The sequence below is a fragment of the Tursiops truncatus genome, chromosome 8, assembly GCF_011762595.2.
Source record: "Tursiops truncatus isolate mTurTru1 chromosome 8, mTurTru1.mat.Y, whole genome shotgun sequence".
NCBI classification, from domain to species: Eukaryota; Metazoa; Chordata; class Mammalia; order Artiodactyla; family Delphinidae; genus Tursiops; species Tursiops truncatus.
The window spans coordinates 9,162,768-9,268,278 of NC_047041.1; the positions used below are offsets into that span (position 1 = coordinate 9,162,768).

At 45.9% G+C, this 105,511-nt stretch overlaps 5 protein-coding genes and 1 non-coding gene across 13 annotated transcripts; 4 read left to right on the forward strand and 2 right to left on the reverse strand.

The window, feature by feature from the left end:
* Window positions 1-5,014: 5,014 nt before the first annotated feature.
* Window positions 5,015-5,659, reverse strand: LOC101321520 (small ribosomal subunit protein eS6-like). Its single transcript, XM_033861646.1, has one exon. The coding sequence runs from the start codon at window positions 5,657-5,659 to the stop codon at window positions 5,015-5,017; it is 645 nt and encodes a 214-aa protein (XP_033717537.1).
* Window positions 5,660-12,081: 6,422 nt separating this feature from the next.
* MSANTD2 (Myb/SANT DNA binding domain containing 2) lies at window positions 12,082-40,744 on the forward strand. Of its 7 annotated transcripts, XM_019941714.3 has the most exons (5): window positions 25,595-26,963; window positions 30,867-30,956; window positions 34,858-34,957; window positions 36,556-36,616; window positions 39,215-40,744. In XM_019941714.3, the coding sequence occupies exons 3-5, from the start codon at window positions 34,882-34,884 to the stop codon at window positions 40,065-40,067; spliced, it is 990 nt and encodes a 329-aa protein (XP_019797273.1). In that variant the 5' UTR covers window positions 25,595-26,963; window positions 30,867-30,956; window positions 34,858-34,881; the 3' UTR covers window positions 40,068-40,744. The 7 variants fall into 7 exon arrangements, 6 of the variants coding, with proteins under 6 accessions (XP_019797274.1, XP_073664140.1, XP_019797275.1 ...); XR_012333280.1 differs by lacking the exons at window positions 34,858-34,957; window positions 36,556-36,616; window positions 39,215-40,744 and adding exons at window positions 12,082-12,966; window positions 34,702-34,747 and having other exon boundaries at window positions 25,390-26,963; XM_019941712.3 differs by lacking the exons at window positions 25,595-26,963; window positions 30,867-30,956 and adding an exon at window positions 12,140-12,966 and having other exon boundaries at window positions 34,702-34,957.
* A 3,969-nt stretch (window positions 40,745-44,713) lies between these two features.
* ESAM (endothelial cell adhesion molecule) lies at window positions 44,714-52,984 on the forward strand. The gene is made up of 7 exons (XM_033861864.2): window positions 44,714-44,932; window positions 48,351-48,547; window positions 49,604-49,805; window positions 49,974-50,129; window positions 51,385-51,507; window positions 51,792-51,918; window positions 52,138-52,984. Exons 1-7 carry the CDS (start codon window positions 44,863-44,865, stop codon window positions 52,451-52,453), a joined length of 1,191 nt encoding a protein of 396 aa, XP_033717755.1. The 5' UTR covers window positions 44,714-44,862; the 3' UTR covers window positions 52,454-52,984.
* A 141-nt stretch (window positions 52,985-53,125) lies between these two features.
* VSIG2 (V-set and immunoglobulin domain containing 2) lies at window positions 53,126-58,906 on the forward strand. 2 transcript variants are annotated; one of them, XM_033861863.2, is made up of 7 exons: window positions 53,126-54,158; window positions 54,535-54,698; window positions 55,283-55,490; window positions 56,271-56,429; window positions 57,401-57,520; window positions 57,632-57,776; window positions 58,719-58,906. In XM_033861863.2, the coding sequence occupies exons 1-7, from the start codon at window positions 53,750-53,752 to the stop codon at window positions 58,849-58,851; spliced, it is 1,338 nt and encodes a 445-aa protein (XP_033717754.1). In that variant the 5' UTR covers window positions 53,126-53,749; the 3' UTR covers window positions 58,852-58,906. The 2 variants fall into 2 exon arrangements, with proteins under 2 accessions (XP_033717754.1, XP_073664141.1); XM_073808040.1 differs by lacking the exon at window positions 57,632-57,776.
* A 270-nt stretch (window positions 58,907-59,176) lies between these two features.
* Window positions 59,177-66,360, reverse strand: NRGN (neurogranin). The gene is made up of 4 exons (XM_004321229.4): window positions 66,206-66,360; window positions 60,608-60,834; window positions 60,370-60,387; window positions 59,177-59,963 (listed from the first exon to the last, which is right to left on the reverse strand). Exons 1-2 carry the CDS (start codon window positions 66,218-66,220, stop codon window positions 60,613-60,615), a joined length of 237 nt encoding a protein of 78 aa, XP_004321277.1. The 5' UTR covers window positions 66,221-66,360; the 3' UTR covers window positions 59,177-59,963; window positions 60,370-60,387; window positions 60,608-60,612.
* A 34,532-nt stretch (window positions 66,361-100,892) lies between these two features.
* TRNAR-UCU (transfer RNA arginine (anticodon UCU)) lies at window positions 100,893-100,965 on the forward strand. The gene has a single exon. It is a non-coding gene; the product is annotated as a tRNA-Arg (tRNA).
* The last annotated feature ends 4,546 nt before the right edge of the window (window positions 100,966-105,511 follow it).

A 105,511-nucleotide genomic window follows, 5' to 3' on the forward strand; every position in this document is an offset into this window, starting at 1 on the left:
ACTCATCAAGAAAAAGAGGAAGAGGACTGAAATCAATAAAATTAGAAATGAAAAAGGAGAAGTTACAATGGACACCACAGAAATACAAAGCATCCTAAGAGACTACTACAAGCAACTGTATGCCAACAAAATGGACAACGTGGGCTTCCCTGGTGGCGCAGTGGTTGAGAGTCCACCTGCCAATGCAGGGGACACGGGTTCATGCCCCGGTCCGGGAAGATCCCACATACCGCGGAGCGGCTAGGCCTGTGAGCTACGGCCGCTGAGCCTGCGCGTCCGGAGCCTGTGCTCCACAACGGGAGAGGCCACAACAGCAAGAGGCCCGCGTACCGCAAAAAAAGGAAAAAAAAAAAAAAAAAGGACAACCTGAAAGAAATAGACAAATTGGTATAAACTTCCAAGACTGAACCAGGAAGAAACAGAAAATATGAACAGACCAATCACAAGTAATGAAATTGAAACTGTAATTTAAAATCTTCCAACAAACAAAAGTCCAGGACCAGATGACTTCACAGGTGAATTCTATCAAACATTTAGAGAAAAGCTAACACCCATCTTTCTCAAACTCTTCCAAAAAATTGCAGAGGAAGGAACATGCCCAAACTAAATCTATGAGGCCACCATCACCCTGATACCAATACCAGACAAAGATACTACAAAAAAAGAAAATTACAGACCAATATCACTGATGAATATAGATGCAAAAATCCTCAACAAAATACTAGCAAACAGAATCCAACAACGCATTAAAAGGATGATACACCATGATCAAGTGGGATTTATCCCAGGGATGCAAGGATTCTTCAATTTATGCAATTCAATTAATATGATACACCATATTAACAAATTGAAGAATAAAAACCATATGATCGGGCTTCCCTGGTGGCGCAGTGGTTAAGAATCTGCCTGCCAATGCAGGAGACAAGGGTTTGAACCCTGATCCGGGAAGATCCCACGTGCCTCAGAGCAACTAAGCCCGTGCCCCACAACTATTGAGCCTGTGCTCTAGAGCCCTCGAGCCACAACTACTGAGCCCGTGTGCTACAACTACTGAAGCCTGTGTGCCTAGAGCCCATGCTCCGCAACAAGAGAAGCCACCGCAATGAGAAGCCTGTGTACCACAAACGAAGAGTAGCCCCCCACTTGCAGCAACTAGAGAAAAGCCTGCGAGCAGCAGCGAAGACCTAATGCAGCCAAAAATAAATAAATAAATTTATTTTAAAAAAAATACAGGGCTTCCCTGGTGGCGCAGTGGTTGGGAGTCTGCCTGCCGATGCGGGGGACGTGGGTTCGTGCCCCGGTCCGGGGGGATCCCGCATGCCGCAGAGCGGCTGGGCCCATGAGCCATGGCCACTGGGCCTGCGCGTCCGGAGCCTGTGCTCCGCATCGGGAGAGGCCGTGGCAGTGAGAGGCCCGCGTACCGCAAAAAAACAAAAACAAAAACATATGATCATCTCAATAGATGCAGAAAAAGCTTTTGACAAAATTCAACACCCATTTACAATAAAAACTCTCCAGAAAGTGGTCATAGAGGGAAACTACCTCTACATAATAATGGCCATATATGACAAACCCACCGCAAACATCATTCTCAATGGTGAAAAACTGAAAGCATTTCCTTTAAGTTCAGGAACAAGACAAGGATGTCCACTCTTGCCACTATTATTCAACATACTTTTGGAAGTCCTAGCCACGGCAATCAGAGAAGAAAAAGAAATAAAAGGAATACAAATTGGAAAAGAAGAAGTAAAACTGTCACTGTTTACTATACATGGAGAATGACATGATACTATACATAGAGAATCCTAAAGATGTCACCAGAAAATTACTAGAGCTAATCAATGAATTTGGTAAAGTTGCAGGTTACAAAATTAATGCACAGACATCTCTTGCATTCCTATACACTAATGACGAAAAATCTGAAAGAGAAATTAAGGAAGCACTCCCATTTACCATTGCAACAAAAAGAATAAAATACCTAGGAATAAACTTACCTAAGGAGACAAAAGACCTGTATGCAGAAAACTATAAGACACTATGAAAGAAATTAAAGATGAAAGCAACAGATGAAGAGATATACCAACAGATGGGGAGATATACCATGTTCTTGGATGGGAAGAATCAATATTGTGAAAATGAGTGTACTACCCAAAGCAATCTACAGATTCAATGCAATCACTATCAAATTACCAATGGCATTTTTTACAGAACTAGAACAAAAAATCTTAAAAATTGTATGGAGACACAAAAGACCCCGAATAGCCAAAGCAGTCTTGAGGGAAAAAAATGGAGCTGGAGGAATCAGACTCCCTGACTTCAGACTATATTACAAAGCTACAGTAATCAAGACAATATGGTACTGGCACAAAAACAGAAATATAGATCAATGGAACGGGATAGATAGCCCAGAGAAAAAACTACACACCTATGCTCAACTAATCTACAACAAAGGAGGCAAGGATATACAATGGATAAAAGACAGTCTCTTCAATAAGTTGTGCTGGGAAAACTGGACAGCTACATGTAAAAGAACGAAATTAGAACACTCCCTAACACCATACACAAAAATAAACTCAAAATGGATTAGGGGCCTAAATATAAGACTGGACACTGTAAAACTCTGAGTGGAAAACATAGGAAGAACACTCTTTGACATAAATCACAGCAAGATCTTTTTTGATCCACCTCCTAGAGTAATGGAAATAAAAACAAAAATAAACAAATGGGACCTAATGAAACTTAAAACCTTTTGCAAAGCAAAGGAAACTAGAAACAAGATGAAAAGACAACCCTCAGAATGGGAAAAAATATTTGCAAATGAATCAATGGACAAAGGATTGATCTCCAAAATATATAAGCAGCTCATGCAGCTCAATATTAAAAAAACAAACAACCCAATCCAAAAATGGGCAGAAGACCTAAATAGACATTTCTCCAAAGAAGACATACAGATGGCTAAGAAGCACATGAAAAGATGCTCAACATCACTAATTATTAGAGAAATGCAAATCAAAACTACAATGAGGTATCACCTCACACCAGTTAGAATGGGCATCATCAGAAAATCTACAAACAGCAAATGCTGGAGAGGGTGTGGAGAAAAGGGAACTCTCCTGCACTGTTGGTGGGAATGTAAATTGATACAGCCACTATGGAGAACAGTATGGAGGTTCCTTAAATAACTAAAAATAGAATTACCATATGACCCAGCAATCCCACTACTAGGCTTATACCCAGAGAAAACCATAATTCAAAAAGACACATGCACCCCAATGTTCATTGCAGCACTGTTTAAAATAGCCAGGTCATGGAAGCAACCTAAATGCCCATCGACAGACAAATGGATAAAGAAGATGTGGTACATATATACAATGGACTATTACTCAGCCATAAAGAGGAACAAAATTGGGTAATTTTTAGAGATATGGATGGATCTAGAGACTGTCATACAGAGTGAAGTAAGTCAGAAAGAGAAAAACAAATATCGTATATTAATGCATATATGTGGAATCTAGAAAAATGGTACAGATGAACTGGTTTTCAAGGCAGAAACAGTGACATAGATGTAGAGAACAAACATATGGACACCAAGGGGGGAAAGGCGGGGGGATGAACTGGGAGATTGGGATTGACATATACACACTAATATGTATAAAATAGATAACTAATAAGAACCTGCTGTATAAAAAATGAATAAAATAAAATTCAAAAAAACATTCAAACAAAAATAGAAGTTCATCCACATGCTTTGTATATTCAAGAAACAGGAATAAGGCTGGTGTGACCGGAGCTGGGAGCAGCAATAGGAGATGAGGTCAGAGAGGTAACTGGATGGAAGCAGGAAGACCACTTAAGCAGTTCTCTAAATAATCTAGGCAAGAGATAATGATGACTTGGAACTAATACTACTGATATATTATTTCACTAAACTCCGTAGTTTACATTAGAATTGGTTCTTTGTGCTGTAGAGTTGTATGGGTATTGACAAATGTATAATGTCACGTATGCATGTGTGTATGTCAGTATCATACAGAATCGTTTCACTGCCCTAAAAATCCCCCCTGCTCTATGTATTCTTCCTCCTTCCCTTCCCGCCCAACCTCTGGCTGCCACTGATTTTTTTTTTTTTTTACTGCTTCCATAGTTTTTCCTTTTCCAAAATATCATATAGTTGGAATCACACAGTATGTAGCCTTTCTGATTGGCTTCTCTCACTTAGCAATATGCATTCCTCCATGCCTTTTCATGGCCTTTATTCGTTGAATAGTATTCCATTGCATGGATGTACCACAGTTTACTTTTCCATTAACCTGTCGAAGGACTTTCTGGGTGCTTCCTGTTTTTGACAATTATGAATAAAGCTATTATAAACATTCATTTGCAGGTTTTTGTGTGGACATAAGCACTGTTGCTGGATTGTGTGGTAAGACTATGTTTAGCTTTGTAAGTGGTTGAACCATTTTGCATTCCCACCAGCAATGAGTCAGAGTTCCTGTTGCCCCACAGCCTTGTCAGCATTTGACCTTGTCAGTGTTTTAGATTTTAGCCATTTTAATAGTTGTGTGGTGGTATGTCATTGTTGTTTCAATTTGCAATTCCTCAATAACATATGACATTAAGCATATTTTAATATACGTATTTCCATCCATATATCTTCTGTAGTGAAGTGTCCATTCAGATCATTTGTCTTTTTTTGTTTGTTTGTTTTTTCGGTACGCAGGCCTCTCACTGTTGTGGCCTCTCCCGTTGCGGAGCACAGGCTCCGGACGCGCAGGCTCAGCGGCCATGGCTCACGGGCCCAGCCGCTCCGCGGCATGTGGGATCTTCTCGGACCGGGGCATGAACCCGTGTCCCCTGCATCGGCAGGCGGACTCTCAACCACTGCGCCACCAGGGAAGCCCAGAGCATCTCGTTTTTGACTGGACTCAGACTTAGAAGTAGAAGCTCTCAGGGCGGACAGCCTCTGTCTCACGACAATCTGTTCCTGGCGTTTTTCTTCGGGCTCCTTCATTCTTTAGGCCAAAAGTTTAGCATATTCTGTAGCCTCTTCCTTATTCTTCTTAGTATGCTGTTTCTTCAGAGCAATACACCTGTGTTTATGTTGCAGAACACGTGGAGTAACAAGACGCCGAATTTTAGGTGCTTTGGTCCTAGGTTTCTTACCTTCTTTGTTTAGGGGCTTTCTCAAAACGTACGGATGGACATCATGCTCTTTAGAGAGATTGAAAAGTTTGCAGATTCTCCAAGTTCTTTTGGGCCCCAGGCGACGAGGCACAGTAGTATCAGTGAGTCCAAGAATATCCTTCTCCCCTTTTTTTACGCTGACCAAATTGAGAACACTGAGATTGGCATCCACAATGCAACCCCGTACAGATTTGTGCTTTCTTTCTCCAGTCCTCCTCGGTCTGTAACAGGAATGCCCCTTATTCAGTGGCAGGCAGACTCGGCCATTGGTCAAGACACACTGCTTCATGGGGGAAGCTTGTTTGTCGTTCCCCCCACTGATTCGGACCACATAACCCTTCCATTCTTCACCCAGAGCGTCAGCAGCAACTTCCGTGGCCATATGTTTCTCATAAAAGGTATGAAGTTTCCGTTCATCATCCACTTCAATGAGCTTCCGGCAGTCAGTGGCCGGGAAAGAGATGTTCAGCTTCATCCTGAAGCAGCCGACTGCCTCCAAGGTGCCACAAAAAGAGCAGTCTATTATTCTTGATTAACAAAAAATAGTGTAAACATCTCTCGAAGTTAATTCATTTACTACATCATTTTTCTTGTCAGAATAATATTTCATGAAATGAATATAGCAGTGTTCATTTAACCGGTATCTTACTGCTGGGTTTATAGATCCATTCTAATCGTTGGTATTGCACACGGTGTAGAGGTGAACCATCTTGTAACTGAATCTTTGTGTGCAATCTTATTTTCTCAGTATACATTTCTAGAAGTGGAATAGCTAGATCAAGGCGTTCTTATGTTTTTTGAAGATTTTGTTATTTATTAAAATTGTTCTACAGAAAATTTCTCCCAGTTTACATTCTGATTAGCAGTACAGAGAAAGCATCTATTTCCCCTATCTCTTAAGTAGGTATTATAAAATGCTTTAGAAATGGAAATAGCTTTCTTTTTTCTTCTGAATACAAAAATAACTCATGCTTATGCTATCATTTAAAGCTCTTTGCAAATTGAAAGGTTAAAAACAATATTTCGTTCTTTTAATTTGTATTTCTTCGATTGTTAATGAAGTTAAACACTTTGTCAAGAAAAATAACTTTAGTCCCGTTTAAATAACATTAATATAATGGCTATGTAATAAATGTGCCATGATAGTATTCATAAAACATCATTTGAATATTTGGTATTCACATAGTACTTTGCTGGGTATTACCTAAATATGTATAGAAGAGTCAATCGCTAACCTCTAAGAAATCACAGTCCAAGAAAATCAACAGTCAACAAATGTTTATTGAGTGTCTACTATTTGCCTGGAACTATGTTTTTTTATAACAACTTTACTGAGATATAATTAACATACAATGAACTGTACATAGTTAAGTGTACAATTTGATAATCTCTAACGTGTGCATGTACCTGTGAAACCATCCCCACAATCACATTGTTTCCTATCTCTTAGGTTCATTCTTCTTTGTTTTCTGATGTCTTTTGTCTTGAATACCACTGTTTCATATATTTTGTCTGGTTTTCTAGTTATTCAAGGGAGGAGGGTATATCTAGTCCCTACTGCTGCATCTTGGTTGATGATGAAAGCATGCCTGGACTATTCTAAGTGCTGGATCTAGTAGAGGGAACAAAATGGACAAAATCCTTGGCTTCAAACAGCCTACATTCTAGAGGGGGGTGGCAGACAATAAACATATGAAAAAACTTAATTTGCATAAATAAATGATTTCAGAAAGTGTGTGTCAATAAAATAAGATGGTAATGTGATAGAGATGCAGTAAAGGCGTCTCTGGGGAGGTGACATTTGAGGAGATGACTTATGAGAAAGAGGCTGTCACTTGAAGAGCTAACATAAGAGTGCTCCAGGATAAGGATATATGACAAGTCCAAGGGCCCCCAAACAGAAATAAGTTTGACTTACTTGATAGGACAGATACAAGGCCAGTGCAGTTGGAATGTATCTGAGATGGGAGATGAAGTTGGTGTGGTAGGTAGGCTGAGCTTAGAGTAAACGGGTCTTGTAGGTCAGTGCTCCAGTTACCAACTGCGGCATAGCACAGAACAACAACAATCGTGAACCATGCTCATGAAGCTGGGGGTGCCTGGGGTGAGCTAGGCGGCCCTTGCTAAGGGTCTTGTGTGGTTGCAATCAGGTGGTGGCTCGGGCTGGGGTCATCTCAAAGCTTCTTCATCCCCCTGTCGAGAGCCTGGGCTGTTTAGACAAATAACTGGAGGATGGAACATTCCTGGCTCCTGGGCACCCTCTCTCTCTCTCTCTCTCTCTCTCTCTCTCTCTCTCTCTGGTATCTCCACATGGACTTAGGGTAGCCCAATTTTGTACATGGTGGCTAAAGGTTTTGAGAGCAAGTATATCAACAGAAACTGGAAGAAGCTTCAGGGTATTTCCAAACCTAGCTTTGAAGTCACACAATGTCACTCCCACCACATTTGGTTCATCGAGGTAGTCACAAAGATTCACCCAGGTCCAAGGGGAAGGAACATAAATTCTTCTTATTGGAAGAGCATCACATAATGTGTGGATATGTTCTTAAATCACCACACTCATGACAAAGAGTTTGGATTATATTTTTACAGTGGGAAGCCATTGGTGGGTTTTTAACGAGGGAATGATACGCAATGATTTACAATTTTAAAAGACCAATCTGTCAGGATTATTTAGATGCAAAATCAGCATTCAAGCATCGATTGCATTATCATATACCAGCAAAAACAATTAGAAAATAAAATATGAAAACATAATACCATTTACAAGAGTGTTTTAAAAATACCAACTACCTAGGAATAAGTCCAACAAAAAAATGTGTAAGACCTTTATGCAGAAAACTACAAACATTTTTTGAGAGAAACTAAAGACTAAATAAATGGATATACTATTTTCCAGGATTGTAAGACCAATTACTATAAAAATGTCAGTTTTTCTCAAATTGGTCCATAGTTTCAATGCAATAGCAATCAAAATACCCACAGCTTTTTCTGTAGAATTTGACAAGCTAATTCTAAAATGTATATGGAAATGTGAAGGATTAAGAATAGCAAGCCACTCTTGAAGAAGGAGGAGGAAGAAAGAAAGAGGAGGAGGGACTTTCTGTACTTGATATAGACTTATCATAAAGCCAGTGTGACCCACTATTAAGGCAGTGTGATATTGCCACAAGGAACACAAATAGAAAAATGGATACATGGACCAATGTAACAGAAGAGCCCAGAAATAGACCCATGCACATATGGACACTTGATTTATGTCAAAGAGACATAAATGCCTTTTTTTGGCATTGCAAAAAAAGGAAGGAAAGGATGGTCTTTTCAGTAAATGGAGTTGGAGTAATTGTGTATCCACATGGAAAGGAGGAAGGAAAGAAGGGAGGGGGAGGCATATACTCCACAGAAGTACTTGCACATATGCACTGGGAGACATGTACAAGAATGTTTGTAGCAGCGTTATTCATAACATCCTAATTTAGAGACAACCCAAAGATTCAACAGTAGGATGGATAAATAAAATGTGATATGTTCATAAAACAGATTATTTTACAGCAACAAAAATGAATAAACTGCAGCCTCATAGAGAATAGATGAATCTTAGTTAAAAACATAATATTGAATGAAAGAAGCCAGACACAGAATACATGTGATTTCATTTCCAAAAAATTCAAAACCAGGGAAAACTTTTAGCGATGTATAATCAAGTGATAAAACTATAAAGAAAGGCAAGTCAGGATAGTGACTTTACGAGGGAGATAGGGGTTAACATTGGGAAGGGATTGTAAGGTAGGTCTTCTAACGTGCTGGCTATATTCTATTTCCTGTCTTGGGTGGTGGTTATATAGTATTTGTTTCATAATTCATATAGTAGTTGTACACGTACGTTTTATGTACTCCCCTATATGCACGTTATATTGCACAAGAAAAAAGTTTTAAAATACCAAGTTCACTCTGGCTACTGTGTAAGCAGGCAAGTATGCAAGTGGGAAGTCCAGTTGTCCAGTAAAGACATGATGGAGGCTTGGACCAGGGTTGAGAAGTAGTCAGATTTAGGAAATAGTTTAGAGGTACAGGTAACGGGACTTGATATGGAATTTGAAGGGCAAAAAGATAAAGCAACAAACACTGACAGTCATAAAACACAGCAAGAGAGTATGCAACAGAATTAACTAAGCTTCTGAAACAGAGAACATTAATGTGAAGTGCTAAGTCGTGTGAATGGGTATTAGATGGAGGACTTCTGTCCAACAGATTAGGGAAGGCTTCATAGAAAAGCTGGGAAAACAAACACTTGACTCAGATTGTGGAGGAAACAGATAAGGGGTGATACGGTTAAAGGGAGTAGCGTATATTTACAGGTGGAAGATTTGTATTGTTGTGCACTCTTTGGCCCATTATTATATTTTTGAGACGTTTCATATATTATCTCTCAAATAAGATTTTATCTACTTATGACTACCATTTAGATCCACAATAAAAGGTGTAGCATATTACTTCAATCATAGTAGCCATTCGATAAGTCCTGATTAAACCATGAAGTCTTGAACAACTATATCGCACAACTTCTGGAACCCAGAAGCGGCCACAGGAAGCCAACACGATGATCACATGGTCCTGGTGGACTATATAGCAGTGCCTCTGTACTATGGAACACATATTAATAGCTTTTACATTATTGGCTTCGTTTGAACTTCAGGATGTTAACGGAAATTTTATTATTTTATTTTTTAAATATTTTTTAATAGATTTATTTTTGGCTGCATTGGGTTTTCGTTGCTGCGCACGGGCTTTCTCTAGTTGCGGCGAGCGGGGGCTACTCTTCGTTGTGGTGCGCGGGCTTCTCATTGCAGTGGCTTCTCTTGTCGCGGAGCACGGGCTCTAGGCGCGTGGGCTTCAGTAGTTGTGGCACGCAGGCTCAGTAGTTGTGGCTCGCGGGCTTAGTTGCTCGGCGGCATGTGGGATCTTCCCGGACCAGGGTTCGAACCCTTGTCCCCTGCACTGGCAGGCGGATTCTCAACCAGTGCGCCACCAGGGAAGCCCAGAAATTTTATTTTTGATTCAAGATTTTCTCATTGGATAGACTGATGGGTGTGGGAATAAAGGGGGGGTATATAGAAATAATGTCTAGAAACAGAAGTTTGTGGGAAGGGAGACTTCTCAGTCAACCCACTTCATCTAGGAAGGCTTCCTGAATGAGTCAGAGTTGATTTGAGAATCATCCAGAATTAACAGTAGAAGGAGGGAGGATTTTTTTTTCAGGCTTGTGGTAAAATGAGAGCGGGAGAAGCAATGATTTTAAAACTCCTTGCAGTTTCTGATTTCATTATGATTCTAGGCATGTCACTCCCGTTCATACACCTTATGACATTAAAAAACTTACTGTTGGGCTGAATGATAGTGAATTTTGCTTTGATAGGTGTTTGAGCTTCCACTAGAGCCCTTAAGAGAATTGGAAATGAGAACACTCAACCAGAAGTGGAGAGAGAGCGACAAAGGGAAGATTCTATTAATGAGAGTACAGGCAAAGTGAGATGACACTCACTTTGTGAGTGTGTGACACTCACAAAGTGAGATGAGCTAATGCTCATACATGTTTATGTGAACCAGGCACCATTCTAAGGGTTTTATCTGTATTAACACATTTATTCTCATGACAATACTGTGAGGTTATCCTCATTTTACAGATGAAGAAACCAAGGCCCTGAGAGGTTAGGCACATAAGTTGGCTGAGGTTGCAGAATTGGAATTTGAAGCCAGGTATTCTGACTCTAGAATTCATACACTTAACTGAGGTGCTAGACTATATCTTTTATTTAGCTATTTAGTTTTGGAAGGATGTGAAATATTTATTTTTTTAAATTTTTATTGGAGTATAGTTGCTTTACACTGTTGTGTTAGTTTTAGGTGTACAGCAAAGTGAGTCAGTTATACATATACTATATATTTTTCTTAGAAAAAGAGGAAGAGATAGCATAAATGTTGGAATTTCTTTGTTTCTTCATATTGCTAACATAAACTACAGTGACATTTTAATATGACATACGGAGACAATTATCTCCTCTACTTCAACCCTATTGCTTATTCCTTTGGCTTTCCAATGACAACCATGTCATTCTCTGGAGTGATTCTGAGTTTAAAATGTAGCTGACCTTAGCTCTATTTAAAAAAAAAAAAACCTAAAATATATTTGCTATTTAAAAAAAATTGCATAGCTTATTCATATTTGAACAAAAAAATCAGCTGGGGCCTTCAAGTTAAAGCTCCAAGATAAACAATTAGATTTTTGGCTTTGAAGAATATTGAATACCTTACAGTGATGTATTGGACTTGGGGTGTTAATGTTCATTAAACTGCAGCATGTTATGGAGGGTCCAGGCACGCTTACCACTAATTACCGGAGGTCACAATAGCTGTCATAATTGACAGTTTTCTTTTTAGCCTCCTTACTTGAGAGCATGAAACACTGTGGCAAAAACATGCAACTTCCAAATTAGGGCGGATGGATAATGGTATTGTAAAGTAACTTTTCTGCTGAGCTCGGGAGTTCCTACCTATTTAAGTTATAGACAAACCGTGCAAGCGCAATAAAGACATCTAACTATTCTACAAATCGTCACACCCACCCAGATTAACTAGAAAATAGATCAGAACTGGAATCAGAGTTGCTCTTCAAATAATGCGCTTGAATTTCTTGAAAAGCTACGCCGCAGGAACTCTAACCCTGGTCCCCAAATGCTTTTTAAAGTCTTCCCCAGAAACCCTCCCCCTGCAGCCTCGGCGCCTTGCTAGCTGTGCCCTGCGCAGGGCTCCCCAGCCTCCGCCCTGGACGTCAGCCTCTGCACCCCGAGGCCAGTTCCGAGTGGGGAGCGGCAGAGCGGAGGGAGAGAGGCGAGCGAGCGAGCGAAATGGTCAAGTCCTCCTTAACTCTGGGCCCCCTCGCGGGCCTCACCCCTCCTCCCAGGGGCTGAGATTGGAGAGGAAGTGGGAAGGCTTCAATCGGTTCCTCACACCAGCGCCCTCATGCCCCCACCCTACTCTTCGGCTCGGGGCTTCGGCGCGCCTCACCGCCGCCCCTCGCCCCGGGAGAGGAGCGGGCGGCGCGGCCGGGCTCGTGGTGAGAGGCCTGGGGCGGCAAGCGGCCTCCGCGGGGCCGCCAGGGCCCGCAGCCGTCCGCCCGCTGGAGAGCCAGGCCCGAGGGCAGCCCCGGAGTCCGCGGAGGCCGGATGCGCGGGCGCGTCACTTCCGGGCGGTGCAGCGGCGGCCGCTTGGAAGATGGCTGCGCCCTGTGGCTCGGAGCTGCCCGCCAACTCGCCGCTAAAAATCCCGAAGATGGAGGTGCTCTCCCCGGCTTCTCCTGGTGGCCTAAGCGACGGAAATCCATCGCTCTCCGACCCTTCCACGCCTCGGGGTGCCTCCCCGCTCGGGCCGGGCAGTGCGGCGGGCTCGGGGGCAGCGGCGTCCGGGGGTCTCGGGCTGGGGCTGGGGGGCCGCAGCGCCGCCTCGTCCTCGGTCTCCTTCTCCCCTGGTGGCGGCGGTGGCGGGGCTGCGGCAGCCGCCGCCGCCGCCTGCCGGGGCATGTCGTGGACGCCGGCCGAGACGAACGCGCTCATCGCAGTGTGGGGCAACGAGCGGCTGGTGGAGGCGCGGTACCAGCAGCTGGAGGGAGCCGGCACGGTGTTCGGCAGCAAGGCCCCCGGGCCAGCCATGTACGAGCGCGTGTCCCGGGCCCTGGCCGAGCTGGGCTACGAGCGGACCCCGTCCCAGTGCCGGGAGCGCATCAAGGTAACCGGCCGCCCGGCCTGGGGCAGCGAACCAGAGGCAGAGAGAAGGCGGGGAAGCGGGCCTCGGGGGCGGGGGCCGGTCTGAGCGCAGGGCTCCCCTCCGGGGCCCGGTGGGCGATTCGCATCTCCTCCGCCTTTTTCTTCTCTCCCTGGGAAGGGGGCTTTTTTCCAGATGGCCGCCAGCCCGTAGGTTTCCTGAGTTTGAAGTTGGGCGTGCCTGCCGCCGCCCCTCTTTCTTGCCAATTGAGGATGTTCTTGCGCTCTGAAGTTGGTAGTTTCTCATTGTGCGGCGGGCGGCGGTCCCCGTGCTGCCCGCGCCTCTCGCCCCCACCGCCGGGGCCCCTCGCTTTGTTCTAGGCCGGGGGCTCCTAGGCAGAGGCTTACCGGCCGGGGCGGGATGGAGCAAGGGTAGAAGAGCGGGGCCGCTGAGCCCCCAGTTTAGGAATTTTCAAGTGAGTGGCAGGGGCAGAGCCGTACGAAAGGCGCCTTCGGACGATGGCTTTTGTGTCAGTCGTCTTGTTTCCGACTTCAGCTTGCTTCTAACTCGAAGGGCGACCAAGTCTTGAGATGCTTTGGAGAATTGAAAAGGCTCGGTTGTAGCCAGATAGTGTATTGCTTTCGTGGAGTTAGGAGCAGACAGTTAGCCTGGCTGGTAGTTGGTCTGGAATTTGGAGTGTGATGCCTGCAGAGTTAGGTTGGTTTGAGGCCCTGCTATGTTTCTGACTAAACTCCTTGAAAGCCCGTTTTCCCCTGCTTTAGCTGTTGTGCCGGCTGCGGTGACAAGTAAAGTTCTCACTGTGCATCTGGCCATCCTTGTGTACCTGAATGTTTAAATACAGAGGCTTAACTTAGGCTAGAAATTTCACCTCCAGCCGGGTTATCGTTTTGCTCTTGCTACTGACTTTTAATCTAGGAGTTCAGATTTGTAGTCTTGGCAGATACGGAGTTGTTTTTTAGGTAAGCTGGTTCCCTTTTCACAGTGTCTGCTAAAAGATTCTGGTAGGATTCTTGCTCCCAGTTTTCACGGAACTCCTTCTTGTTCAGAGTTATAGTATCTGTGTGCTTCTGGCAGGGATGACACTTTTTGGGGAACTCCTTGGGGGTAGAAACCCAGTAAGAACTATCATACTCACACTAGAGAAGGACATTGCTCCAAAGTTCCAGAGATCTTGGCTCAAGTAGTGTTCATCTGAGGACATTGTTGCTTAGAAAATTTGGTCCAGAGACCAAGATATTTCAAACCTATTAACTGTTGTTCAGGGAATTTGACACCCATTTCTCAATTACAAAATTAAATTGGTTTACCTGATAACATGTACCTCTGGGTTCCGTCCCCCCCTCCCCGCCTTTTTTGAACAAGGATGTTATTAAAGTGATTAATAGGTAGGATTAAAGTAGTAGCTAATAGTAGCCACTGTTCTCTGAATCTCACTTGTTGTTCTGTTCAAGGTTAAATTTGGGGGAGAGTTTTTGCATTGTACTGTTTAGCATCTATCCATGAACTTTTCTTGAGTTTAGAAGTGCACTTTAGGTATTTGTAATTTTTCTAGCTTTATTGATTTTTGTCCATAGAAATTTCCCAATCAAAAGGAAACAGTGTCTTATCCAAAACTCACTACTTATAAATGTCACTGATTATAAAATTGTTTCTCAAATAACCAGGAGATCTTTAGTTGGGTTGCATCTTTGTCCGGTTATGAGAAACATAACCTAAAGCAAGGAAAGGAGATAAAGTGTCTCTGAAGAATTTTTAAAAGAGGATTGTCTTATCTGTCTCCAAACAGATAAGATCAAATTGACCTCAAGCTCTTAGACTATTTTGAGACTATGTAGATGATGGTGATGGGTTCTCTGATCCACAGCAGCAGTTGGCAAGGAGGGTAGATAACTGTTTTTTGTTTTCTTTTTTAAGTGCTCTACTCCTTAAGCCTGATTTCAGCCAAGGAACCAGACTTCTTCATTAACAATGTAGGTCTTTCCTGCCGGAATTATAAGCTCCGTAAGGACAAGTTCTGGTCTCTCTTATTCACAACAGTATTTCCAGTGCCTAGCACATAGTAGGCACTGGATACATATTTGTTAAGTTCACCAAATAAACTAAGTCTAGAAGGAGAATTTTGGAAAGTATAGAAATCTAGAGCAGTGTTACTCAAACTTTAACCCCAAAACATAGACTTTGAAACCCAATTTGAAAAAACTGCATTAAAAACTAAGCTCTGTCCCTCTAGGAGGCTTAATATGAATGTAATCTTAAGCATAGAGGGACACATAGTCACTGAAATCATAGCCTTACACAATTATGAGGTGGATGTCCAAGTACTCCAGATTACATTTATGAAAATAAAAACACAACCTTAGAAAATTCTCAGAGAATCCCAAACCCCTGAAACAAATCTTTCGATCCTAGTTTCAGAAATGCCAATTTAGAACAAGTAATTCAGAAATCTCCTTCACTTTATCGTGTTAATGAGAACTGCAAAAAGAAATTAAGTAATCCTTTTTGCTTTAGAATTTGAAAAATAGAAACAAAGTAGTGCAGTAAGATATGGACCTGGAAACACATCTTGTTTAGGCTAATGTAGCTCACTTAAGTGTGAACTCATGTCAGAGGCTCCCAGGGAAGGAACACCATGTGCGTCAATTACATTTCTGGTCAAGTGTATTTAAATATCTATCAAAATTCAATTATGAAGACCCAGTAAATAATTTCTTCTAAATTTGAAAGGAAGCATGATACATAGTAACTTCAGTTTTTCCCTGAAACTTTCCCTTAATCATAGTTTCAATATATTGATGTAGCAGCCTTCACCTCATCATGTGAAGGCAACAGCAAGCTGAGTCCTGTCGCAGCCTCTTCGCGGACCACCTTCCTGAGTAACCTTAAAGCACGTCACTTCCATTCTCTGGACTGTGCCTCAGTCCTCTTATCTATACAGAGAAAGTATTAAAGTTTTAAATATTGAAATTGAATTAATGACTCTTGGATTTTGCTACCAAAGTACTGTTTTTAAATACTCTCCAAGCGAATATGTATATTTCTAAGCACACAGAATTTTAACTTAAAGTCAGATATAAACTTTTTTTTATTGCTGCAAAGACTTTCATTTTGAAGTCTGACATGTTCTGTTATTGGTATTTGTTCGGCCATTTGGATAAAATGGATGTGTTTGAGACTGCCTTGCTACACATGTTATTGTTTGGTTCTAAAGTTTTGTTGCCTTTTGTTCGTTTGCCAGAAGAAATTTAGTCTGCTAGCAATTTCATCCTAATTTTGGAGTCAGATTAACAAATAGGTGGTTTTCTGTTCTTTTCTGTAGACCTTGTCTTCATATCTCCATTCGCCAAATACTTGAGTGTTTACTGTCTGCTAGGTGTTAGGACGAAGAACTGTAATGTACAGTCCGAGAGCTTACAGTGCAGTTGAAGTCTGTAAACACACAACCAAAGTTAAAAAGCTGTACAAGACAACACAGGGGATAGTATGCAGTGCAGTACTTGATTGAGTGTCGAATGACAGAAGCAGACAATAAGTGTGATAACTGCAAGGGAGGGAGAGATCTCAGCACAGTCCATACTGTAGTAGTTGAAAGACCTATCTAGACTTGGAATTCATGGAAGCATTCACTTCTGAGCCAGATGCTGTATTCACACTTCAGTCAGCTAATCTGATGCACTGCAAAGCCCATTCTCAAGCCCCATATTTTTGGGTGTTCTCCAAAAATTTGCCTCTTGAGGTTTGGCTTTATGTCTTTGAAACAGATGTGTACTTTTAGCTCTCCCTCAAGTTGAAATGCAAGGTGATTGTATGACCTGAAAAACTTGTTTTTGCTGGATCGATGCTGGTTGCCCATCAGGTAAATTTAAAAGTGGTAGGGAGTCTTCTGCCTAGCAAACAAGATGATTAATCTTTTAGGGACTTTGCTTAGATCTGTTCATCATAATTCATCATAATCTTTGGAACAAATATTGTACTTTAGCAGACAAATCACAGTATAGTATATGTGGTCTTCATTTTAGCTGTCAAGACTTGTCATTATTTGTCTGTGAGAACCAATAGGGCAAAGATAACTTGGAGCCCAAAGATACCATTGTCCCTGTTTAAGCATTTTAAGACTGTGTATCTCTGAGGACTCTTCTCTGGTGTTTGCAGACAAGACTTTCCTTCTGCATTATCGTTGAAAGATTTTCCAGAAATACGGTATACCACTCAGAGAGTTGGTAAGATTTAGTGAGATTTGTCTCCTTCCATTTCTGTTGTTCTAAAGTCATTGCCACCTGAAAGCTTGTGCGTTCCAGTGTTTTTGTCTGCTTGTGAATCTGACAAAGGCTTGATATGTATCCTAAAAGAATAGACCGTCCTAGACTCCTAGCCATACATTTATATTTAGGCTTTCAGTTTTGGAGGTAAGGGATCTAGTAAGCAAAAGTTAAAACTGTGCATGAACAGGCAGGCATCTGAGTTTATTTCCTGGAGTTTTGGGAAGTCTACTGAAGAGTGGAGTGAAATATTCTGGATCCTTCATTAAGAGGATATATAAAAGGAAAAAAAATTAGAAAATCCATAGTACAAAACAGTGTAGTTCAATAAAACTTTCTGTAATGGTGGAAATGTTCTGTATTTGCTGCAGTTCGGTGTGATAGTCACCAGCCACATGTGGCTGTTGAGCTTTTGGAATGTGGCTAGTGTGCTTGAGGAACTGAATTTTTAATTATATTTCATTTTAATTAATTTTTAAATTATAAATAACTACATGTGGCTGCTAGTGGCTACCATATTGAACAATGTAGGTAAAAAGTTATTATTCAGAATATTAAAGAAGTCTTTATTTTATGAAAGGATTCTCTTGGCTATACACTCAAACCTCCAAAAGGAGCTCAAAGTTTCTTCTTCTTGCCCTCCCTGTCTCTTTACCCCTGAGGAGGAGGAACCTCGTAGAATTCAAGAGATATGGTCCACCATCACAGGAAGAGGAACTTTTCCTGTAAGGAATAAAGTAGTATAACCTGAGTTGGCTGGAGCAAACCATGTCATATTCTTGGTTCTCTAGGACAGTGCTGTCCAATAGAACCTTCTGTGGTGATTTGAGTGTTCCGTATCTACACTCTGCAGCAGCCACTGTGCAGTAGCCACTGGCCACAGGTGGTGATTGAACACTTGAAATGTGACTGTGAGACCAAATTTTTAATCTCAATTAATTTAAATTTAAATAGCCATATGTGGCTAGCTAGTGGCAATTACATTGGCCAGAACAGCTTTGGAATAATGGTGATCAAACTTTTTTGCTTATGTACTCCCCAAAGAGTTTTGAAATCCGTGCACTCTTGAACATTTTAAAGCTGACATTAAAATTTTTTCATCATATGTTTGAAAGTTTATGGGAAATTAACAGGATATAGGACATATTAAATCTAGTATGAGTAAGATGAGAATTGGCTGTAAAATTTATTGAATAATGTACCCTGAATCTGAAAGATTCACTCCAATTCTTATCTATAGGTTTTATCAAATATACCTTGAAAATGTTGATGATCAGACAGTATTTCACTTACATTTAAAAATAAACAGTATCACTAGCCTATATTCCTTTGGCTATTCTAAATTCAGCAGCCAAGCTTCATGCCTAAAAAATACATGCAAGACTGAGAATGACAGGAATCCCTAAGGTTTAAGGTGCCTTGATCAGTCATTAAAAAAGGCATATAGGTACCACAATTAAAGACCACTGCTTTAGAACTTTGAGCGTCTTTTTGATATCCTTCTTGGTAGATGTAGAGGGCCTGGGCCCTCGAATTCCACTGTCCATAGGAAACAGGAGAGAGGTGTGGAGCTTAACGGTTGGCTGAAGTCCAAGCACCTGGGGGAGGATTTGGAAATCTTACCCATTCCCTGTCATCAGACTCATCTGACAGATTCATCACAGGGTTTCTTTAAATACTAAGGTCTGAAATAAGGACTTCATTTCTTTTTATTATTCACCAGCAGATACTCGAGTGCCTCCTGTGGGAGGCCCTGGAAATACAGCAGTGTACCATTTACTGCCAAGGCGTCCGCCTTCCAGGGCAGGAGTCAGGCTGCTAAAGCGCCAGTACTGTGACCACGGCCCGGGTGTTGTGTGGACATTAGGCTCATGGTGCTGCAGGCACACACAGGGAGGGCATGTCAATTTAGGCTTTCAGGAAGTGGATTGCGAGGGTGAGGGGGGACTACACTGGGCAGAAGAGAATAGAAATGGATCACTAGTTGGGGTAAAAGCCCAGAGGCAGCATGGCCTAGAGTGGTGCAAACTGCAGATACAGTGAAATCTATTTTGTCCAAGAATCCAAAGTTGGAAGCATCCAAATAATGCAGTTCCAAACATTTTAAGTGATCAGCTATTTAAAAAGTCATGCCTTTCCGTTGAAGAACAGTTTGCCGTAGCGCATGAAGGTATGCTGTAGACACCATGAGTGACTGTTTGGTGGTGTCATCGAGGACCTTGTCAGAGGGTGGAGCCGATAGTTTTGGGATAACCGCAGACATACCAATTCTAGAAATTTATATGTTTTGATAAATAACTTTTATAGTTTGAATTGCAGTTATGCAAATACCCATTATCTAGCTCATTTCTTAATTTATATACTAGAAAGAAAAAACAAAGCAATGCATCATTTTGAACATACAACAAGAAGAAATATATTTTACCCTGTGGCCTAGTACTCACGTAACATACATATATGTGCATAAATATATACATGTATATGTATAACTGAAACAAATTTCACAAAATAATGCTTATATAGCATTTACTATGTGTCATCCACTGTTCTTAGTGCTTTACAAATATTAACTTATTTAACCCACATAATGACACTATACTTAACTGTGCAGTACTCTCTGGTATGTTCCACCCTATTTGAATGCAGATCTTCTAGCCCCAGCGCCTCTTGAGTAACATAAGTCTGCAGTGCAGCATGTGCCGGCACCTGGCAGGGCCTCTTTCTCCAGCTCCCCACCACCACCCCCGGCAGTGCTTTTCAGCATTGCCTCCCCTGGCACCCCGGCCCCTCTGGTACGTCATCTTTCCTCTACCCCAGCCGCACTCTCAGTGTCTCCGGAAGTTCCCTCACCTAAAACAGGTGCAAAGAAGACCTGGGAGGATGGGGGCGACCGCACCCACTGGTATTGGGCAGCGGGCTTACTCCTTGGGGACTGGCAGCTCAGGGTCACGTTGGTCCCCACGTGGGGCATGCCCCGGAGGCGGCAGGATGGAGGAGCTGGAGGAACTGGGGGAGGGGAGACAGGTTAAAAACTCACATCCGGGGGCCAGCGGCTCCCCTCCCCCGCTCCCACACACGGACCCCCCGTCACTCTGTTTGCCCCTCCCCCAACCTTCACACGCAGTCGCTTGGGGGAGAGACCTGCCTGACCTCCCATGGGTGCCTCTCACTTACCCAGCACAGTGAGTTCTAAAGTCTTGCTGCTGTGACCTCAAACAGTGCCTTGACTATCTTGCAAGTTCACAGAACAGAGGTAGGGTCCGGAGTCTTTCTCCTGGAGGCCCTGCAGCTGCAGTGACACATGCCGGGAGAGCATGGGGTAGACCAGGGATGCTCCAGGTTTGCTTGATGTGACCCCACTGATGTGCGCCAACACCTGGTGGGCGGGTGTCACACCTCCCCATTATTACTTGTCTGCTCTGTGCCCAGGGCTCAGCTAGTCCCCCTCCCCCAAACTGGGGGTCTTCAAATGCCCCTCAGCTGCACCACCGCTCTAACCTCTACCGGTTCTCCATTCACCCCTGTCTCTCTAGCTACCATCTCACTGCCCTGGGTGCTCTGCACCAGAACAGGTCCTGTTCCCCTGGGCGCTGTCTCTTCATCTCCCACTTGGGGTGTTTAGAAAGGTGCCCACAACTCATTAAAATTGCCCAACGTACTGATGGGCCAGAACCTGCAGTTAGATAAGAGAGGAATGGAAGAGAATGAGGTGAGATCAAGTTGAGAGATCATTGTGCTACTGTAGACTTAAGGTATCAAAACTCCAGAAACATCATTAAGGTCATGTCCCAGATATTCTGGTGAAATATTTTCTACTGTGTAGTTCTAGACAGCTGGAGCCTAGGGTTTGAGGGCAAGGGTGAAAGGAGGTGGGAAGCAGTAAGAAATGAGACAGGAGACATAAACACGAGGTCAGATGATGGGCTAAGGAGTTTGGACTTTATCCTAAATTATCAAAGAATTTTCAGCTGGGGAGTGGCATGGTTCATCTTAGGTTCCAGAACTGGCTGTAAGGCGGAAAATGAATTGGAAAGGGTGAGACTGGAAGCACAGAGACCATTTAGAGGCTCCTTGCAGTGAGCTAGACAGGAGGTGAAATAAAGCAGTGGCAGTGAAAATGAAGAGAAGAGAACAGATTTCAGATATACCAAAACTAGTGGAGCTGTTTCGGAGAATCTGAAAATTCTAATTTATTGGATTTATTAGATCTTAACCTGGCATACAACTCACTATGTACTTCTCTACCAACTCACCCAGAGGATTCTTAGTTGTAGTCCTCAGAGATCATCACAGTACCTCATAGCCGAAGTTTTAAGAATTGGTTCTTTTTTTTTTTAGCCTTGCCACATGGCACGTGGGATCTTAGTTCCCCGACCAGGGATCAAACCTGTGCCCCCTGCAGTGGAAGCACAGAGTCCTAACCACTGGACCTCAAGGGAATTCCCTAGAGTTGGTTCTAGAACCCAATGAGATCCAACTAAAGCACTGTTTTAGGGCAGTCCTGTCTGTGTTACATCCAGGCTACATACAGACTCTTTTGATTCAGATCTAAAATTTCAAATGTTAATTGTCATGCAGGCACTCTGAAGTCTGCTCATATCACTAGGATGAGGTGGAATAGCAGTCTCCTGTCCCCTGCCCTTTGGATGGTTGTATCTGTGTAATGTTTACAAAATGTTAAAAAAAAATGGGAGAAAAAACTTCTTGAGTTTCAAAAACAAAGACCAGTACCATAAAAAGCTCTAGATTTTAGACAGTTGTTAGGATTGCCCATTGATTATTAGGTAGTCTTTAATCTTATTTCTGTTGTGGGAATTATGCAATGTGTTCTTCTGCCTGCTGTTTACCATTGCAAAAACTCCCTTCAGTGTTCAAAATGAATGCTTAATGACTCTGTACCTCGTGTGCTGCATATGTTACAAATTATCTGGGGTTTGTAATCTAAGTGGCGTCTCCCCCCTATTGTTCTGAATAATTGAAAAATGTCTTCGTATTGGAATAAGGCATGTATTTAAATCTGTATAATTCTTACCTATTCGTAGTTGAGAGAGTCCTTGAGAGCCAATGGAAATACTTTTTTTTCTTGGCACCAATCAAGTGAGTGTTACCTTGTCACTTAGTGGGTGGGATGTGGTGTTATTTCTTAGTAAAATACAGACCTGTGTTTATTCTCAGACATCTTAGGAATAACAGCCATCATCTTATTTTTATATATGTGTTCTTGGCTGTATTCATAAATTACATTTTTTGAGCTACCAAATAATACTTCATTCAATATAAAGTGATACAGTAGAATGGAAGTTATTTACCTAGATATGTTTTCTAGTTGCATTTTCTCAGCCTGTGTAAGATGACTTTGTTGTAATAGCCTGAATTTTTGAAACTCACAATGTTGTTTCTCTACTATCTACCTTCAGATTACTTCATTTATCCAAAAAGTCAATTATGTTTGTACTTGATATTAATAAAACCAGAATAAAGTTCATACCTACCAAAACCTGCTTTTATCATTATTATTTAAAATTTACAAATACTTTTCTCTGAATGGATAGAGCTGGTTTATGATTTAGAAAGAAGAGTGTGATAGGTCAAAAAGTACCTTGACCTTATATTTGACCTCTCAACTGCCACATACAGTCTTAAGGAGTTTTCATTTATTCATTCATTTAGCGAAAATCTATTGAGCCACTTCTGGGTGCCAGGTACTGGGAATACTTCAATGAATAAAACTGAAAAAAAACCCCACCTGTCTTCAAAGAGCTTATATTCTGGTAGAAAACAGTATATTTTAAATATGCTAATTCAAAACAACACAATTAGAAAACCGCTCAAATATGATATTCCTCTATATCAGCCTCATTGACCTTAGAAAGTTTGAGCTCTCTACCTTTCATTATGCATAAGAAATAGAAATTCATTTGCCTTGGCTTTATTCAGAATGATTTACATGATTTCATATTACACCTTCTTATTGTGATACGTTCAGTTGTCACTTTTACCCCTCCAAGCAACAAAGTGCCATATTGTTGGTATTCATGCAGTCATTGGATAATAAGCACGTCTGTGCTGGTCCTGAAGGTGCAGTTTTCAGCAGAAATAGGTAACGTTCCTTCTCTTTTGTGCAAACTAGCAAACATGGTTAATAGTTGGACTTGAGAAATTAGAGTTGTGCCAATTTTAGAACAATATAAAATATTTTTAATATAAATTACGTAAACCACATTACAAAATTAAGAGAAAAAAGCAAGGGAAGAATTTTACCCTCTCCACTATAGCATAACTACGTATCTGTGAAGTGTTATTTTTTAAGAAGCGGTGAATCTGATTTTAATTCCAGTAAAATTTCCATGCACCAAAAATGAGAGGTCTACATGCTTTTTGTTTTATTGAACTCCAAGAAAATATAAAGGTCATTCATACTTCTTATTTGATTCATGCCTGCCACCTGCTTCTTGCAAACAGGTTGCCCAGTGAGTGAGACCAAATCCTCACTCTGGATGGGTAGTTAGGATTCCTTTTTTCTCCCTTGTTTATGTATCAGTGTGTTAGTCACCATATTCTTGCTAAGACTATAAACCTTTGAAAATGGTTAAATGATTGGCTTTTAACTATAAATGAATAAATATGAAGTTGAAGCTGTGATGACAAAGCCAGGTGTTTATGAAACTTGACTAATGTGTGGCAAAAACATGTTTGTATAACAATGTTACTTAACATGTAACAAACTAAATCTAAACTTTTACTTATAGATTTCACGTTATTAAACAAAACCAACTTTATACAATATTTTTTAAGTACTAATAAAACTAAACAGAAAAATCAAGTGAGCATTCTTTTAATATTGGATGGTGTAGTTCAGCTGAAACTTACTTGCTTTTCCAAACAAGGTTCTGATACTGACTGCTACAGTAAGGTTCTTTTGAGTTTGTTATTCTTACCATGTGCTTAGTGATAAAACTTTGCTGCTACTTTTTCTCTACTTGAACTGACCTTTACATAAGGCACCTTGGTCTCCAAATGGTCGGACTATCATTTTTGTAATAATAACAAATAGTTAACATTTACTGAGTACAGGCTATTAAGCAAACACTGTTTTAAATGCTCTGCTTGAATTTTTCCATTTAACACAACAAATCTATGATGGAGGTACTGTTTTTAGCTCCACTTTACAGATGGAGAAATTGAGGCAGAGAGAGATTAATTTGTCTCATGTCACAAAGCTAGCAGATGGTGAAGCCAGACTAAGGAGTGTGACTCCATGCTCTTAACCACTTGATTATACTGTCACCTTGTGAATTATCAGCCCACCTTTATTAAAATTTGACAGTTGAACTAATATTTTGGCAACAATGAAATCATAAAGTCATAAATGCCAAAAATACCAAAATCACATAGCAACACCCAGATGGACATCATTGTGCTCATACATGCTTCTTGTCATAGAAATGAAAACACAGATTTAAAAAATTCTTGCAGATAATTCATGGTGTCCTAAGTTTGTAAACACAGTGAGAAACATTGATTTGGAAGTCCCAAGGAAGAATTTAAAACAAATGTTGAAACATAAGACTTTTATTGTAGAAGTCTCATTCAGTCATGCATTCAAGCCTTTATGTACGTGATGGTATTTATTGGACTACCAACTGCTCTTAAAGGAAGGAAGTTTGACATTATAGAAGGAGAAACATTTACAAAGTAGAATTACTTTTTGACAGTAAAAGTGGGTAAGGATGTGGCTTACCAAAGGAGGCCACGGAGTGTCCATTATTTTATGCCTGCCATTGTTCACCTGATGTGTAAATGATTTGGATACTCTTCTTAGAGATGATGAGGATGAGACACTGTCTTGTATAATATAGATATACAAAGAAGGGAATATGCATATGAAGAAAGCTAAAAACAGAATCAGAAAATGAGAAATCAGAGTACAGGGAGTATAGCAGGTAAATATGGTTACTTCAGCTAAATAGTAAAACGAGCTATGAACTTCCCGGCAACCATGGCAAAAAGGTAAATACAGTGACTTTCTGTACTTTTCAATGTCTGCAGGAGAGAAGCATACCAGGTCCTAGTTTTGAAAGCTAAGATGAATTTGCATTAAGGACACTGTGATAGTGACCTTGGATAAGCTCTTACCTTTCTCTTAGTTCTCTTTTCTTTTACATAGCGATGCATCACATATCTTCTGTGATATGTAATATACTGCCCGGACCCCTCCTCCAGGAATGAGACACTGGTGCATCTCCACCAGCTGCCTGGAGCACTGATTGGTGATGGCTTCTGGTTGGATTTCTCCCAGGACTTTCCCGTTGCCCAAGGTTAGGCTCCCTCTCCAGTGGCATCCAGGACCCAGTGATTGGTCAGTGCTGAAATACAAAGGTACAGCCTCCTTGCCTCAATCCAGGGCAACTCTGAAGGGTCATCCAGGTTCCATACTTCACTTTAGGATTAACCGAGGCCTCTGCTGCAACCGTGAGTTACTTCAACTCGTCTCTCTACCCCATCCTGCTCCTCGTTTGCTCACAAGTGCTGTTCTGAAGAGCCCTCCGCTCTAAGCCTCCTGCACGGTCTCCTCAGTGTCTGTTTCCTGGGACCCTCTCTTTTAGCCTTATTGTAAAACTTAGAAATAATAAGTGTAAACTGCTTACCCCAAATCTCAGCACATGGTAGGCACTGAGAAAATGGTGGTTATGGTTTACTTTCATTGCATGGGACATTGAGCCACCTGTGGAAATGTTTTGATTTTTGTAGAAGGTACAGACATTTTTTCATACGGTGATTGCTTTTAGCAGTCCTCATAAAGGTAAGAGTAAAATATAAAAATGCTACCAAATGAGCTATAAAAAGTGTTATGATTACCTGAATTTCTTTCTGACAACTTCCTAAATAAGTTCAGGTTGCCCAAGGACAGGCGCCTAAACTTAAAACAGGCTTATTTTCAGATTTTTCATAGAAAGTTTATATGTCAGGATGTGAAGATGTATTCTTTTCATGCATTTATGACCTATAGTTTATACCATGTAAATGCAAAAAAAAATTTTTTTAAACCCTTTTAAAGTAAGTTAATATTTACCAGGTTTTAACAGTCGACTGAATCTTGACTTAATGCTTGTACCCAGATATCTTGATGGAGGATTTCTAATAACCTTACTTTTTAGATGATTTTATCTTAGATGTCCAAATTAACTTTTTTTTACAACCAAATACATAAAACTTACTAATGGGAAAAAATCTGTATTGTAAGTTATCTTTGCATCATAGATGGTAGTTTTTAGTAACAAAATAACTACAAAACAGAGAATCACATGGTCACCATACGAAAGGAATCAAGTGACCTGTTTCAGGGGTGAGCCTGCTCTGCATAAACATTGGTCTCATGAGTATAAGAAAGTACCTTTGTGTTTGGGAAGCCATACAATATTGTAATGATAAAGGTCCGTGAGGATTTTTGGAATGTGTGTGTATGTGTGCACGTGTAATGCCTAACCTTTAGACACGGCTGATTACAGAACAGTCATTGCGTGATGCACGGCGTTTGTATGGCAGGACTTTAAAGATGAATGGCTGTCACTGCTATCCTAGATATATTTTAGGTAATTCTCTTGAGTGTGTTTTCTAGTTCTCACATACTAATAAAAGTTACCATTTTAATATCATCCAAATACTACTTCTAGGTGGTGCCGTGGGATGGGAAGTACTGAGAAAAGATTCAACAGAGATGCTAATGTAGCAACGTCAGAGGTAATATAGGAGGTCAGATGAAAATAACCTCTAATTCAAGTCAGTGCTTTACCAAACAACTGATTTCTTTTCCCTTTTAGGTGGGAAGTTCTAGATACATAGTGTTATCTGACTATGTTTGATGACTAACTACCTGCTGCTTTTGTCTGAAATAGTTAAGTAGTTCAGTAAACCGTAATATTTTTACCTGTCTTGTTCTAAATGGAGAAGCCCTTGAAGATGTCTAGAAGGGGTCTCGTATCCCAAAGAAGCCCTTAAACATGACCATACATACTAGGTATAGATTATCTAGTATTGCTGCCAATATGAGATTTTGTATGAGTATCTGTATGATTTACATACAGAGTAGAGTTAAAAGCTCTATGGCCATATGAGTATAGTTCCTTGAGCAACGAAAGGTATTTGGTTCTGACAATTAGTATTGTCCTCCTTGAGGGCTTTTTTCTTCATAATCTGAATGGATTACGACCCTCAGCTCCTAGCATGGAGGAAGCTAGAAAGCTTAGGAGTTGATACTCAGTGAGAACAAAACTTCCTGAATGATTTGTTCTATGCAAGTATTTCTTCCTCATGAAGACATACTGACCAGTTATAGACACAAAAGTGAGTCGTTGATAGGCAGATTCGGGATGAAATGCAGCTGATAGAATTCAATCCTGGACAGTTCCCCACAAAGACTAAGGCTCCAGAGAGGCAGGAGCTCTTGGTTTCTGGTGGTCATTCTTCTGTCTGACCCTGTTAAAATCCAGGAAGCAATTGAATCCTTTTTCCTTTTCTGTCTTTGACAGAACTACTGTCAAAGAATATTATATTCTTGAATATTTTATTTAATTTGTAAGGCATAAGAAATAATAAAATTTGGACAGGGTTACAGAGCTCCATTTGGCAGGTAATCCCGCCCGCCCCCCCAAAGAAAGTGTAACATGGTAGATATTTAAAAATAGCCTTGCCCTCTGTTGTTAGTCCTCCTTTGTTACAAAGAAATTAATTTGCTTTGCTAATTATAACTGTAACTGTTTTATACCCTTTAGGGCTCCTACTTTTTTCAAAAGGTTTTAGGAGTCCTACCTACCGTGGGTTTATTGATTTTTATAAATATAATCCATCGTTGTGGTTAACCAATGAGTTTCCTGATTTTCTTTGCTAAGAAATGTTTGATCTTCTTGGTAGTGATTTACTACTTTAAAATTACCTCAATTCATTTAATAAATATATATTGAACAATCCTTATGTGATAGGCACTATTCTGGGCTCCGGGAAACAGCGAACTAGGTAGACATAACCCCTACCTCATGGAATTTACAATCTAGTGGAATAGCTTTCTTAGGATACAGTAACATTTTGTGAGTGGCATTTGGTAATTTTTCTATGCAAATCCCTTTTGAAGGAATACTCACTTGTCTTGGGGCCTCCACTCCGCATTTGTTCATTAGACCTAGATGATCTCTAAAGTTCTTTTCCATTCAAAACTTCTCTAATGTTTTGGAGGTTGGAACCTGGTTTGCTATCAGAGCGTTGGGCAGCTCCACCCGCTCTCTGTCAATCAGTGTATTACAGAAAGTTTTAGAAAAGAGGCACTTGGCAAGGATGGTGACACAGATAGGTAATTAATAGTATTAAGTGCTGCAGGAAAGTCAGATGAGTTAAGGACAAAGTTTGAGGACCGTTGTTCTTAGTAATTAAGAAGGCATTGCTGACCATGACAGTTTCAGTGGAATAATGGATCAGATTTTGATCCCATTGAGTTAAGGATTGAATTAGTGTAGACATTGCCTATTCCTTTGAGTCCCTTTAGTCTTCAGGCAGTGTTAAAATAGGGAAATATTAAGGCTTAGCCATTATCCACTAAGGAAGGTAGTCAAGACTTACTTTCCTATACTTGTTTCTAGTTGTGTGCATTTCCCTAAGTTGTTACCTTAGGTAATTTATCTAGCATCTCTATTGATAAGTTAATCAGATAGTGAATGATCAAGTACTATGTGCTACAACTGGAACAGATGATCAGCATGTTATGAATCATTTATTATTGTTTAATTGCCACTTCAGAAAAAACATTTCTTCCCCAGCAGGTAGAAAAAAAGCGCTATATTTTTGTGAAGAGTAAGTTGATATCCTTGTATGCTTTTACTGATAGAAATTGTTTCTTTCAAGAAATGGCAATTTTGCTAATTTACCTCTTAAAGGAAATATTAATGCTGCTTTATCTAAATGAGCAGGATACTGAGGAAACTGGAGAAGTTATTCTTGAACTGGCCCCAGTCTCCAGACTCTCTTGTAAAACCTATGACACACACTAAGTCTACCTCATTTTAGGGTTTCTGACTAATACCTATTATATTTTTTTACGGAAGAAACAACCACATGGCGTAGAGCTGAGTTTCTTAACCGAAGGTTCTTGTATGAGCTCTTCAGAGAGTCCATGTTCCCCATGACATTGTGTGGAACAGTTTTGTATGTGTGTTCTTCTGGGGAGGGAATCCAGGACTCAAAAAAGTTAAGAACCTCTGCTCTGGAGTGGAAAAGGAAAAGGAAATCTTAAGAATAAAAAGGTTTCTCACTTGCCAAAACTTCTGTAGCACTAAGAACCGGGGAGTGTGAAACAAGTGCTGTGTTTTTGGGTTTGGTTTTCCTCTTGGGGTTTTTGGTTGGTTGGTTTTAAAGAATTAGGTGATTGGCAAGTCAGTTTGCCAAATTTTAATGTACAGAAAACCTAAGAAAGCAGGTAGTAAAGCTGCTACTGGCCCCAGATGGATTTTACCTTAAGTGACTTCCTCATCATTAGTTACAGCTCTGTGTCAAAAATATATATAGCAATTTATACTATGTCCTTAATATCCCTCTTACTGTGCAGAAATGTTTTTACAGTTGTCTGCCATTTCAGGGGTTTTTTTCCCCCTGCATTTGAGCTCACAGAAAATAAAACTTAAGAAATCTTGAGTCTTTCTTACAGATATTGAAATAAACTCAGTATTGTTCTGTTGCCTCAGTTAACTAAGAGCAACTAATTGCAACACAGTAAAGCAGGAGCTTTAGTTTAAAGGAAGAGGATAGATCTATTTCACAAAGGCTTCTTTTGCTTTGCAGTACACATCTGCTTAGGCTGAGGTACTGTTCTTAACACTTAGAAACAGTCACTGGAGATTTGCTCCCAGTGTAATTGCCCCTATCTCTTGTGGAATATACTATGTGATTTTTAAGATTTTGTTTGCAAATAAGTATATTCTTTATTTAGTCATTTGGGTTAAAGAATTTTAAATTTAATCACATTTAGTTGGCAGAGGGTTAAGATAAACTATAATATGTAAGTCATTTCTCGTATGGCCAGTTTGACAACGACATTTGAAAATCTGTTTCACTGCTTGTTTTTTCTTATAACACTGTTTCCTGCTGTTATAACTAAGCTGTCCTCCCTGCAGTATGACTGTTTTCATCTGACATCTTAGACTGATCATGCCGGTGTTTTCTAAACAACACGTTTATATGGCAGTTATGCCTTATTTCTGTTCGTCCCTGTTACATACCCTGTTCCATCGATAGACAGGTCTGTTAGAACAGTGGTTTTGTCATGGTGATGATTTTATGATTGTATGAAATGGGGCACATTTTGAGAAAATGATTGAGCCAGTAGCAGAATTGGTTGGCCTGTGCTCATATGATTTATTTAGCTTGCTTCCTACTTTGCCATACCAGGGAGGAATTCTATTCTCCCCACTTCTTGAAAGTCAAAGGAGGGATTGGAGGACACTGAAACAAAAGAAACCTTATTTGTATCCCCAAAGTAGCTTATATAATATCAGGAAGGGCTTTGATGAAACCACTGGCCCTACTTAAAGATCTTATTTTCCAAGCCTTTCATTATTTTATTTGCCCTTTTCTGAACTCTACAATTTCCCTCTCTTGTAGCTGGTTCGATGCCCAGAACTGAATGCTGTGCTCCAGCTGTGGCCTCACCGGTGCTGAATAGAGAGGAAGAGCCACCTTCATAGCTTACATGTGATTCCTCTGCTTATACAACCCAATACTGGATTTACTTACTTTGGCAAGATAGTTGCATTGTGCACTGTATTTAATGTTACGTGTACTGTAACCCTGGGTCTTTCTCTGCATTGCTGCCGTTAAACCCCCAATCCTGCCAATCTAAAACTCCTGCCTTTGTTTCCCTGCCCCATCCCCTACCTCCAGACTCCCCTTACGTTCATCCACAATGAATGTCATCTTTATTCTCTCATTTTCTTTCACTGTAATCTTAAACTTTGGCAAAACTTTCCCTCTGTCTATAAATTGTCAGTTGTCAGCCATCTGATTTTTCTCCCTGCTTTGGTAATGGGACGTCCTTCACGTCTTTCCTGTGGTACTTTTCCTTTCCTAGTCATTGAACACTTGGCACGGTGGATTTACCAGGCATTCACTTGGCATTTCTTCTACATCAAATACCTTTGGACTTCTCTGATCTGACCACGTGGTCAGGTTGTTTCCTATACTTCAGTTCTTCTGTTCAGATTTTTTTGACTTCTCCTGCCCTCTATCCTTATAACTTCACTCAGGATATAGTATTATCTCATAGCTCTTGTCCCAGGGAGGAGACAGTAACACTGATTTACCATGGACATTCCTAACAATAAGGAAAGTGTTCTTCTTCACTGTGACTAGAATAGTCTTTAATAATTTCAAGCAAATTCTTTCCCTTCTGAGATCTTAATTTTTAAAAAAATGCTAGAGCTAAGTGACTATAAATTTCTAAGATGAGTGAGGTAAAGGAAGAAGGAAGAGAAACAAGGTTTTTGTGTTGAACAGGAAATGGTTCTCCAAGGAAGCTGAATTGAGGTTCTTGTTGGGTTTGGTACAGCTGTCCAAAATGGGAGGCAAGACTCCGTTTTTCCTAGATTCCAGAGCATTATCTTAATCTAAGATTTACAGTAGGTGTTAAGTTGGTTTATTTAGGACTGTTGACAGAGACACACAATCACTTAGTTATATGCTTTGGTTAATCATGTAGAGTGTGGAAAGTGTAACCTTTTCTGATTTATTATGGATGATAAGGATTGGAAGGTCTCCATATGTCCTTTTTATCCATTTCCAAAGTCCCTCTCGTTTATCTAAATACCAGTGTTTCTTATAGTAGCAGTCAAGCTGATGTTTAAGTTCCTGCTTTTTTTTCTTAGTTGATATGTGCTATTTAAACAGCCTCTCCTTGGATCTGTGGTCTTTACTGAATCCAGAAGATACGTCTTTTGCATATTTACGTCTTGAGAGAGTTAAAGTCAATTTGGAAATCTTTCAACACATCAGATGCCTATCATATGGATTTAGGAGTTACCAAACATTTTGCATTCAGACCCCTAATAGATATTTTACATATCAGCATATTGCACTATTAAAGTGTATTTCAAAAGTACACTACAAAGTAAGAGGGGGCAAGATCTGTTAGGCTTTTTTGATGAAATATAAAATATATCATCTGACTATTCTTCCATATCTAGAATGCTTAGATATTTCTAGTTTCCTTATTCATAATTACACAAGCCAAGTGAAATTTTAAGCTCGATTCGGTGGTTTCAGAGAAAGTAAATCTTTTCTGTGGTTTCCCACCATATATAGTGTCAAAGATTGGTGGCTTTGCTTACGCCTAGGTCACGTCCTAAGTGTGGCCCCTTCCTTCAAAGGAATGTTAGTTTTATTCCCTGACTTCTGAAATAACCCTCCATGACAGATCCAGCTGGGCTCTTTTGTGTGCTGAATGCCTTTCTCTAGGCGGCCAGTAAGTAGTGAGCAGTGGCATGGTTTCCATCTCCATTTATGGCCTTGGAAGGGTGACAGGGACATGGCTGGGACTCTCCATTTACGGTCCTTGCAGGAGCTGAGAAGAGTGGCTGGGGTGTTCTTGGAGGGCAGAAAGTAGACATTGTGAGATAAAAATAAATAGGAGATGTTTGCAATTCAAATTCCAGTCCCTGGGGGGAGGGCAGAGGGCACCGGGAAGGGGAGTGTGTAGGAAGTCAGATGAGATCTGCTGCAGGCATTTGTCTCCTTCCATTGGAAGGGTTGCTCATCACACGTTTCCCAGGTTCATTTCTGATTTGTTCCAGAAAGTTGTGTGTTAGGTACTTGTGACTCTCCTTTACAAAGAGAGAGGAGGAACACTAATTAAAGTGTGGCAGAAACCTAACTTCTTTAAGGCATCATTTGAGGCACCAGAAGAAATCTCCAGAAAGGGAGAATGAGGCAGGGGATAGGCTGGCTGGTTTTAGGAGGGGGTGACTCTAGTCACTCCTCTGCTTTTGTCAGAGGGAGATCATCATCCGTGTCTTAGGTTTATTATTCCTTTTGCCTGTCTGGATTTCTGGCCTCGAGGGACAGATCTGCAAAGTATTTGACAGAGTGTCTTCCTGTAGCTTATCAACTGCGATTTAAAGGTACTGAACTTCCGAGGAGGCCCGATACAGATTATTCAGAGTTGTTTTTGTTTGGCGAGAATAGAGGACGTATTGGCTTATGGAGAGTCATCTCACATTCAGGAGAAGTTTATGGTCCGGCTCATGTGTGTAAAGTAAGCCTGAGGTGAACTTGTTTGTCACAGCTGAGTTAGAAAGTATTTGGAGCCACCAGAGAAAAAGGGTCTTGTCTGTCACGAAAATCCTCAGAGTAAAACCTAGTAGAGTGGAGAGGAGAGTAGAAGGAACAAAAGGAGACAGCGATGGGACAGAGGACGAATGTAACTAAACTAAATTTGGAACTAAGGCACAAGGACTGGGACTAAGTCCTTGATTTATCTTTTGAAATGTCGTGTAAGATAGCATAAGATGTACCATGAAACGAAGGAAATCCTCAGAAATATGCGTTAGAAGACCACGAAGCAAGTTGAAGTGTTGTGCAAGATAATAAAACTATCCAGGTTTCATCTGTGGATTTGCATAATGATATTTGCTGTGTGCCACAAAAAAGAAGTGAAATCACACCCTTCCACCTCACTTCCCCCGCAAAAGGAAATCATGGGCTTCGTTTGTTGGTGTGTTTGGCTGGCGGCTTGAGTTGGTAGAATAGACTAGTGTTGTCACTGGCTAATTTTTAGATGTAGGTATTAGTGTATCTTGATAATTGATGTCTGAGACTGGGAATCTGTAGCATTATTGATTTGATCTCTTTTAAATTTTAGCAACTTCCCCAAAGACAGAGTGAGTTAGTAAAGATTATGGACTATGTAAGTAACAAGTTTTACCAGCTGATTTGTTTAGGCAATTGTTTTTGCCCTGTGTTCCTTCTTATCAAGGGTAAGGAAGGTTATATTCTTTGCTTTGGGAAATTCTTCTTTCTGTCCTCCCTCCCCTCACTTTTTCCAAATTCTGGGCACAAATAGCAGCTCTTTCTTTTCTGTGGCAGGTGTGCATCCTATTGGCTGGCTGGTATTTCTTGTTTTCCTTTTTTTTTTTTTCTTACTCTTTTAAAATGGGGGTGGGGGTGTACAAATACGTGTATGGGACACATGCAATAATGTTGTAATGTTTCTTGTTGTTTAATGGATAATTAATTGCAAAGTAATTGTTTGAATTATAACATGTTTGAGTAAATGCTAAATTAGTATTTTTTTCTAATATAATCATGAATTTAAAATCTAGCATTCCTGTAACAATGTGTCTGTGTTTGTCTGTCTGTGTCTGTCTAATAGTAATTAATATCTGTGGTCCGTACCTGGAAGAGGAAGTACAGCTTTAAAGGAATAACAAAAGACTTTGTGTCTTAGACCCTTCGCAGGTGTTACAGTCGGGTGAAAGAACATGGTGTTGGGAAAAGAAAGAGCAGTTACACATTTGAACAGTTGGAACAGGTGTTTGGTCAGGGAGGATGGGATGCTCAGCCCTGCCAGCCTGTACTTATTAACAGTAGTGGCTTGTACCAGGAGCTGGAGTCAGATGGCAGCACTATGGAGGAGTATTCACAGGAGGACTGGGGAAACCACAGTCAGGATCTCCACGGCTATCCAACAGATCAGGAATTGGGTAAGAGAGCCAGTATCTATGTTACTTCTGTGTGTGTGCACGCGCACGCGCGTGCACGTGCATATGCATATCTTTATATGTGCACAGGTACTTCATGTCTGTAATATCTTCTTATACCATTCCCACTGACAGCACAACGCATATAGCCAGTCTATTTGGGGCAATTTGGGCATCCTTAAACTACCAGCCTAGAGTTTAGTGACTTGGGTTCCACAAAATTCCTAAAGACAGAAGAATTCCTAATTCTGAGCTGCACAAGGAAGCTCAGTGACAGGCTATGCAATTAAAAATATCCTGCACCTCTTAGTTCTAAGATGACTGCTAAGAGTGTTGACTCTTGGCTCGACTGGTATAGATATAACTGTCTTTTCCTTCCTTTATCCCCAATACTTTTATTTTTCCTGACTGTGATTTGCAAAAGGTCCCTTTCCAGGCTTCAGTCTGAACAATCAATGAAGGGAAGCCTTGGTTTGAAAGGAGCTGATATTTGAACATTATCAGGGATCATACTCCTTCAAACTCTGTAAAGGATCCCATCCCAACAGTAGCTGGAATGATTTATTCCCAGTCTTCACATTAAAAATGGAAAACAAAACTCCTGGCCATCAAATCTAAACTTGTGTGGACTAATTAAGAGGGTATATGTAGTTGTTTTTCTTTTTTCTTTTCCGCAAATGCTCCAATTTTAGTTTTCATAATTTGCAAGTACTAATCAAGTTTCTGCTGCAACCTTTGTACATTCATAGCAAGTTGTGTAATGAGTGCTTACTTATAAGTAAATGTTCTCGCTCTCCAGTGAAACTCAGGTAGCCCCCAAGGAAGGATAAGTAGAGTTGGTACTATAAATGTGCCTCCCTAGCTTAAGACAAAAGCCAGTGGGCACTATGTTACAGAACTCCTGATGACAGAGAAATGCCTAATTCGAAAGAAAAAGGATTAAATGTTAATATTTCTTGTGAATGCTGTATCTAAAGGAATCTCTCAAATATCAGAAGAGAGAGGGAGCGAAGAGGTTATAAAACTGTAAGACTAACACAATGTAAGAGAGAGAATTGATGACTAGAAGAATAAGAAGGGCAGATGCTAAGTGATCACTACCTCTTAATTTCAAAACGGTACTAAGATCTAAATTACTTTGGCATCCTCTAACTCTGGTTTTGCTGGAGAGAGTTAAGTCACCTAAACCTTTGGGGAAAAAAATGACATGCATAGTATATATTGATCCTGATATTAGGGGAATAATTGCTCTCTAAAACCTACATAGAAAGTCTAAATAGAACAGAATTATTTTCATTCTCGTTCCTTTAAAAATCATGTTTGCCATGAAATTAAGCTTTAAGCTCCTAGCTAGAAATCCACGGGTGACCTTGAAGAATTTTATACTTGTAGAGCTGGTTTCTGATCTTGCATATAAATGTATGCATCTCATTATGTAAGAGTTATATTTATAAATCTGGCATTGGACAGTGTTTGACACTAGAATTAAGTTCTCGCATTGGAAAGCATGGAACAAACAGTAGACATATAGCTGCTCAGCTACATAAATGTATGCCACCACTTAGGAAAATATAACTTTTTTCAAAACCTCTGTTTTTCAGATGAAATACCTGTCACAAAGAGAACATTAAAAATAAAACAAGAGTCTTCTGAAGAAGCACAGTAAGTAGATGTTCCACCTTTCTACAAAGTGTATTTACCTAAGTTTAATGACAAAAGTCTTGCTGTAATGAAGCATGCTATGAGAGTTACAGCCATGCCACTGAGAGAGCATGTCTAGTTGTTCTTCCTCATCTTTTTAGCCTAAGTTTTCCAGTGGTTAATCCAAAATGTTGAGAATGTTGTATACAACAAGAAGAAATAAATATATGAAAATAAGCGTGTTTATGGTATTTTCCTGTGTGTGCATGTGGTATTTGGATGTTTAAATGTGATACAGAGATAAGTCACAGGGCCCCGAGTTTGTCTGGGGTTAAGTGAAGTGATAGGAGGGCCAGAGGGACACTTAAACTCCTTATAATATTCCATTTTGGGACTCAAAAAGCAAGTGCTTAGGAACTACAGGGGAGGCCCAATTGACGTAACTAGGGATGAACTCAAGCTTCACAGAATTGGTGTCACCAGTCTCAGACCCCCTGAACTTTTCCCACGGTTGGAACTTCAGAAATACAACAGACAGTTCTCAGGAACTGTTTCAATAACTGGATGTAGTTCTCATTGTGCTCCATAGCTGTGAATAGCTCATCTGAGGCTTGAGCCCAGGGAGCTTCAGGCTGAGATCAGATCAGTGGGGCAGGAAACTGACAGGCTCTGCAGAAATGTCCTGTGTGGCTCCTCTACTCCAGGTTTCAGCTCACAGGGTGAGAGGGTTCTAAGAGGCAATTCATTTCCCAATGCAACAGTTTCCTCAGAACTGTTCCTTATTGATGATTTAGGGCTATGACAGTGCTGAATAAAATAACTTCATTTGGGCACGGGATCTTTTCACTCTGGGTTTAGGTGGGATTAGCCTGAACTAGCTGATATAGCCTGTAGTCAGATACACCATCCTTCACCCACGAAGAAGAGTCACCACTTATTTATCAAACACCTACTGTATGTCAGGCATAGGAGTACAGCAGTGAGCAAAACAGACAAAAAGCTCTGCTGTCCATCCCACCTCCTGAGCCGAGTCCTCCTTGAGATCAGTGAAATATTTTAAAAGAGGACAGGAAGAATGGTAGCTATGAAAGATAATTTTTCTTTAAAGCATTGACCCATGCAGAAACATGGTCCTATGTCTTAGCCTCACAAGCACCACAATCTAAATATTAGAAAAGTGATCGAGTGCCTTTGTGTACTCTGAGAAGAGAAGCAATCTCCAGAAATGCAGTGATTTCATCCTGATGGCCACTTAGATACTTGAGTAGCTTTCAAGACAAACTAAAGTGTGGAGGATAAGTCCAGGGCGGTCTTTGGTTCAAGAAGCAACTGATAACAAAACATTAGCTCTTTGCCATCTTGAAAAGAAAATCAAGGAAAGTAAGAGAGAATGACTATGTGGAAGGTTCCCCAGTTTGTTCCAAAAGCTCTTCCAGAAGGTATGAGCATTTAAGAATAAAGTTTCCAGGATCTGTCGCCTTCCAAGAAGCTGTTAGCAAACCACCATTACACCCTCTTTTCTTGCCTGTGTTTGATTGTATGTGAGTGTGGTAGTTGCGTATTTTTGTAGCTTAAACCTGTGATTGATGTCGAGTGTAATTGTTTGTTGCTAAGTTGATACTTAACAAACCTCAGTCTTCCAACATCAAAGTTGTACCCTACCTGAGAAATATCCTCATATAAATGTACAAATCATCATGAAGTATCCGTTGGAATTACATGAATTAAGCAGCACGTGAAACAAGAATTTCCCTGTACTTTGTCTTCTTCTGTTAACTGTCCAAATCAAAATTGAAATAATTTCTATACTTTTGCTTCCCTTTATAAAATATATTTTAGAAAAATCTCAATTCATTATCTGGAATTTTTTTTCTCTTAAAACTGAAGCTTAATAATGGAACTTTTTCATCTGAATTCTCAGATCTTAATTCTGTGCTAAACTGACAGTTCTTTTAAATTTGAGAATAGTAATGTATTTCAGACAAATAAAAGAAAATGTCCTTTTTTCATGTTTTTGTATCAGATCAATAGTCATAATCAGTTGTATCTTTTCCTATGGCCAGCATGTATGGGCCAAACTTATTGAACTTTCAGAATTTCCAAGTTAGAAATTAATGTGTTCATTCTTTTAAGTGATACCTACTGGTTACTTTTCTGAATACAGCATCCTTCACCTGCTTTTGGTAGTTAGGTCTGAAGGTCATCATATGCACTATACTAGCCACTTTAAAAAGTACATGATCCTTGGTTTCTGAAATCCTAGGGTCTTATGTATCAGTAGTTACTAAGTGGAATACAGCCAGACTTTAGAAGTAATGGAAAGCAGTTTTTCACTAGTTCCTAGGAACTTCCTAAGGGTGAGCATGTCTCAGATTTTAATACTATGATTATCTAGACTTGCACAGTCCAATATGGTAGCCACTAGTCACCTATGGCTATTTAAATGTAATTTAAAATTAATTAAAAACTTAATACCTCACTCACACTAGCCACATCTTAAGTGCAATGGCTAACATATTGGACAGCACAGACACAGGACATTTCCACCATTGCAGAAACTTCTACTGGACAGTGCTCATCTAGACACCTGAAGAATCTGACTTTCATTTCTCTTTCCAGGAAAAGAGACATCATGCAGAATATCATACAGATTTTGGAATCAGTACAGTTGAAATGGGAACTGTTTCAGAGCTGGACAGACTTTTCAAGGCTTCATCTCTCTAATAAACTGGCCATTTTTGGAATTGGTTATAACACCCGTTGGAAAGAGGATATCCGTTACCATTATGCTGAGATCAGCTCCCAGGTGCCCCTTGGCAAGCGACTCCGGGAGTACTTCAATTCTGAGAAGCCTGAGGGACGGATCATCATGACCCGAGTGCAGAAAATGAACTGGAAAAACGTTTACTACAAGTTTTTGGAGATCACTATTAGTGAAGCGCGGTGCCTGGAGCTGCACATGGAAGTTGACTGGATACCCATTGCCCACTCCAAACCAACCGGTGGGAACGTTGTTCAGTATTTATTGCCGGGAGGCATTCCCAAAAGCCCAGGCCTTTATGCCATTGGCTACGAAGAGTGTATTGAGAGGCCCCCCTCACCCCATATGGAGCGACATTCCCTGGACCCAGGAAAGGAGGGCCGGGTTGACTTGGAAACCCTTTCAGCACAAGCCTCACTACAGGTGGAAATAGAACCTACCCGAATTATCTATTGCTACCTCGGGATCGCTGAGGTCAGGACTCTGCAGCAATGCTTATTTTTACATTTCCAAGCAAATACCAAAACCTTCAGCAAAGATTGGGTCGGTATTAATGGGTTCTTGTCTCAGAACTGTATTGTGGATCCTGGCGTTTCCCCCAAATCCATCTATATCAAATTTGTAGAAGTAGAGAGGGATTTTCTTTCCGCTGGCTCTTTAGTTGAGTGCCTGGAAAAAGCCATTGGCTACCCCTTAAAATTTAACAACTGAATGTCATCCTTCATAAGGATTTGGGCTCTTACCTCTCTCTTCTCTACTCACATCCTGTTACCCAGACTGTCCCTCATCCGGATGCTGCCATCAGACTTCATGGAAACTCTTTCCACGATCGGGCCAGTACAACTAAGAAATCATAGTAGACTTTGGGCAGAAAAAACAGACCTCACCTGAAAATGCTCATTTTGAGCCAGCAAGCTATACAGCGGACTTGCATGGTGGGTCAGTTGTTTCTTTTTTAAAAACAAAAATCAATTTTTAAATGGATTTTAGAGCCCTGATGTAAACAAATGTAGGTACATTCCATATTGGACAAAACTTATACTTTGAGTTTCATATGAAATTGAAAAATTGTATTTTTTTCACGATGTTTCATTTTTACACATCTCTATGTCTCTATATAAGTATTATTTACAACCTTGAATAAATAAGCAATAGATAATGGCAAGTTAAATCTTGAGTCACAGTAACTAAGACTGTTTTTCAATATTACCCTTAGCTACTATTGTATATAATTTAGAGTTTCATTTTTTTCACCAATCAAGTGTTTTGCTATTCCCAATCAGTGTTGCCTGCAAAGACCTTTGTTTCTGTGATGTACCAACTTTATGGTTGTGCTGCCATTTAAACTTTTTTAAAAAAAATCATTAAAGTAATTCCTGGCCTCTTGGCGTACTAGTGGAGCTTTTTGTAGCAGAGTGTGGTCGCACTGGCAGTGGGACTGTGCTCTGACTTTACTGCTAGGGATGAACACAACAGAGTAGGGCAGCTTCACTTCCTTTCACTCTCTGTACCCCACTGACCAATGTCATTATCTCTTGTCAGAGTAACAAAGGTCATTGGACATTTCATTTTGTGCTACTTTTTAAAAAGCTACAAAAGGATATTCCTTTCGGCCCTACGTACATGAATTTGTAAGAGACTCTCATTCCTCATCTTTACAATCAGTAATCAGGGGCAGCTCGCTCAGGAGCACAGGTGGAGAATTGATGTCATCATGCTTCCTGTAAAAAAGGAGGGAAGATCTAATAGAAACATCCAAACAAAAATTTTAAGTGATCCATAGGATAGGAAACTGTAAGGTATCAGTCCATTAGGAGGGTAACTATCACATTTAGATCTTTCAGTGATTTCTGTGGGTCAACTAGCACTCCAGTTGGAGGTTAGTACTCTTGGCTAAGAACTACCTTACTAGTGGAGTAGTCAAGGGTCACTTTGGTCTCATGACAGGGACTTGTTAGATTGGTTATTTATCTTTAATGAGTCCCCCAGCATCTCTCGGGTACTCTACTTTAAATGGACTGCAAATCCAGGTAAGAGCTATAATTCTCCCCGTTTTTCTGTACTATTGAAGATAAAATTGCATATTGATTTAAAAAATGTTCTTTCCTGCAACCTGAGTTGTCTTAAATCAGTGGTTTTTCTCATTCTGACACCTCTTGGTTGGTTGATGCTTATTTATTTTTCTAGTGACTAGAGAGCTTATAACCAATGGGATGACTTTCATTAATGTCATTTGAGTCTAGGTTTATGGAGTTGGCTGTTTCCTGATGTGAGCTGCTAAAAGTGGGTGCTAGTTCATGGAGAGTATAAATAAATATCCTGGAATATTTGAGTGCAGCACCTCTTCTGCCTGGGCACAGGCTGTAGGTATGGGCTTTAGGAAATTCTCATGAGTTTGCTCTTCTTTGGAACTTGGAATTATAGTCCTAAAGGCCGAGGCTTCATTGACCATTTTGTAGCAATAATCTCATAATATTAGTGCCAAGTGCTGCAGGAAAAAGCATTATCACCAGGAGTAGTACATGGCATCCCCCAAACTTTGCCACTGATCAGCCCTAAAACTAACATTATGCTTCATTCATTTCTTCCCCCATCCCGCTTTTCACTGCTGTTAGTTACTTAGCAGGGGCAGAACATTTGGGAACATTTAGTGAGGATGTCTGAGTTCTACCTAACGTTACTGAGAATAGGGCGTTGCTGGACCACTGTGAGCAGCACAGAGTGTATGGCAAAGCCTGATCCAATATGTGTTTTCACCATGTGGCTTGAGATGGGTGAGGGGTAGGGTCAAGAGGACAAAGCTGGGCACTGGAAAATGGCGACTTGGAAAGAAAGTACCTTCCTGATACTGAATATCCATTCTCTTTGGCCAGGACAATCTAGAAAAGAGGACAGCAGGGTGTCAGATAACTATATGAGCATTTCTAAAAACAAAAAGACTATTTAGACCTTAATGAAGCCTTATAACTGATTCCAGGAGGATGGAGACACTACATTCAAATGTAAGAATCAGCATTAAAAAATACTGTAGAGATAAAAGATGAGGTATGACTGGGAGAAACACTAGTGAGCTGCAAGTCTCTTAACATATGAAACTATGAACTTAGCTCTTGCACACAACCTGTTTATTCAGGTCACTCACAGATCTTCCGCACTAACCTTCCCATTTTACACAAGGGTAGAGAGCAATGTTCACCCTAAACAACTTCTCAGTAAAAACTTCCAGAAAGTAATAGAACTGCTCTGCTAACTTCTACCACTTGACTGCCTCAGGGTCAGCAGAAAAGAAGTGGCTGGAGTAGGAGATAGTATAGAAAATTCTTTGATTGGGTGAGAGCAGTGGAAGAGTCCTGAAGGGACTGGCACTGCCTACAAATCTTTATTTGTATCTTTACTTCTGATGTTGTAAATTATCTGGGGTGCAAATTCTGGAATGTTAGCTACTGAGAGTGAATGTTGAGGCCCTCCCTGCCTTACGTAGCACTTGATAGGGATGAGCACAGCCTCTGTAATCAGATGCTTTGGTGCTCCTGGGATACAACCAAGAGCACTGTACTGCTGTTTTTTGGAAGGAATTACTTATTTGGGGTAACCTAGGCCTGACCTGGAAATAAAGGAGGGATGTTTACAAGAGGTGCTTTGCAGTGAAGACCAAAGTAAAAAAAAAAAGAAAAAAGTGATAGACTAGACAAACCAAACCAACAGCACCCTCCCCCCCATATATACACACACACACACACACACACACAATCTACTTGACAATTCCAAGTTTGTAGGTCCCTGCGTAAGGATACGAGACTAGCAGTTACCTATTCCTGTTGCCTTTGCTGTCACTGAGCCGCCAAATACTAGATTCCAGGGATTGCATGAGCAGTCTAGTGTTTGCATAGCCATTTCTCAAAGCCACTGCATGGCAGGTATTTAAAGAGCAGCCAGGCAGGTCACACTAGGAAGAAGCAGCTGAGAGGGTCTACGGGGCGCTGTGTAGAAAAAGACCTTGGGCAGCGCAGGCTCAAAGACCACATTCAGTGTTAAAACAGAGCAGGGCCGTGTGGAGTAAATGGAATCCAGGAGGCCTGGCTGCTTTTCTATCCAGTCAACTGTCACCTAGAGCAGGCAGCGCCAGGGATTCGTTGTTACGCTTTCTGTCCTCGGTGACCTTTGCTCTGTGGTTGAGCCGTGCCGGGATGTTTGAAGCATCTTTATTTTGGCTGTCCGACCGAGAAGCCAGAACGGGTGCGTGCCCTTCTGTAAGAGAGCTGCGGCCGCCAGAGGGCGCAGAGGTGCCTGTGACCGGCTGGCGCGGGGAGGGACGGTTAAATTAAATTTCACCCCGAACATGATCTAGTCCCGGGAATTAAAGGATCAGAGCGGGCCTGAGGAGGGATGGGAGGCAGCGAAGACATGGGGATAAATAAATGGAGGGACTTGGTCCAGTCTACCTTCCCGCAGCTGCCCCCTCCTCCCCAGTTTGCATAAGGCAAAAGCCTTTATGAGTTAAGCGGGGAACCGGGATCTTGTTTCCTCAGTTTCCTGCTCAGCTCCTGGGGTTTCCTTGCGCCAGTCACCTCCCTGCTCGGGTTTGCGGCGCAAGCTCCGGGTGACCCTCGGGCCTTGGTTTTAGGGAGTCTCCGAGAACCTGCTGAGAGGCCCCGTCTTCTCCGGTCACAGGTGAACACGGTCCTCGGGTCCGCCGCCTGCGCATCCTCCACCGCAGCCTCGGGGCCACGCGGCACGTGCAGGGGTGGGCGTGGCCGCCTCCCTTCCTGAGCCTCTCTCCCTGACCGCTCCCGCGGCCCAACCCGCCCCTGGCCCTGGGAAATTGGTAGTTTCGGGCAGCAGAACCGGGCCCGCGCGGCCGGCACTCTGGACCTTTCCTGCCGCCTCAAGCCCCACACTGCGGAGCCCCAGTGGCCCCGGGAAAACGCGGCTCCCCTCCTCCCCGCTTAGGCTGAGAACGCGTTACCCCCAAGCTCGGAGCCGGTTGGTCGGGCGGGAGCCCCGGCCGCTTAAGGTGTCGGGTACGGGTGGCCCCTAGACGTCGGATAATCCCCAAACCTCCCTTCCTTCCTGGCCCTCCTTCCTACCCCACTTAGCGGAGGGGGAAGGCTATGGCGTAGTCTGAGAGTTAGCGCTCTTGTCTTCTGCCCTTGCCCCCGGCCGGCTGTAAGGGCGCCACGACTCACCCGACCCCACCCTGCGTCCTGACTCGGTGGAGGCCGCGGGAGCCGGCCGTCGGAGCGCGAGGAGCGTCCCCCTGCGGCGGGTCACCCTCGAGCCCCGCCCGCGAGGACGGCGACCTCTCCGCCCCCTCGAATGCCCCGCCCCCAGTCCCCGTCGGTCCCCACCCCACCATCGGCACACGCACGCAGACTCTGGCCAGAGCCGCCCTTGGTGTCAGTGGCCCGGCTCCCGCCTCCGCTCCGGCTGTCGTGCGGCCCCAGCACCTGTCGCTTGGTGTGTCCCGGAGCCGGCGACCCTGACTCCGTCGGGGCCAGGGAAGGCCATGGTTTCCCTGCCCGGGTCCCCTGCGACCAGCTTGCTGCGGGTTTTGTTCCTGGGGCTGACTGCTCTCGGTGAGTGAAACCCTGGACCTGGAGGGGACATGAGATGGGAGAGATGGGGTGAATCCGACCCTGAGGGAGGTGCTTTTGGGCACTGATGAGGAACTGGGTGGGACAGGACTCCCGTCTCTGACTCTTTCCCTCCCCGCCCTTATACTTCCCCCCACGCAGGGCATCACTCGTGTCCCCGCTGCGTTGGGGAACAGCTCCCACTTTGGGTGCAGTGTGTTTGTGGTCGGGGAGAGGGTTAGGGCACTGCCTGGGGTGAGTTGTTGGAACCATTCCTCACCCCCACTCCCCACCTCCACCCAGCAGAGCCGGATGAGCTGAGCTGCTGGATGAGACACTGGCTAAAGAGCTTAAGGACTTAACTCCAGCCCCCCTCCCGACCCCCACCCCACCACAAACTGATGTGCAAGAGCCCCTGGGGAATTCCCTGGTTCCCGGGCTTGACACACGCACTTCACCTCAATTCCCCAGCCCAGATCCTCCCACTTGCCCCCTCCTCCTGCTTCCTGGCCTGGGAATCAAGGGAGGTGCCCCCAAAGCACGACCGTGAGGTCATTTGGGACACAGGAAATGGAGGAGGGCTTTGAATGCCTAGAGGAGCAGAATTGTGACCCCCCCTCAAGAGGTCCACCACCCCCATTGGCTCCTAGAGCCAAAAGGACAAAGGAAATAGAGAAGAGGGCCTTTGAGTCAGAGAGGAAGGGCCCCTCCTTGGAGCAAGTGCTTGAGGAGTGTTTGAAGGGCTCCAGGAGCGCCCAGGAGCTGGGGTGGCCCAGTGCAATATCTGGGAGCAAAGGACCCACAGGAACTAAGCTCATTATAAGCTGTTTCACATGCTGCTTCCCAGGCTTTCTTGCCATCTTTCTTCAAGGATCCCGAATGAGGGTGAAGGGTGGGTTTGTCCAGGTCAGCTTTAACTCCTCATTTCTCTCAGGTTGGAAGTCGCCAGGGCAAGTAAGACTTGGAAAGATGTAGAGTGAAATTCAACCACAGTGACGGGGCCCACCTAACTTTTACCCGTGTCTCCTTTAGCCCGGTCTGTGCTGCAAGGGTGTTGGGGCATGAAGTATTAGGGTCCCCAGACAAAGTGGGGCTCAAGACCAGACCACCAGCCCCTTGGTGAGGCTGCTCCAGGATCCCTTGACTTCTCAGGCCCTCTGTCCCAGCTTCAACATCAACACCTCTTTCCCTTCTGTATTCTACCCCCAACTTCCCCATCCCCCTTCCTGCTGGGGATCTCTGAAGAAAGGGAGAAAAATTCAAGTTAGCAGCTAGGGTGTCTCAGGCAGCTCTCCGGCAACCCGTCCTCTTTCTATCCTAACTCTGAGCCTCAGATTTCATACTGAAGACCCAGGCTTCAGCATCCCTACCTGGCCACCCCGGGGGGCCACTGAGGGTTAAATGGCCCTCGGGATGGTCAGCACTTTGGGTGGCACAGGCTCTATTGGGCTCTGCCCGACAGGGTTCTCTGCCGAGGCCCTTCTGCTCCCTTGCTCCTCGGTGGCTCAGCGATGCTGCCCCTGGGGCGTGAGAAGCCCGCGGGGGGAGTTTCTCAGAGAAAGAGGGAGACTAAAAATAGTAGCCCTGGGGAGCAGGCCCATTTTCCTTCTCCTGCGCTCTAGCCTGCCCCACGCTCTGGTCTGACGTGGGCCAGAAGGGTCCCTTTCCTGGGCGGCTCCCGTCTCCTTCACTCAGACCCAACCACCCCCTTTGCCTCTCCCTGTGGCTCCTGGGAGCAGAAAGGGCCGAAGAGTTGAGGGGCTTCTGCTCCAGCGGACGCCCCGGACCAGGGCAGCGAAGCCTGGGGCCCTCTCCAGCTCCTAGCTGGCCTTTGCCCAGACCCCAATGTGTCCGCATTACTATTGATTTACCACCCCTCTACCTTTGGCAAAGTGACCTCGTAAATGCAGGACCTGAGGGAGGTCGCGGGGGGCCCAGGGAGGAGGCGGCTCATCCCTCTCCCGGGACCATGGCTGCTTTCTGGCGGGAACTGTGTCTGGCCGCTGGGGGTGAGCGGCAGAAAGGCTGGGCCAGAGCCTGCACCACCCGTAGGCCTCTCCGCGTCCCAGCCGGCGGGCTGGTCCTGAGCGGGTGTCAGGCTCCTTGAGGCAGAGGTTGTTTTTGCCTGAGAGCCTCCGGTCCAGCGGCGCCCTTCTCATTGTCTTCTGGCTTATCACCGGGCACAAGTTTCCTGCTTGGCCCACAGGGACCTGCCAGGAAATGGGGAGGGGGGGGCTAAGAAGGCCAAGGAATCGGGCTGGGGGTTCTGTAAAGACACGCAGCCAGGAAGCCATGGGGGCGGTGTGCATCCTGGCCGGATCCACTCCTGGGCCCTTAGAGGCCTTCAGCTGGCCTCTAGCAGGGTGGAGAGCCGGACCCAGGCGCGGCCGCTGTCCGAGCGGTGGCCCCCTGATCACCACGTGGAGGTGGCATCTCAGACTCCAGGGCAGAGTGTTGAGGCCGAGGACTCAGGGCCTCAGTGAGAGCAGGGCTTAGGAACTAGGGCGGCCAACATCCTCAGGCCTGGCCACGGACAAGCCCAAGCTTATTCCCCCAAAGGGCTTTTGACTGGCTGCTCCGTTGCCTCTCCAGAGGGCAATAAGTGAGTGTTCCTGGGCGCCATGATGCAAGCTTTGATTCGACAGCCCCCTCCTTGAAACCAACACCCCAGGCCACCTCCTGAAGGTCAGTCACAGGCAGAGGCAAGCTCTGTACTTGATTGCTTTGTACTTGATTGTCAGGGGACCTTCATTCTCCTCTAGCTCTGCCAGGATTCCCTGCGACCCGCCCAGATCCCCTGGGCCCCAAAAGGGCCCTTGGGAACTTTCCTGGGGAAGCCCACGTGTGGGAACCTAGCGGGAGGCCGAGGAGCACGGGCAGTCACTGGGCCGGGTTAGGCGCTGGGCCACTCCAGATTCCCTGGCTCGGAGTAGTTCAGAAGGAGCCGCGGAGTTAATCGGTAACCGATTAACCGTCCCACCCCCCACCCCCCCGCACATCTGTTTGAGAACGCAGGAGATGGGAACGCTCTTGATCCCGACCGGCGCCTTTCCGCCCAGGAAAATTGGGGGAGCAAGTGGCCTACGTAGAGTGTAGATAAAAAGTATTAACTCTTCCCTTCCTCTTGGATGTCTTTCCCTTCTCGCTGGAAATCTCCCCTCCTCCTCTTGGTGCGCGGAAATCTGTGCCTCTGGGTACAAATAAATGCGTAGACACAGGTCCCTATCCCTGCTGCAAGCCAGCGGGCTGAGGTTGGGGAGAAGAAGCGCTGATGAAATTGACAATGGGATCCCAGGCCAGCGGGCCCTGGGCAGTCTTCGAGGCCTACGGTGGCGGGACCCCGCGAGGTTCGTCCTCTCCTGCCGCCGCGCTGAGCTGGGTCCTTGGGCTCCGCGCTCACCCTCCTCGCTCTCATCCCCAGCGCCCTCCTCGCGGGCCCAAGTGGAGCTGCACGTGCCCGCCGGCCTCACCAAGTTGCGGGCGGTAGAGGGAGAGGAAGTGGTGCTCCCGGCGTGGTACACCCTGCAAGGGGACCAAGCTTCGACCAAGCCCAAGCCTTGGGAGGTGCCCACCGTGATATGGTTCTTACTGGAAGGGAAGAATATGAATATGAGCCAGGTGAGGGAAATCGTCTCGGCCGGAGGCTCGCTACGCCGGAGGTGGGGCGGGGCCGGGGGCGGGGTGGGGAGCAGGGAAGAGCGGGCAACGGTGGGAGGGGTGGCCAGGGGATGGCTGACTCGAAGGAGTGTCAGGGAAAAGCAAGGTCCACCTCACCGGTTCAATTTTTGTTTTGATATTGGAGGCTTCCCCAAAGAATTCTCCTTTTCCCAGGTTTCCCTAGGACTCGAGCACACCAAACACTGACAAGTGGAGAAGCATTTTACTTTGCCGGGCAAGGGGGAAAGTGAGGATTGAGGGTATAGGAAACAGGAAGGGTTAGAGCATGTATCACACAACTTTTAAAAGTTGAGCATCTTCCTGCTTTCACATTATCTGTGCTTTGGACATTGTCACAGGCCGCTTCTCTTTCCAAATGATTATCTGTCCCGCGGCTCCCATATAACCTCCTTGAGAGGCAAGGGTACATGTCCTCCTACAATCTCTCACCTATCTTCCTTCCTGACATCAGACGAAGACTCAGAGGCAAATTTACCCAGAAGCCAAGGAAACGTCATTTTCAGAGCTGCTTATTTGCCGGACTCCTTGCAAGGTCCTAGAAAGTGTGTTCAGGAGGTCATTTGATAAGTAGGGGGTATGTATGAAAGAAACTTAGATTGCAGGGGTAGGGCATGGGCTTATACACTGGGGGGGGGGATCTTCAAGAAAAATTAAAAGGATATTTTTTCTCTTGGCTCTACCCCTGCAGTCTAAGTTTCTTTCATACATTACCCCCTATTTACATTATCCCTCAACCATTTTACCACTTTCTAAATACCCCAAGTGGGAGATGAAGAGACAGCGCCCAGGGGAACAGGACCTGTTCTGGTGCAGAGCACCCGGGTTGGTGAGACGGTAGCTAGAGAGACAGGGGTGAATGGAGAGCTGGTAGAGGTTAGAGGGGGTGGTGCAGGTGAGGGGCATTTGAAGACCCCCAGTTTGGGGGAGGGGGACTAGCTGAGCCCTGGGCACAGAGCAGACAAGTAATAATGGGGAGGTGTGACGCCCGCCCACCAGGTGTTGGCGCACATCAGTGGGGTCACATCAAGCAAACCTGGAGCATCCCTGGTCTACCCCATGCCCTCCCGGAATGTGTCACTGCGGCTGCAGGACCTCCAGGAGAAAGACTCCGGACCCTACCTCTGTTCCGTGAACTTGCAAGACAGTCAAGGCACTGTTAGAGGTCACAGCAGCAAGACTTTAGAACTCACTGTGCTGGGTAAGTGAGAGGCACCCGTGGGAGGTCGGGCAGGTCTCTTCCCCAAGCGACTGCGTGTGAAGGTTGGGGGAGGGGCAAACAGAGTGACGGGGGGTCCGTGTGTGGGAGCGGGGGAGGGGAGCCGCTGGCCCCCGGATGTGAGTTTTTAACCTGTCTCCCCTCCCCCAGTTCCTCCAGCTCCTCCATCCTGCCGCCTCCGGGGCGTGCCCCACGTGGGGACCAACGTGACCTTGAGCTGCCAGTCCCCAAGGAGTAAGCCCGCTGCCCAATACCAGTGGGTGCGGTCGCCCCCATCCTCCCAGGTCTTCTTTGCACCTGTTTTAGGTGAGGGAACTTCCGGAGACACTGAGAGTGCGGCTGGGGTAGAGGAAAGATGACGTACCAGAGGGGCCGGGGTGCCAGGGGAGGCAATGCTGAAAAGCACTGCCGGGGGTGGGGTGGGGGGGGGGCGGGGGAGGGGCTGGAGAAAGAGGCCCTGCCAGGTGTGGCACGTGCTGCAGACTTAGGTTACTCAAGAGGCGCTGGGGCTAGAAGATCTGCATTCACTAGGTGTGTGACTTTGTGACTCTGTTTCCTCATCTGTAAAATGGGGTATCAATAGCCCTGATTTGAACACACCAGCTATAAAAAACATTTGGGGGCAATTGGAACTTTTTTTTTTCAATTTGAGATAATCGATGGAACAATTTTAAAATGGAGTACTAGATGCTCTTGGAGAATTAGTCTTAATTTATCAGGTGTGGTAATGGTCTTGTGGTTATGTAGGATACTGTCCTTCCTTATTTTTGGAGTTTCATGCTGAAGTATTTACTTTAAAATGTCTCAGAAGAAAGAGAAATGAAAGAAGTATAGCAAAATGTTAGCAACTGTTGAATCTAGGTTGTGGGTATATGGATTTTTATTTCGTCCCTCTTTCTACTTTTCATTTGACCATTTTTATAATAAAAGTTTTAAAATTATTTTTACATAGAGCTTATCTCATAGGTTTGTTGTGAAACTTTTCTAAGTTAGTACATGTAAAGAACTTAAGTCTCTGGGGCAGAGTAAGCAGCCAATAAACTTTAACTGTTAAAATCATTAGATTACTTCATATATTCCTTTCAACACAATCAAGTAGGTCGTATTACCCCCATTTTACAGATGAAGAAATTGGGACCCAGAGATAGCAGGTCACTTTCTTAAAGTCAATTGACCAGTCTTCCCAAGGAGAAGACTGGTCAATTCTGGATCCTAGGTTTTCTAATTCCTCACTCAATGTCCTTTCTCTCTCACTCTCCGCCATTCAGAAATAAAAGTAAAAATTGGATTTTGGTTTTTCTGGGCATCACTTCCTCTTTAGCCTCCTTTCAGATATCACTTGGGGACACTGAGTGGTGGAAATGGAGAGGGGTATTGAGCCAGCAGTTAGGCAACTGGGAGCAGAACCCAGCACACTGGCTGTCACACCTCTCCCTTCCCTCAGGGAACGGATAGCCAGGGAGTCTGTCCCAGGGAGTCAAAGAGGACATTCCAGAGGAGGCGCAGGATGTTTTTTATGGGAAAGAGGATCCCTGGACTGACGGCTAAATTGTGTCCACAGATGCCATCCATGGGTCTTTAAACCTCAAAAACCTTTCTACTTCCATGTCTGGAGTGTATATCTGCAAGGCCCACAATGAGGTGGGCAGTGCCCAGTGCAATGTGACCCTGAAAGTGAGCACAGGTCAGTGAGGGGTAAGTGTGGTTAAGGAGAAGATTGGTCAATGGGGGGGTGGGGTGGGTTTGCAAGAGAGGGGAGGAGGCCTTTCATTATAACAGGACAAGGAGCTTGTCTTGGTCAAATGTTCATGCAGGTGCTTGGTCAGTGACCACTTTCTTCTTGACAGTCACCTTCTTCTTAACAAAGAGATAAAATGTGTATGGTGGTGGTAGGGCAGTGGGGCAGTGGGGTTGGAAAGGGCCAGGGAATAAGCTGAGAGCCCCCCTCTGACGGCAAGGTTTTTCCAGGGCCTGAGGCTACGGTGGTTGCTGGAGCTGTCGTGGGCACCGTGGTTGGATTGGGGCTCCTGGTTGGGCTGGTCTTGTTGTACCAACGCCGGGGCAAGGCCCTAGAGGAGCCGGCCAACGATATCAAGTAAGTGTCCCCGGTCTGTGCCAAGATGAGGGCTCTCCTTGGGAATTCAGGCAGCTCTCATCTAACGGATGAGGTTGGGCGGTGGCTGAACCATCCTTCCTGTGGGCAGATTTTAAGGAGAGTTGAAGAAGAGGGGAGGCGAGAGTAAGACAAAGCACGTGGGAACTCTCCCCCTTCCCCCTTCCGGCTTCTGACCTCTTATCCTTCTTTGATGACTAGGGAGGACGCCATCGCTCCCAGGACCCTGCCCTGGCCCAAGGGCTCAGACACAATCTCCAAGAATGGGACCCTCTCCTCTGTTACCTCGGCACGAGCCCTTCGGCCACCCCAAGGCCCTCCCAGGCCTGGTGCATTGAGCCCCACACCCAGCCTCTCCAGTCAGGTCCTGCCCTCACCAAGGCTTCCCAGAACAGATGGGGCCCGCCCTCAGCCAATATCCCCCAGCGCTGGGGGGGTCTCTTCCTCTGCTCTGAGCCGCATGGGTGCTGTCCCTGTGATGGTTCCCGCCCGGAGTCAGGCTGGGTCTCTGGTGTGATGGCCCAGCCACTCGCTGGCTGGGCGTCCGGCTTCTCCTTCCTACAGGGGTCACCCCTAGCACAGAGGCCTGAGCCTTGGGAGGGTGGCCGCCTTCCAGACCTCTGGTCCTCTGCCCCCACCTTTCTTTACTATGGGCAAACTGAGTCTCGGTTAAGACCCAGACTTCGAGGAGGTAGAAGAAGAGGACGTGGACCTAGGATTAGGAAGGCCTCCGCCCTGGGCTCTCTGTAAGACTGCAGTGGGATGCTGCTGAGATTGCTACCTCTGCCTCTCACCCTCATCCCCCAGGGCCTGGTAGGGACTGCCAGTCAACCAGTCCTCCAGGCCCCCTTGGTCTGTACCCCGTCCCACCTAACCTCATCCTTCACTCCCCCTCCAGCTCCCAGCGTTAATATAACCTGTCCTGCTGGTTTGGTTGGGTTTTGTTGGGGCAGGGGATAAGGAAGATATTTTTTATACTAACTTGAAATGCATGGTTTTGTTTTGATTTTGCAAACTTCAATAAAGATACATTGTGTTTGTGTGGAAAGTGAGAGTCAAATCACCTTTTCAAGCTTGGAATTCCCAGGAGAAGCTGAGTCTCAGGATGATGCAAAAAGGACCCTGCCCAGGCGGTGGACCCAGAAGGGCTTCTCCGCACAGCCTCCAGCTTGGCTTGCTGGCTCGGGATAGCTCTTCTAGAGTCTTTAAAAGGGTCGTTTGCTGTCAGGCAGTGGTGCAGAGGCACAAAGAGCTTGGGGCTGGGAGACCCTCACTCACTCTGAGCAGCAAGGGGATAAAATTGGTGACTCTCTGCGGGCGCTTGAGCGCTCACAGCTCAGGTGTGCGTGCGCTTATCTCCTGTTTCCTCCTCAAGAGCAGAGGAGAAGAACCTGGCTTCTGCTCCTCTCCCAGACCACTGAATCCTTACCTGTCTTTTTGCCCGTCCAGCAGTGACCCCCCTCATACTGGGGGGGAGCCAGGCACAGGATGTGGTGGCGGTGTGTCCACCCCAGTCCTGCCACACCTTTTCCTACCAAGGGTAGGGGCTCCTCCAGACCTCAGTTTCTCTGCCCGTGAAATGGGGCGGCTCTGGGAGGGGGGAGGGCTTGTAGTTTCCACGGAGACTCCTGCCTCAGCAAGTGGTGATAAAGGTGCCAAAGAAGGGATCTCAGAGGAGTAACTGGAAGAGGGGCTGAGGGGCTCAGAAGGAGCAAGACTCTGAAGAGGGTGGTAGGGCCCTGGCCTGGGGCTCGAGCTCACAGTGTGAGACCCCAAAGTGGTGACGTCATTTGCCAGCTCCCAGGTTATCAGAATGCCTCCCTCTTCCTCCTGCGTCACTCTTTCCCTACAGAGCACCAGTTCTGATCTCTCTCCTGTCCTGAAGTACCCACCCCAGGCCCAGCCCTTTCCCCAGAGCCTGACTGCTTCAGAAATTGGGGGGAGGGGGACAAAAGAAGGAAGTAGGGCTAGAATGATTCCCGTACTGGGGCCTGGAGGAGGGAGGAGCACTTCCTTACCTGAGGGCCAGGCCTCTCCCCTTGTTTGCTCTGAGATAGCCAGTCTCGCTGGGGCCCGGCACCAGGAGGCTGCCGTGTGGGCACTCGCTACCTTCTCCCAGAGCCAGACACCCAGACGGACCAAGAGCCGGCAGGACGCGGCCATGGCCTGGCTCCAGGGGCCCTTCCTCTGCGGAGCCCTGCTGGGCTGGGTCTGCTTGAGTGGTAAGGAGGGGGCCAGCGAACGGCGGTGGGAGGGGGCGGGGCCAGAGCCCGGGAGAAGACGTCGAAGGCCGCTGGGAGGGTGGAGGACAGAGGAGGCCGCTGGGCCAGCAGACAAGTTGGGCCTCTCGGGAGGGTGTAACCACCACCCGACTTTTGTTTTCCTTTCCCCGACAAGCACACCCTCAGACCGGGCCCAGTCTTGGCCCTTTCAGGTCCTTCCACCCGAAGAGCCGGTGGTGTGTGGGTTCCTCCCTCCTGGAAACCTCAGGCTTCAGGAAGGGAGGGATGGAGCGGAGGGAGTTGAGCCCCAGGGGAAGAAGGGCACCCCGGCCGCGTCACCTGAGCGCTTCTCCCGCCGGCCTTTCGGCCACTGCAGCCCCCGGGCTGGCCGTGGAGGTGAAGGTGCCCACCGAGCCCCTGAGCGCGCCGGTGGGCAAGACCGCCGAGCTGACGTGCAGCTACAGCACGTCGGTGGGAGACAACTTCGCCCTGGAGTGGAGCTTCGTGCAGCCTGGGAGGCCCGTCTCCTCGTCCCAACCCGTGAGCTGAGGGCACCCGCGCGGAATGGGGGGGCCCTCCTGCCTTTGGCGGGCTTGGCCAAGAGAGGCAGGAACAGGGGACCCACCCAGCGATGAGGGCGAGGGGGTCGGAGAGGGCGCATTTGTGGATCAGTATGCTTGGATGAAAAAGATCTTTCTAGATCTTCTTAGGAACGCAGTCTCCGTGAGGCTATATCACACATACAGCCCTGTGTATCCAGCCGCCTCCCCGAGTTCCTCCATGCAACCCCTGTACGTTAGTGCCGCTCCAGTGTCAGTTCATAAACCCACCAAGGCTAAGCGGTTGTGATTAAAAGCAGGATAAAAATGCTGCCCCCTCCGGGAATATTTGCTTCCCCTCCCCCCAGATTGAGAGCATGCTTAGCGGAAAGCAATGACTCTAGTTCATTCAGCACCTGGGAAGGGATGGTATTTGGCGACAGATAGACCTCCCTGGTTCTGGCTGCAGAGTATCAGCTTCCCTGGCGGCCATAGGGAGGGGCTTCTAATACCCGCGTTGAAGAAAGACTACAGAGTTGACGCCAGGTGGCAAAAAGCACATATGTGTCTTCTGCTTCTCCCCAGATCCTGTACTTCACCAACGGCCAGCTGTATCCAACTGGTTCTAAGGCAGAGAGGGCCAGCCTGCTTCAGAACCCCCCCACAGGAGGAGTGGCCACCCTGAAACTGACTGATGTCCACCCCTCGGACACTGGAACCTACCTCTGTCACGTTAACAACCCGCCCGATTTCTACAGCAATGGGTTGGGGTTAATCAACCTCACTGTGCTGGGTGAGGCAGGCTGGGGACCCACCAGCCACCCACATAACCCGAAAGATTGCACTGGCCCTGCTCAATCCTCCCCTATCCTGATTTCCAGCCCAAGGGCACAACTGCACTGGGGACCCCGAAGGAAAATGCCTCCTTCCCAAAGTCCTCCAATCCTACCCCTGCTCCACCCTCCACAAAGAACGCCTCCTCCCTCAGTTGCTCCCACAGATAGGGATCTGAGTCATGCCCCCAACAGCTCCATCTTTGGGGGAACCTCCCATTTGTAGCTAGATTTCTGTCCCTCTCTAGGTCAGTAGCAGAGAGGGGGAGTGCCCATCAAAGGAAAAAGGGCCCCTGTCACTAAGCACTAACTTTGTGTTCAGATCACCCATCTCACCCCAAACTAGAGCCTGCTTGGAGATGAGCAAACAGAAGAAACTATTAAAGGGGCTGGAGATGTTTAGATGGAAGAGAGAAGACTTAGGAGGTGGTGTATGACAGCAGCATTCAAATATCTGAAGGGCTGTCCTGGGGAGGAGAGTTTTTTTCATTTCTCTTTGTGGGCCCAGAGGGCAGGTATTGAGACCAACTGGGATATTACTAACACAGATTTTGGTTCAACATGAAGAAGAATTTTCTTAACAATCAGAATTTCCAATAGTGGAAATCATTTCCCTGGGATGCAGTGGTACGTGAATAGAGGTGGACCGCTACGTGGTAGGAGGTATTGAAGCAGGAAACCTAGCACTTCATGGGGGTGGGCTTAGAAGATGGCTAAGGTACTTCCTGTGATTTTTGCAGTGCCTCCCAATAGCCCCTCGTGCAGTCAGAGTGGTCAAACCTCCGTGGGGGGCTCTACTGCATTGAGATGCAGCTCTTCCGAGGGAGCCCCCAGGCCAGTGTACAACTGGATCCGCCTTGGATCTTCTCCTACACCACCTCCCGGCAGCATGGTACAAGGTAAGGGCCCACACCACCTTCTTCAAGGAAGAAGGGACTCAGAACCTGGGCAAATCTGACCTCTAAACTCCACACGCCCACAGTACGAGTTCCAAGCTTGCAGGTATGAGACACGCTGCTATACCTTTCCCCTGCTTCTTCCCTGGCTTCTGTTATTGTTCCCTCCTGTCTTCCTGTACAGTCTGTGGCTGCGTGGTCCCCAGAGCATTACTCAAGCTAAATGTACTTCTGATATCCTGGAAGAGAGTGGAAGGCAGGGGCATTCTATGATTCCCACTTGCCTATTTTGGGGGTCGGGATTCCTTTTAGATTTCTTGAGGGTCATGAATCATTTCCAAACTTCCTAGAGAGGAAGCCGAGGAAGAGTAGCATGGACTGGCTTGAATCATTTAGCCAGTTTCTTCAAGGAACCATGTGACTGTCTAAGAGCCTTGGCTTCCCAGCCTCCTCATGCTGGCTCCAGTGCCCTGGTTCTCCTCCCAGCCCCAGCAAGTCCCTTTATCAATCCAGAGAGGCCCCCAGATCACCTCCCAATGTGTGCTCTTCCTTCTAAAGGGAAGGTAAGAAGCAGCTTAGAAGAGCATTTGGGTCAGCTGAGAGCCACCCAGAGGGCACAGTTTCCAGCAATCAAGCCCTTTTCCCCCAACCAAGAACCTGACATCAGCCAGTAGACACCCCACCCCGATTCCACTGTGGTTTCTGAACCCTTCATGTGTGTGCTGTCTCCCCCTTCCCTGAAAAGGCCGCTGTGTAGTGTGGGAAGAGCACAGAAGTTGCAGTGGTTTTGACACTTCCTCTCTGGGTCGCCTTGGACAATTACTTTCCTTCTCTGAGCCAGTTTCCCCACTAATAGAATGAGGTTAGTCCCTTCCTGACAGGATTATTGTAAGATGAAATGAAATATGCTTTTGTCATAGTATAGCTCACTGTGAGTTGAATGAATGATGGAACACTTCCTCTTTACCCTCTAGATGAGGTGTCCGGCCGGCTCATTCTCACCAATCTCTCCCTGGCTTCCTCGGGCACCTACCGCTGTGTGGCCACCAACCAGATGGGCAGCGCATCCTGTGAGCTGACCCTCTCTGTGACTGGTAGGGGATGCTGGGCAAAGGCTGGGCTGGCAGGCCTGGGTTGGGGGTCTGCATGAAGCTATCTGAGGCACCAAGGAAGGTCTGCAGCTCTGAGGATCCTGTGTCTCCTAGAGCCTTCCAAAGGCCGAGTGGCCGGGGCTGTGATCGGGGTGCTGCTGGGCGTGCTCTTCCTGTCAGTTGCTGTGTTCTGCCTGATACGGTTCCAGAAAGACAGGAGGAAGAAGCCCAAGGAGACATACGGGGGTAGTGACCTACGGTGAGCAGGAGGGCTGAGGGCCGGTGCCGAGTGGGAAGAAAGGGCTTGGGTTAAGAGTTGGTGACTTCAGGGCTTCCCTGGTGGCGCAGTGGTTGAGAGTCCACCCGCCGATGCAGGGGACGCGGGTTCGTGCCCCAGTCCGGGAAGATCCCACGTGCCGCGGAGCGGCTGGGCCCGTGAGCCATGGCCGCTGAGCCTGCGTGTCCGAAGCCTGTGCTCCGCAACGGGAGAGGCCACAGCAGTGAGAGGCCCGCGTATCGCAAAAAACAAAACAAAACAAAAAAGAGTTGGTGATTTCAGCCCTCAAACTCTGACACCTTTGTGGGGGGGCGGTCAGGGCACGGGGTGCTGCTCAGCCCTGGGCTTCTGTGGTAGGAGTGGCAGTACAGCCCGTGTAGTTGAGCGTGTGAGCGAAGTGTGCGGGGTGGAGGGCTTGGTTCATGAGCTGCCCTCACCTCCTCACACTTAGAAGAATTTTTACTTTTCACTATTTAAGGCCTTTTATACACATCGACAGGATGTGGAGGCCAGTTGTCTGTCCTGAGCACTCAGCTGAGTTTAGTCCTTGTGTGGGGGTTAGTAAGGAAAGGAGGGGCAAAAGCCGCCTGTCATCAACTTCAGCTGTCAGTCATGGGGTCCAGAATAGGGATCAGAGCAATATTTCTCCAAGTGTGGTCCTCAGATTACTCGAACAGAAGTCACCGGGAGCTTGTTAAACATGCAGATTCAAGCCACTTCCTATTCCTCCTGAAGCAGAATCTGTGTGTGTGTGTGTGTGTGTGTGTGTGTGTGTGTTGGGGTGATGGGGCCTGAAATCTTCATTTCACCAAAGTTCCACCATGATTCCTATGCAGAGTGAAAATTAGAAGTCCCTGGGTTAGAGGATGATGGTGCTCTGAGGGAGGCTTCCAGCCTTCACTAAGAATTGCCTATGTTTATCAGGGAGGATGCCACCGCACCTGGGATTTCTGAGCAAACTTCTGTGAGGGCCGATTCTAACAGTGGGCTCCTGGAGAGGCCCTCGTCTGCCAGCACTGTGACGACCACCAAGTCTAAGCTCCCTATGCTTGTCTGATTTCTCTCCCGATCCCTGAGGGGGGAATATCAAGAAGTAAAGCCTTTGGGTACCATATTGTCTCCTTCTTTCTGCCGGTATAGCAAATTCCTCTAGGCGGCCCAGAGGGTGTTACCGGTAAGGGAAGGAGCGGGCTTGAAGTCCCAGAAGGGATGCTGTAGGCGGGAAGTCTGGTTGGTTCCGAAGGTACGTTCTAACCTAGGTTCCTCTCCTCCCTTCCCCCTCTCCACCTCCACTTTTTGGTTCGGTCAAAGGAGATTGTTCAAAATTTCGAACGGTGGCCTTGTGCACCCAAACTCCCTCCCCCCCGGCACCCTCTGAACACTTGGACATTCCTCTTTATTGTTCACATTCCAACCCAGCACGGTCACATGCACACACGGAGATAAAAACCCTCCCGGCCACAGCCCCAGGAGCCCGTGGGGGCGGGGCCAGCAGGAGCAGGGGCGGGGCCGCGGAAGACTCCTCCTACCGAGCCTCCCCCACACTCGGCCTTTGCAGAAACAAGCAGAGAGCTGGAGAGGCGGCTCTCGGGGTGCGCTGGGGAGAGGGGAGGGCAGATTACAGGCAGGTGTGGGGTTGGGGTGTGAAATGGGGACTTCCGATCACAGCAAGGGGTATCCGACACCATAAAAACCCTCCTCCCCTATCCAAAGTTCTGGGACTAAGCTGGGACGTGAACAGCGCAGAGAGGCACGGCGCCCCCTTTAGCTGCGCAGAGATCGAAAGGACTTTTTTTTGGAGTGTTTTTGGGCAACGGTTAGGGCGCCCTCCGCAGAGCGCGAAGGGAAGCGCACCGAGGCTGCGGAGGCAGAGCAGCATGCTGGGTGCGGGGAGAGGTGGGCGAGAAGCTAAAGAAGGAAGATTTGGGAGCGCGGAGATTGGGGTTAGGGTCGAAGGGAGGGCAAATGGGGACCATACTAGACTGGAGAACTAACTAAAAGGGCACGGCCTTGGTGAGTCCTCGACGGAGTCTGCCTCGGTGAGGGAGTCTCTGAGGACGCAGAGAGGGCTCCTGAAGCTGGCAGGTTGGTGGGAAGGAGAGGATCACAAACACGGCAGGGAAGTCTCGTCACTGCGAAGGGGACGTGGCATCCATCTCTCTTCGGGAACTGAGGAGAGAGAAGGTCTGAGCACCTGCCCTCTCCCAGTACTTCCTCTCCCCTCTCCTTCCTGAACCAGGAACCAGGGCGGGGAGCACCAGGGTGCCCCGGTCACCCGGAACTGCCCACCCGGAGTCACTGAGCTGAAATGAGCCCGCGGCCGGTACGTGTGAGACGCTGGGTGTTTATGGCCCCCGGCCGGGCTGGTCAAACGCGGGTGACTGGGTATCTGTGTCGGTCCAGGTGCGTCCCCGTCGCAGTCTCAGGCGTCTCCAAGTGTCAGAAAGCCTGCAGGCGCAGGTGCATTTTCCCTGGCTGGGAGGAGGTGAGGGCGGGCGGAGGGAAGGGCTGGGGATTTGGTCCTTTCCTCCCACTCAGGGGTCCCACCCCGCTGCTTCGGAGTCGTATTCATTACCTTCGAAAATGCTCAGTTCTTTGGTCCGGGGCGGGGCAGCAGGCCGGGTGGAGAGAGAGAAACAGGTGAGCGCTCCAACCCGCGGCGTCCTCAGCCTCCTCCCACCCCCCGCACGTCTCAGATTTCTAGGTCCCCATCCTTCCACACCCCTCTCCACCCCCCAGCCGCCCTTAGTCTTCCTTGCTCCTTCGGAGGAGGGGGTCCGGGGTCGGGAAGGAGAGCCTGTGGCCCGCCTCACCTGGCCTAGTCTCCGCTGGGGCCGCCGCCCGCGCCTCCCCGGGCGCCCCCAGCTCCGCCAGGACCCCCGGGGCCCGGGCCCTTCCGGCCGCGCTCTCCGCTCTTTATCTTCTTCCGCGCCATGTGGCCCCGGAAACTCGCCTGGATTTTGGCAGCGGCCGCGTTGGCACCCGGATCGTCCAGCGGGATGTCTAGAATGTCGTCGTCCGGCTTGGAGCAGGCGCTCTCCTGGGGGGTGGGGGGGGCGTCCTTGTGGGGTGACCGGGCCGAGGCCCCCCGAGGGTGGGGTAGGAGGAGAGTGTTGGGGGATTGAGACGAGGGCGACGCGGGAGTGGAAAGTGCAGAGAAGGGCTAAGGCAGGGCGTGTGTGTGTGTGTGTGTGCGCGCGCGCGTGTGTGCGTGTGTGTGTGTGTGTGTGTGTGCGTGTGTGTGTGTCTTCTGGGCAGCGGCAGGCAAAAAGGAAGGTTCAGGGTCAGGTGGACACAGTTGTGTTCCCAACTCAGGAAAGAGAAGTGCACGGTAGATGGGATACAAGACAGCCGGGTAGCCCTGAGTGAGCGAAGGCCCCTTGCCAGCAGCCGAGTTAGGGGAGCTGCCCAGCTGACCGGAGGGTGGGTTTGGAGGAGCACAGTAAACCACAGCAGGGACTCCTGGATGTGGCTGCCTTTCCCCCGTCCTCACAGGGTGCCTCCAGCTCAGAAGGGTCCCTTCTGAGTCCAGGATTCCCTGGGAGAGGGTTCAGAAGAATCAGCAGGCCAGTCCCTTCCCTAAGTAGAATCACACCAGAGCTCAAAGCTGGAGTTAGGGTGAGGATGGGGCTTACCCCTCAGCGACGCAGCCTCCCTCCACCCAGGGCTAGAGGCCAGAGACTGTTTTCCCATTGCCTCTCCATTTTGCACTGCTCCTCAGGATGTACTCAAACAGAAGAGAGGAGATGGTCTGGAAGAAGCTACAGAGAAAAGGCCTCACTCCAAAAAAGGACAAAAGGAAAAGAGCAGGAGCAAGAAGCCCTTTCCATGATGTGCTCAAGAGAAAGAAAAGAATTATGACAATAGCTACCATTTAAGCCCTGCCCTGGTTCCCTGCACAGCATCACGGAGTTTTACAGATGTTATTTTATTTAGTCTTGGCAACAACTCTATGACGTACCTTTTATTGTTATCCCAGTTTACCCCTGATAAAACTGATTAGAGTGTGGAAACCATACCTGAGGTCATACAGGTATTTATCAGTGGACCAAAGAGTCAATCCTTTGTATGTCAGAGTCCAGAGTATATTTTTAACCCCTACGCTGCAGGTAAGCAAAGGCATTCAAGAAAAGGAACCAAGCTCCACCACTTGCTAACTGAGTGGTCTTGGGCAATTTTTCTAAGCTTTTCCTAACTCATTTCCTTCATCTGCAATCAGATAATAATATCTACCTCTGGGCTGTGGGGAAGAATAAACAATGTGATATGCAGAAAGCTTCTGGCATGATCTAGTTGGTCGATTAATGGTAGCTATTATGATTCCTTTAAATGATAGTGAGTTGATGTGAAAGAGCTGTTTTTGTAGGCTAAAGTGGTCATATAAAAACAATTTCATAGGGATCAACCTAAAAATAATGAGACCCACCCACAGGCTCCAGGTTTCCGTTTCCCCAGCAGCCTGCCCTAGCTGAGAATAGAAAGGGTTAGGGAATTGATGGGACTGATTTCAGAGTCGAGGCTCTGGAACGGAGAGGGCCTCAGCGCCCCTGCCCCCAGCCTGCCTCTCGCTTAGCGTTACTCACAGTGATGACGTGGGGTAGGAAGCAGAAGGGTACTGTGGAGTTAGAAGGGCATTTCTTCTTTGAACTGACCCTCTGGCTTCTAGGAATTTGCTTTTTTTTTTTCGCCTGGGGACTTCCACTGCTTTCCCTGTACTTTGCTTCTCCGCAGAGGTCTCACGCAGTAGTAGTAATTCAGTTCTATTCCTTTCCCCTCGCTCTATCGCCCATCCGGTTCACAGAATTGGGATGGGTGTGCGTGGGGCCTCAGTGATCACTGCCCCAGCCCGGTCCTGTCCTAGGAGGCACAGATTTACATCCCAGATGCCCTAAGCCCAGGTTTACAAATGGCTTCCTCTCATATGGTTCCCAAGGCTGTCTTCATTTCCTGGGCTTCAGAGTTCCTCCGTTTGTGCTCAAGATGTCCACAATTGATTCAGCTTCGGTTAAGAGGAGTTATCAAGGGCCGGTGTGGTTGTGGCGGGGTCTGACACACTCTTTTTGTCTTTTCTGGGTCTAGTGCTCGCCCCTCGACATCTTATCCCCCACTTAGAAACAGAAACAACCCTTTTTGGATCCTTGATTCTCAGAGCTCAAGCCTTTCTTGGGATGTCTCAGGGAATAGGGAGGCTTCTTCTCAAAAGAGGACGATGATCAAGAAAACATTCCTGAGCCCCTCTCCTGGGCCAGCAGCTGTAGAGGTTGAGCGGAGGAAGGGGTGCCTTCCCCCAAACATGCTAAGGCCCACCTGCGGTCACCACCCACCCCAGCTGGATCCAGAGCAACAGACAGAGCCACCCTCAGCACGCTGCTCCTCCCCGGAATCAGCCCCCTCTCCCTCCAGCTGAATTCTCAGGGCAGAGCTGGAGGGACGGAAATAGAGGGACAGTAAAAGGAATCCGGGAAGGGTCATGGTGCCTGGGTTGGTGCCTTCCAAAGCCAAGATCTGATGGTGTATGCCTGAGAGCTCTGCATGAACTGGGGGGTTTGTAGGAGGGGGAGGGGGAGGGGGACAAAGGTGGGCAAAACACGAGCCATGGTTTCTGGTCCCAAATGGTCCCATCACTTCACCTCTGAGGGTCTCAATATCTTCAGCCACAACTAGAACTTGGCCTAGATGAATAGAGTCTCCTTCAGCTCCCAAATCCTAAAAGCTTTAAGAACGATCCCTGCCTACTGCTTGTTATATGCTGGGCCCTGTGTTAAGCGCTTTGCACACATTACCTCATTTAATTCCCATTTTACAGGTAAAGACACATCCTCAGAGACATTTTGTAACTTACCCAAGGTCACAGAGCTGACAAATAGTGATGGGATTCAGAAACCTGTGCTGTTAACCACTACCTCAGGGCAGGTAATTATTTCTATGAGTTCAGCTGGACCAAGTCAACTAGACCAAGCAAAAAATGGGTCCAAAAAAATGTTTCTTTGCCTTTTTATATTAAGTGACTTCAGGAAAGTCAGATATAAAGTCAGACTATGTAAATGGCAACTGATACATCTGAATCAACAGCTCTTGCTCTTATAAAAAAAAAGCGGATCTGTTTTCTTCTTCTCATTTCTGTTTGCGCCTCCTTACAAAGGAGAAAGAAGAAAATAAAGCAGGACACCAGGCTGGATGGTCAGCAAGGACAGCCCCAGAATGGAAGGTGAAGAGGGACCGGTCCCCACCCCCCAGATGTGCTCTGCTCTCTATGCATGTCCCCGCTGCTTCCCAGCGCTGAGCCCAGCCCTCCACAGAATGGGGTTGGGTAGGAAGATGCTCAGTGCCAGCCCTGCCCCTATGCTCTGCCCCGTTACCTCTTCTTGGCCACCACGCCACCCCTCCCCGCCCCCGCCACAGCCTGACAATGGTGTTGTCTCTTGCTCAGTTCTTTAGCCCTGCAGACCCAGGACAGGGCCTGAAAGGGGAAGGCTCCTGTGTAGAGAATGTGCTGGAGGAGGTGACCCAGGGTGCTGGGCCACTGGGATAATTGTGCATTTGCCTCTTCTGTGCTGTTTGGGTGCGCAGCTTCTCCTTTTTTTAGGGGACACTTATTCCAACCACGTCTACCAATCCCTCAGTATGGCCTTGTGGGCACCCAGGAGCATGGTCCAGGGCAGACCAGAGCCTACAGGCAGGGACACGACATCCTACTCTAATTAGTCCTGCAGGTACCAGGGGAGACAATTTACATTCCTTCCCTGGCTTCTTGGAGTCTTTGCTCTCTCACCTCCTTCCACTGACCATTCTTCCTACCTTCCCTTCCCCATCATTCTTACCATCTTGGCAGTATTTCCTCTCCCTTACATGTGTATCCAGATCCCACCATCCATTTATTTTCTCTGTTTTGTAAAATACTGCTGGGGGTGAGGAGCCCAGGAACCTCCATTAAGAGCCCATTCCTCCTTTCACAACCAAAAACTGCTTCCTGGGGAATAACAAACAGAGGAGAAAGCCTGGAAGAAAATATGTTATTAGAGCTTTCTCCAGGGGGTGGGATTGTAGATGATTGATGTGTTTCTTTTTTATACTTTTCTTTAGTTTTTAAATTTTTTTGTTATGACCATATTACCTTTATAATGAGGAAATATAGTAAATGTTTATAGGAGAGGTTAAATTACAGCTATTGGAATCAGACAAGGCTAGTGTCCCACCTCCACACTTAGAAGCAGTGCCTCCTTGGGCAAATCATTTAATCTTTCTAAACATCAGTTTGCACATCTGTAATATGGGGAAAATATCTACTTCACAGGGTTGTTGTGATGATTAAACATAAAATGTTAGGTACATGGTAAGCATTCACAAATTGACAACTATTATTTGTATTAATAAGAGTTAAACATCATAACAACAACCACAACCACTTGTCCCTAAGTTCTTTCTGCCTCTTGGCACCCAGACATAGGGAAGTCTCACCTCTTCTAAACTGGTCTATTCTTTCCTTCCAAACCTCACTTTTTTCCCTTTTCTAAGCAGGCAAAGTGATAACCTCTTGTATCATTAGCTGGGTTGACCAAACGGCTGAGAATACAAGACTTTGGAGTAGGACTTTCTCCATATGTAGGGGCTAAAAAAAAATAAAATATCAAATAAGTGAACAAATAAATTGTATACATGCATGATCACTGCACTCCTCGACTGTGCCAGCAGCCTGGTCCTGTACCAGGCGCTTTCATACCAGAGTACTTTAACAGCAACCCGCTTTGGCATTAGGTCTCCGTGTGGGCGCTGACAAATTGCAGACACTTCCTTCCCTCGCCAGCAGGGCTCTCTCGCGGTCACTTCACCCAGCCCCCTCCAGGGCTAGAAGGCATTGGAGGTCTGGCCAGTCCCCCCCCAGAACCACACGGACTAGGCTCTTTGCAACCCATCATCGCTACTAAGCTAATCAATAATAATTGACTATCTCACCGGCGCTGTACAGGGCGCGAGGGTCACGAGAGTCAACCTGTCAGCCCACCGACGGCGGTGGCAGTGGGATGGGGAATGGGGTGGGGGACGAAAGCCAGGGGAAAGGAGTCGCGGTAGCTTCGCTAGGAGACGGTTTCCAGCGTCACTCTGGGGGAAGTTCCTCTTCTCGTCTAACCTGCAGCTTCCCTGTTGCAGAGCCTTGCCGAGCTCCCAGACCAACCTAGACTGCCTGGCGGATGCGCGCCCAGACGCCCCCACGAGTTGGGGGACATTCTTCCTAGGGCTTTCAAGTCAGGCGGGCGCCTTCCACCACCCACCACCCACGTCTCAGTAGGCACCCTTACTGCTGCTAGGTCTTCTGCACCCACTTCCATCCCTCACTCGCCCTCCAGGGGCTTCTCGGGTGCCCCTTCCCCCAGGCCAAGCTGAGTGCCCGTCCCCCAGACCCTCTAACTTACGGTGCAGCAGTCCATGCTGGTGTTGGGGGCCCTTGTCTGGGACGGAGGCTGGCGCAGGGTGTCGGTGCGGTGCCGGGTGGGGACTCGGGCAGTGGGGAGGCAGCCGACCGGGGCCAAACCAGCCGCTCAGCTCTCGGGTCCTCTCTCCCGCGCTCGGCCCTGCGGGAGAAAGTAACCTGAGCCCTGCGGTCGAGAAGCCAATCAGGAGAAGCCTTCGGCAGGGTGGGCGGGGAGATTGGAGGGGGACCACGCCCCCTCCCGGCTCCCTCCGGCTCGCTCCCTCTCCTGCCCCAACCCCTCTGCCTACACACTTCCATCCATTCCTCCTACACACCCCATCCTCCCAAACTCACCGCCCCTGCTGCCGAGGCGGCAGACTGCCAGGCAGATGTATGCTGGCGCAGGCAGAAGGAGGACCCCGACATCCCGGGCACGAATACGCTCGCATCTGTGCACAGCATCCCTCCCACCCACATAGAGAAAAGCATGCACCCCTCACCCACCTCCCCACACTTCCACAACCTAGCTAGAGTCCCAAATATGGCTCCCTCCACCTTCCCTCCCCCTCAGTCCTCAAAGAAATGCCCCCTAAGACGTGCGGTTTAAAGGTATCGTCATCACTCTGCTGTGGAATGGAGAAGGTGGGCACACATAAACACAAAAGCTCACGCCTGTGCCCCACATGCCCATATATGATACTCCCCAGGCTCACTAAAACGTGCATTTCTTCAACATTCAGACACTACAGACACAGCCTGCAGAAATAACTACACAGACCTGGTACACACACTGAGCAGATACATGCAGATTCCCCGTTATGTGCACACACACGCACACATATCCACAGGCAATCACACTACCTGAACTGTCTGCATTACGTATCTATCCATCCATCCATCTAAATGCCCTGCACTAAACAGACAAAATCATACATGCACAACACCCCTTGTATGTATTTATATATGGATGTGGGCACTCTTCCTTCCCACTCACTGAACCACACTCTCCCTCACCTCTTAATCTACTGTTTCTGAATACGACAAAAGCTGACCACTCTCACCCTTGCTCCTGGGAGGAAAACAATACTCTCAACCCAGTGTAGGGAAATATCAGAAGTCATCAGTTCTTTAGGTCCACGATGGAGGAAGGATGTGGGCCTTGTCAGAGGCCTGGGAAGGGGAGATAGGGGAGGAGGCTCGTGGAGGAGCAGCCTGCCACTTTCGTGGTCGCCAGCCTCCCCAGACCAGTCAGGGTACGAGAGCTGACAGTGTGGCATGTTAGTGAAGAGAGTGGGCCACCTCTGAGAAAACTAGAAAGTCTTTCTCAGCTGAGGTCGCAGAGGAGGGAAGGAAGAAAGGAAGGCTGCCCTTCGGGCCTGTTGACTGAAGCAGAGGGAGGAGGCGGAAAACGCCCTGTGGCTCTGGTCGGGACAGGGGATCCTGCAACAGCCCCGCTGTGAACCAACAGCCCCTGGCCAGTCCTAGCATGGCTGTCACACGCTTCCTTCTTACCTGAATATTTGGGCCACGGGCTTTGCTTGCCAAAGGGAAGACGAGCGGAAGGGAAATTCCAGTGGCCACTCTGGCTGGGGACAGGGTTAGCCAGCTTGGGGCCCCAAGCTGAGCTGGATGCTGGCTGGGATTCCAGAGCTTGGGGTGTAGGGGTGTCTCTCCCAGCATGTTTGGGACCCACCCACCCTTGTAACTGAAAATCTGTTCCCCAATCTGTCTCTGGCACATCCTCCATCCCCCCCCCCCCTCCACCAAATGACAGGATGTCCTGGGAACTCGAGCCCTTGCCTAAATGATGCGCACATCTAGGGCATTGGTTTGTGCCAGCTCCCGTTGGATTTCAACTCCAGATTCCAGAGGAGAGAGGGAAGGAGGACACTGGGGGCAGACTGGATATCAGGCTTGGACTCCGTGCTTCTCTCTTCCCAAATTAGAGCTGAGGAATTCAGGATTTAGTGAGTTTGCAGTAAAGTCTCCCAAGTTGCTAGGCAACATCCCTCTGCAGACTGCGCTGCCTCTAGGCCCTTCTTCCTGCTGGTCAGAGCTGAAGAGGGGCTATCTTTAAAATGTGCCCCCCCCCCAACAAACCCCCTCACAGGCAGCACAGCCCTTTCGTCTTCCTAAAAGACACCTTTGTGTGGGGTGAGGGTGTCTCTGAACACCAGTGAGCCCAAGGGAGAACAGGTACACGCGCTTATCAGTTCCATGGGCAAAACAACCATCTCAGCGACAGCCCACTTGAGGCGCCTACGCAGAACTGGCCGCAGTGCTTGTCCTGGGGGATGGGCAGGCCCCGAGGTGAGGAAAAGGGAGACAGACAGGAAGGCAGAGACTGGGATAGGAAGACAGACACCCACAGACTCAAATCTCCAGAGGATGGCCCCATTTAATGACACCTACACGCAGACACACACAAGGTCCACACATCCACAGAGACACATACTGTGGGCACCTTGCCACACACTCACATCCAAAGACACGCACGGAAGTGGACCCCTTCACCAGCACACATCAAGGGCATGCACTTCCCCTGGTAAGGGGTTCCTCATCTGGACTAAGTGGCCAGAGTTTGTCAGCAAGTCCGGCTGGGTGGAACTCTGAGCCTCTGATTCTCGAACCAATGAGAAGGAAAGGGGACAGGAGCAGTGTGGAATGCCGGGTCTGGCTGGTTTAAGGAGCAGGCTGCCTCACCCTGCGTCTCACCTGGGGCCAAGGTCAGCCTTTGGAGTGTTACCTAGTAATCTGCTGGGCTTGGGCCCTACAGTTATCCTCCTTGACTCTTGAAATCTCGAGATTTCAAAAACTCTCCTCTAACTTTGCGCCCCCCCCCCCCCCCCCCCCCCCCCAGCTATTGAAGGAGAAGGACTGCAGGCCTGGATAGGAGAAGAACTCCGGAAGGGCCCGGTTAGAGAGGGAGCTGGGACGTGTGGGTGCAGGGTCTGGACCCAGCATGGAGCGTGGAGGAGGAGGGCACAGAATAGAAGGCAAGGCTGGCAGAGGAGGAGATGGTTCAAAAAAAGAGAGGATAAAAGATGGATTAGTGGGAAGCTTCTGGGGTCCGATACAGATCCTTCTTGGGACAGATGGAGGGGGATTTGGAGAGAGTTGGTCCTTGTGAGCAGAGAGAAAAGCCAAACCACATGGCAAGCTATTTGCCAATTCTTGCGGCTTCCCCTCCCGGGAGTGGGCACTTTCTGAACATAACATCCTGGCTCAAGCCCACAGAGGGACTCCATGATAAGACGAGGGTGGGAAGTAGGAGGCTGTGCCTTTGGTGGAGCTGATTTGGGGGCTTCTTAGGTCAGGATTTTACTCATTTGAGCGGAGGGGGTGAGGGTGGCAGGAAATTCAGTTTTCTCGGCAAATATTCCAGCTTTTGCTGTAGTAGTATTTTTAGCAACTTGGCTGGCAGAGGGGGAGCCCGGGTACAGCTTTAAAGGGGCCTCTGCTTGACGGGAGGCCTCCTCCCACCCTCACCCCACAGGTCATAAAGGAGAGGGGGAGAAAGCACGCGGCTCTAGGGGTGCGTTCCAATTTAAAAGTCAGGCTTGCTGGGCGCTGGACGACCCTTAAGTCATCTTCACCGATAGTCGATAGTCGTTATCTGTTATCATCGACATCGTTCTCACTAGCAGCTTTATCGAGAAGAGTAAATATTCCTCGGACTTCTGCTGTGTGCAAGGTACTGTCAGGGACACGATACAGAAGGCTTAACAGGACACACTTGGTGAGACGAGGGAAGGAACCAAGGCTTCTGAGTGAGTGCTGGGTGTTGTGTGTCGTACTAGCCACGTTATATATGTGATTTCATTTAATTCTTACAACAACTCTGCAAGTTGGGCATTATCTTTCCTGTTTTACAGGTGAGGAAGTGAAGGATTTTAGGGGCTGAAGAATTTACCCAAGGTTACACCGTCATGAAATGGAAGAGTCCGGATTAAAACTCAGAACAGCATAATAATGTTATCCTAATCCGAAGAGTGATTTACAAGGTGCTTCCACCTCCATGATTTAATTTGTTGCTTTTGAGAACTGTGTGAGGAGGTGTTAGTATTTTTAGCCGCATTTTCTGAGGAGGAAGTGAGGCCTAGAGAGGTTAATTAAGTGACTTGTGCCTTGTTGGAATTAGACCTCTAGTGAACTGCGGTACTAGGGCTAAAACGCAGGAGTTCTAGCTTTGAATTCTGTGTGTGTTCACCTGTTTGGCTCCCAGCACGTGCATTGGGCTCGAAGGAATGGGTTACAGTGGTTAGCAAATCACTCACAGTCTCTTGTCTCTTGCAGATAAAAGTATATATGTATGGGGCTTCCCTGGTGGCGCAGTAGTTGAGAGTCCGCCTGCTGATGCAGGGGACACAGGTTCGTGCCCCAGTCCAGGACGATCCCACATGCCGCGGAGCGGCTGGGCCCGTGAGCCATGGCCGCTGAGCCTGCGCGTCCGGAGCCTGTGCTCCGCAACGGGAGAGGCCACAACAGTGAGAGGCCTGAGTACCACACACACACACACACACAAAAAAGTATATATGTATGTATGTGTGTATATATCTATGTGCACATGTATCTTATGTATACATAGATATGGATGTATATAAATATATACATATCTACGTGTACATGTATGGGATATATTTATATTTCCTAAAGTAATACATGATAGATGCCAAATGAATGATGTGGACGGTAAGTATTATGAGAATTGAGATGGGGGAGAAATAATTGAGAATTTGGACGATCCAGGAAAGCTTCCTGGATGAGGATGGTTTGGAGGAAGAATAGGACTCAAAGAAGTAAAGGGGCCTGGGAACAGGCAGGGGGACATTTCAGGCAGGGGCAAAAGTGGTGAGCCATGCACTGCATTTAGTGTCACTGTTAGCTTACACTGTTCCAGTCCGGAAAGGCCCTGAGAACAGCAAACCCCGTCTCCTGCCTCTCACGCAGGGATTTTTGTCTAAAGCTCAGTGCCCTGACTAGATATACCAGAGCAGTTCCGGCCCTCTAAGTCACACCAGCTGTGCGCTCATGCCTGCTCGGCAGCCCCACTGCTCCTCGGAACTCTAACACACACATGCCTCTTGCTCCTGCCCATGTGCCAGGTGCCTGCTTCCTCCACCTCCGCGCCGTCTCCTCTGGGTCTCAGTGTAGTTCAAAGTCCTGGATGTGGTTTGCTCTTTGTTCCCATATCACTCCAAACATTTACCTGTTCTCTACCCCTCCACTTCCCTTTCCTCAGTTTGCTTCCCCACGCTTCCTTACGAATAAAAGCTAGTGGTGGGGACTTCCCTGGTGGTGCAGTGGTTAAGAATCCGCCTGCCAATGCAGGGCACATGGGTTCAAGCCCTGATCCGTGAAGATCCCACATTCTGCAGAGCAATGAAGCCCGTGCACCACAACTACTGAGGCTGCGCTGTAGAGCCTGCGAGCCACAACTGCTGAGCCCACATGCCACAACTACTGAAGCCCGCGCACCTAGAGCTTGTGCTCCACAAGAGAAGCCACCGCTATGAGACGCGCACACGCTGCAACGGAGAGTAGCCGCAATTAGAGATAGCCCGTGTGCAGCAACGAAGACCCAATGCAGCCAAAATAAAATAAATAAATGTTAAAAAAGCTAGTGATGGCCAGGCAACGTGTGTACCTGCTGGGCCTCACATCCCACCTGCAGACATTGGACCAACACAATCTTTTTTTAATATAAATTTATTCATTTATTTTTGGCTGCATTGGGTCTTCATTGCTGCACGCAGGCTCTCTCTTCTCTAGTTGTGGCGAGTGGGGGCTACTCTTCCCTGTGGTGTGTGGTCTTACTGCGGTGGCTTTTCTTGCTTTTCTTTTGCGGCTCCAGGCGCACAGGCTTCAGTAGTTGTGGCTCACAGGCTCTAGAGCGCAGGTTCAGTAGTTGTGGTACTCGGGCTTCATTGCTCCGCGGCACGTGAGATCTTCCTGGACCAGGGCTCGAACCCACGTCCCCTGCACTGTCAGGCAGATTATTAACCACTGCGCCACCAGGGAGGTCCCACAATCATTTTTATAACAAGGATACAACCATTTTGCTAATATTTCAAACTCTCACACAAACCTGAGAACCACTTCAATTTTGGTCCAGAAAAATGCCTATTTTAATTTTTTTTTTTTTTTTATAAAAAAGGCTTACATGAGGTATGATTTTTCCTTATTCCTTAGTCTGTTTAAAGACCTTTTCTCCTTTTGTGGTTCAGCGGGACAGTCAAATAAAAGAAATTCGTGATTCTTCCAGTAATGTGTGTCATGTGAGGGGCAGGCCATTCTCCCCTGCCATTGTCTACCTTAGGGAAGAAGGGAGAAACTCTTATATAGGAGATAGAGACTCAGAATCATCCAGGCTGAGCACCTCTTGGAGTGTGTGTATATGGCCAGGAACCCAGGTTCATGCTTCTCCACGCTGACACTCTATTCTGAGAGCTTGGATGGAGTGGTGGTTTTGATCTTGGTCCATGCGCCATGGCGGTCATTCATTTGGCGTCTAGCGACTATTGCCTTGTATTTATACTTTTAAAAAAATTTTTGTTTTACTGTAGAAAAATTTAAACACATGCAAAAGCAAATAGAGTAGTATATAAGGAACTCCACTGTATCCAGCTGTACGATAATTCTCAGCTCATCACCAAACTTATTTAATCTATATTCCTTATGATTCCCCCATTATCATTTTATTCATAAATATTCAAGTATTTGATTTCCATTGGTATGGAAAGGTCTCTTACCTAGACTTCAAAAGGAAGGAGACATTGACAGAATTGTCCTCGCAGACTGTCATCCAATATGGCCAAGACACAGGTGAACAGATGTTAAAACTCAGCCGTTGTAGAGCCTGGGTGGCAGGCCTTCTGCAAGAGAAAGCTTCCTCAAGGGCACCACCCACCATGAAAGTCATGTCACACACCCCTCGGATTGGATCATGACACAGGAATTTGGTCATTCAGTCCTATGTAAAGTGTAAAAATGAGAGAAGTTCTACTCAGATTAACCCTGGCTCTAACCTTGGGAAGTGATGTTTGTTCGGTTTGACTTTTTTTTTTTCCTTTTTGTTCATACTGAAGCACTGGAAAGTAAAGGATTATTATCTATAAGCTTTTGTTATTCTGCAGCTTGGGTGGAGTGTTTGCATTTAACGAGGTAAGAACTGATAGTTATTTGGGTTGATATACTTTTGTTATTTTTGCTTTGCCTGCCGTGGGATCGTGTGTTGGAGTGGGGTGAGGGTGGGGAGTGCTGGAACATGAGCTGTTTTTGGATTGTGTTGTTAGTGGAAACGTTCCTGCTGCTTAGACAGAAAGTATGTTAGGTAAAGCCACTCTGTCCCTTTGACCCTGAAGCCTTAAGGTATTTAATCTTTCCACGGGTGTTCAGTGTTCACACGTACCTGGGAGACCGAGTCTCTGTATAGTAGGCACAGTCCTATAGCAAATGTTCCTCAGAAGTGAAAGAGTATAAAGCTTGGTTCTTTTTTTTTTAATTTATTTTATTGAAGTACAGTTGATTTACAATGTTGTTAGTTTCTGGTGTACAGTAAAGTGATTCAGATATATATATACACACATATATACACACACACACACACATATATGTATACACACATTCTTTTTCATATTCTTTTCCATTATGATTTATTACAGGATATTGAATATAGTTCCCTGTGCTCTACAGTAGGACCTTGTTGTTTATCCATCCTCTATATACTAGTTGGCATCTGCTAATCCCAAACTCCCAGCCCATCCCTCCCCCCCCCGCCCTCCCCCTTGGCAACCACAAGTCTGTTCTCTACGTTTGTGAGTCTGCTTCTGTTTTATAGATAAGTCCATTTGTGTCAATTTTAAATTCCACATATAAGTGATATCATATGGTATTTGTCTTTCTCTTTCTGACTTACTTCACTTAGTATGATAATCTCTAGGTCCATCCATGTCGCTGCAAATGGCATTATTTCATTCTTTTTATGGCTGAGTAGTATTCCATTGTATATATGTACCACATCTTCTTTATCCAGTCATCTGTCGATGGACATTTAGGTTGTTTCCATGTCTTGGCTATTGTGAATAGTGCTGCTATGAACATAGGGGTGCATGTATTTTTTTGAATTATAGTTTTGTCCAGATATATTCCCAGGAGTTGGATTGCTAGATCATATGGTAGCTCTATTTTCAGTTTTTTGAGGAAACTCCATACTGTTTTCCATCGTGGCTGCACCAATTTACATTCTCACCAACAGTGTACAAAGATTCCGTTTTCTCCACACCCTCTCCAGCATTTATTGTTTGTGGACATTTTAATGATGGCCATTCTGACTGGTGTGAGGTGATACCTCACTGCAGTTTTGATTTGCATTCCTCTAATAATTTAAAGCTTGGCTCTTAAAGAAGAGAGAGCACTTTCTGTTCTACTGGGAACAGGATGGTGGAGCTGAGCTATGTTATAATTTGCTAAACATATGTCAGATCATAACAACGGGAAAGTTCCGTGTTTGGGATACCGTGTGAGGATGTGTAGATCTTAATAAAACCATCATGGCAGACACTGTTGGTTACCTAGCCAACATCCATGCATTCCCCCCACTTGCTTCCTAACAGAACTGCAGTTTTGTTGGAGCCTGTCATGGGTCCGGGCCTGAGAATGTGTCATCATCAGTCTAAGCGTGTTTCCACTTTCTCAGCTTTTATGGCAGCTAGGGCTGATCACACGGCCCAGATATGACCAATAAGACAGAAGCAAATTTCTGCTGAGAAATCTTCTGGGAAGCTCTTGCTCTCCAGATAGGAGGAGGCAAAGGCAGCTGGCGCCACCAGTCCCTCTTCTCTCTGCCTTGAATACAAACCTGAAGTTTAGAGCTGCATCAGCTGTCTTTTGACCAGAGGCAACAACTCAAATGCTAAAATCATGAAGAAACAACCTCCTATATATTTAAGCCAGTATCATTCAGGCTTTCTGTAAGATTTACACGAAGGAATCCCTCATATGCCATAATAATACAAGAGATGTTGGAGTGCCTCAGATCAATGTACCCAGCATTGTGACAGGACGGGGGCAGCATGTGCAAGTTATTTCCAGGGATTCTTTGATGACAGACCCTGAAAATTCTAAGTTTGAACAGCTAGCATTTCTGACATGAGTTTATGCGATCTCGTGCAGCTTGGCCTCATAATTGGTTGTCCTAGATTGGCTCTGCTTAGTTGAGGAACCATTGTAGGATTCTGGGTGACCATTTATAGTTCCTGTAGTCACACTCAGAGCCTTGGTCCCCTGGTCTCTCTCAGCATTTCTTTCTTTCCTCTATTTTTTTTTAAATATATTTATTTATTTATTTTTTATTTTGGGCTGCACTGGGTCTTTGTTGCTGCGTGGGGGTTTTCTCTAGTCGCGGCGAGCGGGGCCTACTCTTCGTTGCGGTGCACAGGCTTCTCATTGCGGTGGCTTCTCTTGTTGTGGAGCGTGGACTCTAGGTGTGTGGGCTTCAGTAGTTGTGGCACACAGGCTCAGTAGTTGTGGCTTGCGGGCTCTAGAGCACAGGCTCAGTAGTTGTGGTGCACGGGCTTAGTTGCTCCACAGCATGTGGGATCTTCCCGGACCAGGGATCGAACACGTGTCCCCTGCATTGCCAGGCAGATTAACCACTGCGCCACCAGGGAAGTCCCTCTCTCAGCATTTCTATCACATCAACCCCTCACCCTTGTCCCATGTCTGGTGTGTGGGCTTGCTATACTTAGACTTACTGGCGAGGAAGGAAAATTCCTTTAAGACAGAGAAGAGAGCCCAGAGATAGATGAGGACTGGGTGGATCTGGGCATTTTTTTCTCTAGTCAGATGGCTGATCCTTATTGTTTTTAAAAAAGTGACAGGTGGGAGACCCGTACTTCCTTATAACTGGCAGTGACAGGCTGGTCTTTATCCCCCCGACAGACCTGGTAGAGAGAAGTCATTAACATACAAACTTTTTCAAATAGGGATCAACCATATCAGACTACCCAGTGAAGAAACTTCCCACCTCTTTTACTAAAAATAAAACCCTGCAAGGTTAACACTGGAAGGAGACAGATTCAAGCAGAGCAGATATTCATCCCGAATCTCTTGTTTGTAGAGCCTTTAAGAGCTCCTTCAGGGCACGTCTCCTCTCCCCCACCACTCCTGAGGACAGTACGTCCACATGCAGTTGTCAGTCTAGTTGGGCTGATATTTTTTTGTTTTGAATTGTATTTAATTTAATTTATTTTTTTATACAGCAGGTTCTTACTAGTTATCTATTTTATACATATTAGTGTATCTATGTCGATCTGTGCTGATATTCTGAAGGGTTAATCAGATGTCCTTAGGACAAGTATTCCTTACCAGTTCTTTGGGTAAAGTACACTCGTCTCCTTTAAAATAGGCATTACTTTTAAGCACTACATGGGAATGGCTTGTACCTATAAGCAGAAATCTCTGGGACACTGGGACGGCACTTGTTAGTAGACATTATTATTGTTGTAAACACATGTGTATATACAAGGACTTCTGAATTTACCTTAAACTAAAGTAAAAATTTCATAAGTCTGAAAGATCTCAAACCGTTTTCCTGGGAGCACTTTCAAATATGCCAAATGTTTACTGTGAGCATTTATTATGTGCCATCTGCCTTACATTAGGGGCATCACACATTGTATTGATCAAGAGTCTCTTGGTTGTAAGGGATAGAAACCTGACTTACATCAACATAAGCATCAATGCACTGCAGGGGCAGAGGAGGAGCTTCACAACCAGATCCAGGAATACAAAATCTTTTTTTTTTGCGGTACACGGGCCTCTCACTGTTGTGGCCTCTCCCGTTGCGGAGCACAGGCTCCGGACGCGCAGGCCCAGCGGCCATGGCTCACGGGCCCAGCCGCTCCGCGGCATGTGGGATCTTCCCGGACCGGGGCATGAACCTGCGTCCCCTGCATCGGCAGGCGGACTCTCAACCACTGCCCCACCAGGGAAGCCCCAGGAATACAAAATCTTAACCAAAACTCTCTTCTTGCCTTTTTAATCTCTCGCCTCTGCTTCCTTCTGCTTAATGCTGCCATCCCCATAATACTAGAATTGTGGCTGCAGGTATCACTGAACTTAAACCATTATAGCCTTGGGAACAAAGAGGAAACGTCTTTCTTCAATAGCAGCTTCATTAATAATATTTTTTAAATTCCCAGGAGTGGTCTCTGATAAACCTGACTTGGGTCGCCTGCCCATCCCTGCACCAATCCCTGTGGCTAGAAAGATTAAAGTATTATAAGTAACCCAGCCTGTGGCACAACCGTGTCGCCAGCTGGATTGTATGATTGGCAGTGCCCTCCAGAACCATTTGGTTAGAGTGTGGGAAGAGCAGTTCCCCGAAAGAAAGGGGGCTGTTCCGGACTGGGCTGACTGAGTGATGCATGTGCGTTCTCAGTACACCATGTCCTATAATGCTCACAGTACTCCAATGACGCAAATACTATTATCCATGTTTTACCAGCAAGGGACATGTGGGGAAAAAGAGAGGTTAGGTAACTTGAACAAAGTCACACAGCTGGTAGGCAGCAGAGTTGGGATTCCACTCAAGTCTGTTTAACCCCAAAGCTCCTCCGTTACCTTGCCACTTCTGCTGCCTAGACGAATTTCTCGTCAATCCATGTATCTTAGTAGAGACAAATTACACTAAGTGTGCACGTTAGGTAGCCACCTTCTGCTCCACTCTAGGAAAAGGGTCTTGGTGTTGAGGGCTCTTGTCAGGCTTCTGCTTCCTTCTGGAATTCCTAGTTGAAACAAAACCAAGAATTTCTTGGGCCACTTAACTGGGTTGGCATGGCTGGACCCAGGGGCTTAGAATCGTGTTGCCAGGTCTCTGTCTCCCTTGCTATTTTCAGCAGTGCTTCCCTCAGAGTCTCTCTGTATTAGATTTACCCTCGCGTTGGTGAGAAGGCTGCAGCTAGGCCCAAACTGAAAAAAAAAAAAAGAGAGAGAGAGACCATCTCTCTGTATGTACCCATATACCACATTTTTTTTTTTTTTTTTTTTTGCGTTATGCGGGCCTCTCACTGTTGTGGTCTCTCCCATTGCGGAGCACAGGCTCCGGACGCGCAGGCTCAGTGGCCATGGCTCACGGGCCCAGCCGCTCCGCGGCATGTGGGATCTTCCCGGACCGGGGCACGAACCCATGTCCCCTGCATCGGCAGGCGGACTCTCAACCACTGCGCCACCAGGGAAGCCCCATATACCACATTTTGGAAAGTGTTCTGCTCAGCCCTTCATGGGTATTTGTCCACATTACTGACAAACACTCCAGGACAACACAGACCGGTCCAAGCCTAGGACGGGATGCTGGCAGCCATAAACGCATCCAACCAACCCCTACCAAGGCAGAATCACAGAGTGAAGAGCTGTGGTCAGCCTCCTCCTTCTCAATATTCTGCTAGCACTTTATTAGCAGTTACAACCCTGCCTAGTAATTGTTTACATCTTATCTTCCTCACTAGGCTGTGTATGCCTGTGGAGCCAGGATCTGGTCTTTCATTGTGACATCTCAGCATCTAGCATAGTGCCTGACATATAGGAACTCAATAAATATTTATCAAATGAATGAATATAATACAGGATAATGCTATGGTTTGCAATGCTATGGTTAAGAAAACAAACATTCTCCAGAGGTCTGGCGGGCACCACAATAATAAAAGCTACCACTTAGATGCCATTGTATAATTTACAAAGTAAATGATAACTACTTTGCTGAAAAATTTTATATCTGCATCTCATTTAAACCTAAACACAATGAAAATGCGTGTACCACTACTTAGAAGCCTTGCACTTAGCTTGTGTAGAGGAGGGTGAGGGAGGATGCACAGGGAGAGGATGTGATCTGTAAGGAGAGTTTGGTCCTGCAGAAGCAGGACAACTAAGACAATTAGAAAACCTCTCCAAGGCGGTGCAGGATAAGTTCCGCCATTCAGATGGGTGCTCAGGTGCTCCCTGGCGAAGGCCCAGCATCTGCTGAGGTTCCAAGGAGGAACTTGGGGATATATTCAGAGCAGAGTTAGAAGAGTGACAAGGAGATGAGCTAAAAAACATGACATGTGTGGAAAGGTTAAAAGAACCAGAATGACTCAGGTTGGAGAAGAGAAGGCCGAGAGGAAACTGAATCATCTTCTTCAAGACAAAGAAGGGCTCTCTTGCTGGGGGGTGGTGACCAGCTGTCCTCCTTTGCCTCTGCATGCGGAGCAAGGGGAAATGGGCTTAGACCGAAGGCAGGGCTAAGATTAGAGAGAGGGAAGAATTTGGCAGGAGCGATGTTGTATAACCTACTTTACAGACACTTGGGGGACGGAGGAGACTCCCACACTCCTGGTCCCCGCCCAGTGGACTGGATTTGGGGACGGTCTGGCAGGCTGGCGGGGAACGGAGGAGGGGGTCCTGCGGACCTTCTGTCCGTGGCCTGATCTTTCTCGGTGTCCTCAATTTCCCGGTGGAAAGTAAGTTCCCCAGTTTTGGAGCCGGCAAGGCAGCACCTCCCCCACCCATCACGCACTGCACCAGTGTTCTGGGCTGGGTAATAATGCCTGTCATTTCCTCTCCCGGGGGAGTGGGGCTGCATGCGCCCTGACAGCCCCGAGGGATTGAAGGCAACTAAAAATAGTGCATTAAATATAATCTGTGGAGGGGCACATTTGCATTGCTTTTCTTTCCCCCTCCGGTCTCTTTATCCTTCTGGGCAGGCCAGGCCTAGGTCTAGCTCTGGGCCCTGGGGATCGGGTTCTGAGCTCTAGCTGCTCTCATCTCGTTGCAAAAGTGTTCTCTAGACAAGAGAGTTGAGCGAGCAAAACCAAAAAGTACAACCGAGGGCCCTCAGGGGCTTCCTCTGCCACCCCTCCTCACTTCCCGTTGGGCCCTCTGCGTCCTTCAGGGCCTGAAGGTACAGGGAGAGAAGCTGGAAGTGGGAGAGGCAGTGCTGAAAAGGAGAGCCAGCTCCAACTTTGTTCTCCCATCAGCCACTTCCGTCTGCTGCACAATCTCTCTGAGGTTAAATATTAATTAAGAGCAGAATGACAGTGAGAGCTGAGCAGTGTCACTTTCCGTCCCAACACAAATGCTAATTTCCTTCCTGGTATAAAGTGACTTTGGAGTGGGATTGGCAGCCCAGGGAGAATAGCTGGGGAGAGGGAAGGAGAGGAGGTGAGGAGAGGAGAGATGGGCAGCCCAGCTTCAGAACTTTTAAGAGGAATGAGGCGAGGGAGGGGGGAGAAGAGGGCCGTCAGGTTACAGAGGATGTGGTCACAAGACAATCCTAGACTCTCCCCACTTTAACATGGTGATTTAAGAAGCTGGGGTAGAGCTGGCTCTCCCCACATCTCTAAGGCAGGGTTCTTAACCTGGGGTCCATGCATTGATTTCAGGGCTCAGGAAACTGGAAGTTGTTTGCAAAACGATGTATGTGCACATAGACAGCTTTTGGGGGAGAGTCATGAATTTCCCTCAGAGCTGGTGTGGTGTACCACAGGGTCATCCTCAGCTTGTGGTACCCACCTCATGGTTCAAGATGGCTGCTAGAGCCTTAGTTGAACATCTGTCTTCTAGGAAGGAAGCAGAACCGTGCGATGGGGAGGGGAGGGCAAAAAAAGCTCCACTCCAGTTTTCTGTCCCCCTATTAATGTCCCCAGAAATCCACTTCCATCTTCCTGTCCACACGCACCCTCAAGACAGGCTCGAGGGAAATACGGTCTCTCGGATGAGCGTGTTGCAACTCCATATAAAATGCGTTTCTATTAATAAGAAAAAAGAGAGAATGACAGATAATCAAGAATTTCTGCTGCAGTCTCTGTCTCACCCGAAGGCCAAGAATCTCAGATTCGAGGGAGGACACGTTACACCTCTCTGCGATTTCCATGCCCACTGCCCAGGCAAAGCTGACTGAAGGCAAAGGCTGAGCATCAAAGTGCCTACTTCGTCTTGGGAACCCATCAGCCACTCCTGAGTTCACACTAGGTCTTCAGAGGCTGGTCCTCCCAAGTGAGGTTGGCAGGTTTAGCCTCTGACAAGGGTCGTTATTTGAAAGGAGGCTAAATAAATGGGTGCTTGTTCCATTGAGGAATGAGTGGACTTTGTGATGTGTGTCGAGGAGCGGCTTTGTTTGGCCTGTCTTCGTCATCTTCTTCCTGGCTGCACAGCCTGGAATAGGTGACCAAGGAGAGAGAAGACATTTTTACTTCTTAAGAAAGACACAAATGGGGGCAGGTTTGGGGTGTGGGTGTCAGAGAGGTGAACTGGACCAGAGTAAGATTCCACTTGTGAAGGACCTGGGTGGTAGATTCGATTCCATTTCTCTCAGGTCTTTGTGCCTTTGCACGGGCTCTTCCATCTGATCAGTGTGGTCATCCCATGGTGGACTTTCAATCCCTCTTCAAAAGTCAGCTCCATGACACCGTTCCTGGTGTCTCTGGCTCTACTTCACCACCACAGCTGCCTCAGGAAACTGGTTGCAATTTTGAGCGATCTTTTTTTTTTTTTCTTTTTTTTTTTTGCTGTACGCGGGCCTCTCACTGTTGTGGCCTCTCCCGTTGCGGAGCACAGGCTCCGGACGCGCAGGCCCAGCGGCCATGACTCACGGGCCCAGCCGCTCCGCGGCATGTGGGATCTTCCCGGACCGGGGCACGAACCGGACCGGGGCACGAACCCGTTTCATGATCAGCTAAGGTAGACAACTCTTGGTCGGGCTCAATGTATGTTTGATGGGGATGAACCAGTTTTAAAAGGTGTTAATGGGCCTCTGTGGTGAGCAAAATATTCCAGAGGTAATAAGGGGATTAAAAAATAAAAATTGCATGGACACTGGCTTCTAGGAGTCCATAGTCTAGTGGGGGAGACGGAAGAACAGATTACCGATCAAAAGCAAAGGTAATGGTGATACTATGCAGGTATTTTTAGAACAGGGAGGGAGAGATTAGTAGAAGGGAGAGGGATCTGGGAAGGTAACACTGATTTGTGTGAAGCCTTAAGGAAAAATCAAGCCCCCATCTTTAGGGCAGTGGCTGGGAGAGAAGGGGCAAGAAAGAGGAGAAAACATAATCTTTGGAGATCGGGTGTCTTGGCAGGGTTGGAGAATTCCTTTGAGAATCTAGAAGTGTTTCTATTTGTTTGTTTGTTCTAACATGGGGAAACTATGCTCTCTGTATGTTAGGTTGAGTACAAGGCTCGAATTTTTTTCTGGAAGGAAACTGTGTTTTGTTCTTGTATAGCTTGAAAGTGCTTGTGAAGGTGTTGGGACTGGGAGATGGTGCTGTTCAGGGAGAGGAGGCGAGGGGCCAGGGTGGGGCTGGGGGCTGGGATGGGTGTCACCTTGGTCTGAGTGTTTTGCAGGCCTTTGGGAAGGAGATCCCATGCTAGGTCCTTCCCTCGCCCTTCCTTTTTCTGTCTTTCTTAAAATACCTTGTGTTTCTGCAGCAGTGCGGCTGCTAATCTAAAATAAAAACAGCAGGAAATGCAAATGGTCAGGTTCTCCTAGCAACAGGAGCCAGCCCACGCAGGGCGTGTGGAGCAGAGAAAAGTGTCCCGAGGCTGAGAGGCGTGTGGCTGGGGTGAGGAACAAATCTCCTCTTAGAGCCTTAGACAGCCTTAGGGCTGTCTGGTGGGCAGCCACCTGCTGTGCAAAGAAACCCTCCATGAACTGGACTGAGGTAAAGGATCGTGTACTGGGGAGATGGTGCGAGGGGGAGACAGCAGGAGCCGTGGTTTATTTAAGATATTGCCTGACGGCAGTGGCTGAAATGGCATCTCAGAACCTGGCTTTAGGGGGTCTAACTAGGTGCGTGATTGGGAAAGGTCTTGATCTGTGGGCATGTTTCCATGTGTCCATTTGAATCAACCCACAAGCCTTGCCATTCCTAAGGTTATGAAATAAAAGGAAGTAGAAGATGCCTCAGATGTGTAGGTAAGGGGACCAAAATCAGGAAACTGCAAAGACTCTTAGAGACACCTGGTTTAATCCCCTCCTGTTACAAATGCAGAGACTGAGGTCCAGAGAGGTAAATGACTTTCCTGGGACATGGATCTAATTAGTGGCAGGGGTAGAACTAGAAAACAGGTAACCAGGCCGAGACTCATTCTACTTTAAGTTGAAGCTGCTGTTGGTCCTCCTCTGCACACAGCTAGACAATTAGAAGCCATGATAACCTTGCTGGGCCCTTGGATAAGAAATCCAGTCCTCTTAGGCACATCAAATAACTCTAGAGATATTTGAGAGACAAATGAGCACCACAACCTCCATGGAGTGCCGCGGAAAAGTGAGCCCCTGAAGATGAGGGAGGCATCGGCTGGGTGCCACCCAGCGCCTGGTGGCCACCATGCACAGGCATTCCGTGGGGGTCTCACAATGGGAAAGGGGAGGAAGAGCACCGCCTCAAGGTGACATGGGAGGAAACTGGAGAAGTTGGGGGTGACTTGCTCAAGGGGTCAGATCCAAGAGTGGTAGAACTTGGAACAGAATGCTGGACTCCTGGCTCCCGGGCTCCTGGAGAGGCCCATGTGTCCTAGACAGTGTAGCTTCCTTTTACATAGCAACTCCTTTATTACTCACGCCCTGGCTTCCTCCTGCAAGTCTCCTGTAGCCTCTCCCCCAGAAAACGCAGTGCAAGAAAAGTGTTCTTTGTTCTAGCCGAGTCTTGGCTACTTGAGTACATGGTCACTCATGAGGGTTCCAGGATAGGTAACAGGGTGGACAAGAGCAACAAGCCATGTGGGGGAAATGGCTGGTGTACTCAGAACTTGGATTCAGAACCATCATCTAGGAATGACCTATGCATCTGCATACTTCACTTCTCCGTGACCCTGGGGCACCCCTTTCAAAAGCTCAGTCCTCACCTTTCCAAGCTGCCCCACTCTTCTAGGCCAAAGCCCAAACTGAGGCAGTCAGTTGATGAACAGAAGAAAGAATATGGGCTTTGGTGTCCGCATCCTGAGCTCAAATTCTAGCTTAGTCACTAACCGTATGACCTTAAGCAACTTACTTAGCTTCTGAGAATTGGATTCTTTATCTGTCAAATGAGAGCAACTGTGTCTGTCTCATAGGGTCATATCTCATAGAGGTATGTGAAGCACTAACACAGCCAGACGTAACAGTAGGCACTCAACAGATATCGGTTTCTGCACCTCTTACTTGTGGTTGCAGTTGCTCAGGGACCAGGTGGGAGTTTCGACTGCTATTGCCAACGCAGGGAATGTTATTTTCCAGGTGGCCCGAGATGGAGCTCAGAACGGAATTCTCCCACACACACAAATTAACTTGCCTTTATTATTGATGAAATGGGTTTTTACCGATAGATCTGGGAACATAACATCTATGTCGGTTTTTCACCACTATTTCCCCGGCACCTGGTACTCAATAAACAATTGTTGACTGAATGAACCAATGTGTTGTTTATGTGAGAAAAGGCATTTTAAATTCAAGATAGACAGCTTACAAAAGAATATTTGAAGCATAAGGAGTTCATAGATTTGGTCTGCTTACAGAATCTCTTTGAGGCCAGGCCCAGAGAAGACAGGTCGGGGTCCAGGCGGGGGGACCTGATCTGCTAGTGGGTTTACCAAGCCATGACCTGTAGCCCAGCTCCGGACAGTTTCCTGGCTCAGACAAGACAGCAAACTGCAGTGATTCATAGAAATGGTTTATGAGGGGGCGGGTCTTCCCAGGAGATCTCTGATGGGCAGTTGGGGTCAGTAAAGTGGATCGTCAGCCTTGGCCTTGGCAACTCCATCCTCCATCCTACTCTTCCAGCACATGAGGGGCATATGCAGCTGAGGTCTCCTCCAAGGAGGGGTTTGCTCTTCCCTCTTAGTTGTAAACATCTCTCACACCCCACACCACTGTCTCAGTCCCTCTGTGTCTCTCTCTCTTTGTTTTTTTCCTCTCTCTTTTCTCTCTCTGACTGTCTCTCTCTCTCTCTCTCTCTCTCTCTCTTTCTCTCTCTCTCTCTCTCTCACACACACACACACAAAGTTTGGATATTGATTCTACCATTTTAACTCCAACTTCTGTTTTTCAAATGTGGATAGTGCCAGCTTATTCATTATTCTCTTGTTGCTGGAGTTGTCATAAAAATCAATTTCCCATTGCTGAGATAGTAGCTCCCTGTGTCTCTTAGAGGATCAGCAGGAACAAAGACCCTCCCATTGGACCTCTGGGAAATCACAGAGGCTGTTATAGCTGTGGGCTCAGCATGTGAGGTCCTGAGGGGATTATCACCCACTCCTCCTGGGAAGTGTGCACCCGCTGAGCTTATCTGCAATCGCCTTGAATCGCAGACTCATAGGAGTGTTCAGATTCTCTTCTTTTTTTGCTTCTTCTACTGAACACATTATAGACCTGCAAGAGGACAGAATCCCTAAGTGAGAGACAAGTCTTTAGCCTCAGCTTTTTTCTTTCTAAAGTAAGGGTCTTTGCTCCCTAGAACCAGGCCGCCTGATATCATTATCCATGAAACTGGTAGAAAGTAAGAAAATCGTCTTTCTCTTCATGAGTAGGAAATCAGGTCATCCTCTCCAAAGGTACAGAATACTCCCCCAGGCTGTTAAGAGCAGGTTCTGGTTTCTACCCAGAAAAGCTATAGACGAAAACTGCGGCTGCCTACTACTGAGTATCAGGGGAAAAAGCAGAGATATTTTTAACATACGGAATATCAGTGAACAGAACGCTAAGGAACTAGAAAACTTATTCCAATAAATACGAAGCATATGCTGTGCCGAAAGCAAACCCAGCTTCTGCTATATACAAATTTCATGGAGGAAAAAAAAAAAAAAAGTTGGAAATTGCAGAAATGTCTGGCCCAGAGTGGGCTACAACCACTTGCTGCAGGAGACCTGGAAGGCTGCAGAGGTGACCTGGGAAGAGTGACTGGGCAGCTGGGGGCTCGTGGGGTCCTTGGCCATCTTGTCATGCGGGTTGGGGATTGTCCAGAGCCCCCTGGAGTCCCGGGAGCCCAGCTCCAGATGGACAGTCCTACACACACAACCTCAGTTTGTAATGTCAGGGTGTGCGTCACCAAAGATCGGAACATCAGCTCTGCTACCCTGAATCCTCAAACAAGGAAAATGCCTGTGTCGGTGGCAGAGATTCCTGAGATAAAAGGACCTTTTGGATTTTATGCGACCGGTTCTTCCTCTTGCAACCAGGAAAGGCAATCTGCTTTCATCTCATTAGCGAGGTTCTGGTAACTGGGGATATTAATTTCATTGCTAAACCTGACAAATATTTTACTCTCTCCTTAGTGGGTAATTGCATCCCAACAGTCTCTTCTTTTGTGCTGCCAGATGGAAAGGACGTGTGTTTGCCATTCTCATTTATACAGCTAGTACCTTAGCATCGCTCCTGTCCCCTCCCTAGCCGCACACTTCCCGGGCTGGGGATGCGGAGGGGAGACCGAGCAGCAGGCCCGGGTCCTGGGTGGGCTGTGGAAGGGGATGGCGGGAGAGCCCTGGGCACGGTGGAGGGAGGCGAGGCGCTGCCGAGGGCTAAACCACGACAATAAAAACACCGCCGCTAAAACAGTGTGGTGGAGGAGAGACAAATCATTTTGCCGCCTGAAATTCCCCCTGCAGCCTCTCAGCCCCAGAACAGCTCCCCGCACCGAGGGCGCCGCTACCCGCCCCCCGCGGCCCGACTGCTGACACGCTGCAGCCACTTGCGCCCCGGTCGTCCCCACGCCCGGCTCTTTTGCTCCTGCAGGGCGGCGGCCCCACTGCGAGATGCTGGGAGCGCCGTCAGGGAACGGGGAGAGATGACTCTCTGCAGGCAGGTAGCTGAAAGCCTGTTTCTTTTCCTCGGGAGGAAGAGCAAGAATCGCGCTCAGCTCGCCTGGGCCTTCATGACACTCCCTCCATCCCCCCTTCCCAAGGTTGCTAACTTTGCCAAATCCTCACTACGCTCTCGGCCCCGCCTCCTCAGTCCCCGCTGGACCCTGACTGGCAGACGTTGGCTTCTGATACAATTTCTCTCCTGGAGAGATGGGGGCCAGGGCAGGCGCGGTGGCGTGGGAGGTACTCCAGCCTGTAGCTCAGGATTCCTTTCTGCTGGTCTCACAAATGAGACCCATGACACACTGACCGTTCGCTGGTCTCCTCTGGCTCCTGCCTTTGCCCAGCTGTCGGGGAGATGGGTGCAGGGTGCCACTAATTTCCAACCTCGCCTAAGTCAAAGGGAAGGCACAACTAGGCAGGGTACCCTTTCCCACTCTCCCCCTCCCTCTGGCCTCTGAGTGTGGATTTGGGGACCCTTAGGCAAGAGTCCCAGAGGGACACCACGTCAAGGACAGCCATGCTCCTAAGAAGGAGCCTGTCCTTCAAGGGACTGTGTTTGTTATAGAATGAAAACAATTTAAAAAAAAAATCATTCTTGGATATAGCAGATAAGAGTGGCCATAGCACGACACCGTGCAGATTTGCCCAGGGGTACCACATTCTTTTACCCCATCTTGGATCACCTCCCAATATCATTTTAGCCAGCTATGGCATCGGTGGCAAAGACTATTCCATTGGGGTTTGGAGTTGAAGGACCTGGGTAGAAGCAAGCCCATGGTCCCTAATCCCGGTTGTGTCACCATAGGACCTGAAGCTCTGAGCTTCATGTGATCTCTCTAATAAGACTGATACTTCTTCCTAAGCCTGGGGTTTTTGAAACAAAGCTGAATGGAAACGCTTGAGTCTTTTAGTGGCTTTCCCTGACTGGAAGGGACTCGTCTTTCCTTTCCAACATATGATCCCATACCTCTTCTTCCAAGAAGCTTTCCTTGCCCTGTTATTGTCCTGTGTGAAATAATTCTTATGGAGAATGCACTACCTGACCCACTCACCGTTGATCTGACAGCCTTATTATGAGCTTCCTGATGCACGGGTAGGAGCAACACACCCATACGTGGTATATGTTGCCTCTAAAATCCAAAAAGTCTTGCCAAGCCTTGTGCCTCTTTTTTGTTGATAGATGGAACCAACAGTCTTTTACTTTAGAGAGTATATCCTGACCTGAACTAGACCACTAGATCCTTAGGAATGTCACTGATGTGGCAAGTCCTTGAGCTTTCTATCATGATACCAATGTAATGGACTAGTATGATGTTCTTAGGGTATCAAGACAATCAAGGTCTCTCCAGACCATGTTATGACAAAGAGCAGGAGATTTAACAGTGAAGGATACTGTTGTCCCTGCCACCTGAAGTCAAATTGCTTCTGATTATCTTTGGTGATAGGAATGGGGAGTGGGGGGAGAATTTGTTAGGCTAATATCCACATACCAGCTTCCAAGGGCTCTGTTGTTTTGCTCCAGCAAAGTTATCACATCCAGAATCAGCTGCAAATGGCATCACTGATTAAGTGTGTGACAATCTACAGCCATTCTCCAAGACCATCTGTTTTTTGAAAGAGCCAGAAAAGGAAGTTAAATGGGGATGTGTTTGGAATCACACCTCTGCCTCTTTCAAGTCTTTAATGGTGACACTAACTGTGATTCTTCTGGGATGGTTTCTAGCTTGCTTTTGGGTTACTAGCTCAGCAGGGGGAACTGGGCTGGGGTAGGGCAGTTCTAGGGCCTTCTACTTGGCCCTCCTTTCTGTCCATAATAGACCTCACTCTGTGGGTCAGGGAATCAATACAAAGATTTTTCCTGTTACTAACTGTATCTGTTCCAAATATATTTTTCTGAGACTGGGAACCATGAAATAGATCCATGGTCCCACTGAGTTTGGATGGAAGCTTCATCTGTTACCTGACTTTCATAAGCACACTCTGACTAGTGAACCAAGGTGGGATTTCAGGTTTTAGGATTAGGGTCAGTTCAATTCATTTCTTAATGCCCTGAAGAATGGAGCATATCCTCTGGGAACTCTTGAGGGAATATGGCTGCTGGGAGGTTGAGCAGGCTGCATATGATAGATCCTTTTTAGCATCTTCATGTTCTTTAGCATTTAGACAGATTCCGCTATATCTATAGAATGCCAGGGAAGTCCTGACATTTCAGTCTTACTGGCTATAGCCTACTGTCGAGATTGGCCAGCCTAGTTGACCCTTAATGCCTCTTCCCAAGTGCTCAAACCATGACATGAAATCCCAGTTCCCAGCTGCGCACCCATTTCAGAAGATTTTAGCTAATCAAGCCTTGGGTTATGTTCTCCTTTATCGAACAACCTTAGAATCTAGTTAAATACATGTTCCCCAGACTCCTGTTGGTGTGAGTTAATGAAGTCCTGCAATTGTTTTGGCAAACAGTCTATTTCCTCCAGGCCCAGGTCTTGTACTTTACAATCAGAACTATGCTGCCGTTTAACCCTCCTTGAGGAGCTGGAAGCAGTGAGCATAATGGATGTGGATACTGGAGAAAATCAAATTTTCTTGGCGTGGTCCTTGAAATGTTTTAATTCAACCTTTGGGAAATGGGGTAGCAGGATGCTCCCAGAGGTTGAGGAGGATTTGGGCATTCAAGGTCTCAGTCTCATCTGTGTCTGCACAAATGTCTCCATCCCATATCTTAGGGTCTCACTTCTTTCCCATCAGTACCCTCAGCTTACTGTAAGAGACTTAAACGGAAGGGTTTGAATATTTAATTGGGTTTGCAACTCTGCAACATTAAAATCATTTTCTAGGCTTATATCCTCATCCATATGGTCCAGAGACTACAGGAGGAGGAGTCTTTAGGACAATTCCCAATTTTCCACCTGGCTCTGAGTTGGATATTCAAGGCTCTCAATAGGTCCTTTTCCCTGTTAACTCTCTTTGGAGCCATCAGAAGCAGCCAGCTGACTCTACGGTCTTTATAATAACTATTGTCACCATGGTGACTAAGTACCACAGTCACTTTGTTTCTATTGCCCACCACCTGCACTTCATTCCTTGCAACCACTAATGATAAATTGTCACTGCGGTGCCACTGAATGCCATGCATTACTAATATCCCATTTTCTCTTGGGCAGGAGGTTAGCTGTGTGCTTCTTAAATATGAAAGCAATAGAATATTAGAATCCCATTTTAGGGGACTGTTTTCTTGGGACCTTTCTGATAGCTATTCTTACTTTAGTCTAGAGCCTGGAAGCCAACACATAGCACACTCAAATAATGCAATTGAGGTGGATTTAATAAAAGGGCTATTTATAAAACTGAAGATAGTGCTGGTAGATTGAATAACTGACTTCAGTTCTTCAACCCTGCCTATATCCATATCCTTACATGTTCTTGTTATGGGTGGAGTGAACTTCCTTGTCTCACTTCTTTGGGCTTAGTCATATGACTTTTTGGCCAATGGCATGTGGGTAGAAGTGAGACCACACCAGTTCCAAGCTTAGGCCTTAAGAGTAATCACATGTGTCTGTTTGCTCTTTTGAGGCTCTGCCACGACCATGAGAGAAACATACCTACTTGTCCAAAGAGGGTGAGAGGCATGTGGAACAGAGTTTCTCCTTCTACCCCATAGACCTCCAGTGAGAAGCATAGCTGCTCTAGTTACCAAAGCATGAAGTAAAGATGCCCAACTGAGCCCAGCCTACGTCACCCAAGTTCTAGCTGACCTGCAGATCTATCAGAACAAATGGTTGCTTTCAGACATTGGACTTTGGAGTGGTGGAAATGCAGCACTGGTGTAGCAATCGCTAGCGGATACATGAGAATAAATAAAAACAGTAAGAGATGGGGCAGAAGCCCAGAGGTGCTGATGGTAGGCTTAAAGGATCAAGGGGAGGAAGAAGTTACTAGAACCTAACGAGAGTAGCTGAAGGAGAAAATGTTTGACGAGAGCTGTGGCCCTTGATAGAGGGATGTAGACAACCCATAGAAGCCAAGCAAGGGGAGTAAATTTTATCCCTTCACTTTCCTCCTGTCTTCTGACCTCCTGCTGGTATCTCTTATTACCAAAACTAGAAGGTAAGGGAGCCCACTGGTGCAGGCCATTAAAAATTTTTTCCTTAGTGCATAAAGCAGGATGAAGGCCTGGAAGGGACAATGGAAAATATCCAACATACTTTGTATGCCTGAAAATGTCTTTGTTTACCCTCATACTCGTATGATAGTTTGGTGGGTGGAGTATAGGATTCTAGGTTTGAAATGATTTCCTCTAGAAGTTTGAAGAAATTTCCAATGTAGTGTAGCTATTGAGAGGTTTGAAATTCTTCTGATCTCTTATCCTATAAATGTGACCTGTTGCTTCTCTCTCTCTCGAAATGAGCAGAATCTTCTTGTTGTCCCAAATATTTGCAAATTGTCTCCATGTGCCATGCAGTGGAGTTACCTTCAGTCATTGTTCTAGACACCCATAGGGTCCTTCCAATCTGGAAACCTATGTCCGTCAGTTCTGGAAGTGTTTCTAGAATTATTTCATTGATAATTTGCCCTATTCTGTTTTCTTGCTCTCTCTACATTTCTAATTTTCTCTCTCCTATTTCCCATCTTTTTCTTTTTACTCTCCTTTCTGGGAGATATCCTCAACTTTTCGCTTCAATTCTATTGAGGTTTATTTTAATAACATTTTAAAATTGAGATATGCCTCATATAACATACAACTTTACAGTGTACACTTCAGTGGTTTTGTCTATTCACTATGTTGGGCAACCATCATCACTATTAAATTCCAAAACATTTCTAACATCCCCATAAGAAGCTCTGTACCTATTAGCATTTAATCCCAATTCCCTCCACTCCCATCCCTAGAAAACACTAATCTATTTTCTGTCTCTATGGATTCACATATTCTGGACATTTCATAAAAATGGAATCATACAATATGTGGACTTTTGTGTCTGGCTTCTTTCACTTGGCATAGTGTTGTGTTTTTTTAATTAATTAATTTATTTATTTTTGGCGTTGGGTCTTCGTTGTTGCATGTGGGCTTTCTCTAGTTGTGGCGAGCGGGGGCTACTCTTTGTTGCGGTGTGCGGGCTTCTCATTGCCGTGGCTTCTCTTGTTGCGGAGCACGGGCTCTAGGAGCACGGGCTTCAGTAGTTGTGGCACGCGGGCTCAGCAGTTGTGGCTCACAGGCTTAGTTGCTCCGCGGCATGTGGGATCTTCCCGGACCAGGGATCGAACCCGTGTCCCCTGCATCGGCAGGCGGACTCTCAACCACTGCGCCACCAGGGAAGCCCTGGCATAGTGTTTTAAAGGTTCACCATGTTCTAGCATTTAACAATATTTCATTCCTTTTTATGGCAGAATAATATTCTGTTGTACACTTGTCCCTCGCCATCTGTGGGGGATTGGTTCCAGAAGTCCCCGTGTATACCAAAATCCACAAATGTTCAAGTCCCTTATATAAAATGGTGTCGAATACAGTCGACCCTCTATATCTGAAGATGCAAACCCCACAAATACGAAGGGCTGACTGTGTATTTATTGAAAAAGAATCCAGGTGTAAGTGAACCCCTGCAATTCAGTCCTCTGTTGTTCAAAGGTCAACTGTATAGATATACCACATCTTTTTTACCCATTCATCAGTTGATGAACATTTGGGTTATTTCCACATTTTGGCTATTATGAAAAATGCTGCTATGAACATTCATGTACCAATTTTGTATGAACATATGTTTTCGATTCTCTTGGGTGTACACCTAGAAGTGGAATCGCTGGGTCATATGGCAATTCTATGTTTAACTTTTTGAGGAACTGCCAAACTCCATTGAGTTTTAAAATTCTGTTACCAATTTTGACATTTCTCAGAGCTCTTCTTTTCATTTCCTGAGTGTTTATCCTTTTAAAAAATTGAATGTAATATCTCTCCTCTCTGAGGATATCAATGAAATTTTTAAAAAAGATTTCTTCTCTCTGTATAGTCTGTCTCATGAAGCTAATTTAATTCACTCTTTAAAAATCTCTGTTGGGCTTCCCTGGTGGCGCAGTGGTTAAGAATCCACCTGCTAATGCAGGGGACATGGGTTTGAGCTCTGGTCCAGGAAGATCCCTCATGCTTCGAGCAACTAAGCTCGTGAGCCACAGCTGCTGAACCTGCGCTCTAGAGCCCGCGAGCCACAGCTACTGAGCCTGCATGCCACAACTACTGAAGCCCGTGTGCTTAGAGTCCCTGCTCTGCAACAAGAGAAGCCACTGCAATGAGAAGCCCGCGCACCACAATGAAGAGTGGCCCCCGATCACCGCAACTAGAGAAAGCCGCGCACAGCAACAAAGAAACAAAGCAGCCAAAAGTAAATAAATAAAATAAATAAATTTATTTTTTTAAAAAGCTGATAAAAATCTCATTTTCATGCAAACATTCATGACACTAAATAAATATCCAGTGTTTTAGATAGTTTCCTTTTGCCCTTACAACTTCATTCCTCACCTGGCTCAGTGCTCCCAGAGGATGATGGGTATGGTCTCCATCATAGGCTTCCTTGCCTTCTGCTTTCCACTTCGGTTCTACCATTTGGCTAGAGATGAGAGATAGAACAAAGTCTGGGTGTTTATTCTCCCAGCAACCTCTCTGTGAATGTGACCTTATTTGGAAATAGGGTCTTAGCAGATGTAATCAAGTAAAGATGAGGTCATACTGGATGAGGGTGGACCCTTATCTAATGACTGGTGTCCTTATAAGAAGAGGGAGGTTTGGACACAGACACAGGGAAAAGGCCATGTGATGATGGAGTAATGTGTCTACAAGCCAAAGGATGCCAGGGATTGCCAGCAACCACCAGAAGGAGAGCCGTATGGAACAGATTCTCCCTCAGAGCCTCCAGAAGGAACCAACCCTGCCAACACCTTGATTTTGGACTTCTAGCCTCCAGAGCTGTGAGAGAAGAAATTTCTGTTGTTTTAAACTAAAAAAAAAAAAAAAATCTCTGTTTTCTATGTTAGAGGCTTTGCCCAAATGTTCATGTCTCAAAATCCTTGGCCTATCAAGAGCGATCTCATTCACGAGTAAAGAACCAGAGAACTGATTGGATCATGCTCACTCTCATGCGGGTAGTCTTGTTGACTTTGAGTTTCAAAGTGAGTTGATGGGCTGTTTGTTGAGCACCCCTAATGTCAGTTATTTAGGTCAGATTCTTCAGAGAAGGGCCTTCCAGTCTGTCATCTGGAAGGTTAGGATCCTTCTACCTGTGCCCTGGGGGATGAATGGGAAAGAGGGCTGGATGTCTCTGGACTCACGATTCCGTGGCACATGGTCACGCCACATTCTTCTTTGGGCATGGTGGTTCTGTCCTCAAGTGGGCCTGTATCTCTCAGTCTAGGGGCTATTCTATTCTCTCCGGAATGTAAACCTCCAGATTTCTGCTAGGGTGTGGGGCACAGGTTCCCAGTGGCATGGACTGGGAAAAGGAATCTAAGGATCTAACTGCTGTTCAAGCAGCTTTTACCCCATTTTCTTTTATGTCGCCTCCCCCTTTTCACTAACTGGTACTGCCTATTCCTGCCAATGCTGCGGTGCAAATTCTGTTGATTCTCAGCCTTCCTCGCATGGGCTTGGGATTTGGCTTTCTCAGTTCAGCTGAATCTAGTTTCCAGCTTCCAAAACTTGTTGATTTTGCCTCATTTCATGTTTGCATGTTAAAAAAAATCCATTTGCTGTTGTTTTCATGGGGTTTCTGGAGGATACGGAATTAGATGCATGTGTTCAGTCTTCCCTCTTCATCCAGTCTGCACTCCACCCTTCTAAGTGAAAAAAAAAATCTGATATTTTGATTCCCATCTGAATTAGACACCATGTAATCAGACAACAAAACCCTCTATAGTTATCTTAATAGATAGAGTATAACATAAAGAATTGTTAATCAGGTGTAAAAATTGTTAACACAGTGACTGAAAAAGCTAACAGGGGAATCTCAGCTGTTATGGAGATAGAAATTGCAGGAAGCAGCTACCCCCGCTAGGCCTGGAGGAACAAAGAGAAGAAATTGGAGTTATTAGAACTTGGAAACATAGTGAAAGGGCCTCACACAGCTGTAACTCAGACCTCAGAGGAGCAGCATCGCTTGGCTGGGGCTGGGGTCTCCAACGGTGGCTGAGGCCGGGTGTGGCTGCTGGAAAGCTGGACTCAGCTGCTTCTGGACTGGACACTGCTCTGGGGTGAGGAAGACGCAATGTGACACCGACAGGCAGAGGAAGCCGACAGGAAGTGGAGAGAAATGCGCACGTGCCATCCTCCTCCTCCAGCCTGGGAGTGTCTCCCTAATGGCCTATTGTCAATGCCTAACGGAGGTCCAGCTCGCAAAGGAGAGGTGTGGTGTGCGGCGCCCAATCCCAGCATCACGAAGCCAACCGGAAGGCTGGCTTGAAGCTGAGGGACCTTAGCTTGGTAACGAGTATGATCTATTCTTTCAGGTACTTGGGTATGTGTGCATCCCACTAAGCCTACCTGAGCGTGCCTAAAACAACGAAATCCACTCTGTGCTTCCACCTTCTCACAAAAGCATTCTCACTCTCTCACTAAATGAGGAGACACGAAGTCCAAATAGCAACTGTATCCATATGTGGGAGATGGTCTCTCTATTCCTGAGCTGAATTAATTACTGATCAAATTCAGTCATAGTCCCATCCAAATATTCTGTTTCTAAACACTATCTTTTTTTTAATTTTTATTGGCATATAATTGCTTTATAATGTTGTGTTAGTTTCAACTGTACTGCAAAGTGAATCAGCTATATGTATACATATATCCCCTCTTCTTTCGGATTGCCTTCCCAGTTAGGTCACCACAGAGCATTGAGTAGAGTTCCCTGTGCTATACAGTAGGTTCTCATTAGTTATCTATTTTATACATAGTATCAATAGTGTATGTATGTCAATCCCAATCTCCCAATACAACCCACCACCACCTCTTTCCCCCTTCATATCCATACATTTGTTCTCTATGTCTGTGTCTCTATTTCTGCTTTGTAAATAAGATCGTCTATACCATTTTTTTTGAGATTCCACATATGTGCATTAATGTACGATATTTGTTTTTCTCTTTCTGACTTACCTCACTCTGTATAAACAAGACGAAAAGACAACCCACAGAACAGGAGAATATATTTGCAGATGAAGCAACGGAAAAAGGATTAATCTCCAAAATATACAAACAGCTCACGCAGCTCAATACCAAAAAAACAAACAACCCAATCAAAAACTGGGCGGAAGATCTAAATAGACATTTCTCCAAAGAAGACATACAGATGGCCAACAAACACATGAAAAGATGCTCAACATCACTAATTATTAGAGAAATGCAAATCAAAACTACAATGAGGTATCACCTCACACCAGTCAGAATAACCATCATCAAAAAATAAACACTATCTGGGCTTCCCTGGTGGCGCAGTGGTTGAGAGTCCGCCTGCTGATGCAGGGGACACGGGTTCGTGCCCCTGTCCGGGAAGATCCCACATGCCGCGGAGCGAGTGAGCTATGGCCGCTGAGCCTGCGGTCCGGAACCTGTGCTCCGCAAAGGGAGAGGGCACAACAGTGAGAGGCCCATGTACCGCAAAAAAAATAATAAACACTATCTTTTGATCCCAGTTTTCCTCCTTACTTTCCCTCAGTTGGTTCAGAATTTGGGGTGGGGAGAGAGAGGTATTATATACTGACCTTCTTAAACACTGACAGGTATGCTTATTGTCAACAAGTCTATCAGCAATTCACATTCACTCCCAAGAGCAGTATAAGTGAGTTCCGGCTGTTCCACATCATCCACTTAGTATTGTCAGACTTAAATTTTGCCAATTTATGAATGAGAAATTGTATCTCATTATTGTTTAATTTACATTTTCCTTACTGGGGAGGCTGAACATGTTTTTGCTGTTTGCTTATTCGACTTGGGTTTCCTCTTCTGCTCTTATTTTTTGTCTATTTGTCTAATTTTTTCCTCTTAATGATTTGCAGGAATTCATAAAACTTTTTTGGTAAAACGTATTTGAAACATACAAATAAGAATAAAGGATAATATTAAAAAATTCATGTTTCCATCACCCAGCTTCATTAAATTGTCTTATTTGTTTTTATTCATTGCCTTATTTGCTTCAGATTAAAAAAAAACAGAGAAACATCCACAATGGGCACTCTGTATCCATGGGGGAGTCCTGTAACCAAGCCCCAAGGATCCCAAGGGACAACTGTATACACCTGAGATCCTTTTGGTTCCCTTCTCCAATCCTACTCCCCTCCATTTCCCCCACAGTAATCACTATCATGAATTCAGTGTTTACCATATTCTCATGCATAGTTTTTATACCGAGTAGGAGTTATATTCAGGATACTAATCTTTGTTAATTTTATGCATTTTGAACTACAAATATCTCCTCTCGTTCTGTGCTGTGTTCTTCACTTTGCTTATGTGTTTTTTTGATATTTGAAAGTTTTAAATTTTAATGTGATCGTGTTTATCAGATGTTTCCTTTATGGTTTGTGCTTTTTGTGTTATGTTTTAAAAATTCGTTCTCCATCTTTCCTGTATTCTTTTTGTGGATGTATGTTTTATCTCCTTGATGAATATCTATGGTCCCTTGAGGAAAGAAAGACTCATGATTTGTGTACTTCTTTCATCCTCTACGTTGTTAATTCCAGTAACTCCCAACTGGTAGGTCAGAAACACCTGATTGGTGGACAGTAGCTTGTTGTCTTTCTCTGCAGATCAGGCTGTAGCTGCTGCCCTCTTTAGTCACTATCTTGGGTCCTTTCCTTTCTTTTCCTTTTTTGTTTCATATCTACATTTCTCCTTCTCATTCTTTTACACAGGACTCACAAGTTTAGAAGCATATCAGTTGCAGCTGAAAACTATTAAAAATAAAGGGGATTAATTGGCTCATACAAGTGGAAAGTCCTCGGACTTCAGCTTTGATTCAGCAGGTCCTTGACATGATCACTAAAAGAACAGGTACGATGTCTTTCTTTTTGCCCCACTTCCTACCGGGTCAGCTTTATTCTAAAGCTTGTTCTCCCTTGCAGCCACATGACATTTTTATGCCTAATTTTGGAGGTGGGGTCTGTCCTGAGCATTGAGGATGGTAAGATGCATCCCTGGGTTCTACCCATTAGATACGAATAGCATTCCTGCTCCCCACCCTGAGTGTGACAAGCAAATGGCTCCAGGCATTGTCAGATGTCTCCTGGGGGTGAAATCACCCCTGGTTGAGAGCTTCTATCCTAATTAGATAAGCTTAAATCGCATGTCTGGTCTTGGAATAATGAGAGCCGGCTGAGGGATGAAGGTGCTAATTGGCTTAAGCCGATCTGGATTTATTTCTAGAGCTGGCTCAACTTTTGGTCTGTGTTGATGAAGGGCAGAAATTAAAGGGAAAATCTAGGTACTAGTAGAAAGGGGGACGGTGGAAGTGATACTGGATAGTCAAGAAATGGCCACCCCCAGAAAAATCTGATATGAAGTCCAAAGTGATAGCTAAGTGACCCTTGCTACTCTTTCCCATTTTAACATTCGATAGTCAATCAAAGCTAAGCTCTCACCATTAGCTCTTCCATTATTATAGAAAGAGAGGGAAGGAGGGAGGGAGGGAGAGAGACAGAGAGAGAGAGAGAGAGACAGAGAGAGAGAGATCTGGTGTTTTTTTCCACAAGAGTACTTAATTTCATCATAAGGAACCCCCCACCATTACCTCATCTAAACATAATTATCTCCCAAAGGCCCCAAATAAATCACAGTGGGGGTTAGGGCCTCAACATATGAATTTTGGAGGGGATGCAATTCAGTACATAGTATTACTATTTGGCATTTTGGTAATTAGAATTCATTTAGAGAATAAATAGAAATGTATATTCTTCTGTTATAGATTAGCCCCTGATCGGCAGGTATGCCCATCATTGAATTTTTATGCAGATGACATTAGATGAAGAAAAGACTTTTTAGGGACTTCCCTGGCAGTCCAGTGGTTAAGACTTTGCCTTCCAATGCAGGGGGCACAGGTTCGATCCCTGGTGGGAGACCTAAGATCCCACAAGCCTCGCGGCCAAAAAACCAAAACATAAAACAGAAGCAATATTGTAGCAAATTCAGCAAAGACTTTATAAATGGTCCACATCAAAAAGAAAAAAAACCTTTAAAAACAATTAGTGTTAAAAAAATTTTTTTAAATAGAAAAAAAAAGACTTTTTAAATGTGCAGATATGTCAGAGATTTTCACCTTACCTCTCATAGGTTGGGTCCCCTGGGAATGGTTTTTTGGACCAACAGTTTAGCGAGTTTGAGTAGAAGTGATTGATAGGAGAGTATATTCAGGACCAACGCCTGTAGGGATGGTAGGGAAGCAGGACTGGATAGGGAACCAAGTTGAAATGTGATAAAGTTGCAACACAGCCTCAGCCAGTCCTATGGGCTGGGCTGGCCCTTCAGGGTTGCTTCAGTTTGAGGCAAAGGGCCCAGTCCTTGTACCACTGCAGTGGCTAGTCATTAGATGCAAGCTGTCTCCAGTGAGGGTGCAATCCAGGCTGAGGCGGCTCCCAATGCTGAAGGCAATTCTTAGAAAGGAAGTGGTCTTCAGTCCTGAAAAAGTGGGGTGGGGTGGAGGCAGGTCTGGCCAGCACACCATAGGCTCACGTTAGCCAAGCAATCTGAAAGCAAGTGACTCTAAACTCATCGTCAGGATTGCACTGTAGTGATCATGTTTCTCTACCAATCGCATGTTAGGTCTCCAGCCAAGCATGCTTTCTACTGTTTCAAAAACAGGTTTTTCTGATAGCTTCCAAAATCGGTTTAATGCCTGGTTTATCAAACTGAGCCCTCCTTCGTAGTAATATAATTTCACTGGAATAAAATGCCTTGGTTCTTGGTCAGAAGCCTCTGAGACAGGTGTCTTCAGGGAGAGAATGATGGCCAATGTTCACACCTTCTCCATTATATCTGACCCCCTTGGGGTAGTGTGTTTATATAGTTCCTCTGGTGATTTCTTGGTCTTGGAGTGTTGACCATCCTCTGCCACGGTGTTTGGTAATGAGTGTGGTGGCTCTTGAGATTTTAGTCACAGTGACATCATCACCTGGCAGGGGTTTGCTTTTTTGCTCTACACAACAGAGACTGGTTACTCCCAAGCACATTCCATTCACGAAAATAGTTTCACATTGTGAAATATTGTATCTTGCATGTTCAGTCTCTTCTGAGAGCCTCGCAGGCATAAATAACTGTCGATCCCAGTAGCTCTATGTGTCTAAAGCACTTCAGATTGGAAATGGGTTTATTAACATCATAAATTGATACAAAATGGGTCGTCATTATACGCTCCTTAGAGATAGATGGGAGAGGGAAAAGAGGACTAAAAATGAAGAGCCGAAGTGCTAGTCCTATGTTTGCAACCTGCACTTTAGAAATATCCTCAGGCCGAGAGAGCTGCATGTGGGAAATTAGTACCTGGCTCCTGTATAATCTCCCCTCCTTCCCATGAAATAAGATCATGGGAAGAATTTCATAGGAGAAAACCCGCAGTTGAAGAAAATATGGTACCTGCTGAAATGTTTTCAAATGTTAGGAAACTCAAACTCAAGTTGTTTTGAGGTACAGAGAGGAACTACTGGGTTAATTTTATTGAGAAATTAGGGAAGTCAGTGTTTCGTTTGCTTTAGAACAACAACAAAAGTGAATGATATTATTAAGTATGGAAAATTATTAAACATTGAAATAAATGTTTGCTTAATTAGAAAATTTTGACATTGACCCATGTTCTAAAATATTTTTTTAAATGCAGTACTTTAAGATGAAGATTATTTTAAAATAAAGTGTTATGGGGACTTCCTTGATGGTCCAGTGGTTAAGATTCTGTGCTTCTACCGCAGGGGTCATGGGTTCGATCCCTGGTCAGGGAACTAAGATCCGACCTGCCGCATGGCAGGGCCAAAAAAATAATAATAATAATTTTTTTTTTAAATTAAAATAAAGTGTTCTGGACTAGAATAAATGTATGAAAAGGTAAACATATTTTGTTAAAGTAAATCTACTCTGATTTAAAAAAGAAGTGAATGATATATGTTTAGAGGCGGAATGACAGCAACAATCAGATTCTTACCTGGGCCTCATCTCTCACTCACAGAGACACGGATCGAGCTCCGTACACAGTGCAACAGAGAGCACGTCCCTCCAGATTATACTGGACTTATACTTATTAAAGAGGACTGATTGATGATCTTGATAGAAGGTTGCTATCCTCTAGGTACAGTGTTCATACGAACGTTTTATGAAAAATTCACGTTCACGAACTCTCACACGTGGCTGCTCACAGAGCAACATTTTGCATGTATTTTGAAAACGGTTTCCGTGTTTTCTCTCTCACACGATTTTCAGATTCTCCTAGACTCCAAAGCTCTTTCTTTTGGGAGATTCCCCTGTTTGCATTGCACAGCTCCAAGGAACACCGTTCACATTGCAATTTCTATGGCAGGTGACTTAAATCTCCACATGCCTGTGTTTGTTAACCCCTCCTTCACTGCTTTAACTATTTCCTTTTTTCTCGGTGCTTCCCTAGCCTTTGGTTTTGACAAAAAATTTAATAAATGGCGCAGTGTAGTGAGAAGCCATGTGGATTAAAGTACTGTGATGGGTATTTGTTGTTTGCTGCCTGGCATCCATTACCCCTTCCTCCTGACATTACTCTGTTTCCCTCAAGGAACTTCAAATTGCCTTGACTTTCACCCAGGTGACCCCTTACCCCAGGGGCGGGATCTGACGGTGATCGGTGTACTCCAATTAGCATATTCTTTTCCCCAGACCTCAATGATCCATTCAGGGATGGATGTATAACCCAATCAGAGATAGTTTGACAGAAGGGATATTTGTTAGGACTTCTCCCACTTCTGTTTAAGCCACCAGAAATAACTCACCCTTTCTGGCTGCATGTTAAGAAGGCTGTGAACAAAGTAGCAAATCCCTATCCTCCAAGAGCATACGTTCCAGCAGCAGGAAACAGGCAGTAAACAGGTTGGATGGAATGGTGTTCAGAAACAAGGAGAAAGATTAAAAAGGTAAGGAAAAGTGGTTAGAGAGGTAATGGGAGGCAAGATCTGCATAGAACTCTGTAGACCGTTATCAAGACTTTAGCTTTGACTCGGAGTGAGATGAGAAACCACTGAGGGTTTTAGGAAGAGCAGTCACATGATATGACATAAATTATAACAGGACATTCTGGCCTCTGTGTTGAAAGGGGAAAAGAATGGAGGCGGGGAGATCAGTTATGACAGTTACGAGGCTGTAGTTTATTGAAATATTGGTTCCAATTCTTCACTCCTCAATAGAATTAAATCTAGAGAGAGAGGGAAGCATATCTATAAAGAAATTGTGAGTGCAGCTTTTGACACATGGAGCTGACTAGAGTCAAACACACAGAAAACCCACAAAGTTTCTTGGAAAAGTTTATTGGCAAAGCATTGCCAACAACTAAAAGAGGCTGAGGGTGTGCAAGAAGTAAACATCTTTGTACTCTCGGTTTTCTACAGACAGGAATCAGGTTGAGACACATCCACCCAAAAGGGTAATTTTCCAATGCCCTTTCCAAGGAAAGATGTATGGAAGATGACGGAAAAAGAATGATTGCCTAGATTGTAGAAATAAGAGCTATGGAGACTAGACTGGACAGTCATTCTTAGGGAGCAGAACCAGCGCTTAATCATGAAACATTATCTCCCCTCCCCAAATAGAGGAACCTGAGGACCTTTGCTCAGTGGGATTTTATAATTGGTTTGGACCAGTGACTGCTATTTGCTTCCATTATTCTCCTTTATAAATGAGAGTACTTTTTAGTGGTTATGTTATCCCTGTCCATTAGTTGTGGTATGTTGGGCGTACGAGAAGACACTTGCTTTTTTTTCTTTTTCTGGCCATGCCACACAGCTTGTAGGATCTTCGTTTCCTGACCAGGGATCGAACCCACGCCCTCGGCAGTGAAACCACTGGACTGCCAGAGAATTCCCAACACACTTGCTCTTTTAATTCATAGGTCTCTACATCAAGAAGAGCCATATCAGGACCTGATGTGGATCCTGGACTTCAAGGATTTGATGGGTCTTTTAGGGGCCGTGGGATAGGAATGAATGTATTGTGCATGTCAAAAGGACGTGAATATTTATAACCAAGAGTGCAGACTGTGGTAGATTGAGTTATTGGTTCCTCACAACTCTTCACTACCTCTTCATAGTAGTACTATGCATACACGAGGCCTTTGCCACAGTTGCATGGTAAGCAGTGTATTTCCTCACCTCTTGACTTTGGGCTCGGTCACATGACTTTGTTTGGTCAATGGGATGTTAGTGGAAGTGTTAGGAGCAAAAGCTTGAAATATTCTCCTATGTTGGCTTTTCCCGCTCGTGCTTCTGTGACCACCATGAAAAGAGCATGCCCCGGGTAGCATTTTCAGCGTGGGCTCTGAATAGGACACATGAAGCAAAGGGACTGCAATTGACTCTTGGGCTCACAGCTTGAAGCAGACCTTCCCCAGCGAACCCACAAACCCTTAGCTTACAGCAGACCTGAATCTACTCTCAAGCTTGAAGTCCAGCGCAGCTCAGCTAAAGTCTACATGGATCTACAGGTCCATGAGAAAAAATAATTGTTTTAGATCACTGAATTTGGAATGGGTTGTGCAGCATTAGTGTGGCAATGACCAATATAGAGGTAACTGCAGTAATTCATGAGAGACCTGATGGGAACAAGGACCAGGGTGGTAACAACAGAAGTGGTCAGATTCTGGGTATATTTTAGCGACTGAGTCCACAGGTTTTGCTGATAGATTGTAAACGGGGTGTGAGAGAAGGAGATGAGTTGGGGATGAATTCTAGGTTTTTGGCTTGAGCAAGCAGAAGACTGGAATGGCCATTTTTCAGAGATGGGAAAAACTGAGAGAACTGAAGATTTGAGGGGTATTATCAGGAGCACAAACATGCTACTAGACATGTTGTTTGAGTTGCATATAAACATCCAAATAGGGATGTGCGGTAGGCAGTTGATTATACAAGTTTGGAGCTGGCGTGGAGAAAGGTCCAATATATGCAGGTGCACATCTGGGAGTGATCGGTATGCAGGTGGCTTTTAAAGCCGAGACTGGATGAGATTCACAGGTATGTATGATCACTTGAAAAGAGGTCCAAGGACTGAGCCTCGGGGCATTTTAGTATTTGGTGGTTGAGGAGTTGAAGGATTAGCAGCAAAGGAGATTGAGAAGAAGCAGCCAGAGAGATAAGAGGAAAATCAGACACATGCAAATAAAGTATTAATTCATATGTATGGTCCTAACACACCACACCCATTCCTCTTCCTTCTCCTCTTTCTTTTCCTCCTCCACCAAAAATATCACCATCCCTAGATTTGTGTGTGTGTGTGTGTGTGTGTGTGTGTGTGTGTGTGTGTATACTGACTATATGGAAGGCACAGTTTTAATCACTTCACATGTATATTAGAATTATTGAAAAAGTTAACTGGTACCTTTTTTTGCCCCGCTATATATTCACTGGGAAAAAACTTTTTCTCTTCTGGTCTTCTCTCCGGGACAGGGAAGTCAAGTCTTTGCCTAATTTGGAGTCCCCTTGATAATCTCCCAGGCAGGATGAATTTGTTTGGGGTGGAAAGTGGTTGGATTGGAATAGGTGCTTTGAATGGAATGAGGGAATGAAGAGCTGGAATCCTGGAAGACAGTTAAATTTTTTTCTCTCTAAGCCTGGGAGAAGGGGGTTAAGGATGGGTGGAAGGGGTCCACTGGGTATTAGAGACTTGTGTTTAGCTAGCACATAGCTCTCTACTGGCAGTAAGACCTTGGAAGAGGGATGGCTGCCTGGAGGTGAGTGGAGATCAGAGGATGAATGTCACAACCTGGAAATCATTGGCATAAGTCGTCTGTATTTGGGTGGAGAAGATCACTTGGGTGAACTTCTGTTGTAGAGCCTAATAAAGGCTCTGATAGGAAAGGGCAATCGGGTAACTCAAATGGGGTACCTTTCTGCTTTGCAAAAAGATAATGTCTGAGCTTAAGACAAGGATCTCAGTGTATGCAGTTGATGTGCATAACATACGGCTGGTTTTAGAAGCTCTTCAAGTCTGAGCCGCCCAAGCATGTTATTGAGCTTTGGGGAATAATGGCTGTGTGACTATGAACTAAGAGAGGTCTCATCCTAGAACCAAAGCCTGGGACATCCATTGTGGTGCAGACAGGAATATTAACCAGCCAGGACATTACCTCAGTCTGCTGCTCGTAGACGGCAACAACATTAATTAAATGTTAAGACTCCACTTTCTCTCCATTTTGTTTTGGGAAGGGAACTGCATCTTTTGGTCTAAGACATGAACCCTGCAGTTTCTTGGATATTCTAGGGTGGGGAAGCCTCAAAAAGGGAAAACTGAACTTTCTAAAAATAAGGCACCAGTAGCTTG

What these genes read in the sequence shown, in the direction of transcription:
- LOC101321520 (XM_033861646.1), bottom strand. Translation starts at nt 5,659, where the DNA reads ATGAAGCTGAACATCTCTTTCCCGGCCACTGACTGCCGGAAGCTCATT.
- MSANTD2 (XM_019941712.3), top strand. Translation starts at nt 12,205, where the DNA reads ATGCCCCCACCCTACTCTTCGGCTCGGGGCTTCGGCGCGCCTCACCGC. An exon ending in AGTGCCGGGAGCGCATCAAG is followed by an intron (nt 12,967 to 34,701) that starts GTAACCGGCCGC and finishes TTTGTGTCTTAG; the next exon opens with ACCCTTCGCAGGTGTTACAG. An exon ending in TCCAACAGATCAGGAATTGG is followed by an intron (nt 34,958 to 36,555) that starts GTAAGAGAGCCA and finishes TCTGTTTTTCAG; the next exon opens with ATGAAATACCTGTCACAAAG.
- ESAM (XM_033861864.2), top strand. Translation starts at nt 44,863, where the DNA reads ATGGTTTCCCTGCCCGGGTCCCCTGCGACCAGCTTGCTGCGGGTTTTG. An exon ending in AGAATATGAATATGAGCCAG is followed by an intron (nt 48,548 to 49,603) that starts GTGAGGGAAATC and finishes CCCGCCCACCAG; the next exon opens with GTGTTGGCGCACATCAGTGG. An exon ending in TTTAGAACTCACTGTGCTGG is followed by an intron (nt 49,806 to 49,973) that starts GTAAGTGAGAGG and finishes CCCCTCCCCCAG; the next exon opens with TTCCTCCAGCTCCTCCATCC.
- VSIG2 (XM_033861863.2), top strand. Translation starts at nt 53,750, where the DNA reads ATGCCTCCCTCTTCCTCCTGCGTCACTCTTTCCCTACAGAGCACCAGT. An exon ending in TCCCGGCAGCATGGTACAAG is followed by an intron (nt 56,430 to 57,400) that starts GTAAGGGCCCAC and finishes TTTACCCTCTAG; the next exon opens with ATGAGGTGTCCGGCCGGCTC. An exon ending in GCTGACCCTCTCTGTGACTG is followed by an intron (nt 57,521 to 57,631) that starts GTAGGGGATGCT and finishes TGTGTCTCCTAG; the next exon opens with AGCCTTCCAAAGGCCGAGTG.